Raw genomic sequence first — 108,444 nt, 5'->3', positions numbered from 1 at the left:
GATTACACTTAAAAGAGAAATTACAAATTTAACAAACAAAAGAAAAACTCATAATACAAAATATGTTTGCACAATTAAGCACTAACCCAAATTACACTTTAACAATATAGACAATTAAGCTTATAGGTGTTTTACAAATGAATAATACAACAATTAAGCACGCTAAGACTCTTTGATGTTGGTATTTGCTTTCTATGATGTTTCTTGTTGATCTTCAAATTCTTTAAACCTGTCGTTATACTCTCTTTATGATTTGTAATCATTGGGGATGCAATAGTGTTGTTACCTACAAACAATAATATCATTTATAGTACGAAGGATCCGTCCTTTTTTAAAAGGGACCGATACTTCATAAGAAGGGATTGATTCTTTTAGGCTTTCCTAAAAATGGATCGATCATTTTTTAAATTTGATTTGTTATCAGCTATCCTAATCATAGGGGTCGATCCTTTTGAGAAAATAATCGATCATTTTGTTAAGGAACTGACAATTTGAGTAAAAACACCTAAAAAACTTAACTTTAAAGTACAAAAATGATCGAGGAAATGTTTGAAAACGTCTGACTAAGTTGAAAAACATTTAAACATATTTTTCAAGCTAATTTGAACTTTGAATTATTTTTGAGAAATTGTGACAAATTCGATTAAATCTAAAATTGAATGTTACAATTATTGTTATATCAAAAATATAAGTTCAATAATCTCTAATTTTTTTTATAAAATAAAATTATTTAGAAAAATACTCTTAAAAATGTTTCATTTAAAAAAATTAAAAAAAATGTGAAACAATTTTAAAATATTTTTAAACTTCAAATTTTAATTCCAAAATTTTATTTTCATTTCCACTTATTGCTCCCTTTTTTATCATATAAAAATAATTCAATAATAAATAAGATTAGAATACCAAAGGATAATAAATGAAAAAATAAATACTAAAATAAAATGATAAGCATATTAGCATAAAATGCATAGAAGTTCTTAACATTAAAAAGTCATAAAGAAAAAAAATATCATACTCAAATAAACATAATCATCCAAATATCAAATACCAAAATAAATATCAAGAGATTATATACAAATGTAGCAAAATTTATTAATAGAGATGAAAATGCATGCTCTAAGATGGCAATGGTGGAAGCAAAGAAAAGTTGAAGTTGTCGAGCTGATGTTGAAACACTCGAATTTTTTTATCAAAGTCCAAGATAAACCTTCATCGTATCCGGATGAGCCATTAATCAAAGTTGAAGTTGGTTCGTTGTTGTTCTGTTCTAGTTGGCGGCTGTCTGTTTTGAATTGCATATGCTGAGGGGCTGAGGGTGTTTGTGCATCTGTGGTAGTTTCTGTAAATGGTGCCTTTGGTTTGTCTGCTGTTTGACTGGGGATGTTTGGAGAGGCTCTGTTTTGTCTGGTTTTAGCAGTTGTGATGCTGGGTGTTGTTTTCTGTGCTCCTTTCTTTCTGGGTTGATTGCGTTGGTGGGGCAATATTGAATGCTTCTCTGCAGGCTGCTGTGCTGGTTAGTTTAGCGGTGAGCGATGGTGCTTTGTTGCTCGGTTCAGGCCATTCTGGTTGCGCAGGGCGTTGAGGTGGCGTCGGGCTACTGCTGTAGGGCCTGATATTTGTGTTGTGCAAGTGTTTTTTCGTTTCCCATGGTTTGTTGTAAGAGTTCGTACTGCTGCTGATTCGTGTATTCTAGGTTGTTGATAAAGTCCATTCTTTTTCCTCCAATTAGAATTAAGGAGGTTTTTTAATGAGATATTTGATTATGATATATTTTGTATATTTCATTTATCTAATACAAAATATACCCCTTTTAAAAAAAATGGTGTGAGGACATGAAAATTTGGTTGCTTAAAAGAACTTATGATTACACTATTAATATTGCAGCTTCACCATATATAAAGTGTTATCTCTATCGATCAATCGAAATAGTCTATAGGAAGATGAATTAGCATTTTAAAATTTTGTGGAAGCAAGGGTAAGGAAATGAGACAATAAACATAAACAATTTATGTTAATTAAGTTGATGAGTCAATTTATCATCTTAATTTGATTTGATTTTTTTTTCAAATTAATTTAAGTGAAATAAAATTCTAATCGAATAAATTTATTCTAGTTAATATAAAAAAATTAATTCACAAACAACGAATAACAATCAACAAATTGATAAAATAGGTAGTTAAGTAAGATTTTTCACATAAATAAAATAACAAACAACGAATTAATCTTTACAAATTTTACTGATGTTGTTTATTTTTTTAAATAGTTTGAAATGATTACAATATAATATATGTTTATAATTTTTTTAATCATTGACATTGCACACACCTTACAAACATAGATGTTCGAACTCAAATTCTTGAAGGAGAATAACAATTTCTTTAATAACTGAGACTGCTCAATATTATTTTATGTACTTATAGTTACAATTATTTATGTTACATACTTATGGTGTAACACCATATAGACAATTATATGTATCATCTTATGAGAATAGAGTATAATGAAGATTAATTAGATAATTGTATGCATAAAAATATTTTCTTTAAAGGGTATATCTACAATTCAGTCTGTTTTTGGAGTTGAAAAAATACAAATCGTTAAGAACGAGAATCTTATGACATATTGAAAATCTTTTATAGGAACCATTGTTTTGAAAACCGGACCGATCGGTTCAACCGAGAATCGTTGTCTAGTCCGGTTTAAATTAAATCGGTTGAATCGCTATTAGTGAACCGGTCGGAATCATTCGAACCGGACCGGCTGAAATTCAGAAAAACCGGAAAAAACTGCCAATTTTGTTTTTTTTTTTAATATAAATCAAACGACGTCGTTTGTTAAACGAGCCAAGTCGAACTCGAGTATTGCTGAGCTCAACTCAAACTTTAAAAGTAAGCTCAACTCGACTCAAACTCACGAACTAAAAATTATCAAGTTCAACTCGAACTCAAAATATAATATTGAAACTTGAACTCAAAAAGGCTTGAACTCAAAAAAAAACTAGAAGTTCGATTGAAGCATAAAATTCGAGCTTGATTAAAGTGAAAGAATAGTTCACTCTATGCTCACCAAAAGGCTCCATGATTTTGAATGTCAAATTACCTCTATTATTTATAGAAGTTAGTTGGGATGCTCTTCTATGTTTCTTAGCCATATGGATTGTTTTGTTCTAATATTTTTACTCTTTAGACTTTTGGAATGTTCTTCTATGTTTCTTAGCCATGTGAGATTGTTTTTAAAAAAAAAAATTAAACCAAACAATATGATTTTGTTATGATTTTTTAAGCCCCAAATTTATTTTTTAATTATAGTTATATAATTATATTTATTATTTAATATGTTTTATCTTAAATATTATGTTGTAGTTAATTTGAATCATTTTGTTTCACTTGATTTTATGGTTTTTAACTCATATATGTTATGACTTGCTTTGAAATATGACTTGTGATATACAAAATTATTTTTTATTAAATATTTTTGGTATTTTTATTTAATTTTTTAAATAATTATGACGTCGTCCGGTTCTTCCGAACGGTCGGACAAGTTCAACCGGTTGAACCAATGAACCGATAGCATGACTGATTCACTAACCAGTCCGATTCTGAAAACCATGATAGGAACCCGAATCACGATTAACTCAAAGTTATAGCATATAAATTTAACATTATATATTTGAAAAGAAAATAAAGAAAAATATTATTATTCTAAATTTAATAGTTTATTTATTTAAAGATTCAAATTTATCATTTAAGAATTAAAGGTGGTAAACGGGTCATTCGGATCGGGTTCGAGTCAGGTTATGTCGGTTTGAGACTTGATTCGGGTTGGATTCGAGTCGGGTCGGGTCATTTCGGGTCCGGTTTTAATTCGGGTCAATGATAAGTCAGGTCAGGTTAATATCAAATCAGTTGATTTTCGGGTCAGGTCAATATCGGATCAGTTGTTTTCAGGTCGAGTCAATATTGTATCGGTTGGTTTCCGATTAGTTCAATATTAAATTAGTCAATTTTCGGGTCGGGTCAATATCATATTAAATAGTCTTGGTTCGGATCAATATTTAAATTTTCGGCTCAATTTGGGTTGATTTAAGTATGAGTCCAATCAAATATATATATAATTATTGATATATTCTTTTAAGAAAATATATATTTTTTATTTATCAATCTTATCATTTAGGTTCAAGTTCAACTTTCAACGGTCAATGTTTCAAATAAAACTATCATTTATAGATGACAATTTGACCTGAACCTATAAGACATATTAGATTTTGTGACTTGAATTTCATATTGATCTAACTTAAAAAATTTGTGATTCAACCTATTTGATGAAGAATTAAAACAAATATTATATTTATAATTAAATATCAAACATCTAATTAAAAATTTTAATTGAGAAAAATTTTATAATTTAAAATTTTGAATTTTAAAAAATAATATAATAATTATATTTGAATGAATATTGATATAATTTTTATATAATTTAAAAATTATTGTATCATATACAAAGATATCTTTTAAATGAGAAAATGTTATATTGACCATTCAACTATTACTAAAGGTGATAGACTAATGGTTAACTAGTAGTATAATGCAAAATGAGAATTATATATACATCATTTTACTATTTATCAAATTATTAAAAATATATAATAATAGTAAATTATTCATTTACTTAGACTCGATTATCAGGTTAAAATAGGGTTGAAGTTCAGTTCGGATCGGATATGAGTAAATTAAATTCGAGTTGTTTTCGATTCAGATTGATTTCGATTCGGGTTGTTTTCGTTTCAACTAAAATTTGGGTCGGTTTCAGCTCAATTCGTTAATTTCGGGTTTCGGATCAATTTTGGGTCATCATATCGAGTATCGGATCGGGTAATCAGATACGGGTCAACTTCGCCAGGTCTATTAAGAACATATTTATATTTTTATAAAATTTCAAAGAAATATTTATAATTTTTTAATATACTTTTTGAAGGAATATGTAATTGTATTAACTAGAAACAGTGTCTTGTAGTACATAAGGAGTAATAGAATTTGGTAAATCATAAATGAAGGACATAAATGAGTTGAAAGACAATGTTCATTATGTAAGAGCATGGGCGGAGAAATTAGCCGATCGTTGTATAAAGCGAACCTCGATACGAGAATGAGCGTTCAAAAGTGATGGGGCTTCAACAAGATGAAAGTTTACCACAAATAAATCATTTAGACGGCTCAACAATTGCCAAATTAAATTAGACACATCACTCTCCATAATAACCGTTGAACAATGAAGATCAATCGAAGTACGAATACCCACAATTAGAGCTGTATCACCATAACCACCAGCAAGGACAAAGCCACTGTCATCGTAAGCAATCGCGGAAACTACAGCAGCACCGTGTGTATATTTTTAAAATTGTTAGAGATTCAAGTGGTATTTACGGAAATTTTAATTTAATTTATTCAAACCATTTGATTTATAAAACTTAACTCGATTCAGATTTAAAAAATTAAATTATTTAATTAATTTTAAATTAAACTGATTTTTGTCATATATATTTTATTCATTTAAATGAATTAATTAATTCTATAAAAATAAACCATTCCCAAAGTATGCTCAACGAGTGGATTAACTACAAATTGCAGGTTGCTTTCACACAAAGAATAAACATTCATCAAATCATGAATTAATAATCAACAAACAAGTAGCGTGACGCAATTAGCCATTTTATAGAGTTGTCAACGAGAAAAATGGCACATAATCATATGGAAAGATGTTTGCCAATTTCAACGTTTTTTCTTATTGGTAAAGTGTAATTATAAATTTGATTTGTTTATAATTTTTAATTTTTATTCTCGTATATAATTACAGATATAGTTATTTAAATTTAAAAATTTTACAAACAATTAATACTCCTTTTTAATATTAAGATCATTCAAGAAATTTATCATCTTTTGTCTTTTGATTTTTAGATAAATAAATTTATATTTTTTTAATAGTTACTGAACATCGACGTCAAAACTCCTGCATATTTTATATTAAATAATATGTGAATTAATAATTATTTTTCTAAACATTATTTACTTTGGAATTCTAATATTTTCGGTAAAAAGTTAATTACATCACATGTCTTCAAAGTATGATTATCATTGCAAATTATTCCTTAAACTTGTAAATATTTTAATTTCATCCCTAAACTCTGATTATATTCTAAATTAGTCCTCAAACTTTTAAATATTTTAATTTCATCCCCAAACCATGACATACATTCTAAATTATTCGCCATACTTTTTTAACATTCCAATTTCATCCCAAACTATATGTATACACTAATCACATCCATTGTTAATAAAATCGTTACGCCAATTTATACTATTATATGCTTCAAAAATACAAAATTTAGGTTAAACTGATTATATATTTGGATGAATTTGAGGATGAAATTGGAATATTCAAAAGTTTGGAAACTAATTTAGAAATAAATTCATAATTTAATGATGAAATTAGAGTGTTCAAAACTTAAAGAACTAATCTAGAATGAGATTTATGGTTGAAAGATGGAATTAAAATTTTTAAAAAATCAGAGATATATGATGCAATTAACTCTTTCGTAAATGCTAAAATGTTCTGAAAGTTCACCATCAGGAGGGATTTGTTTTGTACTTGAATGTCGAGTTGGAAAATGAAAATTTCCGAAAACTCAGATACACAATACTAAACATGCCTTGTGTTAGGTAAGGTTTGGTCTTATCAACATATTAGACTTAGTAATTATCAATAATATTTTTAATCATTTGAAATTGACGTAAAATTAAGGACCTGGACATTTCTAAAAGTTAATTATTGATACCAGCCAGGGAAATTGTTCTTTCCAAAGAAAAACCTAATGTAAGAAAAGAATTGCAAATCGCGTTGTTAATAAAGGTATAAAATATATGAACACACTTATATAAACAAAATGATAAATTTCGTGATTTTATTATTTATCAATATTAATATTTGAATGGAAAACGAAGTTAGGTTTATTTGAAAATTAAATATTTAAAGTCTTTTATGTTAAAAATTTAAATATTTTGTAGAAGTAAATGTTTACCATTTCATCGCATATTAATTTTAAGATATTAATGCTATGTTTGTTTAAAAATATCGTTTATCCTATGTATGACACGAGATTTGGTTTTTTAATTATCTTTTATTCTTTTTAAAATACATAAAATTAATATCAGTTAATATAATGTGCTTCAAAATGATTATTCAATCAAATATTAAGATAAAATTTGACATTAAATCAAATATAAACTTCAAAAGTTGAGAGACAAAAATATAAATTTAGTCATAATTAAGTGACCTCTCTTATATAATACAAAAAAAGTTATTTCTTATCATATTTAATGACAGCAACTTTTATATGCATTGACAGGCAAAACTAATTAAATTGTAATTTTTAAAATATAATAATAATCAAATTATAAACTTACTCATAATTATGTACCCTCTAAATTTTGCAGACAGCGTTTTGGATGTCTATTGTCCTTTTTTTTATAATTGGATGTGTATTTTCAAGTGGTGCTGATAGTCACTGTGAATCATACATTACACGTGTTAAATAGGAGCAATTTAGAATTAGAATCTAATAGAGGCAAACGTGGATGATCGGATGATTGAGACACGTGAGGTGATGAGCATTTTTATTAGATTTTTTTATCCAACTATGAATTAAACCCTCCTTTGCTGTATCTTATGTGCTCCATCAATTTGATGGTCCAATAAATACTTGATTCACTCGGTGGTACGACTTGCTTTGTAAAATGTTTGCTTTTTTTATATAATTGTATATAACTTTTAATTAAAAAATCAAAATCAAACATCTAATAATTAAATACGAAAAATAATAAAGATTTTAATATCATTTTTTAATCTTTATTAAACTATATATGACTATTGACCCCTTCATAATATTTTCCATAAGATTAATCTTCATACATTAAGATCTCCGAAGAAGTCTTGAGAACTTTTCTGTAGTTAAAGTCTTAAGATAAGATCTTCAGTTATAGGGCTATAAAAATCTTGCACTTCTCGAAAAATTATGATCTATTAATATAATCTATGATAGATTTACTTGATTTGTTATGATCAAAATCTATTATCAACTATAGTATCTATTGAATTTGTCAGCTTATGAGTATTCATCACTTGAATACATTATCTATTGAGTTTGAATGCATTATCTCAATGTGTGTATATGAATATAAGAGATGTGAAACTATATGAATTATTTCATATAACATTCACGTAACAAAATTATTCCTTGAATGAATTAAGTGGATTTAGTTGTTAAAATAAATATTATTTTTCGTAGATATCATAATTTTAAATAACTACGTCTGTATTATATATATATATATATATATATATATATATATATATATATAGCATTATCAATAAGAAAATATTGAATAAACATTATATTGTAATCACCTAATATTATTTTAAAAAAAGATAAATTACATGTTTAGTACCTAAACTATTAGTTTTAGTTCGTTTTAGTATCAAAATAAACATACATAACATTTAGTTTTTGTTTCATTTTAATACGTATAGTTAAAAACTTAACATACGGGCTCGCCGGCTGTCGCGTTTACAATCACCAACTGTTGCATCTACAGTCGTCAGATGTCATATTTGTCAGTCGATGAAGTTTAAACTTTTCAACCCGCACCTTTTCGATCTCCTGAACGTGATTTTGACCTCCATTTCATAAAGAAACAGCTCAATCTCTCCAAATCAACGATGAACTCTTTGATTTCTTTATCCTCTAATCTTCACAGTTTACCGTCCGATGGAACTGAAAACTGGACTATGTTAATCGACTTGTCATTCTCTCGTGGTCCACCATTTAAATTGGTCTTCCAACCACCGGAGTTATGCCACATCAGCTCGTCCATTAAGTTTTTAACGGTGGGGTACTAAAATTAAATAAAAACTAAACGTTATGTATGATTTTAAGAAATGAAAGCTTAAGTGCTAAAACAGACTAAAACTGGTAATTTATATACTAAACACGTAGTTTACCCTTAAAAATAACTCCTATCTGGCTACTTTTACTTTACATTAACACGTGTTTGTACAGTAAATGTTCTGTCATCTTTCTTTCACTTCGTACACCTTTGAGGGGTTAGCTGTTGCTCGTAGCAAACGCGATGAGCGCGCGTGAAGTGACCCCACTTCGGATAGGTAACTACTATGAGACAAGTCAGACAGACCCCACTTCGGATAGTCTAGAACAATATAGATGTGTTCCTCACATCATCTACTTTTCCATACGCGCTTCTTATTTAAAAGCAATTATTATAGTCATACAATGAATGAATGCAGCCATGCCTTGGTTTATATGTGGACCCCCGCTCCAAAATACAAGACATTTTTTTTATTCCTCGAGATTTTATATAAATTATGATCTTAATCTTTCTATTATTATTATTTTTAAAAATTAAAATTTATATTTAATTTTTTTTGTTACACTTTGATCCTCTTACGCTACTTCGAGTTTGAAACCAATCTGATGAAATAGCAACAAAAATATCACTACCAAAAAATTTAAACCCTAAATCAAAAACAATAAAACTCTAAACAATATGTTATGACAGTCTGGATAACAACTTCGACAGCTCATTCTCGTAGTTTGTGTGACGTGGATGATCTATATAAAAGAAGGCTTCTTGATATTTTTGACATGATGGAAGATGAATCAAGTTGAAATTGGAATCAAAATTTAAAATGTAGATAGTAGAATTTTCTTTTTAATTTTTTTTTCTTTTTCATTGTCATTTCCATAAATTTTCTTAGTATTTTTCACTCACCAAACAACATCATGGGAGTTCAACTTTTTTAGAGATTCAAATGAGCGACGAGATCTGTAGATTGGAAGGTTGCAGGGATCAATAAGCTGCAGTAGTGCAACAATATTGATCGAATCTAGCCTGAGATGGAAGTTTACACCAATTGTGATCCTGGTGATCGAGACTTGTATTTTCATTTGATTCATCATTGTTTCTTGTTGTTAAACACTTCTATACCTTCATCAATATATAACTTATTTGGATATTTGTCTACTTTATGGCTCGTTTTATATTGCACAAGTGTTACGATTCTCGTAGATGTGACGGGTCATCGAGTGAACTTGGGGAGTATTTACAGTAATGGAAGTTACAACGATAGTTCAGAGGTTTCTGGGTACCTAAGTTTGTTTCATCACTTGAATAGTTATTTTCATTTAGGATTATATGAATACAGTCATTTTATTTGAGCAGGACTCATAAGTGTTAGCTCCTTTAGACATGTTAAATTCATAGGTGAGTTTGTTGGTACGAGTTGTTATTTGTAGAAATATCTAGTAAGATCATAATTGTTGTGAATCTTGTCCTTGAGCTGCTTTCCAACCTTTGCCAGTAGATAATTAGTTCACCTAGTCTCATAGATCGTAGAAACACAAATACCATTACATTTGATACTTTACATTACATTTAATTCGTGTATTTACGTACGAACATATGAAATTAAAAAAAGTCATGACAAAGCTTTATTTGGACTCGAGCTAAAAAAAAAAAGCAAAGTAAACATTTGAACATCTTTTTATTGCGTTAATGATTTAGAATGATTATCTACTTTAATTATTCAATGGTATTAAATTAAAGTATATGAACATAATTTTAAATTTTATCATAACAAAAACACTAAAACCGTAACTTTTAAATATATATTATATTTGTTTGAGAAGTATAATCTATGATATTCTTTTTTATTTCACTTTGTAGTTAAATCCTTTCTGTATATAAAACGAATTTTATTTATAAAGTATTAATAAAATGTAATTTTCAGACAAAAAAAGAGTGGAGAATGGATTTTTATTATTATTAATTTTTTGTTTCATGCAATGAAAATGCATTTTGAAAAATAGGAATATAAATTATTTTTTCTTTTATTGTATTTTCTATGTTAGCAAAGTTAAAGAAAATGAATGCGTTTACCTAATTTTATTTTCATGATATTTTATAAGTAGTATTTTAATATAAATATTACTCCCTCCATCTTATAATTTATGTCTCATCTTAACTATACATAATTTTAAGAAAATGAAAATGCACAAAGTATTTTAATCAACAAAATATCTTTATTTTTTTATTTTTTTAATACTGTCATATAATTCCATTAAATTCGTATTCTTAATATTAAACAAAGAAAACCAACCCTTTGTTCTTTTATTAAATGCAGAAATAATAAAAAGTAAAGTTGGGTGATGCAAAGTTTTGGTCTATTCTTAAAAATGTGCAAGTTTACAATAAAATAAGTATTTTGCGTAAGAATGTTGTTGCCTCGTATTTATACCCACTTCACCTCAACGCTGACTACTTCAAATAATTACAGGAGGGGATGATATGTCGTTTTGTGATTGGCAAATTGAAACTATTTATATTATGTAATATTTTTATTAGCATTGAATGATTATAAGATAATATTTATTAATAAATATTTTAATTAATTGATAATAAAAATATATATTTTATATATGTCGTTTCTTGAATATGAGATTTTTAAAGAAAATAATATTCACTTAAACTTTTGAAATAGTTTAACAAGTTCAGTTATTAAATTACTAAAATATATTTATATATTATGTTCAAATCATTGTCGGTCTAATATATTTATAATTTAATAAATAAATCTATTAAATCATACGAATTAATATTATTTAGTTCACATCTCATAGACGACTTTAAAATAAAATTTCTTCCAAATAACGAAGTTTGACAAAAAGAATATAACAATATTTTTTGCATTTATAAATATATCATGAAAGACGACAAATTGTTTGTACTCTTATTTTTTTTTGTATAACTTTTGTTTGTTGATAACTTAAAAAATAATTAATTTTGTTGGATGCACGTAAGTATTGAATTAGAAAAGAAAAAAAATGACGTGGAGTATTAATCGGTATTTAACTTTTGGTTCAGTGAAATTTAAAATCTAAATTAGAGTATTAAACATTAGGTTAGCATGAAAGAAATTACAAATAGTTGAATTTTCATTATTTAATATAATTTAGTAAATAAAAATATAAAAAAATATTATATCAAACGGATGAAATCGAGATACAAGTAAAATAACTTAAGGCATGCACAAGACAATATGATTAAATATATTTCACCATATAACATGTTATCTAAGATTCAATAAAATGCACGAATCCCTGTAATTTTGGTGGTAAAGAAATTATTGATATTCTTTGAGGTTTCGAATTTGAGCACCGACAATGTCAGGGGCACAAGCGATCAAATCAAATAATTGAGAGTTATTTTTGAATATATACTACCTTATATGTACCCCATATTAATAAAAAAATCAACTAAATCTTTTATTTAAAAGCAGAATAAATCATATATAATTAAATAAGTCACTCATTTACAAAATTAATTAAAACACTTATGTTAATTTAAGGTAAAAATAATGTAAACTATTTTAAAATTATTCAAACCTGTTTAAAATTATTTTGATAAATAAAAAATTCTTAGTGTAATCTTCCCAAAACCTTTCACCTATTCTTAGTTAGTGCTCAATGTATAGATAACTAATATGGTTCATAGTCTACTCTTCCACCTATTCTTTCGTTAGTGCTCAACTTATTAAATGCTCATATCTCTATAATAGTGTTAGAATTTATTTACACACTTACCCAATATAAAATTTATTTAATTTTACATATAATTATGTCTATTAAATGCGTGAAAATAAATAATTAAGATTAATTTTTTTTAATAAATATTTTTAGTATTTTATTATTAATTTTATTCGTCTATTTGAGTGAAGTGAAGCACACGTGACAAACATTATATAATATGATTAGTTGAAAGATGTGATTGTAGAACAAGGATGAGGGTTATATTTGTTTAGAATAGATTAAGGAGGCCGGCGAGAGTGGACTAATTGGGAATTGTGAAAGCACGTTGTTGGGGAAAACATGATGGCTTTAAACTTTACAAAATTGTGCCGAAAGTCGAGTCATACACTTTACTTCCCCCATATAAACCATCTCATTAATCATCATCACCTTAACAACCACTTCATTTGTTTCTAATCCATCACTTTTCACCTGAAAGTTTAAAAAAAAAACAGAAATGGACACTCCCCCATGGGTCGTTTAACACGGTTCTTTCATATTTATCGTCCTTTGGCTGCATATTTGACTGTTGTTTGATTCTTAAAACTCCTGTCCAAAAATATTAAATATATCATCTAAGATAAGAGTTCCTGTGTGAAATGCTACTCACAAGACAGCTTTCATTTATTCTTCTTCCACGGAACTCAACTCGAATTAGTTATCTTTCTTCTTCCCAGATTTTCTAGCTTTGGTTTTCCCTAACTAAAGCTGTTGATTCTTGGGGGGTTCGTGCTGTCTAAACCCACTTCGGCTGCTGCCCTGATCGTGATTTTTTAAAGAAAATAAAGGTTCATTTTTTGTTTCCCATTTTTCCAAGTTTCAGATTGTTCTGTTTCTTCAAACAGGAGAAGAAGAGATTTGAATCAAATCTTCTTTTTTTTTCGGCTTCTTTTGAGTTTGCTGAGACTCGAGAATCACAAGGTTGAAGCCCGAGAAAGAAGTTGTTTCTTTCTCCCCATCGTTTTATCATTATTTCAACCGACCTTTTTTTATATATAAAAAATTCATTTTTCATTTTGTTCTTGTTTTTAGAATTCGACGGTTCCGTTGTTGCCAAAAGGAAAACAAAAAACCGTGACCGAAACTGTTCACAGCAGACGATTCCTTCTTTTTCACTATCATTTAATGTCTCGACAGATCATTTTTAGGACCCCAACGTCCGTCCAACGGCAGCAACCCTTGCTGCAAAGCCGTTCTTCTTCCAATTCCACCCGCTCCTCCGGTGTCGACAGCGGCAGAACCAGGAACGGTGCCAAGTTCGGGGAGTTTTGTGGGGGTATGACAGCCGAGTGTGCTGCTATCTGTTGCTGTTGTCCTTGTACCATAGCAAACATTCTAGTTTTAGCATTTTACAAGGTTCCCGTAGGACTATGTCTCCGCGCTCTCCGCCTGAAACGGCGGCGTAAGTTGCAGAAAAAAGGGTTGCTTCAGCCGAATAACCGGGAACATTGTGGGCTTGCTGGTAATAGCGAGTTGCAGATTTGTATGGAGGATGTTTTCCCGGAGGTGAAGGCGTGTGAAGAAACAGAGAAAGCTGTGGTGGAACTGGAAAAAGAGATGTGGCAAAGATTCTATGGCACTGGATTTTGGAGAAGTCCCTCTCAGAGAGAAGGAGAGTCGCCCAGAATAAATAAACAACCGTGAGAAGAAAACAAACAATTCCATGTTTGCTGCAATTGGGTGTATATAAATTTATATTTCTTATATATTGGGATGTTGATTGATCTGAGAATGAATGAAGTTGAATTTAAGTTTGCACATGACGATTCTCGGAACAGATTAGCTTGGGGTTACGAATTTTTAGGTGTAGCGAAAATTGGGAGATAGTAACATCCAACGTTATAGTAATTTAGACAAGAATAAATGATGGGATATCCCATTTGGAGGACATTGGGGACCCTCATGAATCATTGTGGAATTGTGACCTTCCGGGGACTTCTTCTTGTCCCACCTTCCCATGACTTACCAAAATATTATGTTTTTACATCATATTTTCACCAAAGATTTGGGGTTTTAATATCTTATATTATTTAAATGTATACCGTTTCGAGAATTTAGATATAATCTTTTAAATACATATTTATTAAAAAATCATTAAATTGTATCAGTGGTTAAAGATAATATTATTTTTCTTAGAATATTAAGTTCAATCAGTTGTGTTTACGAGCGTGCGTTGTCAACAATTAAAAAATATTATTAATATATATTATATTGCAATCACCCTAAGACTATTAAAAAAATATACAAACAAATATGTATTTATTGGAACCCATCAAGTGATCTCAATGGTTAAAGGAATAAATGTTCTTCCTATAGGTTATGGGGTTCAAGCAGTTACATCTCTTTGTGTGTATTAACAACGATTAAGAAAGATTCTGAATAACACTATCTTGTTATCAATGTAAGACTAATAAAAAATATATTTATTGAGTGATTGAACATACTAATAATACACACACATCATCGTCGCCCGACTTGTGCTCCTGTAATTACGTGTTTCCGTTACACATTGTATGCGATTATTCTTTTTTTTAGAAAAAACCGTATAATTTATTCATATTTGTTGCTCTTCTATTTTATTTTTAATTTTTCATTTCAGTCCAATATTTAAAGTTATGATGACTTTTGTCACATCAACCGAAGAAGTTTTTTACAAAACGTAAATTCCGATACACCAACAAAATGTGTTTTCTCTAAAACATGGATCTGTTTACTTGACATAAAATGGCATCAATTTAAAAATTAATCGATTTTAGATGTAAGAATGAGAAATAATTTTTAATGGGTATATTTGGATAAAAAAATCAATTTTAACACATATATAAATACTAAAAATATATTGAAAAATTTAGATGTGAAACAAAGGTAATAAACATTTACCATAATTGTCAAAGTGGATTGGTGTGCCTGAAATCCATATACGCCAATTCTTACTTACTTGCCCAAGTGTAAATGGAGTACTTTTTTAACCTTTAAATGTTGGGTAAACTACATTTAGTCTCTAAGCTATAGAGGTGGTTATGTTTTAACAATTGAACTGTAAATTTTGTCAATTAGGTCATTAAATTATAAAAATGATTTCAATCAAACTATTATTAAATGTTAACAAAAATACCAATGAGACAGTTAATCAAATATGTATAATTACGTATTTCTATTAACATTTATATAATTTTGTTTATTTTTCATGTTAGTATTTATGTTGATGGTTAAACGATCAATGGTTTGATTGAGATTGTTTTTAATAGTTTAGTAATTTAATTGAAAAAATTCATAGTTTAATTTTCAAAAATAAAACTACCCCATAATTTGGTGATTATAGAAGTAGTTTGCCCTTATATATTTAAACGTAAATGAAAAATGTCAAAATTCAATGTATATTCAACCCATTAAGTGACATCAGTGATTAAAAAGAGTGTTGTTCTCTCTTGAAGTCTTTAGTTCGAATAACTGTCTGTATAAGGTGTGTACATTATCAATGATTAAGAAATATTATGAACAAATATAATATATGCATTGAATAACTTTTGTTTCGCCTTTATCGAAGAAAATTAATTAAAGCTCAAAGTTTATCATTATTTATGTACTAAAGCTTAAACTTTATGAAATAAAAATAAGGGAATTTAGATTAAAAAGAAAAGAAGATTGAGTTGTTATAGTCTACAAAAATAAAATAAAAGGTTAAGAGTACCGGCATAAAAAACTAATAAAGAATAATGCATAACATAATAAGACCAGGGTCTATTTATAGGCCTCTAAAAAATCCTAAAAAGAAAATCCTATTATATTTTCATTGATGCTAAATACATAAATTAAAAGATTTTTTTTAAATTAATAAGAAGATCCTAAATTATTTTAAATAAATAAAAGAAAGTCTAAAGTTGAATTTAATTATAAATAATCAATAAAATAATTGAAAATTCGTAATAAATTTAAAAATCTCGTATTGAACCTGTATTTATTTTTCTTCACGAGTTGTCTTCGCTAAAATATGCATATATTAAGTTCTTGATGTCTGATTGAGACGTTTTAAAATGTGTTGGAAAGCTAATTGAATGTCGGTCTTGTTTCAAGAGACATCTTGACTTGGAAATACCCGAATCCCATGTAGAAATTTGTTACAGCTCGACTGATATTTTGTACCTCAAAATCATCTTAAATAAAATGTTTGAGCCTTAAAAATGGTAGGAAGGACGAAAATTGGATATTACAACCTTTAGTCTTTCTTCTTTTGCTCTCCATTCATAAATATTCTTTTTATGGCTGTTTGGGCCTAATTCGTATCTGATTAGGTCTGAACCTGACCAAACGATTCCAATTACATAACCATATCGGTTCATAGACCTCATAGATCAACTCACACGCGTTGACTCAAAAAGTTGGAGTGTTACAAAGATTGTTTAGTATACCTCTCGGTTGTAATAGTAAACTTTTTAGCTCACGAGGTTGGTGTGACATATAATTATAAAGTGATAAGTACATGTATCTATGTGGTTCAAGTAGGAAATTGTCGGATTATATGAACATGACATATATAATAAGCAAATAATTATATGTAATTTATTATCATAAAAAGATTAGTCTCATATTAGAGTAATCTAATACATAAAAAGGTTAGTCCATATTAGAGTAATCTAATACTACAGTAATCTAATACGGTTAAAGTTAATTGGACTTCGGTAATTAAAGGTTAGATATCCAAATAACTAATTTCTGACTGATGATGGGATGATTAGAAATTAATGTGCTTTATTATGATTATGTTTTTTTAAATTACACGAGTTAACTTTTATATTTGTTCTAATTTATGTATTTTCTAATTTATTGGGCTCATCCCTACTAAACATCTTAGATACATTTCAATGTATTGATTTAACACTTCAGTTTGGTCGTCAGTCTGAAGATGATATGCTAAACTCGTAATTCTGTCCTATGTATATTTGGCAAGGGTAGAGAATTTTATGAGATGACCCACTACAACCAATGCGGCTTCATTATCATTTGACTTTGGCAAACCAATAAAGAAGTTAAGAGATGTATCTTGGAATACCTTATTCAAAATGGTAGAGGTTGCAGTAGACCTACGAGTGATAAACCATCATTTTTAATTTTCTGACATATTTAGCATTCGCTAACCAACATCTTTACATCATTCTTCACGCCCATCCAATAGAAATTCATGGATATTCGTTGAAACATATGTAAAACCCTTGCATGTCCCCCAATGATTGACCTATAAAATTCCATTAAGAGCACTGAGACTTTTATCGAATGAACCAAGTGTTCTTGCCCACTCTCTCTCTATATAACTAGGGTTTTTGTTATTGTCAACTCTCTCTCTCTCTCTCTATATATAAGATCCACTTACATAATGTAATTTTTTTTAGATTTATGCAGATTTAAAATCATTAGAGTGAAAATAAACGGTTGAGATTAACTCATTGTTTTTTCAAGTGAAAGTCTTCATAATGTTACTTTTAGCCGTCTATTTTCACTCATCTAATGATTCTAAATCTATGTAAAAACTAACAGGTTTTATATCGAGTAATTGGATCATATCACACAAAAACACATATCTGGATATGATCCTTTTGGATTATGTAAAACTCTTTTAATTTTACACATGTTTAAGAGCGTTAGATGAGTAAAAATAAATGGATGAGATTAACATTAGGACATGAGAAGATATTCAATGAAAAACAAAGAGCTAATCTCACTCATCTATTTTCACTCATTCAACGTCCCTAAATCTTTATAAAATTAAAAGAATTTAACGTAGTGTTAATGAATCTTAACCTATATATATATATATATAGCTAAGATTTAGGGTTTGATGTACTTCAGAAATTTCTTTTGTATTTGTCACTAACATAATGAAATTTCACTCATATGTATAATATTTTTCACATAAATATGTGTATTCTTATTTTATGAGCTTATTTTTAACTCGTTATTCAAAACAATTACAGATTCAAATTACATTAATTCAATTAAAAAATTAAATAAAATTATCATTTTAATTACAATAATGAAGCAAAATTAAAGATCTTTTTAATTTTTTGTTTTAAATTAGTTAACACCTTGCTTGAACTTTCTAATCAACCATGGAATTGAGATGACTAATAGAAACCCGTTATGCATGAGTCATAGTGAAACTATAGAACGTCTCTTTAAAAAGTTTTATTGTTAATACCCAAAAAATAAAAAAAATTGATAATAATGAACTAAATAGATGGTTCTTAACAGATGGTTAAAAATACGTGTTAACTGAAGTCTATTGTTAATATGTTTACGTTAATCAGTTCCATCTAAATTTTGGTGAAGGAGATAATATGTTTCATAAATGAAGAACAATAATGATGTATAAAGGTAATGGTGGTCGTGGCTTTTCTTTTCCTATTTTTTCTCTCCCTCTTCATTTTCTTCCTATTTTGTCATTTGGTAATCAGTTTTTCCCTCTAAATTCTGTAGGGTTCCCGCTTGTTCTTAATGGATCCTTTTGGTTAAATAAATAGAAGAGGAAAGAAAATTCAGAAGCCTCAATTTCTCGTCTTTTCCGGGCATATCCTTGATTCCTTAACTCATCTCTCAAGAGTTTCCAAAATTCCTTTTTTTGGAGGTAAACCCATGACTGTGTGTGTATTTTCAATATGTGTTTATGGATTTTTATCTTTTATTTTATTTTAAGAACCAAAATTTCTGGGTTATATATATATATATATGAAGGTTCTGAGGATGGAGGAGACACAGAAGCTGGACAGTCGTATGACATCGGCTGCAGCTTTTGTCGAAGGGGGAATCCAGGATGCCAGTGATGATTCTTGTAGCATATGCCTCGACGAGTTTTGTTCGAGTGATCCTTCCACGGTAATACCTAAATCATAAATTCAGTTTTATTAATCCTTTTCTTGGTAATGGGGATTTTACTTGCTATTTTCTTTTAAGTTTCTGTGTGAATGCCTCATTTTGAAGTCTTTGCTATTATTGCTTGCAGGTGACAAATTGTAAGCATGAGTTCCACCTCCAATGCATTCTTGAATGGTACATATCTTGTAAAACTCAAAATTACTGTCTTTTTTCAATATATTATTCCAGTTCATGTTCATGAATTTAATATTATTACCCCTATATTGGCTGTCTGATGAGTTTGCTAAGACATTATTCATGTTCATTCCTTGTTCCATGTTTTATATACTATTTCCTTTGATAAACAAGTTTGTTATTTGTAGGTGCCAGAGAAGCTCACAATGTCCCATGTGTTGGCGAGCCATTAACTTGAAGGACTCTGCAAGGTTTTACATTGATTAAAGCACTTTTTCATTTTCCTTTGAAAATTTTCTCATCATAAAATCTATGGAATAAGCTAATAATGGTTTACAGTCAAGAAATGCTTCAAGCAGTAGAAAGGGAAAGGATCGTTCGGGTTACTGCACCAAGAAATACCGCCATATTTCACCATCCCACCCTTGGTGATTTTGAGTTGCAACATGTATGCTGCCTCCTGTTGGATCATAAACTTGATCCATTATGGGAGCCTAAACCCAAACCCAAACTAAATTGATGTCATTACTTACATCATTTAATTAAAGATGTCATTGCTTACATCATTTAATTAATGATGTCATTGCTTACATCAATTTAATTAGGTGAGAGTTAGATATTTGTTGAATTTGTAATGGTTTAAATTAGTTTATTTGTGTGGTGTAGGATTGTTCTTGAGTAGTATAAATACCCCTTCCCATTTTAGTTTTAAGCATCAAGAAAAATTAAGAGCCTCTAAGTGAGTGAAGAAGCAAAGTCTTATAAGAGTGAGTTGTAGTTCTTGTTTTTGAGTGAGAATACTCTTGTAATATTTGTTTGAGTTTCAATAAAAGTTGTTTGTGTGAGTGTTTTATTTCCAACAAAGTGGCATCAGAGAGAGTTGGAAAGATCGAAGGTCTCGACGAGAGGAATACGACGCCGCCAGAATTTTCTCAATCTGAGTTCTGACGCACCGCCACGCACCGCCGGAAGACTGCTGCCAGAAAATCGAGTTGACTCACCGAGTTGAGCCGATTCAGCCGAGTTGGAGCTCTTGACCGAGTTGTCCAAGTCCCTCCAAAGTTTTTTTTCATCGTTCCGGATTCATCCGTGCAATCGGATTTTACAAAATCTCATTATATTGAGAGATATGGCAAATGGTATGGCACCATTCCAAGTTCCGACACTCAACAACAACAACTACGACAATTGGAGTATCAAAATGAAGGCACTTCTTGGATCACAAGATGTGTGGGATATCATAGAGAAAGGCTATAATGAGCATGCGGATGATGATGTTTTTGCTACTCTTACACCAGATCAAAAGACAACTTTGAAGGATTCAAGAAAGAGAGACAAGAAAGCTCTCTACCTAATCTATCAAGCATTAGATGATGATGGTTTGAAAAGATTTCAAGTGCAAGCTCTAGCAAGGAAGCGTGGGAGAAGCTGCAAACCTCTTACAAAGGATCCGAGCAAGTGAAGAAGGTTCGTCTCCAAACATTAAGAGGTGAATTCGAATCCTTAAACATGAAAGCATCTGAGTCTATTTCAGATTATTTCTCAAGAGTAGTAGCTGTTTCTAATCAATTAAAAAGAAATGGTGAAAAGTTAGACGATGTGAGGATAATAGAGAAGATACTCCGTTCGTTGGATCCCAAATTTGAGCACATCGTCGTGACGATTGAAGAAACTAAAGACTTGGAAGAAATGAAGATCGAACAGCTCCAAGGATCATTGCAAGCATACGAAGAGAAGCATAAAAAGAAGCATGAGTTTACTGAGCAACTCCTCAAGCTGCAACTCAAGGATATGCATGAGAGCCAACGCAATGATAGAAACCAACGTGGCCAAGGCAGAGGTAGAGGCCATGGACGAGGTGGAAGTCGAGGTCGTGGACGAGGCTGGAATTACAACAATAACAATTCCAACAACAACTATGAGAAAGGAGAAAGCTCAACACGAGGCCGTGGAAGAATTAATCCAAACTCAAAGTATGACAAATCTCAAATTCGATGTTATAATTGTCAAAAATTTGGGCATTATGCTTCAGAATGTAGAGCTCCCAACAACAAAATTGAGGAGAAGGCCAATTACGTGGAGGAAAAGACAGATGGCAAAGAAACTCTTCTTCTAGCACGAAAGGAAACTGATGGTGGCCAAGCAAATTCCTGGTATCTTGACAGTGGTGCAAGCAATCACATGTGTGGAAGGAAAGACATGTTTGTGGAGCTAGACGAGTCAGTAAGTGGAAATGTTTCGTTTGGAGATGATTCCACAATAGCAGTGAAAGGGAGAGGTAACATTCTTATCCGTTTGAAAGATGGGAGACATCAATTTATTTCAAATGTCTACTATGTGCCCAATATGAAAAGTAACATTTTAAGTTTAGGGCAACTGGTAGAGAAAGGTTATGATATTCATATGAATAATTATAATCTTTCTATAAAAGATGATAAGAATAACTTCATTGCTAAAGTGCCGATGTCAAAGAATAGAATGTTCTTGATCAACATACAAAATGATGTTCCAAAGTGCCTGAAAGCTTGCTACAAAGATGCATCATGGCTTTGGCATCTTCGATTTGGGCATCTCAATTTTGGAGGTCTAGAGCTATTATCTAAGAAGGAGATGGTGAAAGGACTACCTCACATCAACCATCCTGACCAACTCTGTGAAGGGTGTCTAGTCGGGAAACAATTCAGGAAAAGCTTTCCAAAGGAGTCAGAGACAAGAGCTAAGAAGCCACTTGAGCTCATCCATACCGATGTGTGTGGACCGATCAAGCCAAGCTCTCTCGGTAACAATAACTATTTTCTTCTCTTCATTGATGATTTTTCAAGAAAAACCTGGGTATATTTCTTGAAACAGAAGTCAGAAGTTTTTGAAGTCTTTAAGAAGTTCAAAGCAGCAGTGGAGAGAGAAAGCGGTAGAAAGATCAAAGCCATGAGATCCGATCGAGGTGGAGAATTTACTTCCAAGGAGTTTCAAGAGTTCTGTGAAGCAAATGGAATTCGTCGACCAATGACAGTTCCTAGATCCCCCCAGCAAAATGGTGTGGCAGAAAGAAAGAATAGAACAATCCTCGACATGGCACGAAGCATGCTCAAAAGCAAGAAACTACCCAAAGAATTTTGGGCGGAAGCAATATCGTGTGCAGTCTACTTGTCAAATCGATCTCCAACAAGAAGTGTATGGGGAAAGACACCGCAAGAGGCATGGAGTGGAAGAAAGCCTGGCATTTCCCACTTGAGAACCTTTGGAAGTATAGCCCATGTTCACGTACCAGACGAGAGAAGAACGAAGCTTGATGATAAAAGCGAGAGTTTTATCTTCATCGGCTATGATGCTAATTCGAAGGGTTACAAGTTGTACAATCCAGACAATAAGAAGTTTGTGATTAGTCGAGATGTGGTCTTCAACGAAGAAGGAGAATGGGATTTTAACTCTCATACAGATGACTTCAATTTCTTTCCTCAGTTTGAAGAAGATGAGCAGACAATGAGGGAGCAACTAGATGAATCTCAACAAGAGCTTGCAACTCCACCCACTTCACCAACATCAACCACTCAAGGAGACTCATCACCTTCATCATCGTCAAGTGGGAGTCAAAGTGAAAGAGTTGTGCAACGCACAAGAAGCCTTAGAGATCTCTATGAGGTAACTGAACGACAAGATAATCTTACATTATTTTGTCTGTTTGCCGATTGTGAACCAGTGAGCTTTCAAGAAGCGGTACAAGAAAAGAAATGGAGAGATGCGATGGACGAAGAAATCAAGGCCATTGAGAAGAATGACACATGGGAACTTACCTCACTTCCCAAGGGACATAAGGCGATAGGTGTCAAATGGGTGTACAAAACAAAGCAAAACGCCAAAGGAGAGATTGAAAGGCACAAGGCGAGGCTAGTTGCTAAAGGCTATAGTCAAAAGGCTGGAATTGACTATGATGAGGTATTTGCTCCTGTTGCTCGATTGGAGACTATCAGACTAATCATTTCTTTGGCAGCTCAAAACAAGTGGAAGATACAACAGATGGATGTAAAGTCCGCCTTCCTAAATGGAGTTCTTGAAGAGGAACTTTACATTCAGCAACCATCAGGCTATGAAGTCAAAGGGCATGAAGACAAGGTGTTGAAGTTGAAGAAGGCTCTTTACGGGCTAAAACAAGCACCAAGGGCATGGAATAGCCGAATCGACAAGTACTTCCAAGAGAATGGCTTCAACAAATGTCCCTACGAGCATGCTCTATATATCAAGATCAAAGATGAAGATATTTTGATCGTGTGCCTCTACGTGGATGATTTGATCTTCACTGGAAGCAACCCAAGCATGTTTAATGAATTCAAGGATGTGATGATGAAAGAATTCGAGATGACAGACATGGGGCTCATGGCGTACTACCTTGGCATTGAAGTTAAGCAACAAAATGATGGAATTTTCATTTCACAGGAAAGCTATGCAAAGGAGATACTGAAGAAGTTCAAGATGGAGAACTGTAAGCCAATAAGCACACCGGCAGAATACGGGATCAAGATGACCAAACATGAAGAAGGCGAAAGTGTAGATCCAACATTCTTCAAAAGTTTGGTAGGAAGTCTACGCTATCTAACTTGCACGAGACCCGATATTCTTCACGCAGTTGGATTGGTTAGTCGCTACATGGAATCCCCAACAACCACCCATTTTAAAGCCGCAAAGAGAATTCTTCGCTATCTGAAAGGTACAATTGACTTTGGCTTGTTCTATTCAGTTTCTAATGATTACAAGCTTGTTGGATATAGCGACAGTGATTGGGGTGGAGACATAGATAATCGAAGGAGCACTACTGGATTCGTATTTTTCATGGGAGATATTGCATTCACATGGATGTCAAAGAAACAACCGATTGTCACATTATCCACTTGTGAAGCGGAATATGTTGCTGCTACCTCATGTGTTTGTCATGCAATTTGGCTTAGAAATCTATTGAAGGAGATTGGTTTGATACAAGAAGAGCCTACCAAGGTTTGTGTCGACAACAAGTCAGCCATTGCCTTAGCAAAGAATCCAGTATTCCATGATCGAAGCAAGCACATTGATATTCGCTACCACTATATAAGGGAGTGTGTTGCAAGAAAAGATGTGGAAGTTGAATATGTGAAGTCACAATATCAAGTTGCTGATATTTTTACCAAGCCACTGACCAGCGAAGACTTCTTAAGATTAAGGAACCTACTAGGGGTCACGAGATCAAGTTTAAGGGAGGGTGTTGGATCATAAACTTGATCCATTATGGGAGCCTAAACCCAAACCCAAACTAAATTGATGTCATTACTTACATCATTTAATTAAAGATGTCATTGCTTACATCATTTAATTAATGATGTCATTGCTTACATCAATTTAATTAGGTGAGAGTTAGATATTTGTTGAATTTGTAATGGTTTAAATTAGTTTATTTGTGTGGTGTAGGATTGTTCTTGAGTAGTATAAATACCCCTTCCCATTTTAGTTTTAAGCATCAAGAAAAATTAAGAGCCTCTAAGTGAGTGAAGAAGCAAAGTCTTATAAGAGTGAGTTGTAGTTCTTGTTTTTGAGTGAGAATACTCTTGTAATATTTGTTTGAGTTTCAATAAAAGTTGTTTGTGTGAGTGTTTTATTTCCAACACCTCCAAGTGCTTATAACAATAACATTTTTACTATTATTTGGCGATTAATACGTTACGACATCCGTCCATCTTTTAAATACAACTTACACAATTTTTGCGTTGTAATGCAGTTGCCGGTTGGTGTAAATGACCCTGAACTTGAAGAGCGTATAATTCAGCACTTTGCTGCTGCAATGGGAAGGACCCACCGCACTAGTAGGAGGGAGGGCCAGAGAAGATCATCTACTAATGGTCGTTCACACTTATTGGTGTTTTCTCATCCCACTGCACAGCAATCTGGTTCTGGATCGTCAACTCAGACTCAGATAGCAAGGGAATCTGAAGCACCTGCAGTTACTGTGGCTAGGCCATCTAGTCCGCTACCATCTCGAGAAGAGATGCCTCCATTTCCTTCTGGACAGAATACATCAGCCTCTGGAACTACTGCCAGTCCAGTGAATAGACGAGCATTTTCCTTTAATAATAGGTATTTATGACTTCTTTTGTCATGCATTTGAATATTACATTGTATATATCTCTAGTATTTACCTTTGTTTGCAGAAGCACTTCTAGTGATTTTGTAATGGTGCATGTATTATCTAGTTGATTATTTGTCTTTGTTTATAGAAGCACTTCTGGTGATAATTCATTTACAAATACAGAGGGAGCAGGACCGTTAGAATTTCAGTCATTTTCGGAGTCTCTAAAATCAAAACTTAATGCAGTGTCCTTGAGGTATGGTTGAAAATCTTTAGGGGTATGAAACTAGACAATGCATATTTTTCGAGTTTGTTATTAATTTATTGTTAAAACTTTCCGAATCGAAGATATAAGGAGTCAATTTCTAAGAGTACAAGAGGCTTGAAGGAGAGGTTGTTCTCACGTAGCTCTTCTATGTCTGATATTGGGAATGAAGTTCTTCGAGAAGTAAGCGCAGGAATTGCTAGTGTATCTCGTATGATGGAGCGACTTGAGATCAATGGGAACAACAGAGAAAACCAAGCTTCTGCGTCACGTCATTCGGCTGAATCTTCTGTTACGGAGCAAGGCAACCAGCATAATACAGGGAGGAACACAGATCTTCCCTTCACGACCTCCGCACGCCACTAGTTCTCTTTCTATTTGATACATGAAGTGTTATTTCTGCAAATTGAGTCTATCCTCAGCTTTTCATCTTTGTAGGTGCGTTTTTCTGGTTAATTTGCATTTGTCATCTACTCTTTATATTATTATTTAGACATAGCCTCCCGCAAAGTAGAACAAGTATCTGACTTGCTTCCGCCATACCTCTTTCAATCCAGCGGATCTGCATAACATGAATTTTGAAGAATTTTCTTCATTGACCAGCAACCTTGCGTCTTTCCCACGTTTTTTTATTAGCGTTTCGATCCTTTGTCTCGGTTTTCAGGTGCCCAATCCATGTTTCTCCAGAGATGACAAGCTGAGGAAAGATGGTTTGCATTTCTGTCCAGTGGATTAACATTTTTTTTATAATGGACAAAGATTCGTGGGGGTTGTGGCCTGAATCTCAATAAATAAAAGAGGATGTATGAGAAGGAATATATATATATATATATATATATATATATATATATATATATATATATATATATATATATATATAAAATTTTATACGGTCTTATGTATATGAATTAGTTCAATCTATGTATTCTAATTATGATGATTGACGGAAAATAGAACATCCTTGAAATAATTTGCTAAAATGCCATCTTTAAAAAAAAAAAAAAATTTGTATTGTGTTTGGCTTCTTTTTTTTGGTATTTATCATGTAAATATACACGAACAATATGCTGCAAATATATTTTCTGCTTGCATTATCAAATGGCCAAAACACAAAGTACAATGGAAAACCTGACTCGTTCTAAATGGATGCCTGGTTGGCTTCTGTCTTGTAATACACGCGGTAGGGACATGGTTTCTAGGCTTGTAAATAAACTTTTTTCTAAAATGCCATTCCAGTTTTAACAAACAATTTTATTTAGTTTTAATATAAACACTGATCCTAATTAATATTTTAAATATTTTTCATTACAAATAATTACTTGATGTTACCACCGTTAAATTTATCTATAAGAATTGCGTGACACTCGAATCATTCAGTTCACAAAATATAAGATAAAATATTATTATTAGGACGTAATATTATTTGACATAATAAATTGTTTGGATTGTTTGATAATAATGTAAGATTATAATGTTTGGTTGGATGAAATAAAATATTAATAATATATATTTTATCAAATACCATTGAGATATATTTTTCTAACAAGTTTAATTCTCAATATTAAAGTGAAAAATATTTTCTATGTATTTATATAAAAGTCCATAGAAAATATTTTTTATTTCTAATATATATTATAATTTTTTATATAAATAATTTAATATATATATTTAATTTTTTATTTATCTAAAAGTACATAAACATAAATATATCAATATAAGTATATGATTATTATTAGGTATCAGGATATTAAAAGTTATATATATTTACATAATTTTTTTAGATATCAGGATATTAAAAGTTGTACTTATTCAGAGTCCATTAATACATGAATAGAAAATGATATAAACATACATGTGATAACGTTAATAGTGTCACATTCTTCTTGGATCTTTACTGCATACTGTTTGGATGCTACCCTGGTTTTTGGCATGGCTGAATATCTAGCAGTTCTTCGATTCTGCTACCTTAACGCAACACTACATTCTCCTCTAAAGGGTCCCTAATCACGCTGAACTGTCGGGGCTAATATCTACGATGATGCAGGAGCTGCACCCATTGTCTCTAGGTAGTCTCTAACAAAGTGCTCGATCTCCCATTGTACTCACCCAAGTTCCTCATACCACACTAATCACACACGGGAGGAAGTGAAATCCACGTTGTACCTCCCAAACTCATCATTGATTTAGTCGCTAATGGTCTCTCACAATATACCTCTCCATTCTAAGCTCTGTCTTGACCTTCAGGAATGAACTGATAAAGAACTTCACAATACTTGAGAGTCTTTGGTCCTTTTGGTCGAAGTTTTCTATGGACCAGCCAACTCGGAGGCTCTCCTACTCTACCTTGGAGATCCACTCAACAAACAATATTTCATACTCTGAACCCTCTCGACTGTCTTAATTTTACGAGTCAACTCAAAAAAACTCTTGACCAGTCGATCGATAACTGAAAGTGGATGTTAATGTACAGGTTCTCTATAATCCTCGTACATCTAAGATCCTTTGTCGTCATCAACTCTGGAACATAACATTCAAACGAAAGAAATCTCGCTCATACTTGTATACAAATGAGTGCTTACATAAATAATTAGAATGAGTGCTTAAATGGGCTGATTAACCAGTTTAGTTTTAGTGTGTTTAAATGGGCTGGCCCGGAAATAATTAATGCTAACATTAATAATTAGAGATTAAGGACAACAATGGTGTTCTTTTAGTGAAAAATCATGATATTAAGATGGTTTGGGGTAGTTACTTCTTTGGCTTATTTAATGACGGTGCCTCTCCTTGTAGAGATAGTAACGTTGATGGGTCAGCCGACCATCATACTACGACAATTGACTACCCTATAAGTAGGATTGGGTTTGAGGAAGTCAAAATGATTCTTAGAAAGATGGGAGGGACAAAGCTGTCGGTCAATATCAAATTCCTATCACTGTGTGGTTGGCCCTAGGAGAAAAAGGAGCTAAGTGGTTCACCAACATCTTTAATATTATTTTAGAGACTGTCAAGATGTCAGAGGAGTGGAGAGAGTCTACGGTGATACCAATCTATAAGAATAAAGGAGATCCCCAACGTTGTGGCAACTATAGAGGTATTAAACTACTCAATAATACCATGAAGCTATGAGAAAGGGTGATAGAGGCTAGGTTGAGACAGGTTACTAGGGTTTCGGAAAACCAATTTGGCATTATGCCAGGCAGGTCTACTACGGAGGCGACTCATCTACTTCGACGGCTTGTGGTTAAATATAGGGAAAAAATAGAGATCTTCACATGGCGTTCATTGACCTTGAGAAGGCGTATGATATCGTGCCCCACGATACGATTTGGAAGACCTTGGAAATGAGACGGATCACAACTGCTTATATCCGGGTGATTCGTGATATGTACTATAAATCTACTACATACGTTAGGACTACAGTTGACAACACCGAGGCATTCCCGGTGGAAATTGGACTCCACCAGGGGTCGACTCTTAGCCCTTACATCTTCGCCTTGATTATGGACGACATCTATTGTGCGACACCAGACGGTGTTCCATGATGTATGCTTTTCGCTGACGACATTGTCCTAGTTGCTGAAACAAAATCTGAGCTGATTAGTAGACTGGCTACTTGGAAGATTGCTTTGGAAGAAAAAGGTCTAAGGATCAATATTGAAAAGACATAGTATTTATGTTCAAACTTCAGTGGGAACCAAAACGATGAAGATGTAGATGTATGCATAGAAGGACAAGTTCTTCCCTCAAAGGATTGTTTCAAGTACCTAGGGTCTATGATACATAAAGATGGAGGTGTAGATGATGACGTTACACACCGTATAAAGGCGGGATGGCTAAAGTGGAGGGCTGCTACTGGAGTTTTGTGTGACAAGAAGTTGCCTCTAAAACTTAAGGGAAAATTTTATAGAATGACAATAAGACCAGCGTTGCTGTATGAATCAGAATGTTGGGCAATCAAGAAGGATCACGTAAGGAGGATGGAGGCCGCTGAAATAAGAATACTTTGATGGGCATGTGGTAGGACTATGTGGGACATGACACCAAACTCTGCCATTAGGATGTCCTTGGGGGTGGTGCATGTATCCGAAAAATTGAGGGAGGGAAGACTACGGTGGTTTGGGCATGTCCTTAGGCGACAACCGTCGGATGCGGTCCGGAGGGTAGAGTCGATTACAGTCGACGGTGCCAGAAGGAGAGGACGACCAAGGCGGAAGTGGGAAGACTGCTTGAGATATGATTTGAAGGATTTAACCCTTACCGAGGGCATGACCTCTGATAGAAAAGTATGGAGACTTAAGACCAGGGTAGCCGAGTAGTGCGGGTTACAACCTTACTGTGTAACATCTCTGTCTTCTTTTTAATGTCTTTGTAGTAATTCTCATGACTTCTACTTTTTATACGTTTTTGTCATTTAAATTTATGAAGGCTTAGAACTAGGGTAGCAGAGTAGTGTTGCCTTAGTGTATGTTTCAACCCATTTGACTTTAATCATTCTCGTAGCTTGCTATCGTTGACTTCTGTGTATCATTCTCTTCAGGTTTCTTCTTTTTAAATTTAGCCGGGTCTTACGTTTCTGTCTATATGTAGAGATTTTTACGCAGGGATTTATTTGCAGGGATTACTTCTCATTTAAGACGTGCATATGAAGAATATTCAACTATGTATTTATTTATTTATTTATTTATACATGCATTGCATTTTATCTTTATTTTTAATTTTTCTGACTGCCGAAGGTTTAACACAGAAGCTGCTCTCAACCTTACGTTAGAGCCAGTCTACTTCCCTACATCCCCTTACCCTATTGCATATGAGAATAGAATTTTATTGTTGTTATTGTATTAATAATTAGAATTAACTTTTAAGTAATATGTAAAATAAATTTATCTAATTACACTTGAAAATCAATTAAATTTATAGTTTAAATCGGGAATAGAATAATATTTTATTTTAAAAATCACAATCAAATAATTTATTTAAAAACATCATGAATTAAATGTGTTTTTATTTGAAGATTAATGATCAAATTTCAAACGAAGATTAGAACTTATTAAAACAAAAATTCAGTTGGGCTTTTAAGTGCAATTAAATGAGTTTTTTTAGAGATGAAAAATAAGTGGAGTACGTACGTTTATAGAAATAAAAGCAGAAAGAGTAATTTCTAAATATGTGAATTTTTTCAGTGATTAAAAAGGGAATAGAGTAGAGGGTGGGTGGGGCAATCATATAATAGCATTTTTCACGCGCCACTTTATTCCTGGGCATAGCAAATGGGGACACGTTGCTGTATTATATTTCTTCATTTTCTGGACACCGACAGCTTTGCCTTAGCCTTAAGTTGAAGCCACCTTTTGCACACTCTCGGCTCATTCACATGCATCTTGTTTTCTGCCCACACCTTTTATTAATTGTTTCGGCAGAAAATTCTAAGAAACCAAACAAGAATCTGAAAATATTATTACCTGAACCTAACCCACTCTTGCTACTTTGTGGAGTATTAACAAGTGTGAAGTAAGAAGCAAGGGTTGGCTCAAGTATTAAAGTCTGATCTTAGAAGCCAAGCCGAGCCAAGCAAAGTCCAGACGAAGTGACAGAACAGGTCGCCTTCTTCCCCGTGTGGTCCCCCCATCCAGCCTGTCTCTCTTTAACTCACCCTTCTCTCTCAATCACTAACCTAAAGGCTCTCACCTTTTCCGTCTTCTTCTTCATCTCCATTGTTAGTGTTGCTTTGATAGAAACACTTCACATTTCTTTCTCTGCTGCGCCTGTCCCCAAAGCAATAATCCATCACCAAATTCCGCTTGCAACTCAATACCCACCATAATCTTCAAATATCTCATCTTGTTGTTGTTGTTGTTTTTTTTAAGGTTGTTTGTTTAAGTTTCCTTTGAGCACCATGGGTTCTTCCATCTATGGTGTCTCTTCCTCTCATATCTTCATTTTCCTTCTCTTCTCCTCTGTTTCGGTCGCCATAGCTGCATTGCCTCAAAACCCATCTGGGAAATCTTTTGCTTCAACAGCTTCTGGTCAGATTAACTCCAACTCCGTCCTCGTTGCTCTTCTCGACTCGCATTACACCGAGTTAGCTGAGCTCGTGGAGAAAGCTTTACTTCTCCAGACTCTTGAAGAAGCGGTTGGTAAGCACAATATTACCATTTTTGCTCCTCGTAATGAAGCCTTGGAGCGTCAACTCGACCCCGAGTTCAAGCGCTTCCTGCTTGAACCTGGAAACCTCAAGTCCCTCCAAACCCTTCTCATGTTTCACATTATCCCCAAACGGGTCGGATCCCACCAATGGCCCCATCCTAAAACCGGCCCTGTCAAGCACACCACCCTTTGCAACGACCATATACACTTATCATCCAAATCCACCGGCAGAAAAACTGTTGGCTCAGCTGAGTTGATCCGACCTGACGACGTGATCCGACCCGACGGAGTCATCCACGGGATTCGTCAGCTTCTCATTCCCCGTTCCGTAATAGAAGACTTCAACAAGAGACGTAATCTCCAGTCAATCACCGCTGTATTACCTGAGGGTGCGCCTGAAGTAGATCCTCGCACTCACAGGCTGAAGAAACCAGCCCCGGTGCCACTTGGAGCTCCGCCGGTACTTCCAATCTACGACGCGATGGCTCCAGGTCCTTCTCTGGCGCCAGCACCGGCTCCTGGACCCGGCGGACCTCGTCATCATTTTGACGGTGAGAGCCAGGTCAAGGATTTCATCCATACTTTATTGCATTACGGAGGGTACAACGAAATGGCTGATATTCTAGTAAACTTGACGTCTTTAGCAACGGAGATGGGGAAACTAGTTTCAGAAGGATATCTTATAACAGTCTTGGCTCCCAACGACGAAGCCATGGCAAAGCTTACTACGGATCAGTTAAGCGAGCCTGGAGCAACGGAGCAGATCATATATTATCATATCATCCCCGAGTATCAGACGGAGGAGAGTATGTACAATGCAGTTCGGAGGTTCGGGAAAGTGAAATATGACACGCTGCGGCTGCCGCATAAGGTAGTGGCTCAGGAGGCTGATGGTTCGGTGAAATTCGGGCATGGCGAGGGATCAGCTTATTTGTTTGACCCTGATATTTACACGGATGGGAGGATTTCGGTTCAGGGAATCGATGGGGTTTTGTTCCCGGAAGAAGAAACCGAAATTGTTAAGAAACCAGCAGCTGTTAAGGTTGCCTCCAAGCCCAGGAGAGGTATTGTTTTTTCTTCTTGCAGTTTTAATTAACTCTGCAACTGTCTCTGGTTATTTGGTTTGGTTATCCGGTTAATTAATTATTGCTAGGATATATAAGTTCATAAACCATGCAACTTTGAGCATTTAGTTGTTTTGTTTTTAGATAGAGATATTATCACATCCTTGTCTGTCCATCCGTCACACCGCCACACATACCCTTAAGTATAGACATAGGATATATGGCAGTCTCTTAACTCTACTAGTCGGCTGTGGAGTTATCCGATAGAAACAATTAGTATTTAGCTTAGAATTCAGTTGATGAGGTTTATAAGAGAATAAAAAGAATGTAAGGTTGAGGTTGAGGGAGTGATTATTAAGTTAGATTGTGTTTTGATGGTTGATGTTTTAGGTGGTGGGACATATAGGAGCATGCCATACAGTTTATATATTGTGGCTTTGATTTGGTGATGGGGGTTTAAGTTTTAAGCATATGTGAGTGTATGGAAAGGAAAGCTTGGAGCTATACTTTCTTTGCTTAGCATTACAGAATTGAGCTAATAACACCCTGCCATGTTAAGGAATCATTATATGATTTGATTATCGCCCTAATCAGGGGAGGGTAAGACGAGGTTGTTATGGGACAACTGACAGTTGTTTGTCTGGAAAATGCACTCAATCCGGCATTAGAGGGAAAGAGAGGAAGGCTGAATTTGTTAACTAGTCTTTTGGTACAAGTGTTTAGATGGAACTGTAGAAGAGCTGTCTTTAACTAATAGTCCAAATTATTTCTCGAGTTCATTGCTAACGAATCCATGTAACCAAGAACCCAGGGCTCGCAGCTCTTAGCCCCACCACAACTTCATTGCCAACAAAACCTTACATATAATTAATTCTTTCTTTATCATTAAAGCTTTTGCAATTAGCTGGCAATATCTGTTGTGTAATTGTTCTGTACTTAATTATTTGCTGACCTTAATTTTATATGGGGGTTTGGTGGTTGGTATGAGTTTACTACTCACTTATTTAATTTATGCCTCTTAGTTGTTCGATTTAATGAATATACATATTGGTCAGGTCATGTAGACACTTGATTGTTTGTTTGACTTAAATTTTGTGTTCCGAATCGATTATGCAGGTAAGTTGTTGGAGATCGGATGCTGGATGCTTGGCACTCTACGGTTTCGATCTTGTTAATAAATATGTATGAAATTGTAGTGTTGAGTTGGAACAAAGAGATGGTAGGAAAGGAAACAAAGGTGAACAACAGTTTCTCCGGGTAAAAGATGCATTGTCATTTGCAGTTGTAAGGATAGGCTTTTGGGAATGCCTGGTGAATGCTTGTTGGATAATCACAATACAAAAAAAAGGAGAGAAATCCCCAGAAAAGAGAAAGTTTGGTGTTATTTTGTTATAAATACTGTAATTACATACCATTTTTTTAATTGTTTTTGTGTATGAATCACTGCCACTTTGCTTTCGTAATGAAGGTTCTCTGGTTCATTGTTGGTCTGTTTGTGGATTAATTGCTTGTCAATTAATTATTCTTTATTCATTTTTCTGTGCCTACAATTAGTTAAAGGAAGAAAAGTCATGTTAGGGGACGACGTAGATTTATTTTAAACACATAAAATTTTGTATTAAAAATGTTTAAATTATTGATTTGGAAATCAAACTGCAGTCCCATTGCATGAATCAGGGCACTGCCTGGAGCTTGGATCCTCCAGGTTGGCTACAACATAAAAATTACTTGATTTTTCCCAAACAATTAAATGAGACACGTGAAGAAGAATACGATCTCTCGCATGGTGTACCGAGTACAATAATCATGGTAATAAATATGGATTGATTTTTATTTGATTTGATTTCTTCTAAAAATATATAGTAAGTATTAAATTAATGTGTAATTAGCAAAACCAAGAAAGAGAATTCATTAAGTGGTTTCGGTGGTTAAAAAATATTATTTTTCTTAAAAGTATTAGGTTGTAATAATTATATATGTAGGATGTGTGCACGTTAGTAACGGCACGGCCCAAATTGTGGAGGTTGAATTTTGAATTCAGCATCGTTTGCATAAACTGAAAGAATTATTGTCACTTTTATAAATTGGTTAGGTCTGGGGATTGATTTAAAACCATCCACCATCCACTTCATTTATTTTTTCTTTTATAAAAGAAAGTTTACTTAGTATTCAAGTATACCATAACTTGTTTTTATTCAATCCAACCATCACATTCAAATCTTCCATACATTTTGTAGATTTGCTTTTTCAAGGCAATACCTTAACCAAACGGGTTTGCACCCAATAATTCATTATAAGTGGGCTACATACCTTTAAACAAAGCTAGGAAAAAAGAGCAATCAAGGTTAAAAAGAAACAAGCCTTAGTTGAGCTTGTTAAGGAATTGCAGAAATGGGGCAATTTGTTAATATATTTCTATCACGAGAATCGCCACAAAGTTAGGATCATGACAACGTGAACTAATTCAGTAAGTCTAACCTCTTCCATTATTAATGAAGTGAAAACTTCTTTTTTAAGGTCATGACAACATACTTTTATGAGGTTTTCAAAACATTTTTAAAATGTGATTCTCCAATAAGATTTTTTTTGCATTGTTTTCTCTCTCGTGAATATATACAAGTAAAGCAATGTTTTAGTAAAGGGTGGTGTTTATGCAGTGAATGGACATCAATTAATGTAACATCCTTTACTCGAACCGATAATCTTATACGAATGAAAATGTCATGTTTAGAAGTTAAGGCAAAAGTAGAATTAATTTAAAAGCAATTGTTGATTTTCCTTTAATATTCATGTGAATTTAATTCTTACAACTCTTTGACTACTACCTCACCACAATCTAATACCACCAACTGTGTTCATAGCCATGAATTGTAACAATTTCATAATTTCAATGGCATTAACATTTCAAGGCATCATGCTTATACAATGACATTTAAATTTGTAAATCATATACTCACCATGAATTTATCAGTCATAATTTTATCATTACAGGCAGACTTCATTTCTTAAACCTTAAAGGTTAATTAATGTTCATTTCATGTCATAAATCATCGTTATTCATATTTCATTCAGGTCTATTTTAAAACAGCTACTGCTGATCTATTACGATAATTTTGTTATTTGGCTACGAGTGGAGCTCTAAGAAACGGTCAAGGGGAATAGTTATTTGGCTTCTCCAAAAGTCTCAAAATTTGCTCGGTTCTAACTGCAGAGTTATGAGAGATTCATGTGGTTCTCGTGCATGCATGGAGGTTGGGATAACAAGGCGATCTGTAATCGTGAGTACATCACTCATTGCTTCTATTTGTATACTTCTTGAACAAAAATGAGAGCTAAGGATCTCGATGATAAGAAGATAGACAAATTCAGTAGCCGATAAGTTCGCTGAAATGGCAAAGGGTCACTCTGTTGGGGAAGATCATTTCATGACACCTCCACATGATCTGGAGTCCTTAATTGCCCAGGAAGCTACTGGGGGTTAGTTCCTCAGCCTTGACTCCATGTTCTGTATTAGCAAAAAAGAGATGACAACATGGTAAGTAAATGAATAGTGAGTATTTATTGTTCATGGTAAAGAATACAATTGACATGTCATAGAATCCACAATGTTCATACATATATTGTTTCGATTTCGGTCTAATTAGTGACAGAAAAATGTTGATAATTGATTGGACTTATGTTCACACAATAATGAAGAATTGACAACTATAACTGTGTTATAGCACTGTTGATAATAACATAAAAATTTATGTATCCGTATACCTAAAGAATATCATTGTCCAAATTGTTGGTATGATCATCATATTATTAATCATGGATTTTCTTTAATTATATGATTAAAGATATGTTTATATAATTATATTAGAATAGAATATAATTTATAATTTAATTTAATAATGATTAAAATGATTTTACAATTGTCTTTTTAGTATTTTAATTGAAAATTATTAATAAAAAATAAACATGATAAAAATAAATATAATTATAAGTAATTAATAAAGAATAAAATTATCTTTTATTGAAAATTCAGAAAATTAATAAACCTTGGGGTTAGTGGATTTTTTTATTATCAAATCTTATTAGAATCATTTTGATGTTGGTTCTTTAAATCCACATGGGATTACTATTATTATCTGATTACAAAAATTATTTTTATTGGCAATATATTAAATATCATGAGAATAAAAGAAAGGGTATACCTATTTTCAAGCTCTCCAACACTTGTCTTTTCCTGCAAACTTGTTTTCAAAATCCTTTCATTGTATCAATTAAGATTTCAAAAGAATTTTTACTTTAGTTAAATACAAAAACCTTTGTTCTATTTCCAAGTTCAAATTAACTCTCAGTTTAATATTTATTCTAAAAAAAATACTTTTTTAAGTGACAATGATGATGTTGATGTTCCTTTTGAGAGAGAAAATTTATATATTTTTCAATTTTGTTAAAATGTAAGGTTTTAGACAATTTGTAGATATTTCCATAATAGGAAAGAGAGAAAAATACAAAGAAATCTTACTTTCATTCATTATTGTAACTATGATTTATAAGTTTATTTTAAATGATAGTAAAAATAAAAATTAAACAAATGTACTAAAATAAGTGAACTTGTCTTTAAAAATAATTTTATAACAAAAGTAAGTTGATGAAACATATTCTTACATAACCTTATATTCTATCGATCAAATACGATAATCTTACGTTTCGAGTAAACGAATCAAAACAAAATAGTGTATTGTTCCCGGTAATCTTACATCCATAATCTTAGGCTGTTTCATACAAGTGTTCTTAGGAGGTCAGCATGTACAATCCTTTGTATTGATTATTCAGCATAGGAAAAAAATCAAAGAGGGGATTGCAAAATATGTACAATATTTGAGACACATAAGGAAAGACTGCCTGGTGAATATTAGTGATCCTCAAACTTTGAAGAGCTAAACTAATGCTAAACTCTAAAAAGTTTGGAAAAATTCCCTATGTCACGACTACATATATATCTTTGTCAAGAAACAGGCAGTGTTTACCTTAATCCAATGGTTAGACCTTTACTGAATTCAGGATTCCCTATGTGCATCATGGCCTCAAATTCTTTGTAATCTATCCGTCCATCCTGCAAAAACAATTCAAACACGTTCCAAATCAAGGAGGGAATGCAACTATGTCTGTGTCTTAAATGTTTTACATGGATTGGAGGGGCTTACATTGTCCTGATCCACTTCGCGCATTATTTCATCCAAGTGGATATCGTCGATGCCGAACTCTTGACAAGCTTTTTGAAGCTCATCCTGAGTGATGTAGCCACTTCCGTCTCTGTCGAAATACGAGAAAGCGGCCAAGAGATTCTCTTCTCTCTCGATCATGTTTAGATGCATTGTTGCAGCTATGAACTCTTGATAATCGATTGTACCACTGTTGTTTATGTCCGCCTGCGATTTCCGAACAAATGAAAAGAACAAAACTGAATTTGATTACAATGTGAAGGAAGCATAAATAGCATAGTCTTCTTGATGAACGACAAATCAATTTCTTAACACTTTGATGAAACATTAATCATTAAGGCATTTGCAGTGAAGGTGTTGTGAAATGAAACTTACAGCCTGCATTAGGGCACGAAATTCTGATTCAGCAAGATTAGCACCAAATCTTTGCAATCCAGCTTTGAGTTCTTCATAAGTGATTTGACCACTGTTATCTGTGTCAATAATCTTGAACATTTCCTTCAATCCGGCTATTTCTTCTTGAGAAAGTCTTTCTCCAATAACCTAAAAGAAAAAAGGGTCAAGTTATTTTAGCTACTAGGGATTGTTCATTGGAAGATTTTCAGAGTCTCTATTCTCATGTTACTTGGACTTGCGATGAGAATCGTATGTGTCCGACATGAATATGCTCAACTTTTTCTATGTTTTTTCCATGTATTTGGAGGATCTTACTCCCACATACATATTTATTTATGTGTCAGACACGAGTACCTTAACATAGATATTTAAACAAGTTTTGGAGACCGATGTTCGAAAGAGATAGGCCAATGTCTCACTGGCATAAACTTACTCTTAAGGCCAATTTCTTGAGCTTTTTCATTTCAGAAAATTGCTTCATGCGGCCTAAGACTAAAGAATCAAGTGGCTTGTCTGGAGCCCCCCCATCAACCTGAATCCACCTGTGGCCTGCAAGGAACCAAAATCAAATTAGCTTAACTCCTCAAATTTCAAAGTGAAACAGCCAAAAACTTGTCTTAACTTATCCAATAGTTTTGAGAATACTGATAAGTACTGTTCCTTTTCACTCTTTGTCATTGGTAACAACTCTCCCATAGCAGTGGTGAACACACATGATAATATGGATTAGTAACAAACAAAATTATATCATTTTATCCATCTCACATGGTAAAAGTGACTTACATAGCACTTCGTATGCGGTTATCCTCTTCTTGGGGTCTTTAGCAAGCATTTTCGACACTAGATCTTTTGCGCTGGCAGATATACTAGGCCAAGGATCAGATGTGAAGTCAAGTTCACTTTTCAAAATCTCGTCGAATATTTCTTGTTCACTGTCTGTTTCAGAAAAGCTCAAATAGACCAAAGTAAATTATAAAAAAATGCAGAGTTAAACAAGAAAGTTCAAATAACTATCTCAGGTTTTCAACAAAAAGAAATGACATAGGATGAAGTCTTACCACCCCAAAATGGAGGCACCCCAGATAGGAGAATGTAAATGATCACCCCAGCACTCCACACGTCAGCTTCTGGACCATAACACTTCTTCAAAACCTCTGGTGCAACATAGTATGGGCTTCCAACAACGGCAGATAAGGTATCCCCTGAAACGTTAAGACCTTCATTAACAAAACAACTCATTGCTGATTGCATACACAGCTTCACAATATTGTGGAAATTTCTCTAGTTTTTCCCCCCGTAGGAACGAATAGCCTACCGAGAATATTTATTCAATTTGGTAAACAACACGTAAACTAACATCCAATTAACATCAAAGTCAGCTGCATCCTCCTAGACATAAACATTCAACTTTGACCTACAAGGAATTTAAAATTTCACTTGGGTCACTTTAATATATATTTGATTTGATTCCATATATAACTGAAAATGAGTACACAATTTACCAAATGCAAGTTTACTCTTATTTCTTTTCTTTTCTAGATGCAAGTAGTTAAAGAATAGCAAGAAGAAAAACGTAAAGTTGTGAAACCATGCTTTTGAGATATATCATATATGTATGTATATATGTTAAGAAAAATGCATAGTTTCCATTCTAATTAAAGCTAGCCAGTTCATGGGAATTGAAAGCAAACTGAGCTTTAAATTCAACATGAAGTATGCACATACAAATGTTTACTACAAATTTACCAGGGTGATGTGAGGTAAGTGTGATGTGAGGTAAGGCTAAATTAATCTTTTAGAGTTTCAATGCAGAACAGCAATTGGGATGGACTCAAAAGAAAAACAAAAATATTTGTGACAAAAGAAGAAAGAATATTGAACATACCAGGCTTGAAGAATATTGATAATCCAAAATCAATGACTTTAAGAGGTGAATCCTCCTCCTCATTCACAAAAAGAAAATTTTCAGGCTTAAGATCCCTATGCATTACTCCCATGGAATGACAGGCTTCAACAACACCAACTATAGTCCTTGCTAATTCTGATGCCTTCCTTTCAGAATAGTGGCCTCTCTTAACAATCCTCTCAAAGAGTTCTCCCCCTGCACACAAATCCATGACAAAATGAACCGCCGCCGGATCTTCGTAAGCCCCTTTAATGGACACAATATTAGGGTGCCCTGTCATGTGATGCATTATCTGAATTTCCCTCCTCACATCATCAACATCAGCTTCAGTTACCAGTTTCCTTTTAGCAATCGATTTGCAAGCATACTGCTTCCCAGTACCTTTCTCGGTGCATACAAAAGTTGTCCCAAACTGTCCGTTCCCTAGCTTGGTCCCCAAGTTGTAGAACTCCTTCAAATTACCTCTTTTCGTTTGCAACACTGAGTCTATCTTGAGTCCAGCACATGACTGCCTTTTAACATTATGGGGTCTCCTTGGTATTTTCTTAGGGTCAACCTTAGGGTCTTCCTCTTTATTTACAGCAACATTTACCTGTAATGCTGGTTTGGAGTCAAGTCTTTGAGGGGGACGCTTTGATTGTTGCCTTTGGAGTTCTTCTTTAGACTTTCCTTCTTCCTTTTCTGTCTCTTCCTTAACAATCTTTATTTCTTCAGGGGGCTGCTGCTTGGGAGCTTCTTTTTCTTCAGTTCCAGACTCAACTGCTTCTTTTTCTTTATCCTTGTTTGCATCTTCGTCTGATCCACTCCCCCAAATGGAATTTGAGATTGTTTGAAAGAAGCCATTTTTAAAACAATTGTTTCCCATCTGAAACTACTCCCAATTCTTACACTTTTTCTTGTATAAGCATACATCTATGAGAACAAAATTCTGGAACTTAGCCTAATGCAGCAGCCTCATTTCTCCAATCCGCGCACTTTCAATTGAGCCAAATACCAATGATTCAATGATCAACGTAATGTATCAAAGACAAGAATTATCTCAAGAATACAATTTCATCAGAAAAAAGGGCGTTCTATTGTATTGTACCCTCAGAAAGCTTCACATGTAAATGGAATGATCAATAATCATAAAACAAAAAGGATGAAGAAAGAGACTTTCAATAAACCAATAGATAACAGTTGAAAAATTCTACGTCAAAAATAATGATTTGAAATCATGAATAATGGCAAAATGATCAAAATGAAACAGAAGCAAGAGAAAAAAATTGAGGTTTTTGGTTAAGACAGGTTTACATATATGAGATAGAAAAAAAAAACAACGTATGTATTAGGGTTTTAATCAATTTGTGTAATCAAAGACGAAAAAAAAAAAAAGAATGCTGAATTTTCCCCTTCTTTTTTTTTCCCGGTAAAGGAAATGAAGAGAAAGAGAAAATAACGAATGGCCGAGTTATTTTGGGGTGAGATAACTTGTAAAAAGAAATTACGCGTTAAATGGGTTCCTCCATGAGGGTTTAGCTAACGAACACTCAGGTTTTTCATTGCTTATTAGTTATTACAACGTTAGGGTTGGCTTCCCATGCTCATATGGACGGCTTACGTATCTCTTGTTATTTTGTTGCTCGCTTTTTTGGTTTTTTGTTTTATTGCCCGAGTTGTTGGACCGGCTGTTTTTCATTTGGGTAAACTACTCAAATGATCACTAATCTTTGGGTAAGTTTTCATTTTCACTACTTATGTTTCAAAAGTTAAAAATAGGTCACTAACGTTTTTCGTTTGTTATAAATTGATCACTCGATGTTAACAACCGTTGACAGACGTGACGGAAATCACACATGGGTCGTTATATGCTTACCTAGATGTTATTATTACACAAATATTCCATGTTATTTTTATATTCTTTCAATTTGATCTAGTTTTAATAAATTAAAATTAATTTACCTATGAATCAGAATCAAATATATATTTAAAGTATATATTTTAGTATAAATATACCTAATGCTATTGTTACTATTTATTGAATTAATTTTGTATAATTATATAAATTAGGTCACTAATTTTTAGTTTAGTTAACAAAACTGCCATAATGTATACAATTATGCAAAATTGAATCAGTAAATAACAATAATAATCTTATGGATTATTTTAAGTTCATTATTTTTAATTAATATATTTTTTAAAATTTGGCTTAATACACAATTTTGTTATTGTAGTCAACTAGAATCAACAATATTATTTTTTATTTTTAGTTTTATCAATTTATCATTTGTACCCGTTAGTGTTATCTTTGATCTATGAAACATGTCATTGATTATTACGGTATCGACATAACAATTAATTGTGCTGACATGATAGTCTATGATGTTGATGTGTTAAATGAATGTAATTGATTTTTAAAAAATTAAAGGATTTATTATGTTTTAAAAAAGTTTAAATATTTATTTAATTTTTAAACAACAAAATAAGAAATTCTTAAATGTAGCCAATACAATAAGATGAGAAAAATTTAAAATTTTTATTGTAAAATCAAAATTCGTTGTCGTTATATTCACATAAAATAATAAAAAAATAATAACTAAATGATCATTTAAAAACTCAAATCAGTGTCATCTTAGTATAAAAATAATATTAGTGAACACCGATTTCGTGTACACAAAACTTCAACAAATTTAAATCATTTGATGAAATTTCATCGATCTTTGTTGATGTAGTATAAGACTAAATTAATAGAAAATATGTCTCAAACATGCCAATCTCAAGTTGTTGAGGAACGATCAAATGCTTGTTTAGTGAAGATATTTATTTTTTAAATATTTCTAAACATCTCTTCTCTGTTTTAATTTTTTATAATTTAAAGTATTTTTGTATATATTTGAATATTTATTTTAATTTAATAAAACTAGGATCAAATTGAAAACATTAAAATAAAGATATTTAAAGTATTTAAATATATAAATAACATGGATTATTTGTGTAATTATACCATCTAGGTAAATTTATAAAGTATATATTAATAAAGTATTACTCAATTGAAAAAATTAAAATAAATATATTTAAATTATTTAAATATATAAATAACATGGACTATTTGTAGTTAATTTTATTTAATTTATTTTATATTTGTAGGTAAATTTATTTTAATTTATTAAAACTATGATCAAATTGAAAGAATATATAAATAACATGGACTATTTGTGTAATTATACAATCCAGATAAGCATCTAACTGCCCACGTGCGATTTTCGTCACACCTGTTAATGGTTGTTAACGTCGAGTGACCAATTTATAACAAACGATAACGTTAGTGACCGATTTGTGACTTTTGAAACATCAATGGTGAAAATGAAAACTTATCCAAAAATTAGTGACCATTTGAGTAATTTACCCTTTTAATTTTAGAAAACCTCCATTAAAATAAATGGTTATTTGATTCACACCTAAAACTTGTTCACTCCAACTCAACGTGTAAATGAATTTAGATAGAATACAAATTTCATCTTAAATTTTAGATAAAATATCAATTTTAGAATGTCATCAATTTTTTTAATAAAAAGTGACGAGTTTGAAACATATGAATAGTCGGATGACCATTTTATAATTTTTAATAGTCGAGGGACTCAACATGCAACACCTTATAGTCGAAGAATCATTTTGTAAGTGGTCAAGAGACTCAATAAAACAAGATCCTATAAACAAATAACCATTTATATATTTTACCCTAAAATAATAAAACATTCAAATATCTTTATAATTTCATTTTTTTCTTTTATAAACAATTTTTTAAGTTTAAATATCATAGTATTTCTTTAATTTTCTTTTATAATTTCAATACGTTTATAAGTTTAATAAATGAAATAGATTTTTAATAAAAATAAATAAAAGAGAATAAAACCAATGCTTATATACTAATAGTAAAACGAAAAACAACAAAATTTACTTACATTAATGTAAATATATGTTTATTTTCATATGTATATATTTACACTAATATAAGTATGTATATCTTCTACTATTATGGTACTTAAAAATAAACATATACTTACACCAATGTAAATACATCTAGATTAATGAGTTGAAATTCAAAATATAAAAATAAATGGAGATATTATTTTAATATTTTTATAAGAAAACATATACTTACACAAATATAAGTATATACATCTAGATTAATACCTTTTCGTGACCAAAAATAAACTAAGTACACTTCTATTCATGTTTGTTCTTTTGTTAAACTAATATAAAAATTTTGTCCATGCATTTATTTGACTTAATAAACGAACATAAATGATGTTATACGAACAATTCATTGAACATTATGTTCATTTACACCCCTAATTATTTTCATCGGATTTTCTTAACACTTAAATCATTCGAATATTATGTCATTTATAAATTATAGAAAAGATAAATTATTTTAATTTAATAATGATTAGATAAGTTTATATTAGATTTTTATATTTTAATTGAAAACTAATGAATAAAAAAAACAAAGAAAATAGATAATAAGTAATCAATAAAGGGCGAATTCATCTTTTTATTTGTTTAAACTTATTTAGGGCAACAAGTCACAACATATTATGTCATATAATTAATTAAATTTACAGAAGAATAGCTGATATTCTTTTTTGTATAATATGTTACAAAATCCACTCTCTTCAAGCATTTTAACCATGATAATGGCTGGAAATGAAATGTCTTGCTTTCCATCCATCCAAGGTCGTCTTCCTCATCGGTTGAGGTATCAATCTACCCTGAATAGAAGCCAAAGCAACAGAACCTATGCTTTCTCCATTTACTCAACTTCTCAACATCATTTACACCCTTCTCACGGAACCCATTTGCCGTGAAGGTTCCATTTTCATGAGGATTGAAACCAACTTGGTTTGTCTCCACTGGTATTATTACATTTTGTTGAGGCGATGTTGGTACTACTTTGTTATGGTTTACTTCCCTTGACAAAGAGTTTGATCTTGCAGACCTGCATGCAAGTACATCCGTAGACCATAAAACACATCAAGTGCAAGTGTAATTGAGTTTAGATTTGAGGGTATGCACGTGTAAATATCTTAATGTTATTACCTTGTATCATTAATGTCGTAGCTATTCTTGGAGTCATCCAACGTCGTCGCCAGATTCTCGACCTTTTTGGAGCCAGCATCGTGACCAACCTCCACTTCTAAAGAAGCATTGTCTTCTGTACCATAAGTTGAGTCTTTTACAGCACTCTCTTCAATATTTGGAGTTTCTTCATTAGAGAAACTAGAAGATCTGCTTTGGACGTTATTAAATCTGTATCGTCGTACTATTGAAATGGCCTTCTCCAATGTTCGTAGAGCTTCATCAACCTCTGGACGAATAGGAATATTTTGTTCAGCATTTAAACCATTTGATCCCGCAAATTTATTGGTTGAAGGTTGATTTGCAGCCGTAATGCCGTCATCCAGGCATGTACTCTCTTCACTTTCTTCTTCCTCAATTTCACCAAAAGCTTTTCTCTTTCTGTCTTGTGCTTTCTTCAGTGGAGATTCACCAGCAGGGTCATTAGCATGAACCATTGGGTCCACATCATCCGTGTTGTCTTGTATGTCTTCAACCAGATTTTCATTGGGCAAAATATCAGGTTCACTTTTGGGCTCTTTTGCTTCAAGAACTTTGCCTGATTTGTTACTGGAGTAAAGAGCTTCACGTATTAGACAAAACAGAGGCTCTCCCAAGGCCTTGCTGTAATCTTCATCACTATTAGTGACAGAAGCCACAGTCTGTAAAGCATTGTAAATTGGGAATGTGAGAAACTAATTGGCAGGATGGCCAGGGACGGACGCAGGATTTCATGCTAGGAGGGGCGAACTTATAAAATTTTAAGTAGGGAAGAACTTATAAAAAAACATTTGGGGGGGGCGTCAAAACATATTTTCAATAGAAAATACAAAAAAATATCTAAAATATATAAGAATTTGAAATTTTAGGAGGGAGGTGCGATCTCCCCCACCCGCCCTCCTCTAGGTCCATCCCTAAGGATGGTAATAATCAGCATCAGGAAAAATGAAGTTCCTAATCTTGAAGCTCTCAGCAGTGGAATCTTTTAAGATAAATGATGTGTTGCATCGATTTATACCCATCACCTCATTGAAATTAAGAAGAAAAAGAAAATCTTAAACTACATGCGGGAAATTAAGATGTCATGTCAGAAGAAAGCATGACCTTTTGATAGAGTCTGAAACCGTTTCCGATAAGCTGCCTCGCGATGAAATTTATAAGGGATGGAGGGACAAAATCCAGCTTCATATCCATATTTGCTATTGTCCTACAAAGTCAACAACCTTTTAATATTAAGAGGAGAACAAGACGATTATTTACCTGAATTACAGTATGTAATCAAGTAGCATAGTACTGAAATAATGACTTTCAAGAAGAGCAAGGAAAACAAGAGAGTTATGCAAAGAACTTGATAAAAGAAATGAAGAATAACAATGAAAGAAACAATAGAAGAAATGCAAACTGTATTCCTTCGATTATCAAAAGTGTCCCTCATTACATAGCTCTCAGGATGAACTATATTGTAACAGATTAACTGTTTTGCTAACAGCTCTAACTGTATTCTATCTGCATAACAGTAATGATATTTCTAACACCAACCTGAAATACATTAACGTCTCCGTTATTATTGCTAATAATGTGTATGAAAATTTGAAAAATAAGCTCCTAAATCACATGACCTCTTGAGATTTCAAACAACAGCAAGGGGAAGAGTCATAATTATTCAAGGCGCCTGCTTTCTTTGCAGGTAAAACTCCTTTGGTGCTTGTACGAGGGATCTAAATCCGTTGACCCTATTGTCTCTTAGAAATGCATAAGGTGACATTTACATTCCTATTCTAATATGAAAATTTAAAGAATTACTACTTACCTAAAGTAGCTTCTTTCACTGTTCACCTTCTGAATAGCAAAGCCTCCAACTACATCAATCCTTACAACATCCTTTGCTTCAGGGATCCCATCATTAGTGAAACCATGTGTTGCTCTATCAATATTGCTCACATCTGAGATCTAAAAGCATAAGAACATATGGAGTATTTAGATAAATTTCCAGTCTATGGGAAGAACGTAAATTGCAAAGGAAGTGAAACCATATTCAAGTCTTTGAAGTGACTACCGTGTTCACAAGAATAACAATCATATCATCTTGGAAGTACTGAAAGGAAAAAAAGTGTACTAGAGCCTCCCTAGCTGACAGTGGCCATGCAACCTTCACCCTTTATTCCGAAAATAGAAAAACAAGTATGCATTTTACAGTTTCAGACTTCAATGTATTACAAAAATAGGGAAACATATTTAACTAAACTGTTATAGTTCTGGTCTTGACAAACCTCACTAGAGCTATCTGTTCACCAATTCGGATCTTTCGCACGCAGGTGGAACTAGTTACTTTGAAAGGTGGAAAGCTAGACTGAGGCCACCTAGGAAGGGTAAAAGAAGATTAGCATTGAACACATTTTCAGTTAAATTGGATGAAATCTTAAATCTGCTGCACGTTATTCTTATACATCAAGTGATCCTCTCCTTCCATAAACATTATGTGGCAAATTCTCACCTATTATTGGTTTATAATGATACAAGTATATTTATGTAGATATAATTGTAGCATAGTCATGCAAGAGCAGACTAGAAATAGGTGTCAACAAAACATTCTGATTTACAAAAATTCAGCCATCCTAAGTTGAAGAAAAGTAATTAAAGCATGACAATGACCTTAAAACAATAGCATACACTTTTAAAATTCTAGATGATGCTGATTATAAGAGTTAAAAAAACAAAAAGTAGCATTTCAAATGAAATAATATTGCTACTGCCCCATGGTTCAGAATCAGATCCAAAAGTAAACAACTATAAAATTGCAGAGAGATTTTCTTGAACGACACACAACCAAGGTCATTGATACACACTATAACTCCAGATGATATAAAAAAAATGGAAATATGCAGGTTAGACTGTTTACCAGTCAATAAATAGTTTGTTAATTCTACATTGGAATCGATTGGAACACCAGAAACAATTCTCACCATTTCTTGTAGAGGGGTGACTCCCAAGAGATACAGAGACCTGCAATGAAGTTGCTGCTGAGAAAAGTTTCATATGCCACTGCTGGTACTTAAAAGTCTTGAATTAATTGCAATTGCATAATCGTTTACCCGTGATTTAGAATTAAGCTTAAAAACAATTAAAACATGATCAGGACTTACAAACATCCAAAGGCCCATCTACATAGCCTTCGACAAGTAATGTATGAAAAGGGGTACCGTGAGGTCCTTCACGGTACATAACACGGAACTCTTCATTATCATGCTTCAACTGTCAAAAAAGGTTGAACATGCATTTCACAGAACAATAATCACGATTCAGAACATAAAAAAGGTCACTCCACTAAGATCTGCTTGATAAAGTCATTCATACAAAAGAAATAATGGAAACTAGCAGATAGAGCGTACTTTCCATTGACCATGTGATGTCTCACTGGATTCTGACAGTTGATGATCATCAACAGAAGTAATCCTTAACATGTCTAAAAAATTGGATACTTCCTGAGCCCTTTTGTCCAATAAATGTTCACTAAACTCTGTTGACCAAAAAGAAGAAAATGTTTGACAGTATATACTTGAGAACAAACTCTAAATGTAGTAAGTAATGTTTATTGAGGGATTCAAAGTACACATATGGAAGCTTAAACAGAAAAACTGGAAATTAATGCTCTAAAACCTTCTTTCTCATCTTGTGCATATTGTAAAATCTGATTCTTGACAAGGGTTCTAAGTGTCTCGGGATCATTCAGTTCAGCAGAAGACAGCGTATTGTCCAGCCTCTCTCTGTATTGAGAGATTGTCTTTTTCTTCTCCATATTTAAATCTATAAGAAAACAGCATCCAGCTCCCACTCAAGCACTCCAAGGATCAGCTAACCTTGCAACTAAAAACAAATTTTATAAATACACGCATTAATTCTCAGTCAAAACAGTTAATGACAACCTCAAAGACAAAAATCATGAACCAAATTGATCTCTATCTGCATAATATGCTACAGTAAAAGACAATTAAGACCTCCATGTGACTTATACAGGCAAAAAGCCTCATTTGCAAAACAAACTAACTAAAAGGAAACCATGAATTGAAGAAAGAAGTGCAAAAAGCTAGGGGTGACACGGCTTATAGGAATGCTATAAAACAAGAACGTGATACGATTGAAAACTTCTCCAAAACATCCATATCTCTAACCTCAGAAGATCAACAAAACGAAAGGAAAAACAGGAACTTTGCAATAATAGAGGAAACCAAAATCATCCAAGTGGTCAGATACACGTATTGTAACCAATATTTTGAGTCAAAGCACGAGAAATGAAATGAGAGAGAGAGAGAGAGTTGAAGTAAAAGCAAGCAATCAAAGAAGTTGAACTTACATGAAGCTCAATGAAAACCAAACCAAATATCAAGAATTCGTTCACCAAGATCAGAATAGTAAAATCCCGCAAACCCAAAAGGGATGCCGCAGATCTCGACGAAAAATTCACCTAATCTCTATATCTTGATCGTGTTAAACAAAGCAAGGGACGACTAGGATGCACGGCAGTCGGCAGAATCACTAAATCAAAAGTTACAGCTTTGTTTCCGCTAAGCAAAAATAAAGAATATTGTTTTTTCCCCGGAATTTGCAATAGGAAACGGATTTTCGGACAACTAGGAAGGTGGGTCCCACCAGCACTTAAACCATAACTGTTTTTCATATAAGTATTTAAAATATATGAACATGTACATTTAGCTGGTTAATAAAGTTGTTCGTCTATGATAAAACACATTTAAAGTATCTAAGTTATTTTTTTTTGTTAAAATAAATATCAAAATATTTTTATCAAACAAATACTTTAATTTTTTATATAAATATTTAAAATATTTTTTAATCAATTTCATGTGTTAACTGTTTTTCATAACGTAGATAAAAAAGATGAAATATTTTATGTGTTTATTTTGATAAAAAATATATATTTCGATAAATAAAAAGAGGGTATACTTTAGTGCTTGTTTGTAATATAAGCCAAAAATATGAAATAGGAAAGCGTAGGTTAGAAGAAAATTAAGTCATGTAATAAATTTGGGTGACGTGGTATCGTCAGTGTCCATAAGCTAGAAAGTTGTTTAGATTCTACTATCCTAGTGGATAATGACATTTACGGCCTATACGTGTCGCATTTAAGTTTATTCTATTTTTCTAATATATTTCCAGATTTTACACGATAAGATCAGTAGAAAATAATTTTTTCCCGAAAATATATATGAATAAAAGATAAATGATTCTTATATGATAAATGGAATTTTTTTTTTAAAAAAAGTAAAAGTATGGACCCCCTCAACCTGGAGTCAGTCGGGCAGGCATGATGAATGAAGTCAATAATGCCCACAATGGCAATTGACTCTAACAAATGTAGTCGCATGACCTACAATCGTTTTAAAACCGTTTCTAAAATGTAAATAAAAACAAAATTTAGTGAACGATTATTTAATTAAATTAAATCCTTTAAATAATGTTTATATTTAATGTTATAAAAAATGGATGAAATTAATTATTTAATTAATAAATTATTATAATATTTTATTTAAATCAACTAATTAATAAATCAAATATTAATAATTTGAGCCCTTATCAGAGTTGGCCCGACGAATAACCATTTGGAACCCAATTCCACATATTCAGATCAATTCTAATAATCAAACATTTGTTACTTGTCTCTTCTTCACCAGAAACCAACAATTGAGTAAACATAAAACTAAAACTCTGGCAATTAAAACTTAGGTAAATTTCGCAAATAATCTTTCGACCGTAAGGTATCGTTTTGTTGAATTTATCGATTATTAAATATTATAAAGTAGTCTTTCGATTATAAGATGTTTTGTTGAGTCCTAAAAATTACAAAATTATCACTCGACTATTCATATGTTCTGAACTTTATTTCTTTGTTAAAAATTTAGTAGCCGTCTGAGCTGGACATTAACTGTTGAATAAGATATGATAAAATCATATTTTAATAATGTCTATTGGCGACGTCGTTGCTTTCAAGTATTGGCCCGACAATATAATCTTTTAAGCATTGACTCGACAATATATTGTAAATGGACAGTCGATCCAAAAAATACATCTTAAACAATTTTGGGATCGAATTTTATCATATCTCAGTCAACGTATTAATGTCTACCTCAGATGACCTGCAAGACTCAAAAAAGCAACGTCCTATAGTTAAGAGACTATTTTAACTTTTAATAATTTGAGAACTCAACAAAATAGTGTCCTATAATTAGGACATCATTTGTATATTTAACCCTAAAATTTAATGTGCATTTTTACAGTTGAATCAAGACCTTAATTGGTACATATTATTAATGTTACTTAAAGCTGACTAAGAAATTAATCAAGTTGTCTTCGGTGAGCTTTTAAGGTAAAAGCAGTAAGGGAAAATTATTTACAACCTCACAGCTCATAAGTCGTACCTTCCTCTGTTCTCAGTCTATGATATCTCTTTATAACTTAAACTTCACCTTAAGCAACAACCTGTTACTCACAATGCTTCATTTTCATAAAATATCAATGTCCAGGAAGGTATATACTTGTAAAATAATATCATAAATTCCACAAATCCTTTTTGCATGCTTCTTTGGATATTATTAGGGGTGTAAGTGAACCGAGTTTGAACTAACAATGTTATGTTCGTGTTCGTTTGTTTATTTTTGAAGGTGTTCTTGTTCGGTTTGTGTTCATTTAAATTTTTAATATTGTGTTTTTGTTCATTTATTAATTTTTGAAGGTGTTCATGTTTATTTATTTATTGTTTGCGAGCGTGTTCGTTTATATGCTCACAAGCGTGTCCATTTATCGTTTGTTTATATGTTCAATTTTTATTTTTACATTTTCATTTGCAAGCCAAAGAAAAATGATAAAATTACGTCATTAGTGCTTAAACTTCTTAAAATTCACAGTTTAAATTTTAACTTTTACCATGTGCTTAATTTAATATCTATCTTCACCAATATTTAAAATGTAAAAAAAAAGGAAAAGGAGAATTGAGTAAACAACTTTGTTCATGAACATAAATGATCGAGTTTATAAACGAGCTCATAAACGAGTTTGTTCGTGAACATAAATGAAACAAACACACCTCTGTTCGTGTTCATAAATGAAACAAACCCACCTCTGTTCGTGTTCGTTCGTATATTAAATGAACATAATTTTTTTATTCATACTTATTTATTTAACTTAACAAACGAACATTATACGAATAGTTCATTGAACGTTCTATTCACTTGGACCCTAGATATTACCAAACATTCATCCGGCGGTATTTTTTCTTCTTCTTTTAATTCCTTAAATGAGGTCGAGATCCCAACTTATTTAGGTTTGGTTGATTAAGACTTGAATTTATTTTTACTTTTAGAGATTAGAAGGAACTGAAAGGAATTGGTTGGTTTTCCACAAATCCTTTATTCTTTTACTCTTTTGAAAAGTGAAATATTGTTGGATTTTAGTCCCCTACTGATTGATACCATTACCAACTTTTTTTAAACTTTTACCCTAAAATTATGGTAAAAGTTAAATGCAACCTTTTTGCTTTACATGCATTCGAGAAAGAAAAGAAGTAAACACAGGAAAGCAAAAGTAAAAAGTAATAGCATTATACCAGTTGAAGGAAATTTGTAGTTGGTTCATCATACGTTCTAATAGGACTTGAAAGCTTAACAACCACAATTTGATTCTAAGTAAGAAAATGCTAGATAAGGCAAGCAAAAAAAAGAAGATAAAATTATAGTAAGTAGACATTTCAGCAGCACACAGGGCATTTAACCAATCCATTCTCATTACAATCAGGGCATTTCATGCACAATTCATCACCTTCTTTTTCTGCAAAAACCTTGCAGCTTCCATTGCAATTTGAGCAGACCAGGAACCCGATGTTGGCACAATTAGTACACATGCAATTTGAAGGTATCCCTTCCAGGAGCTTCTTCAGGTTTCCTTGTTCGTGAAGTCGAAAAACTTCGTCGGCTCCTCCAATGTCTCTTCCCTTGATGAACAGCTTTGGAGGGACAACTCTGCCACCTGATATCCTCCAAAGTTCTTCCCTGAATCTCATGTCCATTGAAACATCTCTCTCCTGGACCAATATCTTGAAACTGTCTAAAAGAAACCTTATACTGCTGCAATCTTCGAATGTTTTTCTGATTCCCCTTAGACTTGTTGTGTAGAAAACCACTGAATCTTCTCCTCCTGGTGGACATTTCTCTTCAAAATCTGATAACACTGGATGTTCTTCATTGTCCTCTTTCACTTCTTGTGTGCTATGCTCATCATTGATAATGGTCTTTGAAGAGATTGGAAGCCGAGAATCATCCTCTCTAGGCACTATGCCTTGATCTCCGACATCGAATTCCAACTCGGTTTCTTCATCCCGTTGATCTTTAAAATTGACTACTGATTCCGGGGCATTGATTTTGTTGCTTTTGCAGTCTTTTTCCTTGTAAACTGATTGGTTAAGCTGAAGGACTGAGTCCTGTTTCGAAGAGCATATAGTATGAATTTGGGTTTCTTTAGAAATCTTCCCTTCACGCCTTTCATCTCCTATGACAGCGATGAGATACAAGAAACCCCTACAAATGCATTGGAACCACTTGAAGAAATTGAGAAGGGATAGCATGGAAGAGAATGAAATTTTGACTGAGAAAGACAAAGAGAGTAGATATTGGTGAGGAAAATGGGATGATGGAGATTCTCTTATTTCATGAAAAGTGGGAACTGTAAACCGAAAAGGGTGTTTGTTGGTTGCTTTTAAAAGTGGGGTACCTTTCACCATTGGAGTCCACTCAACCTGACCACATAACCAACATTTTTGGTTGCCTCTTCATGGCATAAGGGGAGGAGCAAGCATCATACAACCAGGCCCCTACCCTACCTGCAAGGCTGCAAATAATGTGTATGAAGAGAATTGTAAGAGTTGAACGAAAACGATATCCCAGTCGCCATTAGTTTTATAATTATAGCCCTTATTGTGATGCTGTTCTTCTACCTTCTGATTATCAAAAAAAAAAGGAAAGAAAAAAAGGGAAAGAAAAAAAAGGAAAGAAAGAAAGAAAGAAAGATACAAGCCATCTTCAAACAAAAGCTAAAAACGCCATTGATTTTGGTTGCATGACTACAAATACCATCATCAATCATCGGACGAGACACAAAGCTATCGGCCAACAACAAATCGTATCGAGTTCCGGAACTACAAGACACCCTGCAAACCAATGTTGTATATACAAACACATACAGTCTCCAACATCAAATCATAACACCTAACATCAAGTAACGAATATATTTACTGGAAAATGTTGATCAGTTTACCTGTTGTTGCAGAGATACTGAAGGTCGCAGGCTTCCCTCTAGCGATTGGTTCAGGTGAAATCTCAACTTCTTGAACCTTTACAAAATTATCTGCATTGGTATTATTATTTATTTTCTAACACATTGCTCAAAGAGGAACGTCTTTTCTAAGAAAATGGAATCAAATTCTAATATTGAGAGGTAATTTCAGAACAATCAGTGAATAAATTTCTTGGTGTGAGAACATGTACCAATCCACTCCTCTGATAGCCGAGAGAAGTCACTTGGAATAGATATATGAATGGGTGCATTAACGTCAACATTGATAGAGCATACAACAAGGCAAGCATGATTGGTGCATTGGGCGTGTTAGCAAGAGGTCAATATGGACATATTATTCTTTTAAGTCACTTGAACCCGATCCAAAAATTAAAACCTTCCGCCTAAACCTGCCCGAGTTTAAGAGATCCCACCTAATTTGATCTTTTAGGTCAAATTCTGCACCCAACCCAACCTATATATATATAATTCTTTTTATTAGATAAAATAATGACTTAATTGAAAAAAATTAAAGACTATGTATTATTATAATTATCTCTAAATATATAACAGATAATTATGATATTAGATCGAATTTCTTTCACCCTAAATTCAAACCCAACTTGATCCTATCTCACCCTTGAAAAAATCCAATATGAATCCAAATTTCTAAAATAAAAAATCAACCCGACTAAATCAAATTGAACCAAACCCATCGAATGCGAGTGAAATGAGAATCCTACTCGTAATAATGCTATATGGTTTAAACATGAGCACCTAAATGTATCACCACTAATGTACTTAATGATGGTATTCGTAATAAATAATACAATTATCCATTTACGAGAAAAAGAAGGTCATGTGTAATTTCAAGCTCTGTTTTAAAATCGGATTGGACCGGCTGGTTCAACCGGGAATCATTGTTTAGTCCGGTTCAATCTAAACCGATTGAACCGCTATTAGTGAACCGGCCAGAATCGCTAAACCGTTCAAACCGGACCGGCTGAAAACCGGGAAAAATCGGGAAAAAACGGGATTTTTGTTTTTTTTAAAAAAAATTAAACCAAACAACGTCGTTTGTTAAATGAGCCAAGTCGAACTCGAGTATTGCTGAGCTCGACTTGAACTTGAAAACTTTAAAAGTAAGTTCAACTCAACTCAAACTCACAAGCTAAAAATTATCAAGTTCAACTCAAACTCGAAATATAATATTGAAACTTGAACTCAAAAAGGCTTGAACTCAAAAAAAATTTAGAAGCTCGATTGAAGCCTAAAATTCGAGCTTGATTGAAGTGAAAGAATAGTTCACTCAATGCTCACCAAAAGGGTCCATGATTTTGAATGCTAAATTACCTCTATTATTTATAGAAGTTAGTTGTGATGCGCTTCTATGTTTCTTAGCAATGTGAGATTGTTTTGTTCTCATATTTTTACTCTTTAGACTTTTGGGATGCTCTTCTATGTTTCTTAGCCATGTGAGATTTTTTTTTTAAATTAAACCAAACAATATAATTTTGTTATGATTCTTTTAACCCCAAATTTATTTTTTAATTATAGTTATATAATTATATTTATTATTTAATATGTTTTACCTTAAATATTATGTTGTAGTTAATTTGAATCATTTTGTTTCACTTGATTTTATGGTTTTTAACTTATATATGTTATGACTTGCTTTGAATATGACTTGTGATATAAAAAATTATTTTTTATTAAATATTTTTGGTATTTTTATTTAATTTTTTAAATAATTATGACGTCGTCCGGTTCTTCCGACGGTCGGACCGATTCGATCGGTTGAACCAGTAGCATGACCGGTTCACTAACCGGTCCGGTTCTGAAAACCATGATTTCAAGTATGACATTTAAAAAAAATTCTAATGGTTAAAGTGACCATCTTCAGCATCCTTTTGATTTTGACTTCTTTCTGGCTTGTTATTTTGCTTTGTCATTTTACCGTCACCTTTGACTTTGGGGCAATTATACTTTGGGGCAATTCTTGTGTTTCCTCCCTATCAAATTTCAATTGTCACGCCTCATTTGGTGCTTTTTCCCCTTTTTTTATTTTGAAATTTAAGATGCAATGTTGTTGTCATCAATCTTCAAGCTCATATTTCATGAATCATGATATTAAACATGACATGTTTTTTTTATAAAAAAAACTTTAAGAAATTGAATATATATATTCTAAATCCATATCCATTTGAGTCGAATGCTCACTTGCAACGTCACGTGGACATTTTATTATTAGTGCACATTAATTTTTTAAACATCAAACTTAATAATTCATCTGCATATTTTATTAGTTTCCTTGGTATCATTTATGTATCACTTTGTTTTTCCTCTCAGAGTTATAAGATTGATATGATTCCTACAACTATATTGCATTTGTATCAGTAACAAAGTGTTTGAATTACAATCCGAAATCCAGAAGAAGAAAAAAAAATTGTTATGGAAAGATCTTTTGCCTTGTAACAATTTTACATTGAGTGAATAATGATGAGGAATTGAGCAAATGTAGAACTAACACTTTTGTTGACATCAACCGCCTTGTCTGCTTGACAACGGAACCACCTCCGCAAGCGGCGTTGACAAGGGTGTTGGGATCGGAGATGTCCGGCAAACCGGACATGTCGGGTTCAATCGCAACCAAAGGTCAACACACTTGACATGGAATAGGTGGTTGCAGTCGGGCAAAAACCTTAGCATGTCACTGCTTTTGTAATCCGCCAAGCATATGGAACAACATGAAGCTGTAGAATCTTTCTTCTGGAGCTTCGCCTCCGAGTAAAGCAGCTTTGGGTAGCTCTTTATGGTATCCTCATCAAGGCCTACGTCGACAACGAAGCTATCGGGATCGATATTAGGCTCCTGTCTGGTCCTCCTAGACCGCACTTCTTGCGACGGTCGAGTCCTGGTGCAGAAATAGGAAGCCAAAGTGATGGTGGTGATAAGGAGGAGGATTCCAACTGACACCCCTATGCCATATCCAAAGCTACCAATGTTTTTGGATCCTAGAAGTTCGTCATCATGCGAGCCCGATGTGGTGTTCATGATCCAGATTGAGAGGAGAAGAGGAACAAGTGATTTGAGAGATGAAAAAATTGGGGTTGGTCAGCCATGGAAGTGTCCCAAAGAAATGGTTTATTTGATGTGGATTTTCAAAAGTCAACCGTGAGAGAGAGAGAGAGACGAAAACTGGTGGAGTTTTAATTAAGGGAAGATGCAATTGTTATTTAAGTAAAGCAAGGGATATGCATAGCCATACATGTGAATTTGTTATATTTTAAGATTTTGAGGGATCACTGGTTTGTCTGGTAGTTTTTAGAAGTCAACGGTTCTGATGTAATCGTAAGGTATAATGTGTGGTTTGATTTGAGTTAACGTCTCCTTCTCTTCCGACTAAAGTCTCCACGTTCCCTGCATTTGCATAAGAATTAAGTAGTGTTAATGTTGTGTGGAATTAGTACGCATGGCTTGATCTTTCACAAGTAAAGGACGTTCCAGATCCATGATCAATTTTATTCCAACAATTCTTCGTCACGAGAAGACTTTGGTTTCCTCACGAGACAATTCAGAAGAATTAGAGGTTTCAACCACTTGCATGGAGGCGGTGTTATAAATAAATAATTACGGGAATTGAACAACACTTTAAACTACAAAAAGAAACCCATAATTCAGATTTAGTGTTGGTCGTATCATATTTGTGGGGGAAAAAACATGGGTCGCTAATTTTTATCTAAAGTTTATAAATGGTAGAAAGAATAGAAAGATTTATTAGACCGAATAATCAAAGATATTCATATGATCTTAATTTATATGAGTGTAAATCCTAACATTTATCTTTAAAATGTTATATCTCCTCATTTAATAAAATAAAATAAACACGCATGTAATGTTATTTTTAATGGTTTCGCAAGTCAATACATGAATATTTCTAAATACATGATCTATAAGCCTTTTCCAAATCCATTTAGGTTTTTAATTTTTTAATTAATTGTTATAGAATTTGATTTTAAATTATTTTAAATTAAAAATAACTTTTAATACTAACAATATAATATGTTTTACTCATTAGAGAATGTTATAGAATTTGATTTTTAAATTAATTTTATTAAAAATAACTTTTAGATAAAGTTTTATTGTTATAGAATTTGATTTTAAATTAATTGTTATGATCGCTATCAATAGGAAGGCAGAAAAAATTACTATAGTCCTCTGACAGTAGAATTGGAATCCCGTACGACTGTCCAAGAGTCTTGCCTGGTTAGAGAATGTTAAACTCAAACTTTTGATCGACAAAGGAGCTCCTTCAAAGGTTTTGTTATTTCGGAGGTTCAAAGGAGTTACTCCAAAGGAAGCCCCACTACTCCGAAGGTTTTGATCGTTGGAGAAGTGACAGCGGAGGAGACCTGCTAAGTATATCCAATGTACCGATGATGAAGAGAAGCAAAGAAGACGATAGACGGGGAGAAAGAAACGATCAGAGATTTAATCGGAACCCAATGACTGATGGAGAGAGAGTGGCAAGCCACACCAATGAGAGACACTATACGCAGGGAAGGGGCATCTTCCTGCACCATGATGACCCGTCAAACCTGGAAGACACAAAACGCGAACAAAACAAGATCGACATAAAAATGAAAAAAAAGGGGAAAAAAAAGGAAACATCCAAAACTTCTGTCAATGGAGGGAACGCCCTTTATCCCAATATAAAATGACCCTCAAGAAGGATCCAAAAGACGTCGGAAGAAAGAAACGCATATCGAGCAGGCCAAGTGACCTCTCCAAAGCGACCAAACACGAGAGAAGAGAGGGACAACTAAAAACTAAAGGTAAAAAAGAGGGAGAGAGGGTCAGATGGGGCCGTGCAACATCCGACGACGACGAGGCCGAGAGAAGAGGCCTTGAGATTAAAAATGAAAGAAAAAAGTAAGGTAGGATACTAAATTATTTTTTCATGAATAAACAGACAGTTTTCCTTTTGGATTGAAGATTAGGTGAGTGGATATTTAAATTCAACCAAAAGAACTAAATTTTATTTATAAACAAGCATAGAAATAACAATGGCATCTGTCTATATCTATATTCATATACCTATCGGAACATGTAAACAATATATGTAGCAAAACCAAGAAAAATCTAACAAAAAATATTGCTAGTTACAAGAAAGAATCAACAATCAAAATGGTGTATCTGACTCCAAGAAATCGTATCAGAATGCAGGAAAGAAATGATGGCATCCCTTTCCCAACTCCAATCTGCAGCCCTGTGTGTCCCCTGCTTTCCCACTCAACAACAAATGTTATGTAATGGAGACTGGGGTGCTCAAAGCAATTCAATCAAATGTCTCAGCGCATCAAGTTTTCGACTAGCATATAGATTCATTAAAACTAATCCAAAAAATAAAAAGGGAAATGAAAAAAACTATAGTCTCAAATAACAATACTGCATAGCTAACACTCTGATTGATGCAGATCAAAGCAACTTTTTAAGGTGGAGGTGGAGTTGTTGCCGGTGTCGTTGGAGTTGGACTGTTGTTGCCGTTGCTGCTGCCGCCATTGTTTTCCCATGGTCTCACGGTGAATAAAACCACAAACAAGATGATGACCAGCAAAATTATGATAGCATAACAAGTCCATTTCCGGGTATTTTTCTGGTAATTTCTAGCTGTTTGCAACCGCTCGGTTCCACCTCTCACAAACGAATTAGCTCGGTTCACTTGGCTCTCAATGTCATCCAATTGCTCACCTTGAGCCTGAACCAGCACTGCCATGTCCATGAAAACTTGGTGTAACTCCTTGAGATTCCTCTCTAAATCCTTCACAGCATCATGTCTTTCTTGAATCTCATTGATCGTGTCCAAAATTCTTCCTCTTCCTTGTTCTTGAATAGCTTTTTGCAAGAATGTCTCACTCTCCCCTGCAAAATGTTAACACAAAACAAGTTCCCAAATGTTGTTCATATTTCTCTTGCACAAGAAATGCAATACAGCTTTCTCAAATACCCCATGCTTTATAATTACGATTTGCAAGTTTGAATTGTTAATTAAACATATAAAAGAAATTCAATCTATATATATACATGTTTGGAAAATTTACAGATTGCAGCCAAAATTTTCATATAACTATTTAACAAGTAATCACTTAGCTTAAATAATAATCATCCCCAATTAAAACATATCAATTAACCAAACGAAAAGGATTTGAAAAATTGTCAGAATCTTGTAAAGAATATGAACTTTATGGAATGAAAAAGAAAATCCCCTTGAATAAAGCTCAGATTGAATAACATGCTTTCATAAGTACCAAAAAGGGGGAACTGACCTGTTGAAATTAAAAGATCAAGAGTCTTGTCATCTGGGTTTTCTCCGGTAACTGTAAAATATCTTCTCTGAACAGTATCTCTGTACTCAGACGAGATCCTCTCCCTCAGTTCATTGAAACTTTCCATAGAATCCTTCAACTTCTTTCTCAAGCCGTTCACAACCGAAGTCCTCGTCCGGTCGGAGGAAGAGCCCAGTCCACAGCCAGGCAAGCTCCTGTTAGCCGCGTTGGACCGGTCCAGCGCTTCCAGGCGAACTTTGATGAGCTTGGCCTTTTTCAACGCCATGGATACGTCACCATCCATCTTGGCTCTTAAATCCCTCACAGCTTTCGCGTTGTGCAACGTCTTGCTTTGCTCGTGAGATGAGGAGAGGTCTTCGTTGAGCCTCTCGAGTTCCTTCAGCTCGTCTTTGATGGACTCGACATCGTCGAAGAACTTATCGAGGTTGACACCGCGGGGGGTGGAAGACGATTCCGACATCTGGACTGCGTGGTGGTGATCGGGGGAGGATTCTTCGCTTCGGAAGCGAGAGAAAGAAGACGAGAATAGATTGTTCATGGTTGGTTTCCTTATTAAAATCTCTTCAAGGCTTTAAAAGCGTTGGTTGTATCCCAAGGAAATGATTTTAATATGGGAAGGTGTTTGGTGTATGTAATCAAGTCACTGAATCCATTTTTTCAAGAGATATTGAGATATGGGTACAAACGTTGAAAAACAATGATTATAGGAAGGTGGGAAATTTCGACAACAAGGGATTTGACAAGTCGAATCATAAACTAAAAATCCAATTTCATTTTAGGTAACTGTTAATGTTGTTCTTTTCTATTCTTTGAAAAGATAAAAAGGAAGCATCTTGGAAGGTGGAAGCAAAGAAAGGTCAAAGAATGTAAACCGGGTAACCCTGTTGCTGTTCCAGTAAATTTGAATGTTAAACGACGGAAGAAAACGCGTAGGGAAAATTTTGGGAATTTGATTGATTTAATTTCCTACCTATCTTCGATTTCGATCTTGTTTTTGGTTTCTGAAATTGGAAGGATCGCCTTTCGCCATTATTTTACTAGTGAAGCGCTCAACATTTATAAAGTGTGGAGCAAGTTAGGAATGTAAAATTCAAATAACTGTTTATGTTTCAAGTCGGATCATATTATATTATATCAAATTAAATATAAATTATGTCACATCAATTCAATGATTTCGACTCATATTAGGTTGGGTCTAGATCTGGGTCAACTTGAGTTCGAGTTATTTTTAGGTATATTTTAAATCAGATTCAATTCAAATTTAAGCAGAGTTAATTTCAGGTCGGATCAATATCAGTTTAGATCAAAATGGTTTGAGTCTGAATTAGTTAAATATCAGGTTAATTTAGGTTCAGATAGACTTTAGGTCGATTCTCGTTCAGTTTATGTTACATCATTGACTGATAAAATCCAGGTCGAGTAATATTAGTTTCGGATGAACTTCAAGTTAGGTCATTTTCGGGTGAATTATTTTTCTCCTTTCATGGTCGTCTGAATGTAACTTGTAATTGTATATGGTTTAGAGTAAATTATAAAAAATAAAAATAATTACGGGCTAATTTTGGATAAAAATATAATTTTAAGGACTAAATTGAACAAAAATTAAATTACAAACTAAAATTTAAATAAATTAAAAAAACACATGGATCAAATTGAAACAATTGTAAAAATGTAAAGCTGAAATTAATATAAAAATGGACTAAATTATTTTCATTTGCAAAGTTGGTGAACAAAAGTTTATAGGATTTGGAGATTATGATATATTTTATAGGTTTTTGAAATGTAGTTTATGATGTGATTTATAGGTTTCGGAGTAAATTACAAAAAAAAAAGAAATAAATATGTGTTAATTTTGGATAAAAATATAATTTTAAGGACTAAATTGAACAAACATAAAATTACAAACTGAAATTTAAATTTAAATAAACTAAACAACATGCAAGGATCAAATTAAAACAATTGTAAAATGTAAAGTTGAAATTAATATCAAAATGAACTAAATTACATTCATTTGAAAAATTGGTGAAAAAAAGTTTATAGGTTAAGAGATTATGAATTCCTGATATAAGTTATAGGGTTTGAAGTTTATGATGTAATTTATATAATATGGAGTAAATTACAAAAAATAAAAATAATTATGAGTCAATTTCGACAAAAAATATAATTTTAAGTACTAATAAATAAATGATATATATACATTAATAAATTATACATACAAACACACATACATAAATACAAGTTGGGCCTTGTATTGAGTCTCCGACTATTAAAAGTTACAACATAGTTCATTGCCTATTCATTATGTTCCAAAATTGTCATTTTTTGTTAAAAAAATGACGACAATTTGAGCTAGACGTTAACCTGTTGATTGAGATATGATAAAAACTGATCTCATAATCTCAAACGACTATCATATCTCGGTTAGCATGTTAACGTCCAACTTTGACGACTGTTAATTTTTTAGCGGAAAAAGACGAGTTTAGAACATAATGAATAGTCGAGTGACTATTTTGTAACTTTTAATAATCGATGGACTCAACAAAGCAAATCCCTATAGTCAATGGACCATTTTTAATAATTGATGGACTCAATAAAATAGTATCTTAGGGATTATTTTTCAATCGTAATGATGCCAAAGAGTTTTGTTGCGAATTTAATTTGAATCCATCATAAATGAGAGGTGCAAACAAACCAATGAAAATGTTGGTTGGTTCACCTAATAATCACTGTATCACAGTTTATTTTCATCCTACCATCCTCCGTTTTCTACCATCAATTCTCCTTTGAATTATTTATGAACTGCATTCTGTATTCAATTTATTATGAATTGGAACAACTGACGCCAAGTGAAATTGCATGAGGAAATGGAAGGAGAACTTTCGATAAATATGGCAATGGAAACGGCTGAATTGCTCGTGTGAAGTGGTATCATTAGCATTTAGTGGTGAAGACAGCTTTTCTGCATAATCTTGATTGGTATTATCATGTTTTTCAACAATTGGTTGATTCTTGAACTAACACTTCATCTTGATCCTCAATCAGCTGATCTGAGCCTAAGGTATTGATTTGAAGTGTTGGTAAAGGAGGTGGATACATATCTTGTGGAAGTTCCGGCAATGGAGATTCCTTCTGAAGAACTTTGAGAACTTCCCCTGCATTAGGCCTTTGCCTTTCATTAGGATTAGCACACCATAATCCCACTGTCATCAAGCATCGCATTTCATTTTCGTCGAAATTTTCTAACCTTGCATCCGCAGCATCAACGACACAGCCAGCAAGGTATAACTGCCACACCAACCTAACCAGAGTGCCCCTTCGATTAGGTTTTCTCCCACAGCAAATTTCCAACAGCACAATCCCAAAGCTATACATGTCTGTTTCTTTGCGAGCTTTTCCTTCTCGCAAGTATTCCGGTGCTAAGTATCCATATGTCCCGATAATCCTCGTTGTTTGAGTCCTCTGTCCCCGCTCCACAAGCTTCGAAACCCCGAAATCGGCGAGCTTGGTTGTGAAGTCCAGGTCTAGCAACACATTATCTGATTTGATATCTCTATGGATGACACACTGCTCTGCGCCTTCATGAAGATAGTTAAGAGCTAATGCCAATTCAATAGCTATCTTATGCCTTGTATGCCAAGAAAGTGTTGGTTTGTCTCCATGAAGATGACTGTCAAGGCAGCCGTTTGGCATGTACTCATAAACAAGTAATAGTTGGTTTTGTTCATGACAATAACCGATGAACCCCACCAAGTTCCGATGTTTTAAACGACTTATTACATTTAGTTCGTTGATAAAAAAACTCTCGGATTCGGCAAATATTCTCTTCACAGCAACTACGGTATGATCGTACAATTCTCCTTTATAAACATGTGCCGACGCTCCTCGGCCCAATCTTTTGTCTTCTCCAAAACCATTGGTAGCTTTAAATAGTTGTTGGTACGAAAATATTTTTGGTATACCTCCTCCATTAATATTATGACCTTTCCCGTCTACAGCCCGATTGCTGCCCCGCATCCTGTTCTGCGGTGACCAACATGGATTGCCCTTCTTTGGCCGCCGGAGGAAGAACCAACCTGTAAATAGGCAAAGCAACAACACGACTGAACAAACTGGAGCAAGCACAATCACATTTGTTCTTATGTTGTTCCCTTTACTAGGCTTGGTTTCGAGATTTGAAGTGAATTTCCATGATTTAATGGTGTTGTATTCCGTGTACTGGCCTGTACCTGCTGAAAACCCAATTTGAACCCACTGTGGGAGAGTTTTCTTTAGATCAATCACACAAGAAAGAGAAGAGTTTCCCATAAAAACAGGGTGTTCATCATATGTCCAAAACACACTCAGGTTTTTTGTAGTGGCATTGTAAGTAATCCAAACGTTAGCCACTTTTCCACTGTTTGAGCCGGCATCCCATTGGGCAGAAACAACTGACCTCATGGAGTTGTTATTGATCCCAACATGTTGTGTTGATGGATCCCAATCTTCATTAACATAGCTGTCAAACTCAACTGAGACCACCTGAGGTGGGGAAAGGCATCCGTGGTGCTGCTATTCAATAACCCAAGATACCCACCCGCGGAATTGGGTGGTATTTGGTAGCCCACAGGAGCTAGGAAAAATGCAAATCCATTGCCATAAATAGACACATTTCTGGTGTTGATGGTGAAGGAGAATTGGGTGGCGAAGTCTGCAAGTGTTCCGGTGGATGAATCCCATATGCGAATAGGCTCCGAGTATACCCCCCGACCAACACGGCATAAATAAGCTACGGTGTTGAGTTCGATATTTCCAAGTGAAGGATAGGCATCTCCTTCGTAAACTATGTTATTTGCCGAAGCAGCGAAACTAGTTATATTAAAAGACACAGGATTCGCAAATGGAAGAAAAAGATGGATGATGATGATAAAATAGTATTGAGCATTTAGATGGTGAAGACGATAACATGGGATTGCAGACATGGTTTGGTTTGAGTACTGTTCCTCATAACCGGCGGACTGGGTTCAGATTTAAATATACTCATGGAATTTTTTTTGCTTTTTGGTTGATGGTATTGAAATGAAAACAAACAAACTGTTGAAAACAATGCAGCAACGATGTGATATCTTCTTGGAAATTCAGCATACAACAATGGTAACGTCTGTCCTTATTAATGATGAATGCAAAACAATCAAATACATCCTAGAACTCTTGTTAATCACTATGCAAAAGAAGAAAAAGAAATTGGGTAAACGTATTAGTCACCCGACTATTATTTTGGTTCGTTAAGGTCATTCAATTATTTTTTTCAAAATAATTATTAACATTATGTTTTGGTTTCATTTTAGTCATTCGTTAAAAATTTAATAGAATTACTGACATGATTTTTTTTCAATTATGACATGACATTAACTTATGATTATATATCAGCATCACTGTTAATTTTTTTACAGCAGGTGACCAAACTAAAATCAAAACGTAATATTAATGATGATTTCGAAAGAAAATAATTGGATAAACAAAACATATCTAAAATGATAATTGAGTCACTAAATGCATTATTTATCTAAAGGAAAAAGACAAAGGCCTTCTAACAAAACCATCCATCCGTTTTTTTAAGTGTTCATAATATTATTTATATTATAATTGTGTTTAAGATTTTAATTTTTAATATAAAATTCGAAACGTTAATAGGTTATATTACATAGATTTTAGTATATGAAAATATAAATATATTATTGTCCTATTCATATTTTTTTGACACGTGTTATTTATATAAATATTTATCGTTGTTGTGTGTAGTATGATAATTGTAATTCATATTCGTGTTCAACATAGTCATAGTGTTAGACTCATGGCTTAAATCAATTTGCTCTTCTCATAAATACATATAACCAAGTTTGGAAGGTTAATTAACTTCTAGTTTGCCATTTACAATTTGCTTTTCATCTTTACAATACTTTTTCAAACAAACCAAAACAATTGTTAAAGTAAAAAAAATCCATGAATGAAAGTAAATAGTAATATTTTATTTTTAAATAAGTCATTTTATCTAAATTAGATTTATAGATTATTTTTGATTTTATTGAAAATAATAATGTTTATATTTTACGGTCAAATTATGTGTAAATTTAGTATTTATGGATTCTTAATATAAATTTTATTCTCAACATGTGTGGATCATTATCCATAGTTCTTGAAATATTATCTCGTATTTATTTCGTGTATCAATTTATCCGATTTTTATTGTATTGATTGATTGTAATTGTTTTTTTTTTTGAAAATATGTGTAAATAATCATCCATTTATACTACATAGTTTAAGGTACTTATATTGTAATTATAAATATCAAATTTTTTTCAATTCAATCAATTGTAATTATATTGTAATTCTATAATTACAATTCATTAAAAATAATTATAGTTTGAAAATAATTGATTGAAAATTAAAAAAGTAAATTAATGATTATTTCTCACTTACAAAAAGTGGGTGATAATATTTTTGATTGAATTGTGCTAACTGTCAACTTGTCGTAAACATAGTTGTAAAAGAGATATAAGAAACTAAATTTTAAAATAAAATAAATAAATTAACAAAATTGTTTAAATATTCCATAGCCTATTTCTCCTTTTTAATTTTTATCAAGTTGTGTTATTTGGATTCAGATAGAACATATTTGAGGATGGTGGAGGATTCATTCAAGGTATAGGGTGGGTACGTATTCATTTTGAAATCCGAATTTTTACCTATTTTATTAATTGTGTTCATCTTAAAATTTTATTTGTGCTCATCTTGAATAAAAAATTTATGTGATTAATATATGTGCGTCTAGTTCAAAAATATTTTTGAATCTGTCACTATTTTGGGATATTATAGAAGGATTGTATCTTTAGAATCTTTATTTTTCTAGACAAAAGATTCAGTCACTCAGCTACCTGGTCAGCAGCAATGGCTGAAGATCACCGGAAATGTATACTTTAACTTTTCGTTCACCGTTTTTAGCATGCCCTATCGAGGATCATGCTAGCAAATGTTGTATGCATAGAACCAGAAGCCGCTCAGAGATGGCGGTTTCCAGAGAAGTGTGTTCATATTGTTCAACATTCTCATCACATGCACATTCATGAAATCTGTAAAAATGGTACATGATCCAAGAAGCGCATGATCCCAGATAATCCTCTCTTGAAGTTACCAATCTAGGGACTAAAGAAATATTCCTTGTGCAAGGAACGACCACCCACGTGCATTGCCATTGTGCATCTGTTTTTTTTTATAATCTCCCACTCAGCTATTCACCGGGGAAGGTTGTCTGCTACGGAAGAAAACCTGATTGTGCCTCTCCAGGCATTTGCTTCCTATAACTCCATTCCCATGACCCCATAAGCATTCATGCGTGCTCAGCAACAGATTTAACCAAGCTTTCTCACGCATTTCCTTTTCTATATCCTACTCCCCAGTGTGTTTGGCCGGTAGCTTTCTTGATGAAGGATACGGAGTTGAAGGCAATTTGTTATGGAGAGATGGAAGTCTAGTGTGGAGGTATCACCGAATTGTCCGAGGTGTGGCTCTTCCAATACCAAATTCTGCTATTACAACAATTACAGCTTGACACAACCGAGGTACTTCTGCAAAGGCTGTAGAAGATATTGGACTAAAGGAGGGTCCCTTCGGAACGTGCCAGTCGGAGGTGGCTGCCGCAAGAACCGAAGAGGTAAGTCGTTACTAAGGATGCCGACTGATGGTCATGTCCCCTCCAAGTGTTTGTCAAGCGGTTTAGTTCCTCATTACGATCACAAAGTGAATACCTTATCTGAGTCTAATAGCTCCTCAGCAATGTCTGATGGTTCTCATATTGATCTGGCACTCGTTTTCGCAAACTTTTTGAATAACAAACAACCGGAAAACACGTCTGGTTTCGATGTGCCGGGATTTCCTAGCGAGTTCGATCCATCTAAAGAGTTCATAAATGTGGAATCGAATCTTCAGCTACCAGGAGAGAATGGTCTCAATGAATGCCTAGCGCAGTCCGATTTGTCCATGGAAAATCATTTGAGCAACAATGATCAAATATACTATTCTGGATTAGAATCAGTTCACAAGCATCAAGATGGAGTTCAACAATGTACGGGTCATGAAACAAGCAAATATGCGTTGCCGCCTTTGCCAGGTGATGATTTATCTTGTCAAGAATATTTACTGTGGCCAAATTCTCATTCCTTGCAAGCAACTCAAGAGCCAGTACTTCTAGAACCTGCAGACACTCACGACCCAAATCTGCTGTTTGGTAACTGGAGCCCATTTGATTTGTCTAGTGATGATACTTTCACCAGGACTTGAGGAAACCATATGCATGCACTACCCCCATCTGCAATATCAGTAATTTTCCCCCCTATTTTTGCTTCTTCTTTTATAGACATGTACAGATGGAAAAAATTGAGATGAAATAATACCAGCATATGAACAAATTATACTTGTTTACCTTCTTTTGTGGTAAGCCAGTATTTGATTAAAGAATGGAAGCAGATATATATAGATATAGTAACAGGAAGTATCCAATGAATTCACCAGCAACACTGGTGGAGTACATTCTTTAGCTATTTTTCTGATCAACCTAGTTACTTACATAATTGCAGATCCTAAATGATCAACATCATTGAATAGATCCAGTCTGAATTTCCAAGGGTTCATTTAAATCCTTCTCTCTAGCCTCTCAATGCAAAGGCTAAACCAACCTTCACCTTGCATTTTTCCAGGTTTAAAGAAGACATAAGAAGCGTCATTTACAGCTAACTTTCCCTGTATGTATATATGCTGCAAACTTGAATTTTCCACTTCTAGTTGACACTTGTATGTTTAATGAATCCTAATTACATACAAGTAAGCTTAATCGTTAATTATATTCACAAAGATAATTATGATATTTACTAAATATTTGTCGGAAAACTTAAAAAAATGAAATATATCTGAGTTATGTTTATATATTTTTTTACGTTATGTCGTGTTTTGTATGATTTATGACTAAATTTTTAAAAAATATTTCATACCATATTTTAATTTATAATAATTTGTATATTTTATTTGTCATAGTGATTAAATTTAGAGAAATAATTACATGTTCCATGGTGTACTCTTCATTTTTCATGTATAACTATTACAGGTGATATCTAATTTTTTTTTAACAAACTAGTCATTCAATTTATATATAATTTCACATATATTTATTTTGTGTTTATTTTATTTTTCTTGACATTATTTTTTTAATATTTTAATTTATTTCATAATATACATAGTTTTGTTGCAATAATTTAGTACTTTTAAATCTATATGTAATTTTAGGAATTAAATCATTTTATCATATTTAAAACTTAATACAGTTTTATGAAACATGATACGCAAGTATATTCTAGTAAATGATAAATGATACCAAAAATGGATGATATTGGGTTTAGAGGCCCGTCGTCCCTCCAAAATTTTGAGAAAAAAATTGTATTTAATTCCTCAAATTTTCCAAAATTATAATTTTGCTCTTTTATTTTTAAAAAAAATATTTTTATATTAAATTCCTTTATTTTTTTTTTGAAATTTCTCATTAAATATTTAACTTTAATTCGTATTTTTAAAAAATTAGGAAAAAAACTCTAAGATTATTTTATCAAAATCCAACTCCGAAATATGGGTGAGCAAAACTTGATTCGACTTAATTTTATAAACTTGAATCAAATTGATTTTGAGTCATAATTTTATAAACTTGACTCAACTAAAAAAAATTCAAATTCGAGTTGAGTTGAGTTATAAAATGTAACTCTAATAACTCAAAAGTTTTAGTAATGAGTAGATTTATTTTTAAGTTCGAGTTGAGTCCCTCGACTCTATATGATATATGCATCGCATATGAAAAATCATAAAGAAATATATATGTATTGTATATGGTTATAGAAAATCATTTAAATTGAAATTAAATAATATCATAATATTATAAATATTTACAATTAAATTTAAAAAAAAGCTCGAACAACTCAAATCGACTTTATTCTACTCAAAAAGATTTCAAATAAAGTTTAAATTATAAAATAAGGCTCGTCAATTCGAATAACTCAAAATTTTTGCATCGACCCAATAAAATGTGCATCCTACTCTGAATGATACAATAGTTAATAAATCACAAATCTCTCAAAATAGCGATAAGCAACTATTAATTTTTTCAATAGTCTATAGAGTCATTATAAGATAGTTTATAGAACTTTGTTAATTTATTGACAATGTATATAATAGACACAACTGTTCAAATTAAAGACCTATAATAACCTTCTGTTTTATCATTGAAGTTAATTGATGAGTTCATTAAAACTTTTAATGTTAAATAATCGAACTGTATACGTAAAAATCTACGTAGAGTTAGCTGATTGGTAGGGCTTCTTTTTTAATAATTAATTAATTAATTAATAATTGTCAAGGCGGATGCTTCTCAATTTAGCGTCGGTGGTCGACGGCGTGGGGATCAATTAATCTCATGATGACAGGCGTGGACGATTGCTGATCACGTGGAACAGAATAGTCGTCGGACGGTGAGCCACTGCTTCTGGTGGCCTTAACACCATGTGCAATCAGTGCCTTGCATGTTGCTCTATTAGCTGGGTTAGCCGTTGAGATTGACCGTACCCATTTTCTCTCATATTATTATTCTTTTTTGGTTATGAAAATAAACAAACAAATGAATGAAGGGAATTCAAATATTAGACTCTATTTTTATTAATTAATTTAGTCTCGGAAGTTAAAAAAAAGTGCATTTCAATTTTAATGCAATTCTATGTTTTATGAGTTATAATAAAACATGGGTTGTAAAAAATATATATAATACAAATATTGTATATTTACGGAATTAAATATTCTGATTTTCATATATGAATTCAAAAAGAAAAATAGATCAGATATTCAACTATAATTCGTAGAAGCTTAAGATTTATTGCTAAATAAGATTGTTGAACTTAATCACAAAAAAACAATGTCAAAATTATATTATAACATACATAAACTTATAGAATTTTGTTTTTATAAATAAAATTATTTATATTAAATTTAAGCTCTTTAAATATTTTTATTCAAGTGATAAATAAATCGTAAAACCTTTTTGTTTCAAACTAGTATGAGAAAACTGTAAAAGGGACAAGTAGTGAAATCAAGAAGAGATTTTTAGGGTTTAAGGTCTAATGTTTAAGGTTTTTGGCTTCTGTTCAAGGTTTTAGGATTTTACAAGTTAATGATTTAGAGTTTTTAATTTATATTATAGGGCTTATGATTCATGATTTATATTTGAGGGATTATGTTTTAACATTTTAGGGTTTAGGGTTTAGGATTTTAAGATTTATGGTTTTAGAGTTTTGGTGTTTAGGATTCAAATTTAAAGTTGTATGATTTTAGGGTTTTAGCGTTTTAGGTATTTTTTTATATAATCATTGATATCCGATATGTTGATGGACTAATTTACAACGGATACTGTAGTCGCGAGGACGACCCTCCCAATCCAATTTGCTCCATTTGCAAATAACAGGATTTGAATCCTTAATATTGCTTAAGAGATCTAGTGTCTCGTCCCATTAGACCAATTAAATGTTGGTTTTTAGAATTTTGAATTTAACATTTAGAGTTTACAGTTTTATAATTTTAATGTTTAGATTTTAGGATTTTTATTTTAGGGTTTGTTATTTATCGTTTATCTTATTTAATGATGTGATTGTGAATAATTAATTGGAATTGTGAAACCTTATGTTTCAAAGTATTACGGGAAAACTGTAGAAGGGACGAGTAGTAAAATGAGGAAGAATGTTATTTAAGAAAAAAGGTAAAAGATTTGGGGCTTCAGGATCCTATTCAACGCTGAATCGGCATGCCTATGAATGTGAAAGGACGTTACTTTCTCAAACGCTCAATGAGAATAACTGATCCAGGAACCATGGTTGACCTCACCAAAATTAATATTGAAAGTAGTGACCGCTGAACTCCCGCCCCCACCGAAGCCGCCACCGGCCCACCCAACGCTGCCTTTAACTCGTCTTTCTCCACCTCAGTCTTTATCGCCTTCCATTTTTGTCTCTGCTAATTTCTTTTTAATGTTTTTTTCTTTGTTCATACTTTTTTTTCTCGACATCTGGTGGGGACGACTCCAAAACCCATAAGGCTTAGTCATCTATATAATATTAGTACAAGGTTATAAATAATAGAAAAATAAGGTACAAGTTAATAAATAATACCTAACTTATTTATTAATATGTGCATATCTAAAAAAAGAATGTTTACTCCAAGAAGGAAATGAATGAACATATAGTTTATAAAAAAAATAAAGGAAATGGATGGTTCAATTAAATTAATTTTCTATAAATTATTCTCAAAAAATTGGTGAGAAAAATAATAATAAAAGAGGTCATTACTTGTGGTTTGATATAGTTCTTTGGTATCTCTGGAATTCTATATCTTCTAGAGTTCCTCGAACCCCGTAAAATTTCATATTTTTTTAATAATTATAAATTTTTTATGTGACCTTTGGTAGATGCATATAATATATAATCTAATTTAATATTTAAAATAATTTAATATTTAACAGTCAAATCTATTTAGTTTATTGATTTACAGATAACTATTATCATTTTAAGTTTCACACTAGTCTGACACTACATATAAGATCTTATATATGTCATTATACAAAGCTGATGAAGGAGATCTCTCTCTCAGATTCCCTCTCTATTTCTCTCATCGTTCATCATCATTCTTAGTCCAACCGCTCTCCCCTTCTCTTCTATGAAACAACCGGATGCAATTCTCCACCAACAATCATCACAATTCCATTTTTGTCATCAACACTGCTCTATTTGTCATTGATTTGCCGTTTTTTAATTTTTTTTCATTTTCCCCTTAATTAACCACTTAAACAAAATAATTAATCTTCTCAGCTATTCTTCGACTATCATCAAAATAATGAACTCTTTAACAACTCCCATGAACTCATTTAGATCCCAACTATTTCAAGTAACAATCAAAAGAAGGAAAATGGGGAAAATAATCTTTGCCATGAAATTTATACATTTACTGTGAAAGGGCACTAGTTTCTTTGCCCATGTATGTAACTGCTATTGCAACAGAGTTTTATCTATGAAAAATCATATGTACACAAGTATGGATGACTGACAAAACACGAAACTCTAGAATCAAGCTGGATAAGAAGAGAGCAGAGTGCTTGGTACACAAGGAGAGCTCTTCCAGACTCTAGCATGCAATTTGAGCACCTCTCTGGCCTTCTCTTTAGTCTTGAACCCGCAATCCATTTGAAGCACCAAGCACAATTTAGCCACCACCCCTAATTGCAACATTTCTTGAAGAACCATGGTGGTACCACAGAACTTGGAAATGGACAGCAAAATCCTCACTGCCCTTTCACTTGCAACCTGAGAAACCCTAAGTATCTTCTTTGAAACAATGGCTACCCCTGCCCCATGCTGTAGCAGCTCCGACCGGCCTTCGGCGCATCCACACACTGCATCCAGCACTGTTAGTATCATCTCTCAAGCCCTTCTCTCTAATGATGAATCGAGAAGCAAGTCGATCAAGACTGGTACCACTCCAGCTTCGGCTGCCTTGATCCTGTTTCTTCCCCATGGACAAATATCAGCCAGCAATTGAAGACAAGTTTTTGAGGCCTGCTTTGATATTTGATCATGCAGAACTCCGGTTAATTCGATGAATAGTTCAGGTCTCAAGTTGGTGAGTTGCATCGGATCGGCTACCTCCACCATCGACTTCAACAACAGTACTGCATAAGCCCGAGAATTGTAGCTTCCGCGTTGCATTACTCTCGTTAAGGACACTATGAAATCACCATTTTCTCCCAATAGATTGTGGAGAGAAGCTTCTGAGAGTTGGAGATTGTAGAGAATGCCTAAAGCTTCATCAGTTGGTCTCATTGACTCAAACTCGTATTGTAATGACCCTTCAACTGCTGAATAGTCATGATTACTGACCATGGAAGCCAAGAAATCAACAGCGCCTGAAGATTCAATGCACCTTTTGTTTGTAGCATTCTCAGAAGCTATTGATTGTAGGCTCTTGAGACACTTGATTTGTTGCTGCGGTGACTTGGCATCGTTGAGAAGCTTGATTATCTGAACTTTGCTGATGGGTGGCTTTGGCGTTGGAATCCTTTCGATTCCATGCGAAGCGTTTAACATGCACCAAGATTGAATCAATCTCCTAAGAGTATGGTTTGGGGTAAGTTCACAGTCCGAAATAACTTGCTTCGTAACCGGACATGTGGTGTTCTTCCCTGAAAACAACCATTTCTCGATGCTCTCCCTGTCGTATGTAATCCCCGTTGAAACCGTGACGGGATCCTTCATAATCTCAAGAGAGATTGGGCAGATGAAGAACGGAGGAACATCAATATCGTCCATTGTAGAAATCAACCAAGAAGCTTGAAGAAACGAAGATTAATAAATCCAAGAACAACCCAAACAAGAAAAAAGAAAAGTTGATTTGTTTAAAGGATCAGTTGAGAATTGATTCGAAGTTTGAAGAAGGGGAGGTTGGAGATGGATTATATATGCGTGTGGACATTCATAGCCGGAGAAAGTCAAACACACGTAAAAAGGTTGACTTTTCCAAACCATGGTAAGGATCCAGGATGGCTCACAAATTATAACTGCAGCTACAGCTGCAGCTACAAAGGAGAAGTTTATGGCGGATAATCATTATTATAATTTCAGCACAAGATTTTTATTTGTAAATAGTTATAGAAATAGTATTATCCCCACCCTTTCGACTTTCTCTATCTAGAAAATATTTTATATTTCCCGACAAATTCAAATGGGGATTCATTGCCAATTTGCGTCACCTCATCTCTCATCACACTCGTTGGATTTTACGGTCTTTGGTTGTTTGTTCCCACCTCTTTTGACCCATCATCGTTAAGATTTCATTTTCTTTTCTTCTAGTGGTCTAATTATTGTTTTAGATTAATGATAATAAACAATAGTAATAATCATATAAAAATTCAATCAGTTATATTCCATCAACATAAATTTATTACTATATATTAATCCAATATTTAAAGTTGTTGAAAAAACTGATATCGTTACTTTGAAAGAAGTAACTAATAGTATTGTTAATTTAAATCACATATATTACTATAAAAAATAGCCTAAATACATTATATTAAATTAAAATAAATTGAGTAAAATCGTAAATGTTAACATGATAAAGGAACTAAAGATAAAATTATATTTACTTTATTGATTAGATTTCATCTGGTGTGATTGATGACTGAGATAATGATTAATATGGATATTTTTTGTATTAAAATAATAGAAGATGTCAATATATATATATATATATATATATATATATATATATATATATATTAGAAAAGAAACTAATTTGTTTAAGTTTAAGGTTGAAACTGTGTGATAGTTTTTATTTGTCCTTCTGTAAGATTTCTTAGATTTTGCATTTTTTGCATTTTTAGAATGGGTAAAAGTATGTGGATTATTTTGGTCAGTTATTTTGAGTAGTTCTTGAGGAAATTAATGATAATTATATCCGCAAGTTTAAAATTTTGAAGTCGATATTATAATTATTAAATCTAAAGTTTTATTTCGTCACACACACATATTTATAATATTAGGATTTAATTCCATAATGTAAAACTATTTAGTTTTACATAGATTTAGGATCATTGGATGAGTGAAAATATTATATATATATATATATATATATATATATATATATATATATATATATATATATGGTTAGGATCCACTTACATAATGTTAAACTATTTAGTTTTGCATAGATTTAGGAGCATTATATGAATGAAAATATATGGTTGAGATTAACTCATTATTTTTTCAGTGATTATCTTCTTATTTCCTACTGTTAATATCAGTCATATATTTTTATTCATCTAACGATCCTAAATCTGTGTAAAACTAATAGAGTTTTACATTATGTAACAGGATCCTATATATGTGTGTGTGTTTGTGTGTGGATTAGATCTACTTACATAATGGAAAAATCTTTAATTTTACACAGATTTAGGACCGCTAGATGAGAAAAAAATAGATGGTTGATATTGATTCCTTATCTTTTTCCTAATGAATATCTTCTCATAATCTAAGTCATCTATTTTTAATTATTCAACGACCATAAATTTATGTAAAACTAAAAAAAATTACATTGTGTAATATATATATATATTGATTTAACAACACTAACACTAAAATTACTAAGTCAAGTTTAAAATAAGAATACTAGATTATGATAGACTTATTCTGCCACCAAAAATAAAGGTAATCAAAAAATACGATTTGAATGTTAATGCGTTGGGTTAATATTTATAAAAAATAAGATCAAATGTTTATACAATTTTTTTTTATAAATTTGGTTTGAATTCAACTATTTTTTTAAATAATCAGAACTTTGACTTTCACACATTATTCTAACATACGAAAAATCAATCTTAATCAACCTAACAAAACCTTCACTTGCATTTACATGTATTTTTATATTTTAAAAACAAGGAAAAAAGTATACATTATATGATAACAGTAATATATCAATTTAAAGTCAATAACATAAGTCCAAAAAGTATTAAAATAAAAATATATAGATCATTTATTCTATCGCGACGGGCGCAAAATCTTATGTCGGATGAACAAACTTTTAAAGTTTTAAGAAGGGAAAACATATTATTAATTGAAAATACAAAAAATATATTTAAATATATACTAATTTAAAATTTTCAGGGACCGCTTTCTTTCCATCATTGATCTTAATTAACAGAATAAATGTCCTCTTCGGTCCATCTCTAATCGTAATCAACATAATAACTGCCCCTTCTGATCCATCCTGATCCTAATGAACATGATAACTGACTCTCTCTTCTGATGTGGTGGATATGGTCAATTATACAGCTGAGTTCTTGCAAATTCCAGCTGTTTGGCTTCTGAGATCATGAAATATGCAAAGGCGTGATTCATAGAATGTGGAAAATATAGCACTGTTTATTAGTCCTTGATAAACTTAAAACTGAAAAGATCAGAACAGCAAACCTAACGCTATTAAATATAAATAAAATAAAATAAAATTTATTATTATAATCAGAATATAAATTGTATATGAGGAGACAATATTATTATTATTTGTTTCACATGTAAAATATACATGATGAAATGAAAGCTTATGAAGTCGTGGATTTGAAACAGAGATAGAACCACGCAAGCAATGGATTAATTACGTAAGTGCTTACATTACACGTCTGTGGCAGCCAACTTGAAGATAGCCTTCGAAAGCCGAAAGCCTTGAGTAAATTGTTTTATAAAGCTGCATGTGTATTGCAGTTTGTAGGCGTGTTAAGGGCCGTGGTTTTTTTGCGTCTTTGCCTTTTAATGAGTCAAACACTCGTTTCATTTTCCCATCATTCAATTAGCAGCCCCTTTCGTCTTTCTTTCTTTTTCTTGTCTTATATGGGTTGTTACAAGTTCAAAAGAAATGTTCATAAATTAACCCCCAAAATTAGGAGAAATATGTATGTTTGAATGATGTTAGAACTTTGTTGGTGTGATAAAGATAATTGTGCCGGTTAATAGCGATTCAAACTTTCTAATTTGGATAGGGAGTTGCAGTCGATGATCGATCGATAATCAATCGACTGTTAATGATGAAGTTGCAAGATTAAGATCGTCTGAATTCTTTAAATGTAGAGAGTGAAGATAATTAGATTATTAGAATAAGATATATAAAAAAAAAACCCCCTTCTTCTTGTCCTATGAATTTTATATATTGATCCCTTGTATTTAATGGTGTCAGTCCTAGGATTATAACTATTGTCCATAGGCTGAAAGGTAGTTTAATGTAGCCGCTTGTTAAGAGATTTGGTCTTGTCAGTTTTTTAGGTCTGTCGGTTGTCTTATCAAAAGATGGTAGCGGGTTAGATGATTTAATTAGTTTCAGAATAATTAATATCGGAGCTCCGAGGTATAATAAACTTCGATTGTTAACTTTAACTCCTTTAGTTAACTTTGATTCTAATAGTTGACTTTGATTTTGATCTATTAACTTTAATTTTCTAAAATAAATTATTCAATATAATTCGTATTCTTAAATATCGATTAATCAAATATTCCTAATTTTATGAAGGTATTTAATTGATGTCAGGATGCATCAGTGAATATGATCGTAATGTTTCGGCCAAATTTGGATGTTACACTTAAACTCTCATAAAGAGCTCCTGATTTTTTTTTTAATTTTTTGTGTAAACCAGTGTACTACGTGCTCATAAGACATCATCTTTAGTAGGGATAAACATTTGGCTGAATAGATTTGTATCAAATAGAAAATTTTTAAGTTGGTCGAATTATTTGCGTTTATTTTATAAAAAAATTATTTGCATAAGTGAACCCTAAAGACTAGGCCTGTAAATGAACTGAACGTTCAACGAACCGTTCATGAACCGTGCGGCGGGAAGTTCGTTTATGTGCGTTTATTTATTAAATGAACGAACATGAACAAGATTTTGTGTTTGTTTAATTAAATGAACGAACATGAACATAGGTCTCGTTCGTTCATTTACGTTCGTGAACGTTCGGTTATGTTCATTCGGTTATGTTCGGTTATGTTCGTTTATGTTCATTCATTTATGTTTAACCCAATCTTCTTAAATCAATTTTAGTGACCAATTTGTAAGTATCTTAAAAATATTAATTAATATGATATTCTGATGACCAACTCCATAATTAACCCAATTTTATTTGGAGATTAAATCCAATATGTTAACCCGTGAGCTACCTCGCACCTATATTCATTTTCCCCCTTTTTTTCCCAAACCCTAATATTCACTGAAGAGTGGAGACGATCGCTGAAAGCTTCAAAATAAGTTATATTATAGTGCAATCTGAAGTTTACATGTCTTTTTTCATCTCTTTCTCTGTTTTATTTGGCTTAATAGTTGATATGTAAAGTTATTGTAGGTATCTTCACATCTAAAACTCAAGAAAACAGCATAATTCTTTCTAGAAATATATGGGAAGATAAATGTAACAATCGGAAGTATATGAGCATCAGTAAAGAGAAAAATATAATAGAATTTGCAAAAAAACAAAACAAAGGTTTCTATGCAATTTCTGAAAAAGAGTGTAATAGCAGAAGTAATGTGTTTTCCATGAAGAACCCATTAATAAGTAGAAAATACACTTTGACAATGAACTTTTGTTTTCATAAGTCTTGTGTGACCTTTAGTTGTGGAGTACACTTTAGGTACGATAAAATTTTGAATGGTGGTTTAGCGATAATATCAGTTACGATATGTAGCATCGAAAGGATTTCGGATCTATGTTTATTGTCTTGTAGTCCAATTTGTACCGTTCGAAATCTTCATACTGTTAAATTTTTTACTTTACCAACGGAAAAGACCATTATTAACAAACCTCACTAAAGTCTGACATTGATGTCACAAAACTTTTAGCCAACGAATTTATTAGAATAACATAAATTTGATTGATTTGCATTGTCGACTATTTTTCATGAAAGAACAATGAAAGGTAGGGTCTCTAACGTTTATATTCGTTTATGTTCGTGTTCGTTTATGTTCGTGTTCGTTTATGTTCGTGTTCGTTTATTAAATGAACGAATATGAACAAGTTATATTCCTTAATAAACGAACATGAACAAAAAAAATTTTGTTCGTTTATGTTCGTGTTCGTTTATGTTCGTTTATTTATTAAATGAACGAACATGAACATACCTCCGTTCGTGTGCGTTCGGTTCGTTTACAGGCATACTAAAGACAGGTTTGCATGTCTTGTGCACTCTTCAAAGATGTTAATACAAGATTTTTTTTTTAAAAAAAAAGGGATCTGATTTTCTGTTCTAAATTGTGACTGTGAAAAGAAATTGAGAATTCAATGAGGACTAATTAAATAAAAGAAAATAAGGAAAGGTAATTTAAATTATGAAATGATGTAGTTTCATTTCATGAAAGGTAAAAATAAAGTAAAAATAAAATCTAATATTCAAAATAACATTATTATGTTAATTGGTTTAACCGAGCTAATAATTATAAGTCGACTCAAATTCAAACGAACGAATATTAATTCGAGTTGATTTAAAAAAATTGAAACTCAATTTTTTAAATCGAATTTTACTCATCCTACATCTTAAATCATTTTTTATTACGTAAAGAGGTACCACATTTTCAAGGCAAATATCAAGATTCGAACTCCACCAATTAATGATCTCAGATCTTTTTATTCCCTTTCAAAGAAGATTAGTTATTTTGAATTCGAATAATTTGAATTTGTGATGAAATTTTGCTAAGCATGAACCAAGTGGGGTTTTCCCTCCCTCTTTTTGGTGCCAATATTGGATACATAATAATTCATATGAATATATAATGGATAGGTCTAAAAAAATCAGTATATATGGCATATTAATTTAATGTTAAATATTTCGAAAAGAAATCCTAAATTATTGCAGCTAAATGAGAATACACATTTAAATGTATAAATCTAATTCAAAATAGATATAAAATAAAATAAAAAGTAATTGCAGCACATAGATTGAACAGCTAGCCCATAAGTCTCATGCATGTGATTATGGTTGTTTTTTAATAAGATAAATTAAAAGAAAAAAATAGAGTTGTGATTCATATACGCAAGGTCAAAACGAATTTATAAAATTATAGGAGAGGCAAAAACAGATTATTGAATAAAAATATAAAAAATATATATATATTAATTTAATTTTTTTAAAGGGACAATTGTCCTCATCCGCGCTTTCCGTCTATCCCTAAGATTTGCAGCCAACTTCACGTTAGCTAAAACCAAAGTAAAGCCTTGTTTTAATCAAGTCTTTGCTTCTTCTTTTTTCATGAGTCAATGCCGGTTGCATTGCAACACAGACAAATACCGGTCCATCTTTCAATATTTTGGTTGTTTGAAGTTCAAATATGTTCATAAATAAACTCAAAATAATAATATAATATAATGATAATGATAATGATAATGATAATGATAATGATAATGATAATGATAATGCAAATATATATAGATAAATTCTAATTTTAAATACAATTATTTGTTATACTTTGGAAATGATAGAGATTTAGATTGACTTGTTCTGAAGTCAACCCACTAAGTTTGTGCCAAATGGCAATAAAAATTGAATGGTGTAAATGGGTCATCAATGCTTTGAACTTTATTTTGGAGTCTATAAATCAGATTTCAGCTTTTACAAAAAGTGAGTCCAATTGTCAAAGTAAACCACCTTTTATGTATAAGATGCGTGATTCGAAAGTAAACAAATCAAATAAATGATGAGATCGACCTACAATGTTTTTAATATTTAGTCGGGCAACAAGACAGCCCAAGCAATGGTCATCTTTCGATTAATAGACTTTTGTTCAAACTTTGTGCGCAACTCTTTGTTATTATTTAAATTATTTTCCTACACTTTTTATATAATATGGGATTTACATATAGTTACGAGTCAATTGATAATTAATTATCATAAAAATTGTTTTAAAAAAAATTTTATCGATAAAAATATTTTATATTGTTATATAATCTTTAGAATATTGATATATTAAGAAAAGATAGTAAATATGCATTTACTATATAACTCTTATTTTTTTGGATAATTAAAAATTTTATTACCCAAATGAGCAGTGATCTGCTACAAAACAAGCATCAATGGAAATCTAAAAAATCATGAATAACCTATTCGCAAAACAAATTATAGATTATTCAATACTCCAATTCTTACAAAGAATGATATTAATACTGTCGAGTCTATTGATGTTCCGGCCTCTTAGTTGTATTTCGACTATCTCCTTGATAGCTTTAAGAATTTCAACCACCGTTCTAGAGTTTCCTTTGAACAATCTTCTGTTGCGTTCCTCCCATAGAGAATAGAGGAATGCACACCATGCAAGTTTTAGGATAGTGATAAGTAGTGATTTACCTTTCCAAGAAAGGGAAGTCGATGCTAAAAAGTTGTTCCAGGACAAAGTAGTTGACCTTAAACCAGAGAGGTGCAAAATGGCCTTCCAAAGGGAAATCGCCAGTGGACATTGAAGGAACAGGTGGTCTCTTGTCTCCCGATCTTCATTGCACAGTACACATAAGCCATAGTTATAATGCCCATTTGATTAAGCCTATTCCGAGTGGGTAGTCTGTCCAAGATAGCCATCCAAGCAATCATGCTGTGTTTTGGAATGTGTAGAGGAAACCAGATTATTTTTTGCCAATTAACTTTGTCTCCCTTTACTCGAATCTCATCCCAGATGGCACGAGTCGTCGTTGCTCTTGTAGAAAGAACAGTTTATGCTTCTCTTTTAAGGTTTAGTAGTTTTCTAAAGCTCCAACTAGCATTAGTACCATCTTCTGTATGCCAGAAATCTTTATTTTTTAACACATAGGATTTCACCCAAGCAACCCACAGTGACCCATCTCCTGTTAGGATGTTTCTAATGAGTTGGATCATGCACGCTTTGTTCCATGCTTTTAGGTCTTTTAGGCCAAGCCCTCATTCAGATTTCGAATGACATATCGTTTTTCAACTTACTCTAGCTCCAGTGGCAGCCGTGTCAGAGCCTTTCCAGAGAAAGCGAGAACAAAGTTGCTGGATTCTGTTTATAATTGACTGTGGTAAAAGTAACTGACTGCACCAGTAGTTAGCTACACTAAATATAACTGCTCTGATAAGTTCGAGTCTACCTGCATAAGACAAGTGTATTCCAGTCCAGTGATGGAGCTTGGATTTGATTTTATCAATGAGAGCTACACAGTCCTTTTTGGAGAGTTTTCTCATAACTAGAGGGACCCCTAAGTATCTTACAGGCAAGCATCCATGTGTGAAACCTGTGATCTTGCGTATAGTCTCTATGTTAGTAATAGGGATACCAGCAGCATAAAATTCACATTTGGCCTTATTGAGATATAGTCCAGACATTTCGTAGAATTTATCTAGGACACTGATGACTCCTATAACAGATTCCACATTTCCTTTACAAAAGATAAGGAGATCATCCACAAACATTAAGTGAGTGAGACCAATCTTTTTGCATTTAGGATAGAAGCCAAACATACCTCGAGTGGCAGCTAAATTAAGAAGTCTCGAGAGTACATTCAATGAGAGGATAAATAAGAAAGGAGAAAGAGGGTCACCCTGCCTTATACCCCTAGTACCCTTGAAGTAGCCAATCAGACTGCTATTGAAAGAGATGGAGTATCGTGCTTGCGTGTAACAAGCTTCAATCCAAGTGATGAAAATCTTTGAAAGATCCAGAGCCTTTAAGATTGCAGAAATGAGGCCCCAATGGATAGTCGAAAGCCTTCCGTAGATCAATCTTCATACAACATCTTGGGGAAATAGATTTTCTTCTGTAGCCTTTGACTATTTCCTGAGCAAGGAGAGTGTTGTAAACAATGCTTCGTCCTTTTATGAAAGCAGACTGATTCAAAGTTATCATTTCTGGGAGCAGATTGGTCAACTTGTTGACTAAAATCTTGGTAATTGCCTTGTAGACAACAGAGCAACATGAAATTGGTCGGAAGTCTTGAATCTTACTTGGATTTGGTACTTTGGGTACCAATGCAATTATTGTAGCATTGAAGGTTGGCATCAGTTGAGTTTCTTGAAAGAAGTATCGAATCACATTCACCACATTGTCTTCAATCACATTACATCATTTTTTGAAAAAGTAAGGGGTGTAACCATCTGGGCCAGGAGCTTTATCATTACCTTGATTGAAAAATGTTGTTTTAATCTCCTCTGTGGAAACTGCCTTGACTAGATCAGATGAAGCTCCAATAGGTAATGTATAATGCAGGAGATCTTTAAGAAGAGTAAGGTCACAATTGGTTACAGCGGGATCCGTAGTGCCAATAAGGCTCTTGAAGTAGTTTATCACTTCAGAGGCCATATTATCAAAGGATTCAAGCCTTTTTCCTTGATCATCGACAAGCACTCTGATTGTATCCCGTTTCTTTTTGTCAACAATGATAGAGTGGAAAAATTTAGTGCATCTGTCTCCCTTATTTAACCATTGGGCTTTTGCCTTTTGTTTTAAGAACATAAGCTCAGCTTCTTCGAGAGATTTTAGTTCATTTTGTAGAGAAAGCTCATTCTCGAGTGCGTCATCTCCTTTTAAAGTTGATAATTGTTGCATTTCCAACTCTGTTTTCTTTTGCTAGACTCGGATTGAGATATCACTGTAACAATCTTTATTAATTCTCTTTAGGCCTTTGAGGCGTTTTAGTTTGGAAAAAAGGGCTTGCATAGGATTACCTTGAATAGTAGGTTGCCAAGAATGTTATACCTCATGCATGAAACTAGGATGAGGAGTCCAGAAATTGAAGAATTTGAACGGTTTGGGTCTGTTTGCTTCTACCTCTTTGTTGAGCGAAACTAAAGCCATACAATGGTCTGAAGGACCTGGAGCAAGGAATTCAACAAATGAATTGTGAAATTCTTTCACCCACAAGGAATTGACGAGTACCCTATCAAGCTTCCTTGCAATGAATGATTCTTGCTGTTTATTACTCCATGTAAACAATGGACTAAAAAATGATGGTCTTGTATAGCAAATTCTTGTGTGACTTCTTGGAAATCTTTCATTACGGGAGATGAAACAGGGTCAAGTAACTCATGTGCAGAGGTTTCATTCGACTTCAAAATGATGTTGAAGTCCCCTCCTATTATCCAGGGGAGATGGCCATACTTGATATCAATTTCACGCAGCTGGTGCCATAGTTGTCTGCGTGTAATACCGTCGTTGTTGCCATAAGCTATTGTGATAATCAGAGTGGCACCTTGGAAAGAACCTTTGACAGTAATGCTTTGAGCAGAAATATCGCATAATGAAAATTCCAAGTCTATTTTCAACAGAATCCAAATCCTCCCGTTTAGAGCATATTCATAATTTGTGCATACATTCCACTTTGCAAAATTAGTTTCCAGTAAACCCATTGATTTTTCCTCTTTTACTCGGGTCTCCAACAAACATAATACATCAACTTTGTTTTAGTAGGCTCTTTGTAGCACTTTGTCTTGTTTTAGAGGGCTATTTAGACCTCTAACATTCCAAAAGCTGATGTTGATATTCATTGAGAAGAAGAGGCCGAACCACCCTCTTTACTTTCTGCTGTTAAGCTCTTTGATTTATCTAAGTGGTATTTCTTATTCTTTTGAGTTCATTGAGCAAACTTGTAACTCTTAAAGCAGCAGTGCATACTTTTCTTGTCTGGTTCTCTGTGGCAGAAAATTCATCAATTGAATTGAGAATATCATATCTATTTTTTGAGCCTGCCAGAGAAGCTTTGGAGTTTTCTTTAACCAACTTGCCTCTTCTTTGTTTAGAATTTGAATGATTGTTAGTGTCCTGGCTATCATCATTTAGAACTGATTAATAAGGAGCAGTGTCCTCATTCTCGGTAGCAGAGTCGTCGGGGACTGCAAAATGAGTGGCCTCAGTTTCTTCAGCATTCGAAGCAGTGTAATTAGAGACTGTGTTTGCTGCAGCATAATCATTTGTAAGATCTGTGTAGAATGTTTCTTTGTTGTTTTCACCGGTGTTGTTGCTAGGCAGTTGTTTGATATTTGAGACAGCTTGTGTTGGTTCATGCGTAGCTTCTATTTTTCCTTCTGTCGAGGTTTCTGAGGTTATACGTGATGCTCCCTTTTTAATCCAAACCTGAGTTGTGTTCAGAGCAGAGGTTGAATTATCCAGGCAACCTTTATCGCTATGACCAAAAACCTTGCATTTTCTACAGCATGATGGTATCCAGGGAACATCAACAGCGATAGAAGTTGTTTGCCCGTCTTTAAGAACAACGTCTATTTATTTTGGGAGTTAGTCGTTGACCCCTATTTCAACATAAACTTTGGCATATTCCAGTCTTGATTTTGAAGCTGTAATGGATTCCATAGAGATAGGAACTCCTATTGCACTTGCTATATAGCTTAATCCAGTACGCGAGTATAGTTCCAGGGGAACGTTAAATAGTTTTACCCAAACTGGCATTTTCGATAAATCGAAGTTTAGTCTTTAAAGGTTTGGCTCCCATTTTCTGAGAATCAAAGGCTTGTTAAAGATGTGCCAAGGTCTGTTTTCTAAGACCCAGTCTCTAGCAGTTTCGGAATTAAAAGAAAAAATGAAGAGATTTCTTCCCGCTTTACTGACCTGAACTTATGAACCTTGCAGGGCGTTCTTCCATAAATTGGCAATGATTCTTTGCATTGAAACGAAATTTGGTGAAGCCCCAAGAAATTGCCCTACTAGGGAGAGTTTCCATTCTGAGATTCCAGCTTCGAAGACTTCAGATGGGGGATGAACTTTAGGGATCCCTTCATGATTTGCAGGGGGAAAAACTGTAGTTCTTGTACGGCTGAACTTCCAAACAGGTTTCTCCAGTCCATCGGAGGAAACGAACGATTGATCGCTTGATAAAAAGAAAAGTAGCAGAAGAGATTTGTTGATGGAAGGACGATCAGATCTCCAGCGATGCAACAAAATTTCCAGTTTCCATTAGCCTTGCTAACGTGCACCCAGAGAATATTGTTATCGTGCGCCATTTTCATCTTTAATGTCTGATTTTTCTCTATAACTCTTATATGTTGTCAATAAATCATAAACTATTATGTCGTTAATGGTGTTGATAGAAACAAGTTTATTTTGTAGATCGTAGGTAGTTTATCCTTTCTAATTTGAATGAAGAGTTGCTACCAGTGGAGACTTGATCATGAACCAATGGTGATCTGTGTGGGGAGAAGAGTGAATATAGTGGGATATAAGCAATGTAGATGTGACAGTTTGAAGTGAGAGAGTCCCCTCATCAAGTTTGTTTAATGGACTTTTATGTTGACCCTTTGATTGTTGGTGTCAGGCCTAGAGTCATCATGTTTTATTAGTAGGCTAGCATATATACATATATTTTTGTCAATTATCATATTTGGTTTTGTCAAAGGTCACGTTAAAGATTTCGAAGAACGATCCCGATGAAAGATGGTTCTAACAGTGTCTCCAAGGAAATTCTAGAGACTCTGTTCAGAGGGTGAAGTCTTCAAGGGTTTTTAATAGCAAAGATTTAGTAGTTTTCGAATGGTATTCTCCGAATATATAACACTTGTCTTTCCTTGATCGAGGGAGTGACATAAAGTGGCTTGATACGAGACTTATGATGGAAAATAAAACAACCATCTCTCAATTTTGTTAAATAGCGAAGGCATCTCAACGCTCTCATTCTTGGGATAGAGATAGCTCATTGTCCTTTTTAGAAGGGCTCGGTTGATAGATTGAATCATCTTTGCATTAACAAGGCATCTCAATGCTTATGCTCAAGCGGAGGACAATAGCCATGCGTTGGAAGATAAAAGATACATATGCATCTCAACGTCACATAATGACAATGGACAATTTTCTACTATCGAGACGGAGACAAGTCGACTCTCTTGATCAGAGAAGAGACCATCTAACATATTCCGGAGAAATTTAAATAACGAGAAGACATCAGGGTATAAGAGCATTTTAACTCTTGAGGAAGCGGAGAATAGTAATCCTTATTTAGTAAAGGAATTATTTCTCCGAAAAATATTTTCAAAGACATCTCCAAACTATAAAAGATGATTGATTTTTGATAAAATATTTTTCTTTTTATTTTGAACTGTTATTAACTTACCGAAGGTGGAATAAAACTCAAAATTGAAATATCATTATTATTATTGGGCTTGGTTTATTGAGGTGGTTGCATTTTGTGACGTGGGAAATAAGTTACCCCTGCTGCCATAAGTTTTGGAAGATAACATCGTTACACTATATTTTATTTGTACAATTAGAATTACAGTGCCTTTCTACTAATTAATCATGTGTCTGCAACTTGCTAAATTGACTTCCTCTTCTATTTTTATAAATATGTGTAGATGTTTATGTTATGCTACTGATTCTATTTTTCTATCTAGTGTGATTATTCAACGATTTAAATTAATTTCTTAAGATTTTATTTTTTTTTATAAAATTAAATTGTCGTATGATATCAGAAAATGAAAGATATCATTTTTAAAAAAAATAAAAAAATTGAAAATTTTATATAAATTAAACTTTTTAATAATTTTTAAACATTAAATTTGATTATTCAAATATATATAAATATAAAAAAATTCTATATTTAATTGATCATGGTTCTAATATAAAAAATAAATAACCAAATATAAGATCTGATTTATTCTTATCATTTGAGTCAACGCGTCATTGATTTTCAAATAATAAAGTTATTTTTAATAGTTAACATTTAGAAAATTTAAATAAAAAAACTAACTTTAAAATCTTATTAAATAATTATAAAAGTTTTATATTATAATTTGTTAATCCATATGTGAATGAAAAACAATTATAGAAAAAGTCATTCAATTAATATTCATGAGTAGAATGATAAATCATTTGTGTGCAAATTTAACAACATTGTGTTCAATTCTTGAATAATAATTTTTAATTATTTAATTTAATTATAATTTAATGCACAATCACAAATAATCAACTTTATTAAAAAAGAATTAAAAAGTCGATGATATTATGTTCAGTTTGCTCTTAACAAATTATTAACTCAAGCCTATATCACAACCAATTGTCAAATTGTCCATACAAAATCAATTAAGAAATATTTATGATTTTTTGGTTGTGAATATAGTTCACTGGTCAATTACATGGAATTAAGAAAGGTAAATATGACAAGGAAAATTGAATAATCAGTTAATGTACATGGTGAATTGAGTTTTGTCGATGCAAGGGAACTTTAGCCATTCATCCGAATGTGATCTAAGGATTCCCAATGCTTTATCTTTCAAATACGTTGCACAATCGACTTGGAGCAACATGCAAAGCTTTGTTACAGCTCCAACGTCCAACATTTCATGAACAACCAAACTACTGGCCGAGAATTTACATATCAACGAAAGGATCAGCACGGCTCGATCGTCGGCTGCCAGAGAAACTCTCATGATCCTCTTCGTGACGACGGCGATGCCGCCTTTGTGGTTGAGAAACTCCGCTCTCCCGTCGGCACAAGAACATAGATGGAAGAGTATTCCCAGAATGAGCTCAGTTGTTTTCCTTTCGGGCGAACCCAATTCAAGCTCGATAAGCGCAGAAACCGCTCCCGATTCAACCATCATTAGCCGATTTCTTCCCCAGGGACATGCGTCTAATAGAACATGGAGAGCTGAATTTATTCCTTGTTGACTGAACCTTTTTATGCCTTGCTTCAAAACTCCGACAACCGCCTCGAAGAAGTTAAGCTCTAGTCTTTCGAGTAGGACGGAGCTTGCTGTTTCAATGATGGTTTTCAATGCTGAAACCGCATGGGATTGAACCATAACTTGGGTTCTGAATCCAAATCCTAATACCCAAACCAATGATTTGATAATCAGAGCATTTTCTTTGGGGAGTAACTTAGCTTCGGTCGGGGGAATTCTAATTAAGGAAAGGACACTTAGGGCTTCTTCCAGGCCATTGATACAGTCTTCCTTGAAGCAATTTACAATGAACGATATCATAGCTTTAGACACCCCAGCTTCCACCATGCACTTCCTGTTTCTTTCATTCTTGGCCGCCAACAAATCCAATTCTTTCAAAGCTTTCGTCTTGGAATCGGGATGTTGAAGCTCCTTGATGAGTTTAAGGAAGTGGAGCTTATCAACGGAAGGTTTAGGGGTGGGGATCCGGTCAACACCGAACGAAGCATTCTCAGTGCACCAGGCTTGGATCAAGCGACGCAGCGTATGGTTAGGCGTTAAATCGGAGAGTGTAGGCAAAGGCTGCTGGGTGACCGGGCAGTTGGTGGTTTTGCCTTTGAGTAGCCATTGCTCGATGCTGTCTCGATCATATGTGATGCCGGTTATGGCGGTCACAGGGTCTTTCATGATCTGCAAAGATATGGGGCAGATGAAATACTTGGGAACTTCAATATCAATATCATCCATGAAAAGATATCCTTGGGGGGGGGAAAAGAAACAATGGTAATGTAGGAGATAGGAGGTGGGAATTTGAAGTATGAGATGGGGAGAATTTAGAGTGGTAAAAGAAAGCGGCTGAATTTATTGAGGAAAATGGAAAGAAAAAGAGGGGATTTGATTGGTCGTCTCTTACTGGTCATTCATTGTATTCTCTCAAATCATGTCTCCTCCCATTTATTTCATTCTAAGGATACAGTTGATTGGTCAAAGGCATAAGCGTTGACGTACATCAAATAGGGTGGACCTGTGAAACTGAATACATTTGTTTAACTAAAAAATTACTCACTATAATTATAAAAGATCTATACAAATGTGTTATTTTTTTAATGTTGATGTAGAATTAATTTATAGTAACATGTTAATATCATCTTTAATTTTTTTAAAGCAAATGGTTAAAATATAACTAAAACATAATGTTAAGTTTGATTTTGAAAAGAAATAATAATTGGCGACCAAGATAGAAATTAAGTAATAAGTGGATGACTAAATAAATAGTTTACCCAAATATTAAATTACTTTTATTAAAGAAAACCAAATAACTTTAAAAATGAAACTCCAACCAAAAGTTATATCATTATAAAATCATATTAAAAAAAATAAGCGTAAAGTACTCAAATGATCTCCTGACTATAAGATACTATTTTATTGAGTCTCATGACTATTAAAGGTTATAAAATGATCCATCGAACATTGTTTTGTAGAGTCCATCGACTATTAAAAGTTATAAAATAGTCACATGACTATTCATATATTCCAAATTGGTTCTTTTTCGTTAAAAAATTGACGATTGTATGAGTTGTATATTAATCTACTGATTGAGATATAATAAAATTATATTTTAATTATATTTACTGACACCGTCGTTGCTTTCAAACATTGTTTTGATGTTATAATATTTTAAGAACTGGTTCAACGACATAAAATAAACAGAGAATTGATCTATAAAATACAACTCAAATAATTTTGATATCAAAATTTTATTATATCTCAGTAAACATGTTTACGTCTTGCTTAGACGACCGTCAAATTTTTAATAGAAAATGACAAGTTTGGAACATATGAATAGTCAGGTGATTATTTTGTAACTTTTGATAATCAGAGACTGACTTATAATCAAAAATCATTTTATAACTTTCAATAGTTATGTAACCTAACAAAATAATATTCTATAGTGACTATTTATATACTTTATTCTAAAAATAATAAACCTAAAAATTAAACAAATATAATTCCTAAATTTCAAATCCTAATTTCCTCAGTAAAACAAACTATTCCCTCACCTTCTCGACGCAGTCGCCATCACCGGTCGGTTCTGACTCGCCAAAAGGACCGATTGCTATCGGTTCTTACCATTGAAGCGGCACGAATCAGGAAGCTCGTTGCTCGCCTCTGACCTTCAAACCGGTAATTTTTTTCTCTATCAGTCTCTCTCTTTAATGATTTAGTAGGAGGTGATCTGCATTTGTTTTGTTTCCTGTTTACTTGTTTTTGGCGATTTGTCAGAAACCAGTATATGTATTGTTTCATAAAATATTTGTTGATTAGTCACAGACCGGATATTTATCGGTGCAGCCTAACACTTTTTTTCCTACCAAATATTTGTTGTTTGCTACAGGAGCATACTAAAATGAGCATTTACGAAAGTAGAAACTGTAATGAGTTGAATGCAGCCTAAGTATTAATAATTTATATTTTGAGAAAACATTTATGAATATGCGCTTGATTACATACAGCGAGTGTTGAGACTGTGTTCAATCTTAATAACTTTTATACTTGGAACTAAATTTCGTGTATATCCGCATGATTGCATGAAAACGATTGTTTACATTTAGAATTGAATATTTGTGCTTTCATTGTCATTGTTCATGCACCGATTCTACTCATTTTGTTTGTTTATATGAAAAATGAAATGGCTATTTGAACATGTTTTTTACTCTGCACACAAAGAGGGACTGGCAAACACCACACAGCATCCCAAACACAAACCCTTTCTCATTCTGAATTTACATGTGTAACTGCCTCCGTTCTGCTGACACAAAAACGAACCTTTTCGTTTCGTTTTGATAATCACCGTAGTCCTTTAAACGTAAGAATTTCATGATCTAGATAAATGTGATTTGGGGCTTTAAGAAGTATTGTTAGTCCGATCTGTCGGACTATCCTATCCCAGGCCTCCCCTGCTTCTGGAACTATATTAAGTCACCCCTCTCTGCTGTGCCATAAACCCTGTGTTAACTCCTTTTTGGGGTAGTTCAATTTACTGCCAATCTCCATGGATCTTGACGTCAAACCATTTGCATAGCTTAACCGATACTCGTTTCCCAAAGAGAAAGCCTCAAGACAAGCCACACAGGAAAAGAGCCAGCTTGAAACCCCCAAATACTTCACTAAACATCTCTTCGTTTAGTTTTCGAATTTTTGTATGTTTATCTTTTCAGGATTTATATTTAAGCTTTTGCTCCTAATCAGTAGGGTTTTAGAAAGCATTTTGTTTTCCCTTTAAATATGTTAATTTGACAAAAGAAAATACCCGAAGTTATTGGTGAGTGAATGGGCGAGAAGGTACGGGAAATGCTAATGATTTTAAGAATGCAGGGCCATATGCGTGGGTGAAGCATACTCCAGTGGAGACTATTCTTCCAAATAATCCGAACCAAGGGAGTTTCAAAACAAGGAACGAGAAAAAGAGAATGAGGCTGAGCCGCTCGTTTAAATTGGTTTGTTTTCGATAAACCACATTGAAAAAGTTTTACTGATTTCAGATTCACATAGCAATTATCAAGTTTGTGATATGTTTGATTTTTATGGAGTTGTACGAACGGCAAGGAATGAAGTTCCTTTTATGCATTATCAATCATTTTGCCTCAAGTTGCATCCAATTCTCCAATATCCATTTTATTATGATAAAGATACAAACTGCATGACAAATATATTTAGAAGAGATTATGATGGTATATATTTGACCAATGTTGTTTGTAAGTTACATTTTAGTTAGTCAATAGGGGTTTTGGGATGTGAAATGAAGGCATGTTAATGTTTTTCCAATAGATCATGTCCCCATTTTCGGAGTCATCGAGAGCAGGTTCGTTCTTATACTTTCTATAGTTTTCACCATAGCCTAAGGTAAACATTCTGGCTTATGCCGAATAATGTGTATGGATGAACCAATTTATCTCATAACTGTGGTTAATATCTTGTTCATTTCATGTAAAAACCAACATTCAAGTGCGATTATTTTATTGAAATCCGTCTTCAGTTGGTAATTCATGATTTCATATTATGCCTTTAACATTGCTTCCTGACGGCTGCTTCACAATGCAAAGGACGTGAAATATGATATATTTAACGTCTATCCATTGGATTCTGCAGGCAGAGGCAAAGAAGAGGAAAGCTCAATTGCTGGAAGCTAATAGGAAGAAGAAAAAGGCCATGGCTTGAAATTTAACTTGCGTATACACTTTTATCTTCTGATGCTATGCTCTGATCATGAGACTGCGCAACTTATTGCCATTTAGACATCTGATGTTGGTTTCTCTAGTTTTGCAATTTGTCATTTGATAGACTGGAAACTTGCATGTTTTGTGTAGGGTTGGAAGATGGATAAAATTCCAGTCGAGAAAATGTTTCATTTCATCACGTTTGAGGCTTGTTGAGGCTCCATTCCATCACCATTTGTCTGTAAGGCCGGGTCGAGGAAACTGAATTGGCTTTCCGTCGTAGTCTGTTATGCCAATTCAGTATGATACTAGCAGCCAAGTTTTAGTTTTGTTTAATTACTGCTTTCTTAACCCTAATAGAAATATTTAGCTTTCTTTTTAATGAGTTCTTTTTAACTAGAGTTTTCATCAACTTCTGTTTTGTCAGCCTCGGAATCTGCCCATCTGTTATAACTAAACACAAAAAAGTAACAATGATCACATCAATCAGTAGAAAATATTTCTGAAATCTCCTTTTCAATATACACCAATATATAATATTTCATAAAGTCATCTTCCATTCGACTATGAAAGTTTATTTTCAAAATTTTCATTGTTGAAAAAGCTCACTCTGATGTAACGACAAATGCAGAAAGAGTCAATGTTAGGCGTAGTGGCCTGTCAACTCTGGCTTCTGTTTCCTGCATAAATTTAGCTACTACAATGGGTACCTATTACAACCCCTTTATTTTTATTAAGCATTAATAAAAAAAAAACCATCATACGCGTTGAATAACACCCAAATTGATGTACTTGTATACCCAAGTAACTAATTTATGATACCAATCCCCAAAACTTACAAAATTTATATACAATCCTCAAAATATATGCCTGACATCCTAATCTGGCTAAGGACTCAAATATTGCTATCAGAAGTATAAAATCTATACTAAAGCTGAATTTTCTTCTTTCTTTAAACCATACATTTTCCTCGTTCCCTGAATGACAGCCTGAAACCCTTCTTCCCCTGTAAGTTCTTCAATCTGAATTTGAATCATATTCATCAGGCAACAAAGTCGGGTAACAATTGCGCGGCAAACCTTTTTGGGTTCTCGTATGCAGCAGAAGAGTGAGGTGTGGAAGGGTTTATGGCACCAAACTCATTTGGTTCACCAATATCGAGCCTCCTCCCCATTTGCAGGCTTTGGTTGGGGAGAAAAGTTTGGTGAGTTGCGGACAATGAGAGGTTTTCACAGTGGGGAAGACCAAGAGTGAGTGAAACACCGTTACCAGGGAACCTGGGAGTGAACTGTTCTGTATCGAACTTCGCCATTTCTCCGATAGGATATTGGCCGAAACCTCCCATGAAACACGTATTAGTCCCCATAAATGAGTAGCCCTCTTTGCCAAACTTGATGGAAACCTCGTCGTTTGCCTCTCTTTGCTTGATGTCCATGTTTATTGATGGCACACTAGCTGGGGACTGCAATAGCGCTTCGGTGCTCCTTTGTTTCTTGGGACTTCCTTGGGTGATCCCTTCCAATTCGGATGAGCCAATGAAGGAAAACCCTGACTGGTTTTGTGCATTTCCTTCAAGAAGAGCCATGGAGGAACTTTTAGCCTGGTTCTCTGCTGGTGCTGGACTTTTCTCTGGGACAGTGGATTTGGATGCTGAATCTTCGTTATTCTGTTCTTGCCCCTTGATTTCCTCCAAGTACATCTCTTCAACCATTGGCTTCCAAAGCCGGACTCGAGCATTTATGAACCAATTAGACACCTAAGTTACCACAAAAACATCACCCTTTTAGACATGCCACAATTGTCAATTGGGACAACTCAACAACATGGAATTTAGCCTGACCTGGCTCCTGGTAAGCCCTGTTTGTTTAGCTAGCATGTGTTTGTCTGAGTCTTTAGGATACCTAAAAGGCAAACAAAGAAAATGGGATGCCATTGTTGAAGGAATATCAGTGATGGGAATTGTTGAGAATACTTACGGGTGGAGAAAGTGTTCAAAGAGCCAAGCTCGGAGAACAGAAACTGATCTTTCTGGTAATCCTCTTTGAGGTCTCCAAGCATTGTGTTGGATCATCCCCAGCTGCTGAAGTGCTCTTTGTTGTCGAAGCTGATGATCCACGAACTTGAGCCTCGATCCCTCTGTCTTCCCTCCAAGGCAATCGTCTTCACCTAAGCTCTTGTTTACTCCTCGAATTTGAACTATTATTGCGTCTTTCAAACATCGAAACTGCTTTGAGATGGTCTTTAATGCCAGATCTGTATATGTTTTCGCAGACCCAATTCCAGCTGCTAGCTCAAATGAGGAAATCACAATCTGCATTTGGTGATGGTATTGCCTGTACCTTTGCTCCACCTGGGAAACAATTGAAACTTTAGACTCTGGTGGGTAAGTTTGGTTCATATATTGTATAAAATAAATTTCATGAAATCTAAAGGGGATATCATCAGACTTCAAAATAACTTTTATCCCACTTCTTTCCACGATTCTCTGCGTTACTATTATTATTTAGAACAAATTTTCCTTGGAAAACACTACTTTCCCAAGAAAACAAACTTGTCTTCTTATATGCTTTCACTTTCAAAAACAAAATTCAAAACCAAACCAAACCCACCAATACATATATAATAATAGACATATGATTGTGATGTAGCCTGTAAAATTATATATTTGTATATTATAATACATATAATTTCCAAACCTCATCAAGCATGCTAATTAGCTTTGCTTTCTTCATCTGAATTTCTTGTCTCTCAGCCGTGCTCAGCTCCGCACCGCGCTTCCCACCTGCAGAGTCATCTTCGGCCACCGCCGATGATTCTCCGGTTGCCTTACTGCTATTGCTATTAGTTCCACTAGAACCCTTTTTAGACATTTCACTCTTTGTAATCCCACTATTGTTAACATTAACAACCTCGTCAAGAAGCTCTTGAGCATCCTTCAAATATTTAGAGCTCGACAGGACACTTTGTATACCTGAAACACCGTTGGTCACCGCCGAAACTGAAGCAGCTGAAACCCGCATGTCCTCACCCAAAACTTCTTGACCCTGTGATCCGTAACCCGGTTGCTGTTGGGAAGAAAGGGTCAAAGACAGTCCCTGCTGAGCGCGTCGGGTGTCACGTTCCGGTCCAGAAGGGTCGATAGGGTTGTACAAGTTGTAATGGACGCGCTGTAGGAGGCCATGCAAGGGGGACACCGCGTCTTGGCTGGCACCGGTGGTGGTAGGTAGAGGGATGCCGACGAATTGCTGAGCGTGGGAAGATGGAGCGTTAGGAGAGAGGGAGTTTAGGAAAACCAGGTTGTTTGACGGCTGCGGAGGGGTGTCGGAGTACTGAACATAGGCAGGGTTCATAAGTACGAGGGTCTGAAGATCATCGGCTGTTTGGATTTCGGGGTTCCCATGAAAGTACGTCGCCATCGGATATATATATATATATATATATATATATTTGTGAACAATTCTGCAAAGATCTAAGGGTATTCTCTGTGTTTTCGCTTCACTGAAAAGAAAAAGAAAGAGCAAGTATCAGCAGCTCCATAGTCGGATAGGGTAAAAGAAAATCCATCCATAATTGAGATCAAACAAACTATACAAAACACCAAAAGCTTACACGTGAATCAACCCATTAGAGAAAAGGGATATTGAAGAGAGGCAGTTTCTACTTTCTGAAAAGGGATACACATGGTGTTGGGATCGTCAAGTGAATCCTGGAAAAATCAGAAGAAAGAAATGGAGTGATCTGATAAACCCCACAAAGTTAAAATACAAGTGATTTTGATTGAAAACAAGCCATGTTACTTGTATCACTAGTTCTTCATTTTTATTCTTGAGTGGGAGGAGGAGAGGAGGAAGAAGAAGAAGAAAATGAAAGGTATGGCTTTTATATAATTAAGCTAAGGGAACTAGATGAGGGGAATAGGATAGAGAAAAGGGGTATTGAAAGGAAGATAATCTATTAAATATAGTTAAATAGTAGGGGTATCTGTTGTGAGGCTAATCTAAGTGTGCACGTGCTTCATCATCGTCTTCACTGCAATGAAAAAACATGGTTTTTAGCTCGCAACAACAAAAAGGGGAGAAGCCATGAAAATTAGAGGAAAAAAGTTATATCATTTGAGACGGAAAGAGATAGGGGTATCATGAAGCACCACAGTGAAGTATAGTCTAAAACTACTACCTCTCTGAATATGATTTGGCATCAAAACCAACATCTTAAATTTAGACTCCCTTTTGTCAGACTTAAAATCTCTGCAACTCCTCCAAACTAGAAATTGAAAGGGCAGACCCCATCTTTTTATTCGCATCATTTTCCCAAAAAAATTTCTTTTGGTTGACATGAAATTGAAATCAAGAAATTCTACAAATATTTTGTTTTTGTTTTGGGATTAGAGTAGCAGTGGGCTTGGAATTCTACCAATCCCCCTTGACAAGTACCTGAGAATAGATCAAAAGTAGCAACCTCTGTGATTTGACCCTCCTTTGGCATTTCAATTTTGATGCACAGCAAAATAAAAAGAAAAAAGAAATATGCTTTGTAAGTAATATGAAATGTACAAAATCTGCGTCAGAGTTTACAATCTGGTGAAAAATGGGGAAACCTCTCCTTCCACAAAACAAAGCTTAATTAAAGAAAAGAAAATCATCATAATATATAATTAATGAAACGAATAAAAATCAAAAAGATGATGATGGCCCCACTCCTCCATTCAGCATTAATTTACCTGTTGGACGTTGAAGATAAAGCAATTAAATTAGGAGTAAGGGTCCCACTCACGTGCACGAATATGAATCAAATGCTCCCAAACTCTGCAGGACCCCTCCCATGTTGAGAGATGTCTTTGATAAGGTACCTTGTGAGTATAAACTTGATTTCTCCCTCAATTTCCCTTTCATATTCTGCCCTTCGTCAACCTTTTCACGGCTCCAAAGAGATTCCTAAAACCAAAAGTCTATCTGACCCGATGAGCAACATTTTCAGCAAATTTTACCGTCACTAACAATTATGGTAGCAGCGGTAAAAGAGAGCAGTGACAGTCAGGGTTTTAATCAACTTTCATTCTCACATCTAAACCACATCAGCAGCAGCAGCTATGTTAGTTATTACCAAAGGCAAGAGCCCTAGTTCCCAGGCTTCTTATCTTCAGTTTTCTCATAACAAGGAATGGGACACGATGGATTCCTTCTTCTTAAACTCAACTCATATATGTTTCTGTTAGATACAAATTGATGCAATATTGTGATACTATTACCTTGTCACGTGCATTCAAAAGGAAACATTTTATTAAATCCATGCTGTTGTGTTTATATATGTAATAAACCCTAATTTGATATATCACCATTTCCGAATTTTTGCATGGAAAAAGCGAGAACGTCATTTTCTTGTCAGGCCAAAATACCTGGTTTTCTTGCTACTCTTTTTACCCGCACGCTTCATTATTATTATTTTATAATAAATAACATTAAAGTCCGTAATTTTTTAATAAAATGTATAGTTTTATTAAAATAAAAAATAATAATACGAATTACAATGAATGTTTATAATCTTACACATAATTAGAATATTTTTTGTACCCATTGAGATAATAAATTATACACTTAAGATCAAATAATGACCAAATAACAAAAATGTTAAAAACTCAACCAAAATACTCGAACAAAAATAGATGTGAATAGGTCTGATTGCATCGGTAAATGAATCATAAAAAGAAATCAAAACTACTAAGGACAAACGACAAATCGCATATCAAAGTTGAGCGACGTGAGAAGAATATCCACGAACACAATCGCATATCCAAATCCAATATGAAGGTCCAAAGTAGGAAAGATCATAAGGATAACAAATAAGCGAAGTATTAATCAGTTGAGGTGTCATCAAATCTATCCCTATAAAAAAGATAAAACGAAAAGGACGGTCAAACAATCGATTAAAAAACCGAAAGCGTGTCAAAAGGAAGAGGAAAATGTGCCACGAAGATAAAGAAAAACGTGTCATAAAGATAAAGTTATTGAAAATTAAATATTAAAACTAAATCAAAGATGTAATATAAAAAAAACAAAAAAACAATAAATATCAAATATCAACAACCAATATTAAAATTAATGTCTCTGTCTATTAAATAAAAATTTAAAAATAAGTTTTCAAGCGGCGCGGAGAAACATAGGAGAGGAAACCTATGGGTTAGATTAAAGTGATTATTTATGTTTTCATTTAACGTCCGTAATTTTGATGCTTCACATTTCATGTGAATGTAATCATATGATTGAAACAAACTTTGGTTATTTATTAAAGAAAAGGTTTATATAGGTCATATGTCAGAATCTCAGCCCTATGCCTCGACACTTGACACTCACCTCCCCAATTATATAAATTACCTTTCGTTTCAATTTCTTCACTTTTCTTAACCTTCTCCGGAAAATAATATAATTGTTCTGTTCTAATGTAGTTTATGTCGCTATTGCAACTCTGTTTAGACATAATGAAAGAAAAAATACCAAAAATCTTTGTTGTTGTTTTTATTATTTTATAATATCCTTAATCCTAGTACATTGTCGCATACACATGTTCCCTTAATGGAATCTATTGGATTGAAGAACGCATGAAAGTGGTACACATCACATCGAACTAAAACCCCCAAAATATGTGCTTTTCTTAATTGTAAATCACTTGAATCTCTATCTCTCTCTCTCTTGAATATACTTTTTATTGATTATTTTTTGAGAATATGATAATTAGATTTTATCAGTAAACAACTTTTTATTAAAGAGATATTTTATTATATATAACTGTCGATAAACTAATCAGAAAGTAAATATCCTGAGGATCTTTGTTTGAGCACCAAAACGACTACAAAGATATACAAAAAAAATACCAAGAACATAATGAATGTGTCACAAAAGTAGAGAAAACGTATGTCACAAGGATAAATAAAAACGTGTCATAAGAACAAAAAATCTTATTCAAAATTACAAAAAAATTCAAGAAAATATAAATAAAAAATTTTAGAATAAGAAAAAAATTAATAATCATCGATCGTCAACTATCAACATTAAAATTGATGTTTCCACTAACTAGACAAAGATCATTTGGTTTTCTTTTCTACGATGATACAAGATTGAGTGTAAGAAGTTACGTATGGTATTTGGAATATATGATTTTCGTTAAATTCTAACCATACAATCTTAAACTTTAAATACTATGCTTTAAATCTAATCTCTAAATTTTAAATCTTTAAACCTGAAATCTATAACGTATCACCTTAAACTCGATCGATCATCAACAGATGAGCTTAGGATATAACATTGGGTTGTCAAGATAATCGTTAAATTTAAACCATTTTCATTTCCAATCTAAAATACAATACAATTAATCAAAATAAGACATTCATAAAATTATACAAATATGGAGCTTCGTGACACAATTTAGAAAACTAAATAATAATCAACTCATAATATACAAATCCAAATATAATAATAAAGATCTTATGAATACATATGGCAACTAAAAATAATAGTACAATACCCTGGAAAAAGATACTAAAATTTTTGTCGTGACAGTATATTGTTAACTTGTGAATAGATACATCCTAACGTTAAACACTAAATCAACTCAAGCTACTAACTTGTGAATAGAAGCATCTGAATGCTGAATTTTACAAAATTCAGTAATATATCACTAATCTAGATCAACATTACGAGTTTCACAAACATAAATACGCTAGCATATATGACATTGAATAATAAGCACATGAATGATTCATAATCAAATGTTCTATACATGCTTAGGATTCATCAGTTCTCTTAAAGGTACAAGTTTAATTTTATTTAATTTTCATAATTGATTGATTTAATTACTTTATTTTTTTTCAACTTTTTGAATGTTGACTTTTTATATTCTTTTTAACTTTTTGAATTTATATATTTTTAAGTAGATGATATTTAGATAATACTTGGTTAATCAACTACATCAATTCATGCACAAATACAATTGTTTTTCAATCATTATGTGCCATTATAGATTTGGAGACGGTCACTCTTAAATTTTTTAATTTTTTTATATTTTTTAATTTTATTAATAATTTATTTTTACATTATAAAATTTTATAAATTTATCATCTTTAATATAAAATCATGATATATGCTTTGGGATTTTTCTAATATCCAAACCCTACTAAATTCTACAGTCGTTACTATATTTATGAAAAGGAAAATAACCCCACTTCCACACCTAATTCAAGAGGTAGCTTTAATTTTCGGACCCATTGCTTTTGATTCAGGCCTTTCCTCCACATTCAACAATTGGTTTGTGTTTTTCTTTTTCTCAGAGAACATGCATTCGTAATACTGATGTAATCCTATCATAATTAAGTGGAGCAAAACGAAAAATCTTTTCATAATTAAAGTAATGAAATCAATATATATATCCTAATGGGTTGCATGGACTACTTAGAGCTAAAAGAACACCTCCTTCGGTACTAATCAATCAATCTTCACTCAATTGTGTAATTGAAACGGGTAAAATATACAAACGGTTCCTTGATTATACGATGTTATTTGTTGGATCTTTCGACTATTAAAAGTTACAAAATGGTTTCTCGACTATAGATGATATTCTGTTGGGATTTTCGACTATTAAAAATTATAAAATGATTATTCGACTACTTATATGTTCCAAACTCATCCTTTTATGATAAAAAAATTTACCTACTATATGAGCTGAAAGCTAACATGATTACTGAGATATGATAAATTATATTTTAATGATATTTAGTGGCATCGTCGTTACTTTCAAGCACTCACTCGAGAGCATAATTTTCAAGTACGGGCTCAATGGCATAATATAAACAGAGAGTCGATCCAAAAAATATATCTCAAATGGTTCTGAGATCATATTTTATCATATCTTAGTCAATATATTAACGTCCAGCTCAGACGATCATCGATTTTTTAACGAAAAATAATGAGTTTAAAATATATGAATAATCAAATGATTAATTTATATTTTTTAATAGACGAAAGGTTCAATAAAACATCATCGTAAAGTCGAAAAATCATTTTTTAATTTTAATAATCATAAGACTAAAGAAACAGTATCCTATAATGAGACTACCATTTATATACTCTACCCAATTGAGAAAACCTTAGAAAACGAAACCCAACATGTGCAGCCTTTTTCTTACGCTAATTATACCTCTCGCAACAAAATTAACCCGCAGAAATCTCTTTTGCATTGCAAATATCTGTCATCTTATTTAGCAACGACATAAAACTTTATGTTAAGAGATATAAATATAAAATTTTAAATATAAAAAATATTTAAAATATATAATAATTTAAATTTTCTAAAGATAATTAATCTGAATATTCATCGATTGTTCCTTTAATTGAATCAAAGTTAATAAGGTCCACATTTTGAGAGCTGGACCCTACCAAATCCAAGTAGTGAAGAAAAAAAATTAACCCACAGAGAATTTTGCATGTAAAAAACAAGGGGAAATAGAATTGACAGAGGCGAAGGTAAACGCCACCCAAGTCAAGGGTAGAGTTAGGCAAGCAAGAGGGTCCCATCGCCTCCATCCCACGTGCATCCTCTGTATTCCTAAATATCCCTTTACGTTGCCTCTATAGACTCTTTTAATTTATTTTTCTTTATAAATTAATCGTCTAATGACCCTTTTGTCCTTGAAATCTTAATAAAATTATTTTAGATTTTGTTAATTTCTAACAACTCCCAATTTTTTTTATCAAACTAAATTATTTTAAAAATATAAAAACAATCTAATTAAATCCAAATTATTTTATCGTTTTCAAAATAAATTGAATATTTAAAATTATAAAAACATTTTAAAATAATAAAATATTAACAAGTGTAAAAAATTTAAATAAATACCTCTAAGTTGTTAAAATAACAAAATTAAAAAAATTGACAAACTATATAATAGTTGACCCTAACTTAATAAATATATATATTTTTTAAATAATCGTTTGTATCCGATCTATTAATCGACTAATCCAGATCAGATACTGAAGAGGTAAGGGCAACTATCCCAACACAGTTTGCTCCATTTACAAACGCTAATGTTCGAACTCTTGACATTTGCTTAAAGAATTTAATATCTCATCTCATTAGACCAATTGATTGTTGGTAATAAATATATTACTTTTTCATTAAAAATAAAAAATAAGTAAAAACACAAAATAAAATCTATAATTTAAAATTAATTTTCTTAAACTTCGAGATAAGTTAAAATAAATTCACCTTTATCAAATTATTATTTAAATTGATTGAATTTGGAGTTTTGTGATCTCCCAAGGTGGAGTCCGCCAACCCTTGCCTTTAATCCTCCATATCCATTGTACACGCGTCGACCCCACGGACCCCCTCTCCAAATGTATCCAAATTACGGTTTAGCCGTTAAAGAAGAAGTTGCCACCTTCTTTTAACTCTTTTCTCCCATATGGGCTCCAGCATCTACTAATAAAGAGTAAATTACATCACTAGTCATCAAACTATTATCACTTTTATAGTTTCGTCACTAATTGTCCTCATAAATATTATACTTTTTAATTTTAGTCACTAATTGTTATAAAATTAATAATAATATTGATGCAATATTTTTATTTTTACACGCAGTTTTTCTTTCTATATCATCGTTACGCATTTCACTTTTAAAATAAAGTCGTCATTTTCTTATAAAACAAAATTAAGGAGAATGTAGGTTCGAACATGTACAAGTGTGGTTTGCAATACATAATAGGATCTTAAAATTTGGAGATCTCACACATAAATATCATTTAGGTCTATCCATATACAACCTTTGCCCTCTAACGACATTTTCTTTAGAAGGGGAAACAAACTTTATATTTGATTATCGGGAAAATGGAAGAGAAAAATATAAACGAATATTTATGAAATTTAGTAAAAAGACTTTGTAGATCCCTCATAATTTCAAATTTGACAAATTAATTTTTATTATAAAGTATATCAAGACTCATTTTAAAAAATAGCATAAAACCTTCACATTATTTTGGAACAAGCATGGGAAAATGTTGACTCGGTTTCTAAAAACAAATAGCGGTCAATATAAGATTAGATAAAAAATTAACGATTAAATTAAATGAAAAAAAAATCCTACCCTTGTCATCAAAGTCAAGCGTTGATTAAAGTATCACAAGTCATGTTTCTATTGGTTATCAGATTTTTAAAAAATGAAGTTAATGATTTTGTGGTGAAATGTTAACAAAATTAAATATTAGGAGACAAAAGATTCTAAAAAGAATCTTTAGGAGACAATTCGATAAATAAGTATAGCTTAGGGGGTAAATGGACTATTAAGCCTTTTATTAAATTTACTTTGGATTTCATTTAATAAATGAGATTTAATTTGAGAGACGTGTAAATCCACGAATAGAGGGGCCCACATGTTGATGGGTGGTCAAGAAAGCAGCCAATAGGAAGAGGTTGAGTGTATATCGGCAACTGCATTATCCTTTTCTTTAATGGTCGTGGACCCCACAGCTCTTGTCCTCGTCTGTTTCTTTGATTAGCACGTGTCGGCTGCTTCTGTCACGTGACCTCCCTTGTCCCCGGCCCCGCCTTAAATGACTCTTCGCAAAGTTTACCGACTCATGGAAATTATAATATTCAAATTCATTTTGTGAAGGTTGTTTTAAATTATCAAGAGCTATTTTTTATAAAATAAAAAATAAAATATTAAAATTTAGAAGTTAAATTTAAATTATATTTTTTTATTTTATTTAAAATCATATGTTAGGTATAATTTAATTATTTAATAAATAATTAAGAGACAATATAATTAAAATAAATGAAAACAAATAAAAAGTATAGAAAATATTGTCCACTGAATAAAAAATAAATCTTTGCCTCTTTATTATTTTCTATATTTTTATTAAAATTTTAACATATAATTTTAATTTTAAATTATCAAACATGGCTAAAATATTGAATTAATAAGATTTTCAAAATTTGAAAACTTTATTCTTCAAGTATCATCATAATAATTTAGATTGAGATCAATTTAATCAAAAAATAAATAAATATTAAATTACAATTCCATTTCTTAAAAATATTAAAATTTTCAAATGGTACTATAGATTATTCGGGTATAGACTCAATAAAAAAATTACTTAAAAACAAGTGTTAACAATAACATTAAAATTATTTACTAATTAGAAATATTATTTTAAGAACAATCCACTTGATTTATTAGAATATTTTCATCAACTTATTACACTTTAAAAACAACTACTAACCTTAAAAGAATTGCCCGCTTTCTTTTACATTTTATTTTAATAATATTTTAACTTTTTTAAAAAAACTATTAAACAAAACAGATCCTGCACTACCAAGTATGGAGTTATTGTATTTGTAGAGTCTGGTCCTTTTTTTTTATAAATAAATTGTTTGTAGTTTCCTTGTATCTAGACTAGTATCTCTTCTTCTAAACTTTTGAGCATTGACTCAGGTCCCTAAATCATTGGTTCAAGTCCGATGATTGGATTGAAATTGTCTAGAAAGTTAATGCAATCCTATATTTAGATTCGACTCCTATCATGGAATGTTGTTTGAATTTCTCGACGTTAGCGTGGTTCTATCGAAAAAATCGAATCTCTATCTACAGTCCATGATTGGGTTTGTTAGGGTTAGGCTAAGGGTTCGACAATGGTGGAGCGAAAATTGGAAATTTCAACTCCATCAATTTAAGCATTCAGTGAAAAAAGCAAAAGCAAAACTAAGAACAAAAATGGGAAAACATTTTCTTATCAATTCATGATAGAAGGTGACTTTAATGGCGTCATATAGTCATAAACTGATTAAATAGGAAAGAGAGAGCTTCAGTTTGGTGCCATCACCAATCAGAGAAGGTGGCCAAAACAATGTCGATAATGATTGATAAAAGTGTGGGCTAAATGAGAGGTTGATAGAGTTCATAGGTTAAATAGATCTAAAGTTCAAGTGTCAATTATAATTAATCTTTTTTATTAACATACCACGTCATTAATGTAACGTGAGTTAACAACTTAGTGATTAAATTATAATAAATAAAAAATTTAAGTGATTTAAATGTAACAATTGAAAGCTCAGTGGTCAAAATAAGAAAAAACTAAACAAACTTACCTTTAACGTAGTTTACCCGTTTTTCTTTTACTCGGCAAAACAATTTATCAATAACATAGTTTTTTTTTTGGATAAGTAAGAATTTTATTATCCAAACAACAAAGTTTTGCTACAAATCATTCAACCAATCAATACAAAAAAGAAACTATGCACACCTAAACAAAGATAGTGAATGACAGAGCTATAAACCCCAAGCATTACAAAGGTTAAGATTAGTACTATCTAGCCTATTGATATTTTTTCCCCAAAGACAAA

At 32.9% G+C, this 108,444-nt stretch overlaps 11 protein-coding genes, 1 long non-coding RNA gene and 2 pseudogenes across 13 annotated transcripts; 5 read left to right on the top strand and 9 right to left on the bottom strand.

Annotated features, from left to right (window-relative positions):
* Positions 1–13,822: 13,822 nt before the first annotated feature.
* On the top strand, positions 13,823–14,341 carry LOC120146662. Its single transcript, XM_039160168.1, has one exon. The coding sequence runs from the start codon at positions 13,823–13,825 to the stop codon at positions 14,339–14,341; it is 519 nt and encodes a 172-aa protein (XP_039016099.1).
* Positions 14,342–19,065: 4,724 nt separating this feature from the next.
* Positions 19,066–26,430, top strand: LOC120146661 (E3 ubiquitin-protein ligase RHF2A-like; the record flags this gene model as incomplete). Its single annotated transcript, XM_039160167.1, has 8 exons — positions 19,066–19,316; positions 19,424–19,564; positions 19,692–19,738; positions 19,927–19,989; positions 20,078–20,186; positions 25,479–25,834; positions 25,975–26,082; positions 26,175–26,430. Coding segments are annotated over exons 2-8 (1,071 nt in total), but the record flags the coding sequence as incomplete, so codon positions are not given.
* A 4,168-nt stretch (positions 26,431–30,598) lies between these two features.
* On the top strand, positions 30,599–39,428 carry LOC120146593 (fasciclin-like arabinogalactan protein 15). 2 transcript variants are annotated; one of them, XM_039160113.1, is made up of 4 exons: positions 30,599–30,642; positions 31,957–33,317; positions 35,282–35,286; positions 39,417–39,428. In XM_039160113.1, coding segments are annotated over exons 2-3 (1,335 nt in total). In that variant the 5' UTR covers positions 30,599–30,642; positions 31,957–31,984; the 3' UTR covers positions 35,284–35,286; positions 39,417–39,428. The 2 variants fall into 2 exon arrangements, with proteins under 2 accessions (XP_039016044.1, XP_039016043.1); XM_039160112.1 differs by lacking the exons at positions 35,282–35,286; positions 39,417–39,428 and adding an exon at positions 34,416–34,526 and having other exon boundaries at positions 31,957–33,299.
* Positions 38,317–41,733, bottom strand: LOC120146660 (calcium-dependent protein kinase 26-like). The gene is made up of 7 exons (XM_039160165.1): positions 40,797–41,733; positions 39,970–40,113; positions 39,695–39,847; positions 39,345–39,460; positions 38,891–39,058; positions 38,498–38,722; positions 38,317–38,406 (listed from the first exon to the last, which is right to left on the bottom strand). Exons 1-7 carry the CDS (start codon positions 41,680–41,682, stop codon positions 38,317–38,319), a joined length of 1,782 nt encoding a protein of 593 aa, XP_039016096.1. The 5' UTR covers positions 41,683–41,733.
* A 3,702-nt stretch (positions 41,734–45,435) lies between these two features.
* On the bottom strand, positions 45,436–50,381 carry LOC120146590. Its single transcript, XM_039160111.1, has 11 exons — positions 50,266–50,381; positions 49,572–49,778; positions 49,304–49,431; positions 49,058–49,166; positions 48,878–48,917; positions 48,185–48,274; positions 47,971–48,070; positions 47,725–47,864; positions 47,019–47,121; positions 45,897–46,576; positions 45,436–45,795 (listed from the first exon to the last, which is right to left on the bottom strand). Exons 2-11 carry the CDS (start codon positions 49,708–49,710, stop codon positions 45,564–45,566), a joined length of 1,761 nt encoding a protein of 586 aa, XP_039016042.1. The 5' UTR covers positions 49,711–49,778; positions 50,266–50,381; the 3' UTR covers positions 45,436–45,563.
* Positions 50,382–53,644: 3,263 nt separating this feature from the next.
* Positions 53,645–54,699, bottom strand: LOC120146659 (uncharacterized protein At3g28850-like). Its single transcript, XM_039160164.1, has one exon. The coding sequence runs from the start codon at positions 54,697–54,699 to the stop codon at positions 53,671–53,673; it is 1,029 nt and encodes a 342-aa protein (XP_039016095.1). The 3' UTR covers positions 53,645–53,670.
* Positions 54,700–57,706: 3,007 nt separating this feature from the next.
* Positions 57,707–58,438, bottom strand: LOC120146587 (RING-H2 finger protein ATL70-like). The gene has a single exon (XM_039160108.1). The coding sequence runs from the start codon at positions 58,302–58,304 to the stop codon at positions 57,792–57,794; it is 513 nt and encodes a 170-aa protein (XP_039016039.1). The 5' UTR covers positions 58,305–58,438; the 3' UTR covers positions 57,707–57,791.
* Positions 58,439–60,309: 1,871 nt separating this feature from the next.
* On the bottom strand, positions 60,310–62,260 carry LOC120146624 (syntaxin-121-like). Its single transcript, XM_039160133.1, has 2 exons — positions 61,577–62,260; positions 60,310–61,172 (listed from the first exon to the last, which is right to left on the bottom strand). The coding sequence occupies exons 1-2, from the start codon at positions 62,133–62,135 to the stop codon at positions 60,742–60,744; spliced, it is 990 nt and encodes a 329-aa protein (XP_039016064.1). The 5' UTR covers positions 62,136–62,260; the 3' UTR covers positions 60,310–60,741.
* Positions 62,261–64,588: 2,328 nt separating this feature from the next.
* LOC120146658 lies at positions 64,589–66,555 on the bottom strand (annotated as a pseudogene).
* A 2,530-nt stretch (positions 66,556–69,085) lies between these two features.
* Positions 69,086–69,910, top strand: LOC120146617 (dof zinc finger protein DOF3.5-like). The gene has a single exon (XM_039160131.1). It carries the CDS (start codon positions 69,086–69,088, stop codon positions 69,908–69,910), a length of 825 nt encoding a protein of 274 aa, XP_039016062.1.
* A 4,705-nt stretch (positions 69,911–74,615) lies between these two features.
* Positions 74,616–76,109, bottom strand: LOC120146547 (annotated as a pseudogene).
* Positions 76,110–76,603: 494 nt separating this feature from the next.
* Positions 76,604–95,929, top strand: LOC120146616. The gene is made up of 3 exons (XR_005518241.1): positions 76,604–76,617; positions 84,352–84,355; positions 95,794–95,929. It is a non-coding gene; the product is annotated as an uncharacterized LOC120146616 (long non-coding RNA).
* On the bottom strand, positions 90,309–91,634 carry LOC120146615 (E3 ubiquitin-protein ligase PUB24-like). Its single transcript, XM_039160130.1, has one exon. It carries the CDS (start codon positions 91,583–91,585, stop codon positions 90,353–90,355), a length of 1,233 nt encoding a protein of 410 aa, XP_039016061.1. The 5' UTR covers positions 91,586–91,634; the 3' UTR covers positions 90,309–90,352.
* Positions 95,830–98,582, bottom strand: LOC120146614 (BEL1-like homeodomain protein 1). Its single transcript, XM_039160129.1, has 4 exons — positions 97,752–98,582; positions 97,032–97,405; positions 96,896–96,956; positions 95,830–96,811 (listed from the first exon to the last, which is right to left on the bottom strand). Exons 1-4 carry the CDS (start codon positions 98,469–98,471, stop codon positions 96,098–96,100), a joined length of 1,869 nt encoding a protein of 622 aa, XP_039016060.1. The 5' UTR covers positions 98,472–98,582; the 3' UTR covers positions 95,830–96,097.
* Positions 98,583–108,444: the final 9,862 nt, after the last annotated feature.

This window comes from Hibiscus syriacus, unplaced genomic scaffold (genome assembly GCF_006381635.1).
Source record: "Hibiscus syriacus cultivar Baekdansim isolate YM2019G1 unplaced genomic scaffold, ASM638163v2 tig00110930_pilon, whole genome shotgun sequence".
NCBI classification, from domain to species: domain Eukaryota; kingdom Viridiplantae; phylum Streptophyta; class Magnoliopsida; order Malvales; family Malvaceae; genus Hibiscus; species Hibiscus syriacus.
The sequence above is the reverse complement of the archived record's forward strand: the minus strand, read 5'-3'. Positions and strand labels throughout refer to the sequence as shown.

Coding starts and splice junctions, on each gene's coding strand:
- LOC120146587 (XM_039160108.1), bottom strand. CDS start 58,304: ATGAACACCACATCGGGCTCGCATGATGACGAACTTCTAGGATCCAAA.
- LOC120146660 (XM_039160165.1), bottom strand. CDS start 41,682: ATGGGAAACAATTGTTTTAAAAATGGCTTCTTTCAAACAATCTCAAAT. Junction 39,461..39,694: donor AACCGCATACGAAGTGCTAT/GTAAGTCACTTT, acceptor GGTTCCTTGCAG/GCCACAGGTGGATTCAGGTT. Junction 39,059..39,344: donor TCAAGAAATTGGCCTTAAGA/GTAAGTTTATGC, acceptor TTTTTCTTTTAG/GTTATTGGAGAAAGACTTTC.
- LOC120146624 (XM_039160133.1), bottom strand. CDS start 62,135: ATGAACAATCTATTCTCGTCTTCTTTCTCTCGCTTCCGAAGCGAAGAA. Junction 61,173..61,576: donor TGATCTTTTAATTTCAACAG/GTCAGTTCCCCC, acceptor AACATTTTGCAG/GGGAGAGTGAGACATTCTTG.
- LOC120146659 (XM_039160164.1), bottom strand. CDS start 54,699: ATGGTGAAAGGTACCCCACTTTTAAAAGCAACCAACAAACACCCTTTT.
- LOC120146614 (XM_039160129.1), bottom strand. CDS start 98,471: ATGGCGACGTACTTTCATGGGAACCCCGAAATCCAAACAGCCGATGAT. Junction 97,406..97,751: donor TAATTAGCATGCTTGATGAG/GTTTGGAAATTA, acceptor ATTGTTTCCCAG/GTGGAGCAAAGGTACAGGCA. Junction 96,812..96,895: donor CAGGGCTTACCAGGAGCCAG/GTCAGGCTAAAT, acceptor GTGGTAACTTAG/GTGTCTAATTGGTTCATAAA.
- LOC120146593 (XM_039160112.1), top strand. CDS start 31,985: ATGGGTTCTTCCATCTATGGTGTCTCTTCCTCTCATATCTTCATTTTC. Junction 33,300..34,415: donor TGCCTCCAAGCCCAGGAGAG/GTATTGTTTTTT, acceptor TCGATTATGCAG/GTAAGTTGTTGGAGATCGGA.
- LOC120146617 (XM_039160131.1), top strand. CDS start 69,086: ATGGAGAGATGGAAGTCTAGTGTGGAGGTATCACCGAATTGTCCGAGG.
- LOC120146662 (XM_039160168.1), top strand. CDS start 13,823: ATGTCTCGACAGATCATTTTTAGGACCCCAACGTCCGTCCAACGGCAG.
- LOC120146615 (XM_039160130.1), bottom strand. CDS start 91,585: ATGGATGATATTGATATTGAAGTTCCCAAGTATTTCATCTGCCCCATA.
- LOC120146590 (XM_039160111.1), bottom strand. CDS start 49,710: ATGGAGAAGAAAAAGACAATCTCTCAATACAGAGAGAGGCTGGACAAT. Junction 47,122..47,724: donor AGTGAAAGAAGCTACTTTAG/GTAAGTAGTAAT, acceptor TTGACTTTGTAG/GACAATAGCAAATATGGATA. Junction 45,796..45,896: donor TACGACATTAATGATACAAG/GTAATAACATTA, acceptor ACTTGCATGCAG/GTCTGCAAGATCAAACTCTT.